The sequence below is a fragment of the Sebastes fasciatus genome, chromosome 24 (assembly GCF_043250625.1).
Source record: "Sebastes fasciatus isolate fSebFas1 chromosome 24, fSebFas1.pri, whole genome shotgun sequence".
Classification (NCBI taxonomy): Eukaryota; Metazoa; Chordata; class Actinopteri; order Perciformes; family Sebastidae; genus Sebastes; species Sebastes fasciatus.
In genome coordinates this window covers 3,698,076-3,842,254 of record NC_133818.1, presented here as the reverse complement: position 1 = coordinate 3,842,254, position 144,179 = coordinate 3,698,076, and the positions used below count along the sequence as shown (strand labels likewise).

Here is a 144,179-nt window from a genome sequence, read left to right as displayed (position 1 = left end):
GTCTTTTGGAGATTGCTGGTTCTGATGAAGCCAACAAAGCTGGCAAACTGTCACTCTGGCCAGAAAATCAGGATTTAGTTTGTTTTGATTCCTGGATTTAACCAAGAAATGAACAATTGTGTGCACCTGAGTTTTTACAACAGGGATCATACAGTTAGTATCGTTGCTATGCAGCAGGTCAATAAAATAGACTGGGCCAGAATGCCATATTTAAGAGATACTGGAGGTTATCAACTGGTAAATAGATGGTTCTCTAGTCCACCTTTTTAACATTTAGGCTTCTTTACCCTAATTTATGAATCAAATAGGTTGCATTGTTTGAGAAAATCTAAATATTTGAGTAGTTATCTATCATTAAGACTGATTTTAAACCTTTTTGTTCACTACTTTCTATCTAAACTGGAAAAACAAAGTTCGGAAACTTGTGTTTGGTGGATTATTTCTCTGTTGTTACAATGCTAATGGTCATTGTATTTTACATCGTTGGAAAGCCTGTTTATTTACCTTCGCAATGATGTCCAACTTGTAAGGATCATGCATTTGTGGGACCAATGAATGATAGCATTTTGGCAAATTTTTCTTGGGCGCTACCCACATAATCAGCTGTGCTGCTCATCCCACAAATGCATGATCCTTACAAGTTGGACATCATTGTGAAGGTAAATAAACAGGCTTTCCAACTATGTAAAATACAATGACCATTAGCATTGTAACAACAGAGAAATAATCCACCAAACACAAGTTTCCGAACTTTGTTTTTCCAGTATATTTGTGGCTCTTGTGTTGAGGGGAGGTGCTTCAAGCTGATGCTCGTTATCATCCACCTGTTGTCCCAATCAGTCAATTAAACACACCTGCAGTTGATTGGGTGTATGAAGGTCACACTGGTGCTAACTTCTACTAACTAAAAAGGCTTTTTACTGTAACGTCAGTGTTCTTACACAGGTAAGTCCCTACATTTTGCTTTTGTATACATTTGAAGTCTATCATCTACAGGCTGGGACGGCAACACTTTACTTCTTTAGAAGAAGTAGATTACTGTACTAAAAGTTGGTCTATATTTGCTTGTTTGCACTGAGAAGAAGTCTTTTTCATGGTATTGGTGTCAATAAAGACAAACCTATTGTTGAATTAGTGTAAAAAAGGTCAGACTGAGGCTTTTGTTCCTGTTTTGAACCTGTTTTGTTTAACTTCTACCAGCTAATGAAGGCTTTTTTTGTAATGTAAGTCTCTAAATTTAGCTTTTATATACATTTAAAGTAAATTATCTGTCATCTACAGGCAACATTTTTATCTTAGAAGTAGATTACTGTGCTAAAAGTGGTTTCATATTTGCTTTTTTGCACTGAGAAGAAGTCTTTTTCATGGCTGACATGTCTGAAATCTCTGGTCAAGTAATCAATCATTCATTGGTATTGATCAGCCTGATATTTTGCTCAATTTGTGCGATGAAGCAGCAAATTTTTCCTTTAATCTTTTCATATTTTTGTTTATATTTTAGCCTCTCTGGTAATAACGCTCGATGGGAGTTAAAGAAAGGATTTAAATCTGGATTTTTTTTTGTTGGTACCACACATGCTGAGTTGTTCAGATGTGGCTCCATAACATAATACAGTGCCTCTACACAGCGTTTAGCGAGTGATCTGCGTCCCAACTCTGTGAATTCCCTTAAGTTTGACATGTATCCAGCCTTATGTAAATATTCATTAAATTTACTTCTTTATTGGAAGCCGTTTCGCTCATGGAATATATATTTTTGGACAAGCTATCAGCCTGTATAGCCTGTGTTAAATCTAAAGGAGCTTTCTGCAGCCAATCCAAACACATTTGGTCATGGCTTTGAAAAACATTACCTCTTACAGATATATAGTATTCCAGACCAGTGGGGAATATGGGTAAACATTAAACTACAGCTCTGAGAAGAGAGCAGCGGTGCCAGCGATGCTCTGCTGGAATTACCCCTGTATCCATGCGACGGTCCTTCGAGGGGTTTGAGCTTCGCACAGGTACTCGTCATTGGTGAAATCCAAGCCACTGGATTGTTAGCGAGGCCGTTTAATTCTCATGACGTACAGCATGCTGTCATGAGAAGTTTTATTTCATTTTGTGATTATTTTGGGAGGATTCCACAGGACATAGTGCAGAGAAACCTTTTGGGTGGAGCCCTTTTTTTTATAGTGGAAAAACCGCGGTGCTTCGAAAGTTAGAAATGTATGGCTCGCTGTCGGCATTCCAGTTCATTCCAACGCTGTTGGACGGGGTGCAAGTTCTTCCAATAACTGGGAGAAGCATTTCTTTATGGAGCATGGAGGCATTGTCATGTTGAAACAGAGGAGAGCTTTCTCCAAACTGTTGACACCAAATTGGAAGCTGTTGGCTAAAATCTTGCATGATGTAGTATTAAGCTTTCGCCTCATTGACTACGTTTACATGCACATTAATATTACACTGTTATTCCAAATATGACAATATAGTGAATTTGATACGGGTAAGGTAAGCTTTATTCTGAATTGAGCATTTTCCCATTAATTCATGTGGGATATGCTGATATTATTCAGGTCTTTAGGAAATAAGGGAATAAACACATGTAAACAGTCGTTGTGATGTCCACACACTTTTGTCCATATCATATTCTAACATTAGAAGTTTCAATGAACTAAACTGCCTGTCTCCATCAATAAAGTGGAAATAAATCAGAAACTTATGAGACATCACCTTCCCTTTAAAATCCCAAAGAAAAACAAAACATCACATTTTGGCCGGCAGCGATGAGCTGGGATCTGTCCAACCGGAAAAGACGCCCAACAACCATGTAAACCTTCAGTCATACAGCAAACCTGACAGCAATAAAACAAGTTTTAAACAGTTCCTGTTGTGAGCCAAAGAAAGAAAGAAAGAAAGAAAGAAAGTCATGCTCTCTTTGGTCCCCTGTCCACCTGCAGCTCTCAGCGGTGACATCATGGATTACCTCACCATGAGAACATGTTCACCAGGGACGTGGCCTACATGCCGACACCGCTGGACTCCGTCCCGAGACGCCCTGGATGGACGCAGCTTGTCGCATCTCAATCCCTCCTGCAGGAAGCCTCGCCGCTCAGTGGACATAAATCACATGGAGTAAGTAGACTGACCGTCATAAACCGCCTTCACACACTTAAACAAACAGGCAGGATACGCTATCCTCCGGTGCTCTGTTAAGTCACAGCCAGCAGGCCTTTTTACACACGTCTTGTAAATGTAGTGAACTGATGTTTTCAATTAAAGTGGGCTCAGAGGTGAGTCGCTACCCGTGATTCATAAACCAACCTTAATAAGTTTTCATCGAGTCGTATCTCTCCAGTTGTTGTGGAGAAATACGCTCTGTGAGGTGGAGGCAGCGAGGCAGCGAGGCAGCGAGGCAGCGAGGCAGCGAGGCAGCGAGGCAGCGAGGCCGGCCACACAAGAACAGGTCCAGCTGTGAGAGGAGGTGAAGGTTTGATGTTAGCTCTGGGAGGAAGTTGCTCTTATTCCAACACTCTGCTAATCAGGGATACACTAATCTCTACACTATTTGTACTCAAGTCAGAAATGTCTGTTTTTGAAAGAGAGGGTCCATCTGCGTTCTGTTTCATTGTTGTTTTGCAAATAGAAATGTCCACTCAGCCGTTAGTTAAAAGTAGTGATGTAGGTTACTAAAGTAAGCTAAGCAATAAGGTAATAAACTCAAAAATACAGACTTGTATGTTACCAACACTTTTTTTAGGCTTCTAAAAACCCGACATTTCCATGATACAGACCTGACAGCGAGGGTGCGTTCACCTTTGATATCCAAACAGGCATCAACACACACTGACTGCATTCATCAGCCTGAAAGCGTGTCTGCAGCATCCTGCAGCCGAGTCAAGACTGATGTTGTTACCTTATCAAAGGTGGAGGTGTCTGCCGCTCCGGGAGAGAGGAGCCGGGAGGGGTGGACGGCTTCCTTTGACTGGCTGGCAGCCGACGGGACATCAGGCGTATTTATCCCTCGCCGCCGGCTTATCAGCGGGGCCTGTAAATCTACCTGACAGGTCTTTACAGGTGCCGTTAATCCCGCTGATTCAATTCATTTCGCTAACTGCTTGGATGCGGCCTCTCTCCGCGGGGAAGATCAAACCCTCGCTCCGTTCTCGCCGAGTTCGTTTGTGTTGTCCTCGTGATGGAAAGCCAAATCCACTCTCTCTAACGTGGAGATGAAAGGTGTAATGCAGCCGGCGTGGCAGTCAGATTATTCCTCCAAACATGTTTGTGCTTCTTTATTTACTGCACACTGGGGTTCGCTTTTTTCTGACTGTTATTTACAGACGAGAGATTTGCTGTGCAGGTATGCAGTTTTGTCAGCGAAGCGCTGCTACACGCTCACATTTATCTGTACCTCGGAGCTGCCTTGTTAGTTTTGTACTACACAGACAGCTCCTGCCGAGAGAAGAGCTTTTATTTTCCTCTGTGTAGTTTTTTTGGGGCTCTGTTAAGCTGATGATTTCCATTCAGATTTCACTTAAACATTCAGTGTTATTTCAGTTGCTTATAAAGTCTGAGATTTGGCAAATCCGAGGTCTGAAACCAAACTCTGCCCGAAGAAAATCATGTTTTTACAAAACCGCTTTTTCTTTTTTCCCTCTTTCGCTATCAGTGATCTGTCAGACGGTGCACTGCGGTGTCTCAGTCTGTGTTCACACTGTGAGCAATAACATCCACGAGGCACTGGAAACATGAGGACGACCAACAAACTGGTTGGACGAGCGGGTCTTGAACTTTTCACCTCTCGCCACGCTTCCTCATTTCACAACCAGGATCTCTGTCGGTCTGATACGAGGTGGAGGAGTACGGAGGACGCGACCTGCCAAAACCAAAAATGAATAAATAAAGAGAGGTTCATTCTTGCTGGTCAGAGCATCATGAAGACATCATGCTGTCGTTGCAAAACTCAACTCTATGAAGACATTTAGTAATGTGTCCCACTTTAAGAAAGGACAGAGGTCATGCACCGCTGCAGAACAACCTTGCAGCTGTCATGGTCAAGGGTAGTAGAAAAGAAGGTTTTGGCGTTACCTCAGCTTACCCTGCGAGGGCTTTGCTGAGCTCAGTGCTTTAGAGCAAGGCCGTCCCGATCACTCACTTTTACATTGAAGTAATAACCTTTGTCTGTCCATCGTACCGTACTCTCACTTCCTTCCTAAATGCAGCTCCAAGCTTCCAGTCAGGGATTCTCCAAGGCCTTTTTTTCTGATCTTGAGAGGACCACTCACGAGGAAAAACAAGAGCAGATTGAATCTTGGCAGGTTTGCGTGTTTAAACGGAGCGGTCACCTCCGCCCGGCTTCCTGCCGCAAACATCAAGCACCGACCTTATCGTTTCCTCGCGGTGATTAGGCCGCTTCCTGGTGACTCCGGCGCAGGTTCAAGTTCATTTACGCTCGCTGTGCTTTAGAGCAGCGATTCTCAACCTGGTGTGAGTCACACTGTGATTCCTGCTCAGAGGGAAAAGATCAAAACGACGACCTTTAAAAGTAATCAAGATGTTAATTGGCTGGTTCCCTCCAACAATTCTTAATCGGTTACATCTGTCTGTAACGCCAAAAGTGGACCTTTTCAGATGCATATGTTTTTATGAGCATGCAGTTGTTCACGTTAGCACTTTTCTTCTACCTGCTGCATCTCTCGGCCATCTTTACATGCAGAGAACTCGTCTGAAGCGCTGGACGTTTGGTTTATGTAGCTATAGTTTAGGAGGATGTATTGATCTGCTGATAAAGACAGTATCTCTGTGGTTGTTAATAAGGGAGGGAGGTGAGTCTCATCCATCGCCCCCCCCCCCCCCGCGAGCTGTTTTCCGGCGCTCTCTCTCCGTCTCTGATGGGACGTCCTCTCTCCGGCTCAGAGCTGAGAGGGGCGTTTATCTCTGACCCGCAGGTTCGGCCCCGCTGTCTCAGCTGCCAAAACAGCCCCATTCAACATTGTGCTGAGTTCATCAATGCTCCGCTGACACACACACACACACACACACACACACACACACAGGGAAATGCATACACAGATGCACACTGCAAAAAATGTCCACCATAAAATGTTAATCTTGTTTTTTTAGAGTAATTTCTGTGGCGTTTCCTCACTGCTTCCAAATCACTTGTCAATCAAACAATATGAGCTGGATTGTGGCCTCTTCTATCTTCTCTTTCTGCACAAGTTTCTGTAGTTAGCGCTCTTTTTTCGATTAAGTTAAATTAATAAACTAATCGAAAGTATGAGTGTTAGTCGACTAAGAATTTCTTTGGTTGAGGACAGAAATAGATATATTATAGGTTGCATCAGTTTTGTATTATAGAACATGATGACTGAGAATAAATGGATATTTATACAATGTTTAAATCCCAGAGAGTTTCAATGAAGATATTTTTATTTCATGAAATCTTCCACAAAACATTTTCACTATAATTTAAACTAACAAGAGTCTTGATTAAAAAACATATTTAAAGCATTGGAAATAACACTCCAAATATGTTTCCATTATTTTACCTTTTTAATATTATTATTATTATTGTTAATATTATTATTATTATTATGGATATTATGGATATTTTTTCCTATTATTTAAAACAATGCCAAAAAATTCAGAAAATTCCCAGTCTTAATTTTATTTGTTTTATTCAAGCAACAGTCCAATACCCAAATATATATTTTTAAAATAATATAAAACAGAGAAAAGCAGTAAGAAGCTGTTGTTTATTTGTTTTATTTTATTTTATTTATTTGAATTAATAATTTTTTTGTCTTTAAAAGAAAACCTTATAAATAAATAACTTAATTATCCTACTACTACTGCTACGTAACACTTGATTAATGAAAAATGTCAAGACTGAAATGTGTGGATTTTCTTCTCATAAAAAAAGGAAACAGATTCCAAAGCTTGATATTCAAGATAAATGAGTTAGTAAAGCAGATATTTCTTGTAGTGTGCACACAGGAAAGCCCAGGACCAGCTCGGTCCGTTTAGCTGGATATCTGGGGACCTCTGTGACAACCTCCACCCCCTCCGTCGCCCATAGTGCCTATCAACCTCCGACAGGTCAGGTCCTCGCTCACATACACAGAGGTCCCAAACCCAGAGAGCTCTCCCCTGTCACAACTGTCACTGGACTTGAACCGCGAGCAGAAAGCGCTTTTATCAGAGAACCTGAAGCGCTGCTCTCACAAAGCGGAGGAACTGCCAGAGACTGACCCCTGTGTATATTTAGCAGCAGCTTGGCAGTCGCCCATCCCAACTGTCGAGGCTGTCAGAGCCAACCTCCCTCCTCCCCCCCACCTCCCTTTGATTATGTAGAGAGGGAGCGCTTTTCATGTTCATTTAATCGCATGCAGTCAGGTAAATTCAAACAATTAACACCTCAGCCGTGTTTTGCATCAGAGTGATGACTCTTTTATCAGTGTTACATCCTCTGCAGCTACTCTACTCTTAAAATGAAAGCATGCCTGAGAGTCAAAGGTGGTGTGACATGAGCTAGCGTCCTGGCTAACAAAGTGTCCCTAATGTGAAGTTTGAAAGGCCCAGCTTGGTTTTTAAAAACATCACAGGATATCGTGTTGCATCATACATTTAGGGCGCTTTCACAAGCAAACATTTAGTCCGTTTTAATCGAACTCTGGTGCGATTCGTTTGGGCAGTTGTGAGCGCAGTAAGCGTCAGCTCTGGTGCGGACCAAAACAAACCAAGTGAATGAAAACACAGGCTGCCTGTGCAGCATTTGTTGAGATGGACTGACCTGGATTTCTGCAGAAGTAGCGCCGTTTCTGTAAGGGATAATGTACAGCGAGTCGGTCATTGTTGTGAAAGAAACCCTGACAGGGCGATGCCGCACCCCAACGCGGTCATGGTCACATTTCTACCAGCTCTTCCTCCTCAGCTGTCCTCCAAAGGAACTCCCTAGAAATGTGTCATTTCACCCGGGGGGCAGTGCCTGACGTCCTGCGTCACACAGAGCGCTGTGTGCCTGATGCGCGTTCTCATCAGCTTGCATCGGGTTGCCTCGTCACTTTTTTGATACATCGACAAAACCGTCCTCCAAAACTTGCAGCCCTAACCAGAATCCAGGTTTTTGTTTCAGTCTTTTAACTTCTTCTTCGACTTGTCTCTCTTTGTCGTTTGATGATTTTTAGAGTAGCCCTGCAGATGTCACTTCTGTTCAAATGGTGAATATCTGACCATTTCATCTTTTATAACCTCATAATTGATGAAGTAGGCCAGAGCAAGCACCTAAATTAGACATTCAGCTTGAATGCAGAATGAACGAGGGACCCTGTGCACTCTGAACACTGACTTGTAAAGATATCAAAAAGTTTTCCTGCTCTTTGTACTTCTTGCACTTATTTCTGGAGCAGAACATGCAGCCGCACATTACCGTGGAGGGATGTGCTGTCTTTTTGATGTTTCAGACCTCTCCATATTGATAGACCTCATAACGGTGAGATAATTTCTACTTCTGAGGAACCTTTGCTTCTCTAAAAACCTCAATCAGTCCCGTTATCGCTCCATCCTCCAGCTCTAAGGATGAATCAGGACCGTCTCGCCGAGCCAGTGAGTCACACTGCAGCTTGTTAGGGTGGAAAAGGCTGCGGTGTATTAGCATACGAGCCTACCTTTGTTTGCCCTCTTGTGTTTATTGTGTCAAATCGATGCTATGTGACGTGTGATTATTGTAGCGTGAGAAAACTCATGAGGTCTCCCTGCTTACCTTCCTCTCTGTAGCCTTAATGCAGCGAGCAGTGGTGCAAACTTTGAGCTTTAGATGTCATGGAAGTCATTTTTGACTGAAATAGGAGACAGAAGCATCTCTTCATGATTTGGTGCTCAGTGTGTTCACAGTCTTAGTGATGAGTTATCTCTCAGGCCCGGGTTAAGTTCACACACACTGAGTTTCTCTGTATTTCAGCGCTCTCTCTGGCTGCGTGCCATGCGCTGCTTAGCGGGAATCTCAAATTGAACCTAATCGGTTCTCCAGTCACCGTGTTTAAACGGTCTTTTCTCCAGGTTAATGGGATTTCCGGCGAAAGGTCTGCACTCGACGTCTAAAGTGGTCGAGACAATCGCAATGAGCTCTGAGTCAAGTGTGATTAACCCGCTGACCCGCCTGTAGCCATCGCGCCTCTGCTCCCTCGCAGCTCAACTGTGTGTGCGAGTCAAGTCACATTTACTGATGAGGATGTAAACAAGGACGAGGTGAAACGGATAAATACGTCCCAAGTTTCAGGGAACGGGGACACAAAAGTAAGACTCCGAATGATTCATTACTTTGCTTAAAGACTATTTTCATTTCCTTAAACTGTCTCTGACTCCTGACGGCGATGATACAACAGCTACAGTCTTGTTACTTAACTCATAGTCTAACTACCCTAACCTCTGATAATGGAGCGAATTGTTCCGCATCGATCCACGCCGCGCCGCCGTGCTGGTAATCATCCGTTTGTTTGGGTCAGCGTCTGTAATGATTTCTCTCTCCGCCTGCCCTCTGACCTTCACGGAGTGTAGAAGTGTGAGTGTGCGTGTGTGTGTGTGTGTGTGTTATTGTTGAGCTTTAGCCAATGAACCGTCTTCTGACGTGTCACAGAGGCAGAAATGAGCGGTGTTATCACCTCTGATGGCGTGTTCACTTCTTCTTCTTCTTCCTGATTCAGTGTGTCAGTGAAGCGTTGCTGCCTCGGCCTTTACCTTTATTTACCCAGTGAAGTCTTCCTCACATGTGACAGCGTTGTTTTCTGTTGGCTGCAAAAAGAGACCTTCAATATTGCAATAAAAACATGCAAGTTTAATTCAAGTTTAATAAGTTCCCTCGACATGTTGTGCTCTGCAGGTACAAAATACTCGCCGTCAGACAGCCCTTTCCCGTCTGTTTCTCGATGCCGGGGGCGTGCCGACCACCATCTACTGTAAGTAATACTCCTACTATGGATAAGTACCTCATACATCCCCACTTCTAAACACCTGAACTATCCCTTCAAGTGGGATTTTATGATGCAACACCACTCTACAGTTCTGCACATTACAGGCCTACAACTGGGACCCAAACCCAGCCCATATCCACGTCTTTAGGACCCAGTTGACCTTCACCTATGCAGGCTAATGCGAGGCCTTTACTAACCAGACCCAACGAGAGAACAAAGCTTTACACATCTAATTGGCCCAAAGTCAAACCCACTGGGTCGCAGCAGAATATAGTGTTTCAGGTCTGGCTGGTTTGGGCTTTGGTAGAACTCTGCAACACTTCCTGTGAGGTGACTGGACCAAAGTGTAGGAATACTTAATTTCTCCCATGGTCCTTAGCTGCAGAGGTTGAAGGTCTGTTGTGTTAATGATGGTTTTTCAATAACAACCTGCTTTGTTACAGATATCAGGTGATATCTTTAAAGCCCAGAGCATGTAAAACACGTCAGCCAACGAGTTAAGACACACCTACTTTCTATGGAAAAGTGCCATCATTTGTTTTAATTTGGTTCTTTTTGATGTGGCTTCAGTTGTCAGTGCATATCTCGTTTGGGAGGAAATCTTCACATGTTCACTTCAAACGCTGCAGGCAAAGGATTTCTCCTCCTTTTTTGTCAAAAGTAGCTTGCTTTAGAAATTAGGGTTGATTCAGTGACAGCTATAGCACACGTGTGAGAACTAGGTCACACAGTATTTAGACTAAAGAGGTTACTCATGCCCACCTAGTGTGTTTTAATGGCATCGGAGTGATTCCATCAGCTCCGACTGAAGGATGTCATTTTAGATAAGACGAAGTAAAACATGCTGCGTTCATGAGCTGGTGGGAAAGTCCTGCGTCCAGGCCGTCCACGCCGCTGGGCGTTGTTGGTGGATGTTGTAGTTCTGCACTGAAACAGTTTAATTCTCTCCAGCTGAAGTCAGCCGAGCAGCTTAAGCACAGAAAAGGATTTCAAGTGTAACTCCCGAGCCAAGCGGGCTGTATTCAGTTACTAATGTTTGCGTTGTGGCTCGGAGCGGGTGACATAATATTTGACATGAGATGCCAAGTGTGAGAAACTGTGTGTGTGTGTGTGTGTGTTTTGTTCTCCTCAGGGTGTGAAGGTATTAAACCAACTGGCAGCATCGGTTGAGAGCGCGTCGACTGATGGACCAGAACAGCTGCACAGGTACAAAAGACACATTCACAGGATATTATAATGTCTTTTGTTTCATTTTGGTTGCTACATTTCTAAATGTTGGAAGGTTTGCTGTTAGTATTGTGTTGTTTTCTGTATTATAATTTATATCAGGTTAGATTTTAAGCATCTGTAACCTACAAAACAGACCAGTGTGTCTACTCATTTAGACATTCATTGTGTAACTCGACCCTGAAGTTGAATCCCGAGGTGAGAACGAGCCAAAACGTCATCCCGTACAACGACTTGTCCTTAAAATTCCTGTGAGCAAATCCAACCGAGAACACACACAATCCTCCACACACGCTGTTTCCCAACAGGTGCAGAAGAAGATCAAGTTGCAACACTTTTCTTCCTCCCCCCCTCCTCTTCTTCTCCTTCCCGCCTCTCTCTTTCTCAAATTAATGCCAGCGAGAGCGGCTTTACAGACATCTCTGACGTATGTGTGTGTGTGTGTGTGAGGGAGTGAGGGGGGGTCGCTAATAACCAGGCAAGGTACACTAATCTCCGATGGCAACATTTGGTTTACCTTAAGCTGGAGGGACAGCTGTATTAAAAGCAGGAATTATCCTAATCAGTTCAAACTCCATCCTCCTCCCTCCCCTCCTCCCTGCTTCACCTCTTTGCATATAAAACTTCCACATTAGGCTTAAGAGTACAACGGCTTAGCTGCTGTTCGCCCTACATCTGTCTTCCCTCGGCGACGACCAATCAGAGAGGTGGATGGAGGGATGACGGGAGGGAGGAGGAAGGTGGTTCGAGAAGGAAAAAAGATGGAGGGCAGTGACAGGGAGGAGAGGAAAGGAGTGAGAATGAAGATGTTGTACTACAGTTATCTGCATTCATCTATTTACTGTTTATTCATATGCATGCTTGTGCACGGACGTTATGCATGTCTGCATGCAAAGTTAGTTATCAGGTGGTTTCCAGGTGTGATTTAAGCCCCATGAAGTATAACAAACTTACATAATGACACTTTTTTCATGTTTTCATTGGTTTATTTTATGTTATTATCTCAGTAAAGCATCCTAAAGCTGTTTTTCTGAGGTGTATTTCAGACCTGTTCTGGCTGCCCTGCAAACAGCTTCTATCTGGCTCTTTTCTCTTTTTTTTTTTGCCTCTCTCCGAGGCCCTCGGCACCATAAATCCGACTGATTACTCCGCACCCCTTTTGCTTGACTGAACCTTCACAATCAGCCGTGGCCGCCAACAATGAGGCCCTGATGAATCAAACATCCATGGCATTAGTTTCACCTTGCTGCCCCTTTCCCATGCGCCGCCGCCTCTTTGTCAGGCCTCGGTTTGATGAGAAGGACTACTGACACTGGCTGCACCTATTGATAGACAATTCTGTAAGGACGGACCCCGACTACCCTACCAAACCCCAAACGCTCCTCCCTCTTCTTCCCCCCTTTGCCCCCAAAAATAAGCAACAACATTTGATTGGGGCGCTGCTCTAAAACCCCCGCTGTCTGGTTTGCAGGAGGCTTTGTGTTTAGTTTTTGGCTTGGGGGGTGCTTTATAGCAATGTCTCAATATTTGCCTGTACTTTTATGAAGTTGTCCTTCAGCACACACAGGCGGAAACCTGTCTAAACACATCCAGACCAGGTCTAATGAAAGCGTTAAATGAGCATGAAAACATGTATGTGTCCTCATTAGATAGACATGTGACAAGAAACAGGAAGTAGTGCAATTAGGTGGTAGGAGGTACAAAAACATTTACCTTCAACACCAACAGCACAAGTTAATTCTATAACTTATAACAATTTAACATTTGAGACCAATGTATGCGAGACAATAAAATTATAAAAATGTAATAAAATAGAATTAAAAGCTATAATAACAGTAATAATAATAAAACAGTATAAAAAATAGATTAATAAAATTATACAAATTAAATACAATAAAATAAGTGATTAATAAAATAACAATAAAATAGAATAAAAGTATACAAACAGTGTAAAAAAAATAAAAAATAGATTAATACAATTATAATAAAATAGAATAAAATTATACAAATTAAATACAATAAAATAATTGATTAATACAATAACGACAAAATAAAATAGAAATATAAAAATGTAATAAAATACAATTAAAAGCTTTAATAACAGTAATAATAATAAAACAGTATAAAAAATAGATTAATAAAATTATACAAATTAAATACAATAAAATAAGTGATTAATAAAATAACAATAAAATAGAATAAAAGTATACAAATTAATTACAATAAAATAAATGATTAATAAAATAACAATAAAATAGAATAAAATTATACAATTTAAATACAATAAAATAAGTTCTTAATCAAAGGCCTGGCTGAATAGGTAGGTTTTAAGTTTACGTTTAAAGATGTTTGTATGCAGCTGCCCCATTTCTACCCATTTATTTTGTAATAGTTTGGTTGTTGCAGGTGTTTTCTTCAAACCTTCACATTTTAGAGCATATTTTACTCTGCATTCAAAGTGGAAAATGTTGTCTTTACACTTTAAAACTTTATGTGCAAACCCCTTTATAACATAGATGCTGCTTTCACCTGTCTGATGTCACACAGCAGCTATTTATGAACCTCTGCAGCCAGCACAGAGGTGACTTCCTGGGCTTTCTAACGCTGACTTCTGCAGCGTGGAGCAGGCAGCTCGGCCATGCTGCAGCATCGTATCACTAGCAGAAGATCAAACCCTAAATGTACTGTGGAAGTGTTTGGGGCCACTAACAACTAGCACAGATCTTGGCAAACAGCAGTGTGTGTGGGGAAGGAGAGAGAGAGAGAGTCGCTATAACGCTCAAGGCTGCTTATAATGAGAGAGACCCAAAACACCGCACACTCTCAGCAGTGAAAGCTCATCCAACGTGCTACCCACAATGTTTTATTCATTGAGATATATTTGATTAGATTTGAATTTAATTGACATTTGGAGATAAATGAAGAGTTTCATTCCAAAAATGAGACACCACTATTTAACAAAATTAACACCTCTTAGAAAGTGATGACTGGCATGAAAGAAAAATCACATTAAAGTTTCTTGATATTGTTTATTACCAGAAATAAGCTCTAAGGATAAAATATGATAATGTCATTTTATCTGAATCAGAATCAGAAATACTTTATTGATCCCCGGCGTTACAGTTGTTCTTATATAAACATACAGAAATGTAAGAAAAAATCAATGTAACATGTAAATTATGTACATAATGCTACAATATATAACCCAGTATATATAGAGACATATAAGTAAATAATAAAAACAAGAATAAGAAATGAGAATATAAGAAATATATACAAATATTTGCATGAACACATACAATATATAACATATAACCACAAGTCAAACTTCAATAAAAAATTATATTTGATTTGAAATCAATGTATATTATTGATACTTAAGTACAAAATGTATTTCTATGTCATGCAACTTTATACTTCCACTCCAGTACATCTATTTTAGATCTTTAATAAAGGTCTACTGATATTACTGTTCATGCATATTGGAGTAGATCTTTGATTTGCAGACGGGAGGTCAGCAGGTGCATTACACAGAGGTTTGAATTGGACATATATTTGTTTCAATTTGCAGGACATCTGGAGCCACCTCTCAGCTGTTATGAGGTGATATATGCACCATTCATCAGGTGAATCGTGTCCAGCCATCATCATTATTCATTTGCCAGTTTGTCCGTTATTTATTGTGCTGAGCTTCAAATTATTTTTGCAATATTGCAGGAAATATGTGATCAGTTTCTTCCTGTTCAGATTGTCTAAGTGGAGGTGTGTATTTTGGTCTCTGCAGAGGTTGTGGATAAAAAGTTCTGTCAGTAAAGCATCCTGTTTGTTTCCTTTTAGGAGACTTTAGTCGGAGCACTTCCAAGGCTTGGATGGGCATGAAACTCTCCCAGTTGAACCATCAGTGCAAAACACTACGACTCCCACGGATCATTGTGGTAAGAGACATCCAATCACAGAGCTTTAAATACTGCTGTGGGCACTGCGAGCAGGGGGTAAAGATTACACTGTGTACCCTGATAAAACATTCAGCGGTTCACTTTTAAATTCTGGGTCGTTGTTAGATGAATCCGGCAACTGTGGCGTTTTGTTCCCATTCGAAACAACAAAGAACTCTGGGATATCTATAGCTCCGATTTACACTTTCTACTGGCAGCAACGGTCACTGAGGCTCATGGGTATTGTATGGTATTTATAACCAAACTGAAGGAAAACATGATTTCTCAGTAATCAGTAAGAGTTGAAACATTTTAAAACGGAGGGCCAGAACATAAACGGTTAGTATTTTGATAAATGATCCAGGAGACGTTGATGTTTGGTGTGTTGAGGAACAACTGTGTTCAAATGCAACATATCCTCATACAAGGGTTCGTTACTTAAGTACAAATGACAAATCAATCAACGTATACTTCTGGTTTCACACGGGACACGATCAGCGGTCACCCGGTGTCTTTAGACCCACCCCGACCTTCTCCCTACGGTTCCTTAGAGTGCATTACTTTTCTTAGGTATAGCTATGAGCGATGTATGAGAACAGCCTGCAGAGAGCATGTAATCCTCTAAATCTATCTGATAATGACAAACTCATTTGACGTGTTCCACTGGACAGGGCCAAAGTCCAGTTTCTACCTTTGAACATACTAGTATGGAGAACCTTTTCAATGTCCATCATTAAAACAATGTGACCTTGGTTCTTTGGAGAACCTTTTATTGTGTTAAATCCTTTTGTAAAACGGCACTTTGCAGCAGCACATGGATTGTTGAAGCTTACATGCAACAGAGCCGTTTTTGTAGCACATACACAGACATTTGGAGTATTTCCATGGAATAAAAAATCCCTCTTTGTTCGGGATGATGGCTTCCCTTCAGTCTCAACATGTGTCCGGCCCAGCGAGGTTTAAATCTGCCCACCTGTCCACACACTAATCCTCCCAGCCTTATTACAAAACTGTGCAATTAATTAAAGGCTCAATCGTTGGGATTAGTAACCTACATTCAATTTGATACTCATATCAGTAACTCAAGTATGTAGGAAAAGTGTGTTTTCCAGGATTTAGGAACAAGAACGTTGGCTCAAATGTGAAACTCTCAAAAATGTTGCCAGGAAAATGATGCAAAAACAACGAGAGGTGGTTTTAGTGCAACAGCAGTGTTGTTCTCGTTTACAGTGGCATTACGGAGATTAAGATTATCTCCGCTGTATGTTTACAGCATAATGAAACAGGCCTGATATAATGACCATCAAATCTGGATTAGGTCATTCACAGCAGAGGAGGGAATTTATTCCAATGATTATTGTGAGCAGGTTGCACCGCAACACAATCTCTTTCTGGGCTGACGTATGCCTGAACACCTCTTACACCTATGCACACACACACACACACACACACACATGTGGTGGGCTTGTGCTTTAAAACACACTATTTTGTGTCATGAATAAATTTCCCATCTTGCTCATTCACATGTAGAAACACACGCATGTCCACAGAGAACAGACGCACTGCTGCAAAAATAAAATAGCAGGACAAAATAAGTGCAAACTGAGTATGTTGACATGCATGTGTGTCTGTGTGTGTGTGTGTGAGTGTGTGTACAGGGCCGTTACAAAAGCAGGTTACGGCAGCACAGAAATGACACGGTGCAACAGATGATGGGCATTATCCCATCAACCTGCTGTTTCAGTACACACTCTGTCCCCTCTATGTTCTCTTTGAAAGGACAGCAGGAGTGTGTGTGTGTGTGCGTGTGTGTGTGTGTGTGTGTGTGTGTGATGGGTGAAGGGGGGGGGGTCCGTTCACACACCCAAACACACACACTTTCATGCACACACACACTCTGCACCTGTCACAAACAGCCTGTCAGAGCAGGAGAAAAGAAACTTCAGCCATGAGGAAGAGCGGGGTGTCTGTTTAGGCCATAACTGATTCAACTGAACTGATTACAGACAGGAGATGTGTTGTTTTTAAAGCTGCAGTAGCCACGTTTAAACACTGAATTCAGAGGACTAAAATACCCATAAATCCTCCAACATGACATCACTACATTTCTTACATTCCTAAACCCAGACAAAATGTTATGAGCTCAGTTTTCACTCTGAGATTTTAGTTTGAGGAAGCCGGCCAATCTGTGACAGCTATTTAACTTACAGTAGGTGTTGTAACAATAAGATGAAGCACAATCCTGCAACACAACGGCCTAATTGACGCCTCAAATTTGTTAAGAAACCAATATCTGGTGAGTAGTTTTTGGACTTCCTGCGCCCATCCGATCCATGTTTGCCACCATCGTAATCCCGCCTTTAAAACTCGACGTTTTGTTTTTTTCTGCATCAGCTGGCAAAGCACCAAACCAGTTTAAATAAATGAAAACATCTGAAATGTGGGCAGGAATTCAGGCTAATTTGAAGTAATTAAAGTAACAATCCCACTCATTCAGCCACTAAGAGTTGAGGATGAGAATATGAAACGTGTTTGATAGAAGTCAGGACGTCCCAGACGACCATGTGAGTGCAGTTAAATTCAGACACGGTAACCCTTTAACTGCTCCATAACAATCCTGCCAGATATTCATAAAAGAAGGTTTATCAGCAAACACCAGATCTACAAATATACAGGTGTAAAGCGTGTGCGTAATGCACCTTGCCAGAAGGTTAACTCCGCCGCCTGTAAATTGCCGCCGCCCCCCCACCTCCACCACCGGACAATAGGCTCAGCAGTGGCCTGGTGATTGCCTCTTTTCAAATGGAAATGCCGGTCGCCTCTCTTCTGCCAGGTTCCCCTAAGCAGTGTACAAATTACAGTTTACAAGGCATGGAGGAATAAAAAAAAAAAAGAGCGAGAGAGCAGATAGACAGAAAACGAGAAGGTGGGAGGGAGCAGAAGCAGAATATCTTTTCTCTCGCTATTTTTTTTTCTTTTTTTAATTCGGCAAAGTGACATGTAAATTAGCCTTTAAGTGCTCCACTCGGGGACTGTGATCGTGCCCTAATTGTCACAGTCAATTGTGGCCAACAGTCTCTTCAATCCAGGCAGCTTTTGACAACAAGCACGCCAGGATCAAAAGACGAATCATCGACTCCCCTCCCAACACACACACACCAACACACACACACACTGTGATTTTAGGCGGCTACAAAGAAAAATGGTGAGAGGTGAGAGTGATAGCAAGATGGCAGGAAGTGGTGAACACAACAGCAATTTGCTTCCTACACCAGCTTATATCAACATTCCCCAAAATCCTTTTGAGTGTCAAGATAACAAACGCCACGGATGACAATGCAGGGAAGGATGGTATGTCTAAAATGAGCAGTGGAGGTATACAGTGCATCCAGCAGACCGTGAACCGACTTTCTCCAAGTCCTGCAGGGCCATAAACTTTAGCGGAGGATGAAACAGATATGTTTGTCTGAGGCAGCGCTGAAAAATAATGCAAACATTTGAAACCGCAAACGAGCAAACTGTAAAGTCTTATCGAAGAGGCCAAGGGTTCAAAGCTGACTTCTCTGCAAAACTTCTGCCACAGTAGGTGAAAAAAACACCAGTTTGTTACCATTTAGTTTCTAGTTGGACACACACACTTATTGTAGCCATGTTTGGAGGCAGTACAGCAGCAAGTAGACGAAAACAAAGTCAGTTTGTTGTACTGTGCTATGTGTTGATTATTTGTGTATTGTGATTTTATAGATTGTTAAGAGAAGATGATGTCATTTTTATGTTGTTTTATAAAACTAATTTCCATTGACAGATATGTTTTGTGAGAAATGTAATACTGCCCATTATATATGTTGTGTTTATATGTTGTGCACGTTCTGAAAGAGTCAATTGCTTAGTCCTCAGCAGTTCTGCTTCCACAGTTTGGCTGCTTGTACCCGCCAAGTGTGAAGTTGATTGGATGAACGGTGCTGGAGTTAAGCGAAGGACAGTCATACAAACATACACAGACACACAGAGATTCTTTCCTTTATAGTTACATGCTGCTGCTGCTGCTACAGCGCCACCTATTGATCAAATGACACCGCATTTGCCATGGTCACTCAGACGTCATATTTCTACATGTCCACCAAATGTGGTTGCTGTAGCACAAAGCATTTAGGAGATATGACAGATTTGGTCCAGAGATGTTCTGTACCAAATTTGGTGGCGATTGCTCAAAATTTGTAGGAGGAGTTGCGAAAAATCTGATTTGGACAAAATTCAAAATTGCGGAAAATCAGTCTTGACACAAATGGGTGTGGCTTATATGGTTAGATTGATCTGGACCCGCATAATTGTTGTAGGAGTTGTTGTAATTTTGTTTCTGAGACTTACGGTTAAAAAGTTACAGGCCAAAATGTAAAGTTAATTGCTTTAGCGCCACCGTCTGGTCAAATTGCACCACGTTGGACACTGAGCACTACACCCGCCATGTGTGAAGTCAATCAGAAGATCGGTTCCCGAGGCATATGAAGGACACGCAGACAGACAGACAGAGATTCCTCGCTTTATATTTAGATAATTACTCACTAGCTGTATGAGCAATAATCCAACAATATCTGCCTCTGGCAACTAAAACATGATTCAGATTTGTATGGCTTTGCTGAGGCAACTCAAAGCACTTGGTTACATTTAGGGAAAGATTGTGGTTTTGGTTTAAAGTCAATGCATCTGGTCACTGCTTTCTTTTTCCAACATGTAGCTAAAAACCAACCCTAAACTTAACCAAGTGTTTCATTAATGTAAACCTAACCAGAGACATGGGCCACAGGTCAAAATCTCTGGTTTCCAGTGTCTTTGTTCAGTATGACCAACGTGACCACCGCCATATGTGCGGTTAAAAAAGAATCATAACACTTCCTGCACTGGAAAAAAAAAAAAGTCCCTTTTTAAAATGTGTTTGGCACAACAAATTGGTAGTAAAGGAAGTTATTTTGTAGATGAATTGTGGATATTTATACTTACATGAGTCACGTTTCAGAACAGTATATTTAACCCATACTGAAATGTTTAATTTTCTTTTGGTGGAAGTATTCTCTGGGCTTGCTTTAAGCACAAATATAAAGACATTTTCATTCAGGAGTTTTTCTTATCATACTATATATAGTATTTGAGCACATGGGACGACTGTTTTGGATGTTTAGATTCCATTATATTTTAGGAAAAAACCCATGGAAAAGTCCCATGTGCCCGAAGACTAGAGATAGTATCATAAGGAAATGTCTGTATCTCAGAAACTACAAGGAGAACAATCAAGTATTTGTTATCTATGAACTCATAACAAGTTGAATATCAGAGATATGCACACATATGCAGTGTAAATAAATATATATTTCATATGGAAAACATTTAATAAACACAATTTTTCCAAAAAGCCATTCATAGACAATTAATAAAAGTCTGTTTTTTTAATGTTATCGTTAAATCTGTTAAAAATTTGTATTGTAACGTACAAAATGTCAAGACTTTTGACCAATCAGAGAAGATATTGTGGCATTTGTCGTCATCTTTGGGCACAAATGGGTTAATATACATATAATATTTGATATTTACATAATATATAAAATGGAAAAATTGAATGAAGTGATCTTTAGGCCTCTGTCCACCAAATTTCAGCAACATGAGTTGTATTTAAATATGTCAACAAGTGAGTCTATCTGCCTTCATTCAAATAAATAGTGCTTATAAGATGGTGATCATTCTACCTTTGTTTTATGTAAAAAAAGGAAATGCATCTCTTGGGAGTTGGTGTCCAGTTGCATGATTTCTTCCTCAAAATTCAGTTACCATTCTGTGCTGCAACAGTTCCCTTTAAATAGAAACACCTTACCGAGCAGCTCCTTGCTGTTTGTTCATGTATCTGCGTACGTGTAGTTGCAGTATTACATGTGATTGCAGGTCTTGTTGTTCTCTCTGCAGCTGCTGCCCGGTTGATGTGCAGAGATCTGACTGAGCCGGACGAGGTTTGTGCACATGTAAGTCAGATCTTTTAATTCTATCTCCGTGTCCTGAGAGGATGTAAACTCATATACAGAGGCAGATATTAAGAGCACGCCGATATGCAAATGTCTGTCGAGATTAGAGCTACAACAATTATTCAAATGTTTGATTAATTATTCATCGGAGACGCCGTCAATTATTAATTTCAGCGAGCGATAAATCGTCTTTTTTTCTTCTTCTTCTTCTTCTTCTTCTTCTTCTTCTTCTTCTTCTCAGAGTAAAAAGTTTTCTTGTGGGATCTATCAGAGTCCCAATCAAAAGCATTTTATTTGTCAAGTACAGTAAATGTGAAGGAATTGTTTTGGTGGCGCTGCAACAGAGACGAGACAGACTGTATATCACATTAGATATATGCACGCTCTTCCTTGATGTCTATCTTATCAATTGGTGTCGTCATGGCCTAGTGGTTTAAAATGCATACCATGCATCACAGCTTCCCTTTCTCTTCACTGTCAGCTGTCAAATAAAGGCAAGAAACGTCACATTATTAGAAAGTTAAAAGCCATCCTGTAGAAATATAATTGTATTTTCAAGCCTGTCTGCATTCATATTTGTGGGGTGGACACTTTTAATTCAATCTAATTCAACACCATCACAAGCTACCACATCCGCAATGTAAACAGCAGGGCTGTAAAGCGATTAAAATATTTAATCATTCACATATCTTGAGGTCAGAGGTCAAGGGATCCCTTTTTTTAAATGGCCATGCCAGTTTTTCCTCGCCAAACTTTAGTGTTATTTAACCTCCTTCGCGGTTTTCTAGTTTCATATGATACCAGTATCTTCACTCTAGCATTAAAACTGAGCCCGCTACAACCTCCGAAAGACGGCAGCCCGTCAGAGTTTTAAGAGGTTAATTAAAAATCGCGTTAATGCGTTAAAGAAATGAGCGTTAAAACTAATTTGACGTGTTATTATCACGTTAACTTTGACAGCCCTAATAAAAATAAAGTTGAATATATAGCAGGACTTTAGTTTTAGACTGCATTAGCTTTAGCTAGGTGTCCTTAATAAACTGGAAAGTGAGGGATTCATTTGGTATTTCAGCCCTCTGAAAAGGATCTATGTTACTCCTCACTTTAATACTGAGAGATAACGAGCTTCGCTTTCATGCCAGCAATCAGTGTTTGGTCATAAGTGAATACCTAATCACATAGGTTCAAATGTAATTTACTACACTACATGTTATAGATTCACATCTAGGGCTGCAACTAATGATTATTATGATTGTCGATTATTTTTTTCAATTAATTGATTAGTTGTTTGGTCTATTAAATGTTGAGAAATGTGGATCAGTGTTTCCCAAAGCTCAAGATGACGTCCTCAAATGTCTTGTTTTGTCCACAACTCAAAGATATTCAGTCTACTGTCATAGAGGAGGAAAGAAACCAGAAAATCTTCACATTAAAGAAGCTTTTCTTTACAAAAAAACAACATGAATTGATGTGAAAGTAAATTTTGACTTTGTAAATAGACCAAAAAGATCTTAACTCAAGGTCAACTTACTTTTATTTGTTTATTTTTTTTAGCTTTCAGCTCCGTCTTCCTCAGCGGAGAGGAGTTCAGCTCGCTCTGCTGTCATGCATATATATTATTTATTGGTATTTTTACATTTTAAATATTGATTCATGTCCTCAAAAATGAGAGAATCAAGACAAATATGAACATTGCTGGTAAAAAAAAGGGCAGAAATTAAAAGGATAATAGAGAAAAGAATAACGTATCAGGTGGGATAAAAGGTATCAGTTGTGTGTGTGGTGAAAGCAAACAAAGAAGAGTTGTTTTTCCCAACTTGTTCTTTGGAAGCCACGAAGCATCTGACCTCTCTGCATGAAAAGAAGAAGAAATAACAGACGCCTAACACATGATACGTTTGTCTTGTTCTTGTAAGAGTCTCAGTCGAATAAGTGGTCATTTGTGGAAGCCTCTGCACAGTTTCCAGCTAACAAGAACAACATAAAAAATCAATACTTTTTTGTTGTAAGCATTTGTTTCTGCAGCAATCTGCTATGCAGCAATCTTGTTCTCTCTGCTAGTTTCCTTGTTCAACTGAGAGAGATCAGAAAGGAGTTTTTTCTCCCACTCTCTCTCGCTCATGGCGAATGTAAACTAAATTCATTTTGCATGTTTGAGGAGTCCTCGCAGATCACACGCTGGAGCCTTCGCCTCTCGCTCTTTAATTGTCCGTCAATCTCTGGAGTTGTTGTGGTGTTGAGGCTCTTGCGGTGGCTATCACAGAGCCAAACCCCGTCGAGAGATGTTCAGTTTGATGTTGCAGAGCTGGAAGAGCCACAAACAAGCGCCGAGAGGAGCCAGAGAGGAGATGTGATCTAGGATGTTACGGCTTCGCTGTCATGCATTCAAAAACCTCTGAACGCCAACAACAACCGTTATTTTAATTAAAAAGAGGCAAAAGTTGCTTTCAGGGCTGCAGCACAAACTGTATGCGGAGGGTTTAACACTCGAGAGGCTGCGCCGCAGTCACTTGACAGCTGTTTTGAATTGTAGAAGTGAATTTTCTAAATGTCCCTCCTCTTTTTTTAGACCCACTTTCTGGTCAAACCAGCTTTGTTTGATTGTATTTACACCAACTCCTCCAGCTCACGGCTGACTGCTCGGACTTTGTTTTCCTCCAAACACTCTAGTAATTAATAAAACAATATTTTATAAAGTTACTTAACATCTAATTGACAAAGTAATAGAAAATAGAGTTATTATTTGAGCTAGTAATCTGTGCTGTGGGTGAATCTGAGTCATCATGATGAGGCGTTTCATCCCAAAAGAAAAAACTCCCCTCTTACTTCATGTCTTACTTCATGTTAAATGCTGAGAAACGCTTCACCACCCAAAGCATGACTTGTTATGTGAAAAGAGCTGCTAACTCATCTTGAATTACTCTCCATTATTTTATTGAGGGTTCCCATGTTTAAGCTGATGTTATTATCCGATAAGAATCAGACTGTGGAGGAAAAACTGAATCACTGTTTTCCCTGGAAAAGAGTCAGAGTTGTTTGTGCCAACGATTAAAGTGTTTTGTCTACTTCAAGCCAAAGACTTGAGTGTAGCTTGTAGCTACATCAGTCTAGCACTGTGTTGCTTTGACCTTTGACCTCAGGATCTTAAACCTAATCTACAGCAATACATCTAATCTAAATGATGACCCTTCTGTCTCTATGTTTTCTCTTTGTGATGCATCATCGTTATCAACAGTGATTCTACCACCGTCGTACTGTGATGACATCCTGCAGCAGCTCACCACATCTGGGAGACACAAGTAAGTTATTGCAAAAATAAATACACCTACACCTGTGCTTTATGTCAGGAGAGAGAAAATCATTTGATGCAACTTGTGATTTGTAGGTTGTAGTGGGCTCAGTTTTAAAGCTAGAGTGAAGATACTGGTATCATATGAAACTAGAAAACCTAATGAATCAATAGGTACCATGTCATACTAGCTTGTTGCTAAATAACGCTCCAAAGTTACTCTAAATTTTGGCGATTAAAAACTGTCATGGCCATATTCAAAGGGCTCCCTTGACCTCTGACCTCCAGATGTGTGAATGTAAATGGGTTCTATGGGTACCCACGAGTCTCCCCTTTACAGACATGCCCACTTTATGATAATCACATGCAGTTTGGGGCAAGATTTTTATGCTAAATGCAGTACCTGTGAGGGTTTCTGGACAATATCTCTCATTGTTTCGTGTTTTTAATTGATTTCCAATAATAAATATATACATACATTTGCATAAAGCAGCATATTTGCCCACTCCCATGTTGATAATAGTATTAAATACTTGATGAATCTCCCTTTAAGGTACATTTTTAACAGATAAAAAAATGTGTGATTAAATATTTTAATTGATTGACAGCCCTAGTTTGACCAAGAATACGTATCATTAATGTGAGTCTTTTAGTTTCCCAAATGAAGGCCTTAAACATAATTAAAAAGCACAAATGACCAAGATGAATTTTTGATGGAGAGTGAGACTGGGCATAGATTCATCCCTGGATGCACCACGCTGTCATGTGACTCTCACTGATCTAAATTAGGCCAATAATCAGGGACGCCTGGCGGCTGAGTTGTTGAATGCACAACATGTACATACAACTGTGTTTCAGTCCCGAGGCGTGTTCTGCTGCTCCGTCTCTCCCTCGTCTTAGTTCACCGTATAACACCAGAGCAAAAACAAAAAGCGTTTCTTCTGATGGAGAATGAGAGCAGGATGTGTTGTGTGTTGGATGACGGTATCACTGGTCAGCGATGTTGACTGCTGACCTGATTTAAGTGGGGATCTTATTTCACTCTGTAATGAAACCTGCTGCTACTCAGCTTCCAGTTGAGCATTTTATGCTGATCTGATGTCTGTTTTAGTGAAGATGACACTTTTATCTGAAAAGAAATGTGAAGAAAAAATCTGAATTTTACCTTTTAGATGTTCAAATTTGACAAATTTGGCATCAACTTGCAAAAAAACGCGTTTTCCAAAGGATGCTGTCATGCTGCAGTGACCTCTGACCTTCCTACTGTTGGTTGCTTGGTGCAGATCTTGAATTTAAAGCATGTGCATGAACAAGAATATGATCAGCTTGACTATAAAAAACATCCAGCAAGCTAAAATGGTGATCTTTGTTTGCTGCGTTGCTCCTGTTGCATAAACTTTGCTGAGACGTTCGGTCATGTAACAGCAGCTGACACACAATCCAGCAGCGAGTGTGACTCCTCTATAGTATGTCCAAACAGAAGTCGTAATTAGACCGACAAATTCTCTAAATACTACGAAACATTCCTACAACGCCGCTGCACCGCTGTGTTTGTGTTGACGCTGTCAAGAAACTAAAAGTGGGCCTCACACACACACACACACACTCACACACACACTCACACACACTCACACTGAGGCAGAGAGAAAATTAGGATTATAATCTTGGTAATCAGCAGTCATGCCCGAGGCAGACAGCTGCACAACTGCACAGCTCCAATTTAGGTGTTGGATATTAAAAAGCATTAAACCCAAGTGAATTTCCACTTATTGATTTTTCTGGGGCAACATTTCAACTTCAGAAAAAAATAAGCCGGGGCGATAATGTGCTGCAATATTTTTTATTTATTTAGAGAAAAAATACAAACACAGAGCAATACAGTTAGAAATCAGCACAATTCATTAGAAAATATTACAATAATTACAAATCTGCAGCCTCTTTTTGTGGACAATTAATCTCATAAATAACAATTTACTCATAATTAATTTAACATTTTTCAGTTTTAATCGTAAATTAAGAATTCATGCAAAGGTTTTTTTTTTGGCCCCTCATTGAAATCAATATATTCATTAAGCACAAGGTCCCCCTATAGGTCACACACTGACTGTAATCCGGTTTCACGGTGAATATGCGGCCCGCAGTGTGCTGCGTAAAAAAAAAAAAAAAAAAAAAGGTGCCACTCCAGACTCGCTGGGATGAATGGGACGCAGAGCTACGGTTCAAGTGTGTGTGTGTCAGTGAGAGTGTGTGTGATAGAGAGAGAGAGAGAGAGTGAGAGTGTGTGTGAGAGTGTGTGTGTGATAGAGAGAGAGAGAGAGAGAGAGAGAGAGAGAGTGAGAGTGTGTGTGTGAGAGTGTGTGTGATAGAGAGAGAGAGTGTGTGTTCCTCCTCTTCCTCTCTGTTGTTCGATATGAAGAAGACAAATGATGGAAACGATTCAAACACTAAAGAGAATAAAGTAAACTCACCAAAAAAAACTCTATTTGGCATCTTAGTCTTTGGTTTTGGAGTCCTCCAGATCCACGCAGACAAGTTGATATAGGAACTAAAGTTGAAGAATAATAATTATTATAATAATATAAATTGAATGGTATGATAATAATAAGTGTGTTCCACCAAAAAAAGTAAAAAATAAACAATAAAATATACAAAAATTGCTCCCAGAAGCTCTACGACTCTGTTGGTTTGTGATTTATTTTTGCTGCATCTGATTGTTTTCTTTTTTTTTAGATGGGGGGTGTATAAGGGGGGGGAGGGGGGGGGCATCAACCAGTTCAGCCCCTTGATTGATGATTTAATTAGCCATACAGTGGCGAACTGCAGGAGGACAGGACACAAAATAATGCTTTATTTACATAACCAATCACTGAGCTGCAAAGGTGGAGCTTCTCTCTCTCTCTCTCTCTCTCTCTCTCTCTCTCTCTCTCTCTCTCCCTTTCTCTCTCTCTCAGACATGGCTGCTGCTGCTGCTGCTGCTGCTGACTTCTTTAATAAATGCGAGATTCATCCTGTTAAGTGGCGTCCAGAAGGAAAAATGTGTCTAATAATGTTGGAATACTCCTGTGATAGTCCTGTAATATCCCCTCAGTGTGTCTGCGGCTCTCTGTAGGAACTTTACCGTCACTTTATTCTACTTTATGGTCTTTTTGTCTGCTCCTTTATAGTAGCAGCAGAATATTCCTACAGAGGCTGCAGAGCTGCAGAATATCCCACTTTTATTTGGGATTCATAATTTTAGGTTATGGGAGTGTGCAAATAAGCAAGAATGTAATTCTTTTAACCCCTGCAGAGTGTGACTGTGTGTGGAGTTTACATGCACCTGCAGCAGGCGGTGATGCTGCAGGTGCATCACAGGTAATAAAAGAACAATTATGAACTGTTACACTGCAAAATCTAAAGTGTTGCAATCTTAATTTTCCCCAAATTCAAATTCCCAAAGACACAAATTCTTGCACAACTAAACATCTGCTACAACAACTAAGCGTTTTATGCTGATCTGAGGTCTGTTTTAGTGAAGATCAGACTTTTATTTGAAAAGAAATGTGAAGAAAAAAATCTGAATTTTACTTGTAGATGTTAAAAATTTGACAAATTCCCCCCAAGAATTTGGCATCAACTTGCAAAAAAATGCGTTTTTTAAAAAAAGGATGCAATCTTAATTTTCCCCCAAATTCAAATTCCCAAAGACACAAATTCTTGCACAACTAAAACAAGTGGAAACACATTAAAACACATAAATTACGCACAATATTATAAAATAAAACGTGCGTTTTGCAATGGAAACAAGTGGAGCTATGCACACTTTTTACGCACAAAAAAAACACAAAATGATATTTTTTGCAGCGTAGATAAAAAGCCAAACCTTTTGCAGCCAATTAGAATAATGCAGAATATGTGGGATTTGCATCTCTGCATCTCTCTGCATCCTGCCATTTCTGCAAATTAAACAGAGTGCAAATAGAAATAAATATAAAATCCTTACATGATTGCAGCAGCTCCAAGTTTTTTTCTCCCCCTTCTCCTTCCTTTCTCCAATATAACACACGAAGAGAAAGGGAGGAAAAACACACACACACTGTGTCGCCTGCATGTTTCTTTGCTCTGCATCGAAGCTCGACATAGTTGGTTTCACTCAAAAAAGAGAAGAGAGAGAGAAAGGAGAGAGGGAGGAAAAAAAAAAAACAAGCCAGAAGATGCTCACGTTTGGCTCTCCTCAATTATCCCCTCCCGTGAAGATAGGTGGCGTGCGTTTCAGGGGGCTTCTCCTCCTCTCCTCTGTGTTGCACGGTGAAGAAAAAGGAGGTGGAAAGAAAAAAAAATGTCATTAGAAGAGGCGTAACACGTCAGTCCCTACCCAGGTTTGTTTCCTGGAGTGGGTGTAAGACATCAGTTGTAAACCTGCCCTAGCAGGAATAACGGTCCCTCCCTCCTCCCAACTATTTCTAAGGCTTTTATTCTAAGGCTTTATTATCACCGGTGGAACAGGATCCTGCTCACCGACGCGCTCCAGAATCATCCAACTCCTCAAATCCACAAGACACCTCTTTAAAAAGCAGGTATGTGCATCCTCTATTTCTCATTTTACGCACAAATGTTGGAAACTTCCTTCAGAGTTGGAGCTCAACTTCGCCTCACCTGCACAGGTGGAAATCTTTTTCTTTTTCTTTCTTACCTCCATGGTGGTGAAAGAGGCGTCCTGAGCAGCCGAGGATGATGCGCTTTTTTCGGGGTTGTTTGGCGCTGAACACCGCGAAATCCTCTGGAGGAAAATACGCGTTTACATCTTGTTCTCCTTCCTAGTCTCTCCAGCTTTTATTATATTAGTGTGTGTTTGTTTCATCCGGATAAACGTCCCACAACTAAACAAACATCTTCTCCTATAATAAAGGTATTTGCGCTCATAAATTAGACGCGATTTGAATCTTATCGCTTATAGTCCGGACGCTTTTTTGGCACATTATAACAATTATTCCCCATCTGTTATTTATTAACTCTTCACAAGAGGGTTTATTAAAGCTAGAAGTGTATTTTTCTGAGGCGGAACCAAGTGTTTATTGAAGTTTATATGAGTTTTTGAATCGGACCACACAGTTGAAGCTCTGATTTTTGACCCTAGAATTTGATTTTATTATAACATGTTTCGCTTTCTGTTCCTTATAAAAGCGCTCAAAGCAAAAACGGTAACAAATTCTAATAGAAATAAGTATTTATTTTGTTAAAAGTGAAGAAAAATGAAACTTTTCTGAATGAAATAATAAGCGAAATGAAATGTGTTTTTTTTTCTTATAATAAGAAAAAATGACATTTCCCTTCCTCCTGCTGCTTTTAATGCCACTAAGATGAGAAAATCTAAATTAGATGCACACTCTCTGCTCCTTCTCATACTTTCACCTCTTTTTTTTTTCTTTTTTTACAATCTGTCCCTCCATCCAACTTCCATTTCTTGTCGCGCGTCCTAACAGCCACATTGTTGGTGTCGCTCTCTCTCTCTGTCTGTGTGTTTCTCGTCAGATATCAAGCTGAAAATCAAGGAATCGAGTCCATGCGAGCTGCCATCTGATCCCACACACTCTTATCAATGAAGCAAGAGATCATGGCGGATGGCCCCAGGTGTAAGAGGCGAAAACAAGCCAACCCGAGACGGAAAAACGGTAAGAAAAAGCATGCATGTACGGCTGGTTTGAAGGTTCCCACTGCGGAGACTGTGCCCTTTTACGCACGGATAATGCACCGCTATCCGGCGGAGAAACTGTGCGCAAATGCATCCCAATGCGAGATTGTGGAGTCTGCAAAAAATAGTGTTTTCAGGGGATTATTTGATGATGATAGTTAGAAACTTGTGGATGTTTTTGGAAGTTGGAGCGCAGCGGTGCAAGGCTGCTTTCGAACCCGGCCATGGTGCACTCTGGAACGGCCACTCAGAGAGCAGAGAGCAGCCTGGAGCAGGCTGGAGCAGCTCACTGTAAAAGAGTTCTTCTCTTTATATTCATTCCTTTACATCACCTCCATGCTTTTTTTTGCTACTTTAGTCTTTATTGCTTTTATGCAAATAAAACACAAATATAAACTTGCAACAGAGCAGTTTACAATTGATGATGCAGTATATATATATAGGCTTATTTTCTTATTAAAACATTTTCTAATAACTTACAGTATTGTCAATACAATTATACAGTGCTTATGTCTTTATTTCTATACTTATCCATTTTTCACTCTTAGAGAATAAGTCATTTTCTCCATCAAAAATATTTCCTGCATGAGGCACATTTTCAAGTTGATTTTACCCCCCTCATTATCGCTGTTTTCCTGGGTGAAATAATTCACAGGAGATGTGGTTGTTGTTGCTTTAGCTTTTTAAAGCTGTGTGTTTTTTTGTTCTCTATAAGTTTATTGCAGTGGAGGCTTCATATATAAATTGGATGACATGTATATACGATAAATGCTGGACATTAATTGGGTCTGGACTGGAGCGCTGGAGGTGCACATTTGTAGCTTTTCTTTCTCCATTTGACTGCACAGTTTCCCACAAGAGGCAAATCTGCAGTGACATTTCCTGGCCCCGTTATTCCTGATTATTCCAAACACACTGAAGCTGTGTGTGTGTGTGTGTGTGTGTGTGTGTGTGTGTGTGTGTGTGTGTGTGTGTGTGTGTGTGTGTGTTGGAACATCGAGGCTGCTTTTATTTGCTTTCTTCACAACAGTTTTTTAATCTCTGCCCCCACAGGTTATTTATCTAGATCAGATTTCATTTATTGATTTCATACAATCAATAGCAGACAAGCATTTTGTTCCACACTAAATAGCACAACAGTGGAGCTGGAGATCTCCAATATATATTTGCAGTAAAGAAGGAAAAATAGAAGACACATTTAGAGATGTGACAGGCTGTTTGTGTGGCCACCTGTTTTTGTAAAGAGAGGGAGAAAAGCTAAATAATATTAGCAAAGCAAATATAATTTTCACACCCTTAAAGCTGACGAGAGACGTCGAGCTTTGGCACAGAATATTTTTATCTCTTGTAAAAAAATTCATCCTTTAAAGAAATATTCTAGTTTTAAGTCCTCTTTTTCTTCCATAACAACCAGCTCTGTCTGATGATCCCCCCCTCGCCTCCTCCCCTCCTTCCCTCCTTCCCTCCCCTCCTCACCCCCTATCCTCCCCCCTGGGAATGCAGAGGCTTATTGAGGCTTGGCCACTCTCCTCTCCTCTCTCTCTGTCCTCTTCCTGCCTGGCTCTGTGGAGGGATGGCAGGGCAGGGCGAAGCGTGTGACGGCCGGCAGGACAGCAAACTAACAAAAAAAGCCTCGGATGCACCAAAAAAACGCAGAGTACATTTTTCCCCACATGGAGAACGGACGCACTCGTCTTTCCTTTAACTAACAAATCACATGAATACACACAAATGTGTACAGCTTATTTTCTCTGAGGTGGTGGCGCGTAAGCAAAGCTTGTTTTCATGTTTAATTTGCCACCTGTAATTATTTCAAAAATAGTGTGGCTCAGTATATTTAGTATTTAATGCATCCTCACAGAGAGAATTATTTTTTTTTCAGTGCCAATTAGTATTAATGAGGCATTTGCTCACTAAGTTGTCCAAGCAATGACATTCTCCTCCAGATGACTGTTGGCCTTCAGGGTTGGAGGTGCTACAGTAGCTTTACTCACTCTCTGGCCAGCCTGTCATGTGGTATTTAACCACACTTCATGACTTATATCCCCTCCTGCACGCCGCCGCTGATAGACAGCAGCAATATTTAAAACCTGAGAAATTACATTTTCTATCTCCCCGCTGTTACACCGCTACGAAAACCCCTCTCCTCTCCTGGTGTGAAACTTGATCTCGGCAGCGTGAAGTGTTTGAGAGTTTGGCCCTCGCCAGGTGTTGCTTGTCACATCCAGCTGTGAGAAACAGAGAACGCACACCTGTCCTTATTTTTACTCAAGCAGCATCAAAAATCTGCTTTGTGCTCATGATTTGTCTGAGAGAGAAAAAAGATGAAACACAGATGTCGCATTCTTTTTGTTAAATGTTGGATTCTGCGTCTCCCACTTTTTTTTCTGATTTTTCTCCGCGCTCCAGATGACATTTTATCATCGGGACAAACCCTCGGAAATACACCGATTACATAATGTGAAGCAGAAAGACGAGGCCAACCCCCCCTCTCTCTTTCTGCGTCTCTCTGGCTGCTGGAGTTTGATATAATAGTGTGAATGTGAATGTGGTTATTAAGGCTATCACAGGAGAAATAGGGGGATTTGTGTGGGTAGCCTTGCTTTCAGTGTCAGACAATGGCAGATTTCTGCCAGTCTAAACAGTTTGTCCATCTCTATTATTTAAAGTTGTATTCTCCCGCAGTAGAGATTTGGAGTAAGACAAGGTGCTCCCTTTCTTCCTCTTCCTCCTCCTCTTCTCCCAGATTTTCCCTCCTCAAGGGAGGGGGGTAAGAGGAGAGAAAAGAGGGGAGGAGGAGGGCAGGTTTCGCAGGGCGCTTGCGGACAATTGATTGTCAGTGGTAATGTGTTTCATTTACATGTTTATACCGTCAATAGTGGCGGGGGGTTGTCCACGGCGCCATTCACTGCTGCCATTCCCATACGGGTTGGCAATTGTGTGGAGCAGCCAACGCAGACACCTTGCACTCCTGATGGCTTTTTTCTCCGTAGGAAATGCATGTTGAGAGAAATAAGGGATTATTTAGTTTAAGCAAGTGAAATAATTACTGTGAGATATTGCAGGAATCAGCGTGCAGCAGGGGGGGGGCACCGGCAGATAGCCGTGGACGGAGTATTTTTATAACCTTGTGGTTGAATCAAAATAGACACATTCCAATTACCCCATGTAAAACGGCGAGCAGGTTTCCCTCAACGCAGGCTAATAAGGAGGCATATTTGTCCTGTCACAACTACACATTGCACTTTGGCGTGCTGCGTGAGGCCTTATTATTTTCCGGTAGCTTTTTTGCATCATTTTTTTTTCTTCCTCTCCCTCTCTCTCGGCTGCAGAGCTAAATATATCCATCTGCTCAAAGTGTGTGAGTCAAGTGTATATAGCCAAGCACATAAAAATGAATGGACTTCCCTTACGAGATGATTTGAAGCGTTGGTATATAGGAGCAGGAGGACGCTCCCTTTGGGTAGTTATTGTCATTTTATTTTATTTTACTGTGCGTGTCACAGAGTCAAGCTGGTGTGTTATTCAACAAATCCTCTAATATGTGCTTTCCACCAGGAATTAAATCAGCACACAACACACATGCACAGTTTTTTTTCACGCTTTGATAAGGCAGATAAAAGCAAATAGCATGGCTTGTGGCTGTACACCCCCCCTCATAACACACACACACACACACACACACACACACACCACCACCACTAAAAAAAAAACTAATGATCTCAACTCCATCCTGGACACTGGACAGAAAACTTTCATCCCTCCTCCTCCTCCTCTTCCCCCAAAAAACAGCCAAAAAACATTTTTGACACATTTTTTTTTTTTTATTCTTCCTCTTCCTTCGTCGACCGCCCTGCTTGTGTGAAGATATTTTTCGCCTGGCGGCCAGAGAACACACACTTGCAGAGGCACCGCGAGCCCGGACCCCTGACACCGCGGGTCTTTGGAATGCCTTAGGTACGATTTCACTTTCGCTCACATCAATGCTGACCTGAATGCCTTTCATATCTGATCCGCCGTGTCTCTCCTGGTAAACATCCCCCGGGGGGAGAACAAAGAAAGGAGCTCCTCTTCTTCTTCTTCTCCCTCTTAATCACAATTCAGCCCCTTTCGCCGCCAGCAGCAGGGCTACACATTTGCATTCAGCATCAGAAAAGGGCCTGAGATGAAAAGGGGGGCGAAAAAAAAGGAGAGGAGGAAAAAAAAGAAGGAGGAAAGGGTGGGTGGGTGGGTGGTGGAGAGAAATAACTAGGGTGTTTGTGGTTGTTTGTTGGTCGTCCCCTGGTTACAAGCCTTTTATAGCCTCCCTACTCTAGCAGGGACCCCTCCTGACAGACAGATAGTGTTACGAGATGGCATGCCCACACTATTCGTGGCCACTCACACTTAAGAAGAAGAAAAAATCCTGGCTGCGACCGATTGGATTGTGCTTAAAGAAGTCGGGAGCAGGTGTCTCTTCACGATGCGCTTTTTTTCCTTCCTGTGTCTGTTTGGCAGCTTCCAAAACTTAAATATTAATTTGCAAGAACACTTTAGTGGTGCTCTTTTTGTTTGTTTTTTATTGGTTGAAATTCGTAATTTAATACAAAATCCCACATGCCCTTAGTGAGATATCTTTATCATCTGATTCCCAGGCTGGATGTATGCAAATGCTAAGCAAAGATGTTGAGATGGATCATGTGATTCTTTATTCCCTTTCTCTTTCATTTCCTCACCCAGAAGTTTTTTTTTTTCTTTTTGGTTAAGAAGAAGGATTATCGGTACACCTTCCCTCCCTCCTCCTCCTGGCCGAGCTGCAGGATTTAGGCAGATTTACTTCAGCAAACACCTTTGGACACTGGGGGGAAAGTAGGAGTCTGTTTGCAAAAGGGGCCTTTTGTTCGGATAAAGCCTTACCAGGCAGCCATGATATTAACCCGTGTTCTGCTGCTTCTCTGTGGCCATCCCTCCTTCTCTTCCCTCTTTAGAAAAGCTGCTGCTCGGTTTAGAGTTATTTCTGTGATGGGACATATTGGTTTGGAAAAGCTGCACAAGTTGTATTTGGACTGATGCACACACACAAAAACACACACACACACGCACACACACATGCAGAGAGCAACTGCCAAGAACGATGAAAGCGAGCGCGGTGGCTGGGATCCGTTGCCTGACTAACACCGAGGCATGAATCAGCCAATAGCGAGCCAACTCTGCCCCTGTGACTTCCCTTTATGTTTCAACGGCAATAATGATGTATCGCCCAAAACAATGTGGTGACACAGGCAGCAACGTGGCATTCCCTGCATGCGCTTGACCTTAATCTTTTGCATTTTTTTGTGCATCATAAAAAACATGTAGCCGGTGCTTAAGACTCAGTTTTACTGCTGAACTGTTGCTGAACTTCTGCTTCGCCCCCAGAAGGAATTGCCTCAGAAAAATCGCCTCCTAGTTGCTTGAAACTAACAGCGAGGGCTCTGCTGTTTCTTGAGAAGTTAAATTATGTTGCTGCATCATATGAGCATGTTGAAAATAGTCTCGGTGACATTGTCAGAAGCGTTCGGACATCGTGTGAAAGAAGCAGCAGAGATGGAGAGTGATGGAGCAAAGGTGACAGACTTAAAGGTGTTTCTGGGGGCGGCGTTCTGCCTGTCAAGCTCTGACCCACCTCCCTCCATCCCTCCTTTTTCTCAGGATTTGACAGCTCGTATCAAACCTGTGATGTGAGCCTGTTCTGCGACACGCTACTCTAAGTAAAGTTGCAGTGCAGTCAGATGTCTTTCTCCTGCTTCCCTGACTTTATTTCATGCCTTCTTGCTTGTTTTTCTCTCTGCGTCTCATCCTCTTGTTTTCTCTGTTTTCTCCTTTGCGATTTTGACAAAAAGCAAACACAGAAATTGAAACTTCAGTGGTCCGGCAAATGATTGCATGCATTTGGACTTTTCATTTACGTGCGTGCACTCTTTACCCCTAAGCCGGCATGTTTTATGCATTGCGTAGGAGGAAAATGCATTTTGAAATATCATGCCTCATTTGAGTCTTTCTCAAGTGAAAATGCAAAGTCTTTATTTGGCCCATCCGTTCCGTCTCGTCCTGCTGTTTGCACTTATTCAGTTGTTGCGCCGCGTCTCGCCTGTGATTTTCGACATTTTCCACGCGTCGACTTTTTCCCATTTGCGAGGGAGTCTGGGCGCGACAGACGACAGGTTGCTGAGCAGGTGTAAACTAACATTCGGCTTTCGTAATCAAATGGCAGGGGGGCAAAAAACAAGTTTAAAAACACCTTCTTCCTCCTAACAATGGTGCGTGTGTGCATGTGCATCCAGACGAGGAGCTGTTCCAGCACATTAAATGTTTTAATCCGAGCAGATTTGCCTTTTGCAGTGTGCAGATTTAGCATGTTTTAATGATGCTACTGTGTTTAGTTTGGGTTAGCAGACTTTGTGTAAATTGCATGTTATTTTTCATGTTCTCTGCTGATCAGAAAATTCTGCGACGTCGATCACAACCTGTCCAGTCAGATGTGTTTTTAACAAACAGGATTGTGTCTTAATAGAGCAACAAAAGGAGCAGATATAGATTAAATCAAAAGAACAAACACATCACAGCTGGTTGGAGCGAGTGTGTGTGTGTGTGTGTGTGTGTGTGTGTGTGACTTATCACTGCTGTCATCTGTAAAGCAGGGCACAGCTTCGTGACGTTTCTGAGGAAAAGGAGAAAAAAAAGCCTCAATTGCCCATTAAAATAATTTTTTTTTCCATTTTTGCGGCAGCTGCTTCAGAGATGACACCTTTGTGCAAACAAGTGTTGAAAGCAGCCTCCAGTTTTCTGCTCTGATGTCGGCGCCGCTGATCTGCAAGCGCCGCTTGCTGCTGCTGCCACATGTGCACACACACACACACACACACACACATTTAGGGAGAAACACACACACACACACACACACACTCTTTGATGTATGTTTGATTGTCGGGTGGAAGAGCTCTTCTGGCAAGGTCACGGCCACGTGGAACAATCAATAACAGATCACCAGATTAAGGCACGGTGACATCTGGAAATCTGGGCCTTTTCACACACACGACTCGTCCCATTTCGCAGCACCTTTAATTCAGGATAATAGAACATGCTATTTGATCAGCGCTAGCTTTCTTACTGCGCTTCATTATTCAGAAGGTGTCCCGCTTCTCTGCCACCTAAGTGCGCCCCTCTCGTTACCTTTTTCTGTTTTTTTAACGAGGACTTGTCTGCTTTCGTTTGGTTTCCCCCCGACTCGCGTGGAAGTAAATTCAGATGTGTTATCTCAATTTAATTGCAGCCGATTGCCAAGCGAGATTAAGACGAAATTAGGTCATTTTGCGGTTGCACAAATTCCACTCACTTCCACGCTTTCATCTCCGGGCTGATCAAGCACCTTCCTAACCGGAGGTTGCAGCCAAAAGAGGAAATGGTCAGAAATTACACTCGTTGTTATTCAAACATACATTTAACCTTTGGCAAGAGTGAGTCAAGGAGACACGGAGCACATCTTCCCCTTTAAATGTCATCTGCGCTGCAGTCAGACATGTGTAGCGGAGTCGACCCTGTTAAAAACTCTGAGAGGTGAATTCACGTGTTAATGGATTGTGACTGGAGAGGGAGCCCCCTCTCCTGAACGCCTCGTGTCCCGTCGCTGTCAAACGCGAATGTCAAACAAACACCTCCTCAGGTAGCGGGGGGATAATCACACCGACAGGCCTGTCCTCAGCCTTTCTGACACGCAGGACTAAGCGGCGAGGAGAGGAGCTCGCTGTGGTTCCGGGCTGCAGTCTGGGTTTAGGGGCGAGGTGGTCAAGCAGGAGGTCAAAGACGTAGAGGTTTAATACGTGACAGTAAATTAATCAGTGCGGTTTCAGTTTGACAAGGCCGAGCTCTCTTTTGGTTTCAAGAATCAGGATTTGGTTTTGGTTTCTCTGAAGCAGGATTTGGGGGATGCTATGTGATCATTATCTACTTTTTTAAAGTCGTGATGAGGTGATAAACGTGAGGTTTGTGGCTGCAGTTTGCTGTTGACGCCTCTCATTCTTGGCTTGAAGTCGAGCGATGTGACCCAGGTTATGGCTGAGTTTGGTTATGGCTCCTCTTCAAGCTGGATCGCTGGAGCTACAGAGGGCTGGATGGGTATTTCCTGACCTAGAAAGCTTGTGGGAGACGGCGAAGATTGGGTCATTTATGGAGACTTGGCCGTGTGACTCAGCCTGAGACACTTTGGTTTAGGTCAACGCTTTATGACTGGTGGGTGTTTTACATCCCTGAGCTTTAAATGTTTAGTGTATTCTTGGTGATTTGGTTCTCTGGGGACGAAGAGTACACTCCTTTTCTTGTAAAACGTGCAGAATTTGTTCTGTTGCACCATGAAACCTTCATTTAGACGCCTAAAATGTTCTGTTCTTGTTTAGCCAGAAGTCATTCTTGGACTTTTCTGCCTTGAAACTTTGTTTTTTTGCGTCCCTTTCCCCCCCCACCTCTACCTCCATCCATCCCGGTCAGTCATCTAACCAGTCAGCCCACTCTAATTACTTCTCCCCCACCCAAGGGAAGCTACTTCCTTATCGCCTGGCCGTCTTGCTCCGGCATTCCTGAGATAAATTCCCCACCACTTTGTTATTCTTACTACTTAGGGGTATTGGAATTAGCATGTCCATCAAAGCAGACCTTGTACTCTGCCTTTTTTCTCACCACCCCCCCGTTACGACCTTATCAGTGGTCGTACATTACAGCCAGACATGGGACGTGCCCACGAGCTGCAGAGGTGAATAACGGACGGAGGTATCGAGCCTCTGAGGGATGATGGAGCGATGCTAATGTGCAGCTTGTGGCGCTTTACTGTAGTCCAGGTAGCTGTGGTGCATATTCTGTGTTTGTATTCATCTGAAGCGGCGTCTTAAAGAGCTCCACGTGTTTCCAAAAAGCTGTCATTTACACCCCGAGTGAGTTCCACAACCTTTTAGCCCGTTCATACCTGTTAAACATTCATAATCAGAGCTCCATTCATCCCCACTTTTTTGCAGATGCATGATGGAGCCCTCGCTTCCTTCCTTCCGCTCCTCGCCGTATGTTTCCCAACACGGTTTATACCTCAACAGCAAGCAGACGCCGCCTTATAAACTGGCAATCACAGTATCCCTAATGTTATTACTTTTCATAATTAGTTACAGCAACACTCATTCCACGACTGGCGGAAAGGAGTATTCCTTAGTAATTAAGGTAATGAAATATTCATTTATGCTACCTTTTCAGCAGTCTCACAAATGAGCCAGCCATGCTTAATGTCCGCCCTGCCTCTGATTTTATTATGATGGCAGACTGGCACATCTGCAATTAGTACTCGCACTGACAGTTAGCGTTTTTTGCGCGGGGCGGTGAGCAGAGGGAGGTGAGGTGGAGCGGTGGAGGGTGGAGGGTGGAGGGTGGAGGGTGGAGGGTGGAGGGTGGGTGCACCCTGGTGCGACTACAAGCCCCCTCTACTCCTCTAACCTTGCCTTTTTCTGAGCTACCTTTATCTCCTCCTCCCCGACGGAGAGGTTACCTTTTCCCAACGGTGCGAAATCGACTTGACATAACTGTTCATCAGTTTCAGCCCCCCCATCCTCCTCCTCCTCCTCCTCCTCCTCCTCCTCCTCCTCCTCCTCTTCTCTCGCTGCGACTCCCCCTCCTCACCCCGAGGTAGTTTGCATCAAATCAGGCCCAGTCAAGCTTCAAGTGGAAATTGGCAGCCCAGAACCTGACAGTGGAGGAGAGGAAGAGGAGGAAGGGGGGGGGGGGACTGGAAGAAGACTGAACTACATCCAAGATGGTGATCGGAAAGGTCAAGATTTGGGGTTAAGTGCTAATAAGTCAATTTTAAATCAGCGCTAATTGAACTGGAGAAGATGCTTTTTTTTCATAGTTTTGATTTGTATTGCCTGAAAACATCTGTGTGACCACGTTTGTGATGTCGAGGCCAAATCACAGACTGCAGAACAGGGACGGACAGGGCTGGGACGATACGCAGATCTGACGATACGATATATATTGCAATTTTTGTTAACTTTTTTAACAATAGACCATGGGAGAAAGTTGAATCATACACTTCTAGGGACTTTTACTTTGGAAAATATCTAAATTAATACCGTAAAAATGTTTGATTTTATGTCCTGAAATCAAAAATATCAGCCGTTGTCATGCATTATTTATTTATTTCCCTCACAAGTTAATGGTATTCTCTTTTTAATTTATAAGGGACATATAATGTTTTATACTTCTGCTGAATATAATCAATCAATCTTATTTCCATATATGTATTTTGTATATACAGTTCCCTTTGTTAACACCTTATTTTGAAAACCGGACGTAGTCACACATGTCTACTTCCTCTAACTTCTAAAAGGTGGTCTCTAGCTCTCCCGTCAGCTCCGTTCTCTTTATCCATCCATGGTCAGCTCCATCGGGGCCGTTTCAATGCATTTAACATAAATATCAGTATCTGGGTGCTTTACAGTTGTAGCGTCGACCCATTTGACCACGGAGACGAGAGCGACCGCCGGCTCGACCGCACGTTACCGCGATATGATAACGTTTTGCTTTAGCCGTGATGTCTAGCTCTGCTTCTCCTGTCAATGTGTGAAACCCAAAGTGTTTCCATCCTTTACTGGATGTGTAGTGTTTACCACGCTGGATTTAACATGTGAGGGTGCAGCTCGTATCCACGCTGACCCTCCAACACTTTATACGTTCTGCTTGTTGTTTTTAGTGACGGATACGGAACGGATATGACGTCACGTTACTCAGACTACAACAAAGTGATTTCAAAATCGTAAATAAAAAGAGAAATAGTGATACGTAGGTGAATTAATTTTTTTGTGGAAGGTTCTGCTCACCAGAAATATATTTTTTAAGATTTTCAAGGGTAAAAAAAACCCAGATTATGACCCACTAAAATGTCCTTTATTTGAATATTCCCATGAATATTAATCACCAGCTGGGGTGAAAAGTAATTTAAAGGACTTTTGCATCATATTCTAATTTTTTAAGAGGGCACTGGTCGTTTATGTTTCGTCGATCTGAAAACGGCTGACACTTGCAAACAGTCACACATGTTGACCAGGCACATATGGACACGGGACACACACGATGCATATATACACTATGCAGAAACACACACACACACAGTCGTGGCCCTATATATATCACACACACATGCTAATTGGCAGACAGACAGGTCACAGCAGACGCAGATGTGCCGTTTCGTTCTTTTTTGCTGCTGCTGAAGCTCGCCGCGGCCCTCCGAGGGAAGCAGATAAGGATTTTGTGATGAAACTTTTAGTGAATCTCGCTGCTCCAGTTCTGTCGCCGCCACGTCACTAAGCTCAAAACGCCGCGTCCCCCCCCACCACCACCACCCGTCCTCACAGCTGCTATATATTCTTATTAAGGTTGAGTGGGAGAGGTGAGTATTTCATGTGTTTTTGCTCCTTTAACGGCCTCGGAGAATCTCTTTTTTCACACTTTCTACTTTTTACCTCTTGCCACCGTCTTATTCTGCCCTGCTTCTATCTTAATCTCTCTTTTCCCCGTATATTTTCCCCCCGTCTTCTCCTCCCTCCCCGCCCGTCCTGAGCTTTGCATGTGCTCTGATGGGCTGATGGCCGTTTCGACAGGGCAGCATTGAGGTAAAACGGTGTGACGGCAGAGTTTTGTTAAGCCGAGAACAAAGGCTCAGAGATGCCGGGCCAAGCCATTGTCCTGCGCCCGTATTGGCCTTGCCACAGTTTTGCAGGATTTAATGCTCTGTTTACCTCCAGCCGATCGCCACTAATATTCAAAGAGGAGCTTCTTCCTTTTAGACGCACCTCAGGATGATTTAAGATAGATCCATAAGAAAAACAGGAGGGGTTCAGAGAGAGAGGCACCTTTTAGAAACACACGTCTTTCTGCTGTTTATCTATTTTAAGCAAAGAAAATATAGAATTAAAATGCCAACCAAGGCCTCGTCTCATTTTATGTAAAACTGTTTTTGTTTCTGCATAAAAAATACTTTTTTCTTTTCCAACAATTGTGCATCAAAATCATGCAAAGACTTCAGTAAAACCTCGTTCTCCCACGCTTACGTTAAAGATGACCGGACTTATTTTAGCCTCCTCAGTACAGTAAGTGTCTGTCACTGTGACTGGGACGGAGATATGAAGAAATAGTGTGTGTGTGTGTGTGTGTGTGTGTGTGTGTGTGTGTGTGTGTGTGTGTGTGTGTGTGTGTGTGTGTGTGTGTGTGTGTGTGTGTGTGTGTGTCTGGTCCGTTGGACTTCCCCTGCATGGTCTTTGGGCAAACTGAAAGCAGCGCTCAGTGGGATTAGAGAATGAGTGTTGCTGGGGGTGGATGAGGGCGGAGGACAGAGCACAGGAGGATTCTGGGAGTTTTTTTCCTGCCCTGTAGCAGGCCCTTTGCTGTGATCTCCATATAGTAGGTCTGTAGAAGAAGCAACGCTGACTGTTTTACTGTTTCCAAACATACATCCTCAACCCTGAACCATCCTTTTGGACACTATTTTAAACTCCCAGTACGTCTAACAGAATAAACCCTTGAAAAAGAACTTAATGAAATGTTGCTGAATTAAACCAGGCTCAATCTCCAAAATTAATATGCTTGCACCTCAAAGTTAGTGTGAGCTTTTTACGTTTTAAGGGATCCATCGGTACCAACCATGTCATACTAGCTTGTCATGAAGGAGGCTAAATAACGCTCCAAACTTACACTAAATCATGGCCTTTTTCACTGACACACTGACAGCTGTTGTTGCCTGTTGGGCTGCAGTTTGCCATGTTATGATTTGAGCATATGTTTTAATGCTAAATGCAGTACCTGTGAGGGTTTCTGGATCAATATCTGTCATTGTTTTGTGTTGTTCATTGATTTCCAATAATAAATATATACATACATTTGCATAAAGTAGCATATTTGCCCACTTTGATAAGAGGATTAAATAATCTCCTTTAAGGTACATTTTGAACAGATACAAAATGTGTGATTAATCGCGATTAAATGTTTTAGTAAAATCAGCTGAAGAAGTCGGCAGCGTTTTAAGTAAATGCTCCACAGCGGTGTGTTTTTGTTTTTACTGCGACAGTCACTGTGACATCAACATAAAAGCGAAGTTTCAAAGAACAAGGGGCAATAAACGCAGTCGAAAGCGCCGTCATCGAACCCAATGATATTTTCACGAGCACATAAAGATTATGAGTCCATTCCAGTAGCACCCATCTGTGATTTCATTTGCGACTATATGCTCAGTAGTTAAAGGGGAGGCTGAGGAAGGAGAGGGGATGACTTTCATTTGCTTAAATAGTTTGTCGAGGTCAAAAGAGATAAGAAGAGTGTAATCCCCCCCCCCAACAACGAGCCCTAAAACCTCCGCGTGATTGACAAGAAAACTCTTCCTGCCAAATCCTCTCCACGCTGCTCTGGCGATTAACGGGTTAACTAAATGAAACAATTTGTCAACACACAAACTCTATCCAAACCCCTTTTTTTTTTAGCAAAACAATTACAAAATTACAGTAGATAAAAATTGAACGGCGCCAGTATTTATGCAATCAACATAACGAAGAAACAAAACAATTTAATGTGGAAAAATCATCATTCATCTGCATTATAATTGCTTCTCTTTCACATCTACGGGGATGGTTAATTAAAATTGTGATTAAATGCGCCTGCACTGCCTAAGATGTCTTCCCCCTAAACAGGTGCTACAGAATTTAAAAGTAAAGAGAAAAAGCTAATTAGCATTGGAAATTGAGAAATTGCCTGCAAGAATCAGTGTTAATTTCAGTCACTGATGAGGTAATTTATAAAGGGGGAGCGCCGAGGAGGCTGTGCAACACGAGAGATTGCAACGCCGCCTCCCCCCTCGCCGCCTCCCCCCCTCGCCGCTACATCCCTGCTTTCTTTCCCAGCGTGCAGGTGAAGCTGTTTGGAAAATATTGAGGCTATTTTATATTCCGTCTTCGTTAGCGTCGCTTTCGGAGTTCATCTGCGCCCTCACAACAAACACCCACGACTAAATAATGATACGTAAGGGCCTCACACTCTTCACAGACAGGAAGAGCACTCGCGAGCGCCAAGACGAGGAACAAGGAAATGCAAGTCATTAGGAAGCGGTTTCCAGGTGTAAAAACACACACGATGCATCTTCTGCTGTTGTTGGAGAAATGCCACACATCTGTGAAAAGAAAAGGATAAAAAGATTCAGGGTCAAGCACACAAACGGCAGTTGTAAACTTTTCAATTCAACTTAGAGAAAACACAACATCAAAATTGCGGCGGCGTGGTTTTTTCCTATTGGACCCGACGCTCAGGATGTTGGCCGCCGTCCTCCGTCCCCGCTCACAGTTTCCAGAAACTTCACAGATACTGCTGATCTCGGGCTCTGCGTGTACGCTGTGCCTAGTAATTACCTGTCATTGTCCATCATTATAGTTGGCCTTGGAGGAACGTCAGGCCTGGAACGAGACGCAGCCAAACTGTTCCATGAACTTGGCCGCAAACGGGTCGCCACTCTCTCTGAATTCCCCCAATAACCTGTCTGTCCGTTGATCTGGAGATATGTGAGTTTGCGTGCTTCTGCGAGTGCTCCTTCTCGGCTCGAAGTGGTCTGCAAAAGTTAGATTTGTCACCAGCGTTGATTCTGGAGAACCGACACCGACAGAAATTGGCGTTCCCGAGCCGTGTGTCCGTTGGACAGGTGGAGAATGGGTTGAGCTAGCAGGCCGTAGGTCATTAGGCCTCCACGGCGGTGGAGCTGAAGCATCAGCCAGCGCGAGGTATAAAGCCAATTTGCTGAGACATACTCAGTCGACCTTTCATCATAACTGAGGCCTTTTTCTTTTAGATTAAGTCCAGTGAGCAGCCGCCTGTCAGCCCCTTAAACCCAACACCCCCCCTTCCTCCTCCTCCTCCTCCTCTTCTTCTTCACTTTTTAACAATCGCCTCAAAGCTCCCCCAACTTTCTACAGCTGCTATGTGACAAATCATGAACTTTACAACCTTCCTGACATCTGAGCTGCTTGTTGCGTTCATCACCAAACCTGAAGTGTTTCAGTGTCTTTTTCAAAGCTTTAGGGCTGTCGATCCATTCAGATAGTTAATCGTGATTAATCACAAATTAATCCCACATTTTCTTTATTTTATTTTGTTTAAAATATACCTTAAAGGGAGATTTAAGTATTTAATATACTTATCAACATGGGAGTGGGCAAATATGCTGCTTTATTTATTATTATAAATCAATTACCAACACAAAACAATAACAAATATTGTCCAGAAACCGTCACAAAGTACTAAAGTGGGCATGTCTGTAAAGGGGAGACTCGTGGGTACCCATAGAACCCATTTTCATTCGCATATCTGGAGGTCAGAGGTCAAGGGACCCCTTTGAAAATGCCAGTTTTTCTTCGTCAAAATTTAGCGTAAGTTTGGAGCGTTATTTAACCTCCTTCATGACAAGCTAGTATGACATGGTTGGTTGATGACAGTCGTGCAGTTCGACCACGAACAATAAGGAAAGGGACCCTTAACTTGTGATCTCACTTGTGGTGACATGTCAATATTACGGCGTGTGTTTGGAGTCGTTTGAGTGTGGACGGACGGCTGTAAAACAAAGGTCATGTAGGAAATGATCCGGCCTCAAAGCCTCGTGGTGGTTGTAGTTTTGTCTACTTACTCCGTGGATTTGGATACAAAACAAGCGTCCAAAGAAATCAGGTTGCTTTTGACGATAAGTCAGCGAGACTTCGCTCAACGTACAATAACCTCATAAACTCAAATGACCTGCCAACGGGTTACGAAGTGGTGCATTGTTCAAACCCACAGAGCTTTATTTTGAAATCTAGCAGAGATCCCAACATGTCCAACGATACCAAATGTGTCAGGATGAATTTGAGGGAAATGTGTATAAAATCAGACACAAGACATCCCGACTTAAACACAGACATAACAAAATGAAGTTAAGTGTAAAGATGATACAGAATATATGTGATTATTCCAACTAGAGTATAAATGTGTCACAACAACAAACAAGAATGAAGGAATTAGTCTAAACTCTTTGATGCACAGCGGAGCTCCTTCATGATTATTTGATTTTATGATATGTTCTCTCCTCTGCATCCTTCTCCTTCCTCCTCTCCTCTCTGAGTCACCCCGCTGAACAGGTCAGGCAGTAAGTGACAAGGTATTTCGTCGTTTTGTGAACCTTTGCCAGACTGATTGTTCGGTGCAAGTGTAGTGTAACTGAGCCGCTTGTAGCTCGCCGGAGTGTGGAAAATAAGATCGAGGACTGATTTTTTTTCTCTCCCTCTCCCTCCCCTCTCTCCGTCTCCCTCTCTTGGTTTTACAACGATGTAAGATAGTAAAATAGATATGTAGTGGCTCAGTGAGAGCTCCGCCGTTGCTGTCGCTCTTCATACATTTCCGTTCCACCTGACAGCCCGCTGTATCGCTCCAACATTTACACTCGCACCGGGGTGACCCGTGACCACTTGTGTGCTATTACCGCCCAGGCACTAGCCAGACTGACTCCTCTGCTTCACCCGGGTTATGAATGAGACACCAGGACTTACTCTACCTCTGTTTCGGCTTTCTTTCCATTCTATTAACTCCACTAAAACATGAGTGCATGCTGAAGAAATACTGCTACAAAAATAGCAAAAAAAAGTAAGAATATGTCTGACTGTTTCTAATATTTATATACTTGTTTTTAAGTATATCTAAAATTAAAAACGTCTTGATTCTAGTGCGTTATTCATTATGATGGGTGGGTCAAAAAATACCAACATTAGTGTCTGTTAGTGAATATTTGAACTCAAACAACCATCTTTTCCTAATCCTAACCAAGTAGTTTTGTTGCCTAAACCTAAAGAAGTAGTTTCCTGTGAAGACGGAAGTTTATTTTGAAAAGACTGTATGCATGTAACGAGCGAAAATTGATGCGTGTTGCTGGACAATCGTAGGAAAACGCACGGAAAATGAGGAATAACTTTGCATGAGATATATACGAACCGTTGTATGAGGATATGTTGCATTATGTAAGGCAAAAATATTATTAACTAATATCTTATTAAGTGTATATTTTAGCCCAAATCTTGACCTTTGGGAGGTGAACCCCCAACCACTCGGAGAGTTAGTGTCGGCTCCACTCGGAGCCACCAAACAGTATTTATCTTGCAGCAGATGGAGGAAACCTCTGGTGTGCATTGTTTATTACTTAAGGCCTAGTTGGGCGATGAGGGCGTATTTATCAAAGAAAATCATCCTGTACTGCAGCTTGTAACTGTCTCTCTTTGTGATTTAAGAGGTGAAGAGGATTCAACGAAGCTGGATTTTAAATTTATGTTTATACGGCTCATAACAAGGATGTTTGTGTTGATGTAGTGCTGGTAGAGTTACAATTTATCGGGGTAAAAGGGATTTCTACAACTTCACAAACAAGCCAGAGAGACACAGAGGGGAGGCCTCCCTGGAACCCTCCGGGAGAGAGTCGTACGACGACACCGGGGGGGAGAAAACAATCGCTAATATTAGGAGGTGAGGAGGAGGAGGAGGAGGAGGAGGAGGAGGAGGAGGAGGAGGAGGAGGAGGAGGAGGAGGAGGACACACACACCCTCACACAAACAAAAAAACTCCAGTTTGTTTATGTGCACATAATGCGAGTCTGTGCGCCCCGGTGAAGCGCCGCAAATGGGGGAAGTATGCGTGGGTTTCTCAGGTAACAGGATTACGTGGGCACATAATTGATCCATTTGGGGGAAAAATGACAGGGCTCTAAAGAGGCCCCGGCTTTGGAAATGGAGTTTATGAAACAGGCATTCGTAAATTCAAAGGAATCAATATGTCAATTTTATTACATCTCCGGGCCAGATGGGCATTAAAGGCACAGCTCATCCCTCTGCTGCTCCACCTCTCTCTCCCTCTCTCTGCTCTGTCATCTCCCTCTCAGTGTCTCCGTCACTGTCTGTCTCTTTATTCTGCACCTCACTATTGTTCTGCTTTTTCTCTCACTACCTGCACATGTTTCTGTGATCCTTTCTTTCTCTCTGTGGCTGGTACTGACGTGATCGCAGCTCATAAACGTGGCCTGTTAACGAGGTGAATAGTCAACCCATTCCCAAAGCGTCAAATACCGACGCGGCACTGTCCTGGAGCTTTGAAGCACAAAAGATGGTATTGGGGACAGACCTATAGTGTGGACGTAGGGACAATCAAAGGGAAGAAGATGGTTGCAAATGTGTCGACGTTTTGCTCACTTTATTTCTTTCATTTTTACGTTCTTGTCTCTCTCTAACCCTCACCATCTCTCACTATCTACAATTGTATTTTGACAAACATCTCACCGTCTTCTTGTCATTTTTTCCCTCTTCTTATCTTTCTGTCTCTTCCTCCCTAATTCCTTGTCTCTCCTCCTCCCTCCCTCCCTCTCTTTTACCATGATATGCACATTACCAAGGTCTCTCTTTCTGTGTTTGTGAGGTCCTCAGTGGCCAGTTTTGCTCGTTGTTCATATATGTGCATGCACATCTATGTCTCTGTAGCGGCTACTATCAGTTGAAATGCCACCAAAGAGGCTAAAATTGACTCTTTACTGTGTGACGCGTTCAAAGAAATCCACATGTCCGGATACGTTTCTTTTATAAATGAAAAGAATTACAAACAATAACTGTACTGGATTAACTAAAGTAGATCCAAGTGCTCAGGTAAAATGAAGTGAAAAGCATTATGCAGCCTAAACATATAATAATAAGACAGGTTAAATACACACTTTGGCTCCTCCGGCGTCTATATTTGTGTGTGTAGAAGAGGAAGCTGTGTGTGTGTGTGTGTCTCAGAGGTATCAAATATCCCTGTCCAGGCAAATGCATCAGCTGAAATATGTTTGTCAATGCAGCTGTTGACTCAACACTATTATTCTTAAGAAGGAGCCGTTTAGAGCGAGAGGCGAGCACAATAAACTGTTTCAAAGCTCGGCCAATAAAAAGGCAAAAACAGAGCGAGAGGGTGGAGGTGGTGGAGGGGGGGCAGATTAAGCATTTCCCTCACTAAAATATTCACGTTTCATTTAAATACAACGGCATCCCAGGCAAGATTTAATTACCATCCAGTGCTATAATGCAAATGAATAATGCAGCAAAGACTGATGCAAACGGATAGAAATATAAGACTCCAGCGCTCGATACATCCAGAGGAGCCAGAGAGGAAAAGAAAGGGGGAAAGGTTAAAAATCTGTTCTGAAAGAGAAGATGGACAGGAAGGAGGAGAGAGGAAGAGGAGGAAGTGAAGGAGTTAGGGAGGGAGGCAGCAGCACAATAACGAGGCTCCCCGCCGGTTGCCAGGATTTTCCGTCTCCCATTCCAGTAGTTCATTTTTGAAGTAAGTAAATAATAAGAAGTTGGTGATGCTTGCATTTTTAATTCCACCCCCTCCCCTCGCCGCACTTTTTTTTTTTTTGTTCAGTTCACTGACTGACATCTGCTATCAATGCTAAGCAGGTGTTCCCGTGCAAACAGACGTGCCCCTGTTTGTGTTTCGCCATCCCCGCCACCGTGCACCCAAATGAGCAACGTGATTAAGAATCCTGTAAATTTTTGAAAGGAAACGGATGGCTGCCCGGCTAGAACGTAATTACACCGCCGCCGACATCCGCAGCTCACCGCTGCAGCAGCCAGAGCCAAAGCAACAGCAGAGAATTAATAATATATAATGGCATCTTTCCTTGTAATTCATAAATGAAATAAAATGAAGGAGGAGTAACCGCTGATAAGTTTTTTTCTTTCTCTCTCTCGGGGGTGAAGCGGGGGGGGGGGTGCAGTAGCAGTGGCAATTTTCAGAAATTGAGTCGAGACGATCATCTTCCGCGATGCAGCTCGGGGTGTGTGAGCGGAGCAGGGAAGACTCTTTCTCCTGCTTCTTCTTCTTCCTCCTTTTTACCTCATGTATTTAGTAAATGAGGCCTCTGCATACGTCCCCTCACTCTTCCCTGTTTTGTCATTATCCGCCTTCACTTTGCTGTATGATCATACATGCCGGAGCAACGGACAATTAGCTGTGATATCTCAAGTGGCGGCTAACTTCCTTTCCCTTGAACTTCAAAGGCGGTCGGCACATTAAGTTTGCAGTTTCTACAGTTTTTTTTTTTACCTTCACTGATATTTATAAATGTGAATCTGAAGAAAAAAGTTGGGAAACGATTAGAAGAACAGAAGAGCTGTCAATTAATCACACGTTTTTATCTGTTAACCTTAAAGTAGTAATCCTCTTATCAACATGGGAGTGGACAAATATGCTCCTTTATGCAAATGTATGTATATATTTATTATTATAAATCAATTAACAACACAAAACAATGACAGATATTGATCCAGAAACCCTCACAGGTACTGCATTTAGCATAAAAATATGCTCAAATCATAACATGGCAAACTGCAGCCCAACAGGCAACAACAGCTGTCAGTGTGTCAGTGTGCTGACTTGACTATGACTTGCCCCAAACTGCATGTGATTATCATAAAGTGGGCATGTCTGTAAAGGGGAGACTCGTGGGTACCCATAGAACCCATTTACATTCACTGATCTGGAGGTCAGAGGTCAAGGAACCCCTTTGGAAATGGACATGCACGTTTTTCCTCGCCAAAATTTAGCATAAGTTTGGAGCGTTATTTAACCTCCTTCATGACAAGCTAGTATGACATGGTTGGTACCAATGGATTCATCAGGTTTTCTAGTTTCATATGATGCCAGTATCTTCACTCTAGCTTTAATATTGAGTCTACTACTAAAAATCACAAGTTGCATTAATGCATTAGAGAAATTAGTCGTGTTTTTTAATCCGTTATTATGGCGTTAACTTTGACAGCCTTGTGGAAGAACAGAGAGAGGAGATGAGTCTGAAATGTGCTGAGGAAGAGGAGGAGGAGGAGGAGTGTAGATGGTAACCTCTGGGGAGGATGAAATGAGGTGAAGGGAGTGATGCAGGAGCAGGAAGGTAGCGTGACTACTAAAACCTCTGACGAGACCAATTTTGTCCGAATGTGTTTTAACGTGAGAGGACGATGATTGTGTTTCTGTTCGAGGAGCTGCTAGCTACATATTAAGCCTGTTCTATACAGGCTGACACATTGATGCATGATAGAAACCTGGTGTAAGTGCAAAGGGACGACATGTTCACGGCTGCTACCTCCACACGGGGATTTGTGGAGTTACCAGAGCCTTGTAATGCACTTTTCACCCAATTTATATCCATTTCTCAGCCTGTACCGCGGTCCAGCCACCTTGACTACTGTTTCCTCCCACGGTAGCTATTGATAGCGGCTGACAGACATTGTTTGGACAGTGAAAGGTGCGCCTCCCTGTAAACGTTGGCTTGCAGAAGGGAGGCGACACTCCTCTCCTGTCCCCTCTAATCAGAGCCAGAGATGGTTGCATCCTCCCTTTCGGATACACGATAATTACCCTTCTCTGTGAACGCCGGGGCTTCACTCTGAGACGGGGAGGGACAGACGCTGACAATTATATTAGGGATGTATGTGTGTGTTTGTGTGTGAATCCCTGTACACTGCCTCGGAGCTATCTTCCCCCTTGCCACAGCTGAAAGAGTTAGTCCGGAGCTCATGATATGAAATAATAAGGTGTAGTTATGTGTGCGGCGGCCGACTCTAGCAGGACAAACATTGTTTCTGTCTGTTTGCTATCTCTATAAAGAGCCGCTGTGGCACAGATCAGTGGGTTTACTGGATGTGTCGCTCAGTGGGAAGAACAAGGCAGCGACACAGCCGGGGTGACGGAGTTCAGCTCTATTTGGGACAACAATGCCGAACATCGTGACAGACGGTTATTGCAGAAAACGATGTGTCCTTTAGAAGTTAAGCTCTCTCTGTTGTCTCATTGTGTTGTAGCACCATTTATTGAGACATAATCGACTCAAAGTGTTTCATCACGCTTCGACCGAAAAGAGCGGCGACCCCGCGGTTAGGACAGCTTCAACTCTGAGTGCTAACACAAGTATCGTTGTCATGGTTACCTTCTGTAATATATTGATTTAAAATGTATTCTGTGACAATAATCTAGTCTAGTCTGGTTTTTCTGAAGCTTTCAATCACATCTCACAATCTTCATCAGCGGATGTAGTTTGCTCTGTTGACCTTGAGTAAAGATTACTTTGTCAAACTACTATGTTCAACTGTACAGCCCAGCGATGAGGGAACAAGTAAGGGATAATGCACAGTGAGCCGGTCATTATTGTGCAATAAACCCTGACCCACATCGCCCTGTCACAACAATGACCCACTAGCTGTACATTATCCCGCTTATTACACGGCTACTTACTTAAGAAATCAATAATTGGTCACAAAAACGTTCCTCCAGAGTCCGACATCATCTGCGTCCATAGCGACAGTCTGTTATAAATCAAGTATTCAACAAAGCCGTGTAATAAAAGACGTTAATCGTCACAGTTAATGGGCCGTTAAAATGACTCCCACAATCGCTGCAACGCCTGATCTCGAGTTTTAGGATTAGGCAACAGAATCACTCTCTTAGGTTTAGGAAAAACATCATGGTTGAGCTTAAAATACGTAAAATAAGTACGTAAACTAAGTACAATACATACGGAAACAACATAACATCAATATGGACAACTATACTGTAAAAAATACACTCTAAAAATAAGTAAAAAACATTAAATACAAGCTGTTTTCACTTGTAATAAGTCAGAAAATCTGCCGATGAAGCAAGTGAAAATTCTGTAGCTAAGATTTCTTGAAATAAGATGTACAATTTAGACATTTCAATCATGAAATGATTGACTCAATGACTCATTTTGAGCTTTATTTCACTAGTGTTGTGTGTCATAATGAGCCAAAAGTAGTATTTTGTCTTATGCATGCTTGTGCCTTGTGTCATTCATACAGTAGACTGGACTCACAGTAGTATCGTACAGTGCAGTGGATTGTTGTATTGTATTATTGCAGTAAATATAATGCTAATGTGCAGTACTGGGCCGTAACCTCATAGTGCATTAGTGTTAATATGTAACAGTAGTGTTAGTGGGAGACAGGAGGTGATACAGTAGCTCACTGTTGGAGCCTATAGAGAGCCTGCTGTATACCGCCGGTGACAGTGTGAGCAGTGTTATCAGAGGAGAAAGACAGCACAACTCTGTCTCAACTATCTGCGTCTCTGAGCTCGTCATCGTGTGCAGACGATGTTTTCCTCCTCCAGCTGCTGGGAGATGATTCGGGTCACCGCGGGCTGCTGGGAGGGGGGGGGGGAGGCAAACTGACGAATCAAGGGGGCAATTGTGTCTGGTGCCAGTCAGTCGTAATTAAGAGCAGGATCAGGGGGTGGGTGCACACACAGATAGACCTACAATCACATAAATACACACATGTACGGGGACGCTCACACACACACTTAAGCCCGGCGCTCTATAGAGAGCAGCTCACCTGAAAATAATCGCTGCGAGGGGCAGCAGGGGATGCAAATGAGGCCGGAGGTTAGCGTGGGAAAAGTGGAGCAGCGTAGCCTGGGACTAGGTGATCCTCCGGGCAGGGGGCCGGCCTCAGGAGGGGCCTTTGTTTCCAGCCTCCGTTTAAAAATACCCAGCGTGCACCTCCTCCTCCTTCTCCTCCTCCTCATCCCCCACTCCTCTATCACCTCCCAGTCCGGGCCAAGCACAGAGAAAGCACTGATATATGGTTTGTTTAACAAAGGGAGAGGTGTGTGTGTGTGTGTGTGTGTGTGTGTGTGTGCGTCGACTCAACGTTCATTCACGTTATTCTCATCTGAAGTGACAGATCTGTTTTATCAGTCAGATGCGGAATTATGGAGCAGATTTTGTGCGGATATTTATTATAAAAAATGAGATTTATTCAGTGTTTTATCAGTGATTATTTTTTGTCTTGTCAGCATGGAGATGAAAACCGTCCACTGGAAGTTCATTTTTGGTTTATTAAGCAGCTCTTAAAGCAGAATTTACTCATAACAACACATCTTAACGATGATGTAGGACTGTGACTAATGATTATTTTCATTGTCAGATTAATCGATTAGTTGTTTGTTCTACAAAATGTCAGAAAATGGTGAAAACATATACAAGATGACGTCCTCAAATGTCTTGTTTTGTCCACAACTCAAAGATATTCAGTTTATTGTCATAGAGGAGGAAAGAAACCAGAACATATTCACATTTAAGAAGCTGGGATCAGAGAATATAGACTTGTTTTTCTTAGAAATTCACTCAAACCGAATTATTGATAATCAAAATAGTTGGAGATGAATCGTTCAGGGGTTCCAAACCTGTGGTTAGGGGCCCTCCAAGGGGTCGTAAGATGAATCGTAGGGGTCGAAACAGGATTGATAATTAAGAGAAGAAGAAAAAATGTCATTGTGGCACAAAAAGTTATGTTTGTTTTTCCGATTTTCTCAAATATGTGCCTTTCCCTTGTAAAATATTTTAAAGTATATCACTTTTCGTCTAAATAAAACTGTTCAAATATTAATAAGTTTCCCTTTTCTCTTTCTCTTTCCGGTACCAATCCATCTTCCTCTTCGCTCCAAAGCAGGTAAGCACCTAAACTCCATCTCTTCATGCATGCTGCATTATGTAAACAGCTCCTGTATCACCTCCTTACATGCACCGATCACCGCAAAACCCATCATTTCACACAATACGCACACGGACACGTAGCCGGAGCCCCGGTGAATATCCCGGCTATAACGAAGAGGGAAATATTGCTTTGTGAACACCACGTTCTCATCAATATTCAGAGAGTTGAGTACGAGCGAAGCTGTAAAAACGTGTGAATGTGGAGAAAAAACAAGATGCTCAGCGGCGTAAATGTAAGAGCGCGGTGGCAACCTGTTTGACGGCGCGGTGCGGCGCTGGATGCTGGATGCTGTTCACACCGTCCTCCAGACACCCCGCCGCTGTAATACCTCTCTCTCTTAATTATTATTTATTGGCACTACCTCTGGCTCCCCTCGCCTCTCCTCTGTCCCCTTTATCGCCTTTCTAAATAATTTCTACAAATGAGGAGGTTTTCTGTGCAGCGAGCGTGCATGTACGCTCAGCTTTCACTCATCAAAGTTTAATCGAAGCCCGCGTTTTAGTTTTTTCGAATAAAGCACACTTAAAAAATTTAGATGCAAATTATTTTGCATTATTCATGCATTCTCCCAGTCCTTGTAGATTTAAACATTTCCGAGGCCACCTTGATTCAAGTAATTACCTATGCCTCGGCAGGCTCCGTCATGAATAAGGTATTTCCTACAAGCAGAGTATGCGCCTGATGAGCTTTTAAAGTGGCTCTACACCCAACTTGTGTATTGCTTCTCCTGCATGAGTGACTAGAACATGCATCGCAATCGCTCTCAGGTGGGGGGGGGGGCAGCAAGGAGTGACAGCGCTCTCACTTTCATGCACTGGGGGCCTTCAGGTCTTCGTGTCCTTTGTCTTCGTCAGTCCCTTTGCTTCTCCTGGTGTCACTGCCCTCCTCAGTGAGACATCGCATCCTGTCATGATTATACATCCATGTGGTCCAGATCCAAACCTGCACCTTTTGTGCCGTTCACACCGGTGAGAACCAGATCTGCAGTCTCTCTTTCTGTCTTCCCTTTCGCTCCCCGCCTTCGGCTCTTTGTATCTTTATCCATTTCAGTCTGAAGGATCCCAAAGTGTTTCAGATCTGAGCAGCCTAATACCCGTCTTTAAGCCGCCGGCTTTCAAATCTCTTTTTGACATAACAAGGGAACTTAGCTTTCCCCCACTTTACCTGAGTGCCGGTGAAGATCCTCCTAAATCACACCTGGCTTTGTTGGGCAAACACTCCCTCCTCCCGTTCTCCTCGCTAACACCCTGTAAGCACTCCTCCATGTATTGCAGAATGAGATCCCTTTTACTGGCTGATGGAAGTCATTTACATTTTACCCAATGTTATCTCAAGAATGTAGAAATGAGCATCAGGTGATAATGACTTTCTTTTGGAGTGAAGACTCACCTCAGGGCTGCATGATTACGGCCAAAATGATAATCACGATTATTCATAGATTTTAGCAGCAACATTTTTATTGCCATTTCACATTAAAATAAACAGAGCGCTGCTGGTGTTGTGCTACATTCCAGCTAATGCACAAATTAGGGCAGCATGATGTTGGAAAAAAGCATAAAAATGACTCTTACCTACCCGTTGAACACATTTTCATTCACATATCTGGAGGTCAGAGGTCAAGGGACACCCTTGAAAATGGACATGACAGTTTATTTTCACCAAAATTTTGCATAAATGTGGAGCGTAATTTAGCCTCCTTCATGACGAGCTATTATGACATGGTTGGTACCAATGGATTCATTAGGTTTTCTAGTTTCATATAATACCAGTATCTTCTTCTAGCTTTAAAACTGAGCCCGCTACAATCTAAGAATAACAAGACATTAGTAGCTTTAACAAATGTGCGTTAACGTGTTATTATCGTGTTAACTTTGACAGCCCTAATGATAACTACTTTCTTTTTGGAGTGAACCCTCTTGATGTCCACTCTGAGAAATGACCGTCACCTTGACAGAAAGCACCTTTTAGCTGCTGTGTTTGACTGCATCTCAATAGGATGAGGCGTTTACATCAAGTGCATGTTGTTATACCTTTAACTGCTCAGAGCGCTTGAAACCTGACCTCTACCTTCAGTCAGGAGTATTGATTGTCAGATCAAAGCTGGTCAGATGACACGTTATACCCTTCAGATCCTTCCTGTAATATAACATTTAGTTTAAACATCAAACATTAGCATGTTAACTGCGTCTAAAGAGTGTGTTTTCCTGCAGGAAGAGGGAACAAAGCGAGGTTAGATGGGAGAAATGATGCAGCTGTGGCCTACGAGCAGGGGGAGGAAAAACAAAGTAGTTGACTCGGCGACTCCATCATCTTTACTACCCAGCAGAAGAATTAATATTTAAACATTCTAATAATGTAGCTCGCCTTGCATGCACTTTTAAGCAAAGCAACAATATTTTTCACCTGGGGTAACACAATGATTTTTCTTCCCGCTGTGCGCAATTTCCCTTTCTGATGATCTCCTCCAAGCTTCCCACCACCACGTTGCAGCCGGCCGCACATCCCCCCAAACGCATTTTGTGATTTCATTTTTCACCCCACAAAAAAAAAAATATTCATGGAGATAAATATTGAAATGAATTTTCCCTGTATATGAGCAGAGACGGTCGAGGCCGCGGCTCGAGGAATGCACAATGCGTTCCCTTGAGGAGCGAGCAGTGATTCATAAAATCGAACCTGTTTGAAGGAGCAACTCGGTGTGAGCAGAGAATAGAGAAACAGAAAGCACGATGGAGAACAAATGTGTTGTTTATTTTTTACATCTGCTGTTGAGCTTCTGTGGCTTTTGCCCTCTCATACTGGAATCTGTAATTGTAAGCTTCAGTTAATTCAACTCTGGTATTTATCGCCTATAAATTCTTCTAGTCAGAGCAGATAAACCATCACTAAAACCAGGACGGACACAGCTGTCTTTAAGGTAGTAGTAGCTGAGTTTATTCATTTAGAAGGAAATAAAAAAAAAGATTTTAAAAAAGATAAAAAATAAAATAAATAAAATAAAATAAATAATAATAATAAATAAAATACACATTAATGACAGTAATAATAATTAAAGGATAAATCCCAAAATACAGATAAAATAGAAGGTCAGTTTTGCTTTAGGGCGGGGCTACCTTGTGATTGACAGGTCGCTACCACGGCGTTGTCCGTGTTTCCGTCTTATAACGTTGACCCTTTCACAGTGTGTTTTCACTTCCTCAAAGTTAATTATAACATTTTTGGTCGCCTAAAAATGTCTTATTCAGCCTTCAGTTGTACTTCTGGTTGCAGAACACCAAGATGGCCAAAATGCCAAACTCGAGTCTTCAGACCAATAGGCGATATTTGATATTTAATAAATGTAATAAGATGTCAGTGTGGGCCTCATATATCAGCTTGAGTGCCAGATCGAACAAAAAGGGTCAAAGTGAGGTGAAAAGGTGAGAGGTCAGGATTTGGAGAAGCCATTAAATGTGACACCAGCAGAGACAAACGTTTGCCTTTTTCACTCAAGCTCTAACTGTCGGGTTTATTGTCATATTTAAAACCAGCTCTCAGTTCATTCAAATACAAAAGAAACAACAGATTATTATGATGTAATAGTAAACCTTTTCCTCTGTGTTTTCCTCAGTTGCATCTCCAGCTCTCCACCACACAAATTACCTCTTTACTCATGTTGTTGTTTAACATCGGTGCAGTCAGCTACAGACACACCTCACACAACTGTGAGAGTTAAACGCAACACAAAGCCTGCTATTAGCATCAAAGGTGTAGGTAACTGTTGGCTCCCGGGGGACAAATACAAACAAATACTCGGTGAAAAGGAGGAAAATTAGCCAATTGAAGGAACTCTCAAAGGCGCTGGGGTTGAATATTTTATAGCGGCGTGTTGGAGCGAGCGTCTGTGTGAACGCGCCCTGTCAAGCCAAATGCATTACAGATGCCTTAAGGTTTAGTAATTGATCATGAAAATGAATTGCGGAGCGTCCGGGGCTAAATTGAATGACATAAATAAGAGTTATGCATTAGGAGTCGCTGCCTGGATTTGTTTGTGAGTGATCGGGAGGTTCATCTTTCATACATCATTTATTGTCTTCCTGCTCACACCTTGTCTGAAACCTGCACACAAGAGCGAGCTTTCTTAAAAGATCATGTCGTAAGCTGATTTCGACATCTTATGCAAGGTGCCTCGCAGAGGAAAGAATAGTTTGTCTGCCGCCTCGGGGCGCAGATTAAAGTCGATGCTAAGGTGTAGAAGCACCTTTGTGTTGATAATACTCCTTCCCTTTGATACATGGTGTAACCGAGTGAAATCCAACAAGCTCGGCGCTAAACGGTGCACAGCGAGGCTTAAACCATTCCCACCCTTTCCCACAGGTTTGGAAGTTTTGGTGGCGAGTTGATGGAGTGCGAGTTTTAATGAACGCAAGCGGCAATTTGGTTTTAAATGGAGGTTGAAGCAGGGTTCATCTGAGTAGAAAGTAGTGGTCTTAGCACCAGAAGGAGCCAAATCAACTCAGCTGTTTTCAGTTTTAAATTGGATTTATCTTGGCTTTCTGCTCAAAGTAGCGGAGTCAGGAGTTCAGGAGCACGCAGGAAAGTAGTCGTCATGTTTTCAGGCACCATGTTTTACTCACATGGTTGGCCGTCTACGCAGAAATCTACTCCGAATGTTGAAAAGAAAGAGGAGAAAGATGAGATGAAGGAGGAATGGAGGAGGAGGAGGAGGGAGAGGAATTATACTTTCAACAGGTTAAAGAGGCCAAGAGTCAGTCGACACTAAAACAACCATGTAAACTTTCAAATCAGGCACGACGGCACCGCCAGATTCTCAGTTATGTGGTTTGCTACGACAATGGTGCCATTGAGGTGTGTGATTATGTGTGTGTGTGTGGTTTCTATTTAACCCCCACGGGACCTCCCCTCCTCCTCCTCCTCCACCTCCAGCCTCCCAGGAATAAAGCCAGACACTGCGTCCAGGAATCACCTTTTTAAACCTTAATTGATTCCCTTAAAAAGAGGCCTGCGCTGCCACCCCGCATTAAAGCCCGGGAGACGGGCCTCATGTCAGATTGGCCTGCCGCTCTGCATTTGTGCTGCTGCCGCCGCTGCCGCCGCCGCCGGCCCGGGACATTAGCGCAGGACCGTCAAGAATTCAGTCTAGACTTGAAGAGCGGGGGGATTTAGCACGGTGAAGGTTGGAGCAGATGACTTTCACCAATTAGATTAAATCCCCGGCTAATTTAAGGTACCTCTCTGGCCATCTCAGCCCCCCACGGTGTTAAGTAATCTGATATTTTGGTGCACACGCTCAGGGAAACCTGCGTGCAACAATAGTTGGATGAGAAGTTTCTTCTCTGATGATCAGAAAACGTCTTCATGCAAGGTTTGTAGGTTTGTGATGTAGCCTTAGCCCGCTCTGTTTCTTTTATCTCCCGAGTTAGCCTTGTTGTTGTTGTAATTTGGATTTCTCTCCAGATGTTACAACCTCAGACTCATCCGTCTTTGGTCAGTTTTACATTGTTTCATGTGCTTTTTTTAGTGATAATGGAGCTATGTATTGGAGTTGTTTGTCCACTCATGCAGCTCCCAGGTGATAAATTACCTCTGAAATCTTGTTGATTTGTAGATCTGTTGATCTAAGCGTCTGACTCCTCGTCCAACAACCTGAATATTAAATTATAGCTTCTATGTCTGCCGTCTCCGCCGTGAAGTGCACAATGTGTTCCTGAGGAATGCAGCGAGACGGCGTGCAGCTATTTCGGTCGCGGCGCAGCAACGTGTTGGGACGCCCATCTGGTCTGAATCAATCAGACGGTCCCCACGCCAGCGTCTCCCCGGGTCTCCCAGCTGTAATAATACGTCCCGGCTTCATCAAGAGCCCACCTCGGACAGGGGTCAGTCCCGCGCAGATGACCCGACACCTGAGGAGAGGGACGCCGACGAGGCCGCTCTCTCTTCTCGCTAACTTTTATTGCTGATAACTAAAGAAAACAATCCGAATCAGACCACATTGAGACCTTTCCATGAATTCTGAACTCATGACTTCCAAGTCAGTCAAAATAGCAAACCATGACCGAATGAAATGAGAGCACGCAGTCTCACCCAGTTTACCAACAAGCTATAAATAAAAGCCGTTTGATGGTGAAACTAGATCAATGCATCAGCTGGCCTCAGCCGGCCTTGAGGAGCTCTGTAGTCTGCGGGTCTGAAAGAGTAAAACAACCCAGAACTTTTGGGCCCAGATACAAAGATAGCAGCACAAACAACCTTTTAACATAAGCTCAACTTTGTTTGAAACTCGCCACTGTCGAGCCACAAAGACGTGCCCAGAGAGCGGACCTGTTCACTGACCGTCACGGCCGTCTCCGAGTTTCAGTGGTGGCGACTCGAGCCTTGTTTTCAGAGGTGTTGGAGGCAGGTTGTTTTCTCTCCTCTCTGAGCGACGGAGGAGGGAGGGAGGGAGGGAGGGAGAGAGAGAAGGAGGGAGGGAACACTCTGCATGACAATACCTACATCTGTCTGCCGTTTTGTTCTTTGTCATATCAGGGGCTGTCTTTGTGGCAGAGCGCTGTCGTGGTAACAGGAGGTTAGAGGTACGGGGCGGCGGGGGGAAGAGGTGGGTGGCGGCGGCGGAGGAGGAGGAGGAGGAGGAGGGAGACTTGTGACTCAAACGCCCCTGTGACACAGCTTTTGTTGTGCTTCGATATTTGATCCTCTTAGCAGTTTGCCATGCCTCCGCCCCCTTACTACCCTCCACCACCACCACTACTACTACGACTACACACACTTTCAATCGCTGTTTGTCCTGTAATCTCCTTTATTCACTTTCTCTTGTCACCTGTGTGTCTGTTCGCAGATAGCTCAGTGTTTGTTTAAGCTCCAGATGGGTGGGGTTTCCCCTATCAGACCTGTAATGACTTTTACATCCAGATAAGCACGTTTCTTCGCTATCATTCATCTCATAAATCTTACGTTCCCCTCCCTAGGTGGCACCCTTATTGCCGTCAATTTGCACAGTCGGTTAAAGAGCAGGAAAAGTTTATAACCCGAGCTTTCTTCCCCTCTTCTCACACATTCAGGAGAAACAAAGTTGAGGCAGCAGGCCTCTAGAGAGACCATTACAGGCCCTTTATTGTTTCAAAGCTGAGGTCATCCTTCTGCTCAGCGCAGTCGAAACAAAGGCCGCGGCTTTATTGCAGGCTCAACTGTGTGAAAGGAAACGCACGCCAACATTGTTTGATTCTCAGAGATAGTAGACAGACATCCCCGCTGTTTCCTTTACATGCTATAGTATTATTATTACGCTCAAGCTGAAGGTTTGTTTTACATTTTTGTTCAATGCCCGCGAGTGGCCCGGCCGAGGTGTCGGGCGTGACAGTTTGCTCGTGTTGGGATGTCATCCCGTTTTCCCTGACATGTTGACGGCCATCAGAGCAGCGAGGAAGAAGCAGGGGGTGGGTGAAGGGCAGCTGGAGTCAAAATCACACAGGAGAGCTGCTTTTTCTGCTTTTGTCCCAGAATGAAAGCAGGATTTTGAGTTTATTAATGGGAATCAGTGACCTCCATCAAATCCTCTGCAGGCTAATTGACTGATTTTTAGGAAATTCCAGCAGACAAAAAGCCGTTTGAGTGTCATCTTTACTAACATGTCAAACCCTCCTAAATGCTCTAAAAGTGGACCTTTAATCTGCGTGTATCACTGTAATATTTAACACCACGATCAGGCTAAATAATAAAGGCTCCATTGCTGTGGTCATAATGTCAGCCCCTTTTGTTTTTGATGCGGTGACCTTGATAATTGTGATGGTAATTACAATAAGTGGCCATTATATTTCAAGGTGCAGCGACCTTCATTATCCAAATCAATTTGAGTCACTATCAATTTGATAATACCCTAAATGCGTGGCTGCATGGAAGATGCACACTCGGCACGGCTGTCGGCTGCCATATAATGGAACGCTGTTATTGAGATTGAGCCGCCCCTCTCTCATCCGCGCCGGCAATCAATATTAACAGCTTGTAAAAAGTGCGGCGAAGGATTACCCAACAAATGGAAAGAGATACTTAAACAAAGTGCAGCTCCAGTTTGCTAATGTTTGCGTCCTGTGGAAGTCGCCCTGCTTGATCTGTTTGTATTGAGGCTGCAGATGGATGTTTCACATGAGAAGGGGTCAGATATCAATGTTATACAAACAGAATTATATCTTCATCTGGTTGGGAAATCCTATAAAACATCTAGACCCTCATTGGGTCCTTCAAATCCCCAATTTTAGTATATATATTACTGTACACACTCAGGCTGTTCTCATGCACCGTTTGTAGTTATACGTACCTACTAAGTAAACCTAACTAAGTAGTTTTGTTGCCTAAACCTAACCAAGTAGTATCCTGTGAAGACGGAAGTTTATTTTAAAAAGACTGGAGCGGAAATTGCCGCTGGACATTCGCAGGAAAACGTAATTTCTACTGAGATGGAGCTCCTGTTAAAGGCCTACAGTACCCCCTGTCTCAATAGATGGCAGCCTGACAGATTAGGACACTTTACAAGCCTCTTTATGCTCCAGGAAAACACAGCGCTGTTAAATTCTGCACCTGTATTGTGTTGCAGGAAAAAGTGCAAGCCAGGCACTTCTGCTGGCCTTGTCCAGCAGCAATATTCAGAGCTTATTAATAAAAAACAGACAATTGTTTGGCAGTTCTTTTGATGTATGTGCCTATTCGCCGGGTAACCCCCCCGTCTGACATCGCAGGAGAGAGATTGTTTTCCTGAAACGGACCTCCCCCGCCGTCTCCCGGCTGAAGCAGCTCGGCCGGCCCCGGGCCTGATTTGCGAGCTACCTGACATAATTTACCGTCCGGGCCGCTCATATTTCAAAAAATGAGGACAAACAGTATTGAATGAACCGCCAATATAATTAATGGCAATCATGATCATGAGGAAATTGTTTGCCCCCTTGCCCCATTCATACATTTAACAGATGTAGAATAGAGATCTGGATCTGTGTTCAGGGTTACACTGCAAAACATCTCCGTATCAAGGCTTTAAAGGGAATCTATGGAGGAATCAGACACTGCTGGTTAACAGTGACACCTGTGGCCGTTTAGTGTAACCAAAGAAACCCATTTACATTCACATATCTGGAGGTCAGAGGTCAAGGGACCCCTTTGAAAATGGCCATGACAGTTTTTTCTCGCCAAAATTTAGCGTCAATTTTGAGCGTTATTTAACCTCCTTTGCAACAAGCTAGTATGACATGAGTGGTACCAATGGATTCCTTAGGTTTTCTAGTTTCTTATGATACCAGTATAGCTTTAAAACTGTTTCCGCTACAGCCTAAAAATTGCAAGTTGCGTTAATGCGTTAAAGAAATTAGAGGGAAATTTGCAGTAACTTTGACAGCCCTAGTTTATACGTGTAAAAACTTACATACAGTCCCATTAATTGAGCTCCTTGAAGTACGAGTAAGGTCATTTAAGCTTGTTTCTAGTAGAAATCAACTTAAAATGAGTCTTTTAGGACTCCATTTGAGGCTGCAATGACTAACTGGAGATAAAAGAGATCATGTTTGTAGTGTAAAAAGGACAAAAGGGATGTTAACAGTTCTGCTCCTCCTTCAGAAGAGTTGACAAAGAGCAGCCTAGCAGGTGAAACATGTTGTTCTGTAACAGTGAGATGCAGAATGATTTTGGCTAAACGACGTGTTCAGATGGACGCAGCAGCAGAGCAGCCTGTCGTTCTCACTTAGACTACAACGTTGAGTAAAAAAAAAAAAAAGAAGAAAAAAAACGGCAATTATTTCAGTGACCTCATTGTCATCCGCTGGAAAAATGTGTAATTAGCGCGTGTTTACAAGTCTGGCACACCTGCAGCTCATCTTTCGCTGTAATGTTTGCCTTCAAGAAGCCGGGCGGCTGCCAGCCACTGTCACTGGCTGTCACCGAGACGAGAGAGAGGAGAGAAAGAAAGAGACGAGGCAGAGAGAGAGAGAGAGAGAGAGAGGGGTGAAGTAGAAAAAAGAGCGCCACTGTGTGTGCCATTCTTCCAGAAATCTCTGACTGGCTTAATGCCGTCGTTGCTGTGCATGTGAAGAAATGGGCATTTACATGGGTATACAATAGAGACTACATTACTTACACAGTAGCCTCATTATATCCCCGACGCCTACCTTCTGCCCCGCACTGGTTTACTCACTCCTAGCTCTTATTGTTGGGGTATAATGGCGCTTGGGCATTTCTGAAATTCCCTCATTATTCAGCTTATTAAGGCTGCACCAACTCGATAATCGCGCCGCATTTCGTGTCAAAGGGGGCGACTGTGCTGATTTGCCACATTTGAAGGCTAGACAAGGCTCCGAGCTCAATCCTCCACGCATGCAGGCGGGATGAAATTGCTCTGTAAATACAGGCGACGTGTAATGCTTTTTTTTTTTTTTTTTTGTGTTGCACTGGCTGACACAATGCACGCTCCTCCCGGGAGTCAAACCCAAGGCGAAGTGCACCTAACAGATAACCCTGCCGATTTGGATGTCATTACAACGGGCCGGGAACACACGGCGCAATCCGTCAGTACAGGAACATATTGTGGGAATGCAACAGAGCGATGGGGGGGGGGACGCCATCGTTTCCAGGCTTGAACCCGAGGGGTTGAGAGAGGAGAGATGTGAGCAGACGTCTGTCGAGCTGTCACCATCATGTTTAGTTTTACAGGAGATTCACTTTTTTAGCGATCAGGAGTCCTACTTTGAGACGAAATGTCACGTCTGCTAATGGCGCCGACTGCGAGCAGCAAAATATACAGATTTGAAAGTGCCACTGTGACTCGTCAGCCTGTACATTAAAAGGAAAAATGGGTCACAAAGAAACAATTGCGAGCCGTCGCACAAAGCTTCTCCTTCTCTTCTTTCTGTCTTCACATGTATTGAGTTTAATTATTGTGTGAGGCGCTTAAGCTCTCTTTGGGCTGAAGCATCCTGTCTGTTTTTGAAGAATATTCAGAATATGTGGCCGCCTAGGGCTGGCCACGGCTGCATTTTGCCATGTGACATGTTGTCATATACAGGGGGGAGAAAAATCAATTGGCAATTAAATGATACACCTTGTGAAGATGACAAGAGGCATTTGGTTGCACAGGAAGAAGTGGGTAGTGAGGGGCTTTGTAATGAAGGCCTAATGACTATTCATAAGCGATTTTCAGTCCGCTGATCCACTCGACTGGGAAGCTCTGCCCTGGAGAGTCGGCGCTGTCACTTTCCCTCACCTCAAAAAGGCGCCGCGATCGACGGTGTAGGATGCGAGCGAGAAATTACCCAGAATTCAGCCGCGGGCCTGTCTCAGGTCACATGCAGGAGGATGGGAGGGAGGGGGGCACACATCTGGCACACTATAGGTGCCACCGGGGGACAAAACTGTGAATCAGGAAGCTGCGATTGACAGCGGCGGATACCTTTCTCACACGACAGCGAGTTCTCTGCTTTGTTCTTCTTCTCTGCCCGCATCCTGTTGGTATTATGGAGCTGACAGAGCTTCGCGGTGGCCATCTGCGCGGATTTATGACCTCGTCGTGGTCAATAGGTGATAAATTTGAGAGGCCCCTCTTTGCGGTGGAGTGGCGCTTTAAATGTGAGATCTCCAGGGAAGGATGGCCAGCTGAAGTAAAAGGACTCATTGATGACCTTTTACCCCGCGGCGTCAGATCATCAGGTCACTTCCTGCCAAAGAGCCTGATCGCCACCCTGCCCTCCCCTCCCCCCGTCCTGCTCGCTGCGCTGGAAATATCATTTGGCAATTAGAGTGGCGAGGCATTTCAAAACCCGCTGACCCTTCGTCTGATTACTGAGTTTCTCCAGACTTACATCACACTGGCTGTACTCGAAACCGCCTACTACTACGTACTACTGACCAACGCAGTATACAGTATACAGTATACAGTATACAGTACATACTACTGACCAACGCAGTATACAGTATACAGTATACAGTACATACTACTGACCAACGCAGTATACAGTATACAGTATACAGTACATACTACTGACCAACGCAGTATGGCGAGGTAGACTGACCCGATGCATACTGGAGATTTTGCTTTTGTTCGCATACTTCATACTACATGCTACATTTTGGCCAAATCACTACGTACTACTAGTATAGTATGCGGTTTCGAATACAGCCACTGTCTCCTATCTGATCCTCCGCTATCACATTCCTCGCTCAAGCCGGCATGTTTTGATACAACTGACAAATACCACATGTATGTATACATCCACCGTTCAAACACGGCGTTATCCGGCTCTTATCGCCCGGCGCAGCTCACCTTATCTAAGGTAAATACAATAATGGGCTCATTAGGCTCTGCTTCATGGCTACTTGGCAGGCGTGTTTGCTCAGTAATAAGAGCTTGTCAGAAGCAGGCCAGGTCAGTGGAGTGTGTGTGTGTGTGTGTGTGTGTGTGTGTGTGTGTGTGTGTGTGTGTGTGTGTGTGTGTGTAAACGGAGGAGGCTAAAACCCAGAAATTATGCTTCCCGTGCAGCTCTGCGGTGGAGTAATTGAATAAGTCCCGAGTACCTGAGCAAGTCGGCGTGGCTTTTACGCCAACAGTCTATAGCTTCTTTTTTTTTCCCCCACTGCACGTGGCGCTCCGCCAAAACGACTATTACATAATTAATCTGCATTGATCATCTGGTTAGCACATGAATCAAATGGCGGAATAATTGAGTCATGGAGTTTGAGGTCTGTGTGCCGCTCTGTGCAGCAGCGGACAATGGTTTCACATTTTGAACTCGAGGTGAGAAGTCAGTCTGGGGTCTTAACGCGGTTACAGATAAATTAAGGGAAGCTCAGAAGAATCAGTTCGGTCCAGATTAGATCGTCTCAAGAAAACTGGGCCGCATTTCCTCTCTTTATTGTGATTGTTAGGAGCTTTCACCATGCACAGCTTAAAATGGCAGCATGTTAGAATAACGAACTGGTGGGTCAAAAGTGAGAGATTTCCTCTGTGTGTCACCCGGTGTTGAAACAGAGACCTGGACGGCGTGTTAGTGAGTGAATCACAGCTCAAATAGTGCTTGGCAAAGCAAGTCCTGCATGGCGAACGGACCTCATCAGCAGAAAAAGCAGAGCTGCGTTCACTGCTGCACAAACTTAGCAGGAAATTTACAAATAGGTGCAGTGGAACGGCAGGAAAAGGTAGCTGGGAGGGAGAGAAACGGAGACGAGCGGTGCAAAACAATGCCCATCTAATTTAACTCTTGAACCAATTTCATACTGGGAGATTGTCTGGCTTGTTTAAAGACTGAATAAAAGACTGAAATGACCTGATTACAGGAGGATTTTCACAGAGGAAAGAGGGAGACGGAGCTCTACCTCTCCGGCGGGGTCACAGCAGCTGTAGTAGCTAAGTAGTTTTAATTGAAGTAGCAGTGCCATCATTAACATTGCTATCATTATTACAAAGCGAGCGGTTCGGATGATACTTCTGTCCCCAGCCGCCGCCGCCGCCGCCGCCGCCACCACCGCTCCTCCCCACCCCCAGACACCCGCACATCATTATGCGGTGGCATCTATCAGATACTGGCTTAATTAGGGCCTGTACAGCACATTAAGCAAGGGGAGTAGCCAAGCTCAAATATTTATAAGGTTGAGTATATTTATGATCTGTGTCATAATCCCTTATTGGAAGATTTCAGCGGAGCTTTTACAAAGCAGACCCCCTCCTCTTCCTCCTCTTCCTCCCCCTCCTCCCTCCTCTGCCTCACTGTTTTACATTTATCCATAGAAACGACAGTATTTTTTATGTACTTAGATTTCATTTTGTCATTATTCTGCATTAAAGGGAACTTTTGCACGTTTAGAAACAGATTGGAAATTGAAACGAAACACACAATAGACGCGACAAATGTCCCTGAAAAGAAGATTAAACTAATCAGCAAAGAGAAAGTTTTGGTTTTGCGGAGGCTGAACTTTTACCTGTTGAACTCTGGTTGTTATTCTTTCTGATATCTGCAGGCACACTGTGCTCTCAGCTTCAAGCATTCAGCTCCTACTCTTGAATATAGGCAACATTATGAGCAACCAAACACATATATCTTACATCCACGCTAAAGGCCTTTGCACACCAAATCCGTATTTTTTCTTCGAATTTGTCGCACGTTGTGTCACGTTCACACACCAACTCTGAAACTTTCATCCGTCTGTTTTAAAACGTTTTAGTGTGGATGTAGTCTTCGATATCGTAGGCTTCTTAACATCTCGTCTACTGAGCATCATAAAGTCAACTTGCTGCTATTTTTAGTCCCGAGGAGTGGTGCAGGTCTGAGTGAATGGCACTTCATCCTCCTCTGCGATAACTCCTCTTGTCTCTTTGTTGGGCAGAAGGTATCGTTGTTGTTAAGAGCCCTTCCCTTTCTCCCGCACTCTTTTTTCATGCCTCGCCTTGGGAGAAACCACAAGGGTCATGTTTATTTAAAATACAAAAACACGAGTCTGTCCTTGTCCTCAAACATTACCCCCCCTCCCTCCCTCCTCCTCCTCTTCCTCCCTCTCTTCAGTGTGAGGAGGAGGCAGGTAAGAGCTGCAATTAGGCTTCCTGCTTGACTTTTTCTCTCTTCACTGGGTGCTGTTGTGGGGTTGCAGAGGGTTTAATGAGTACACATCTCACAAATGGAGATTACTTTCAAAGTGGCTTCATACGAGAGACTTTCTCTGTGTGTAAAGTAGTAAAAAGCTGTTACATAAATTAGGGATTTTATGTGTTTGTATATTCAAACAAGAAAGAATAGAATCAAGAAGAATTGAATTAGATTGAATATATAAAATATTATATTCGTATATCATCTTTCTGGGCGACTTGACAGACTTGATAAGAATATTTTTGGAAGACATCTTGAGCTCACAAAAACAACAAAAACTGCTGAAAATACAATTTTTGCCACCAAACACCGATCTCCTCTCTGCTAAAAAAAAAGAGCCAGGGAAGTATGAGGAAGAGTGTAACCTCCACCTACACCGGTACTGCGGCGAGGTCCAGGGCAGTAGCTGTGACCTCTATACCAGACATTCGTGATGAGGTCACAGCGTGGGCGGACTTCTGCTGGAACACGCCGGTATCCAGAGGTGGTTATCCAGAGCCAAAACCTGTAGGGGGGAAAAGGGAAGGTAAATACTTCCCGGTCACTAAAGCCCTTCCTCTAAGACGCTCTAATACAGATTGCGAGGCAGGAATGAACCGCGAGACTTCGGCTGACCTCGACCGCAATACTCTCTCCTCTCCCCGAGTAAGTGGAGTCGAGGAGAGCAGAGCAGCGCTGCTCTGAAGAGTTGAGCTCACAATCACTCAGGTGGGGAAGTGAAACGTGTTCACCTCTGGGTGTAATTGAGATTAAGTCGCCCTCGTGTTGTGTGGGAGGAAACAACAAGTGCTCTCTTTCCAGGGTGCAGCGGCGTTTTAAGGCGAGCCACAGTTGGAGAGCATTATGTTGTTTAGCTATATGTTGCCAGAACAGTGTGTCAGAGAGAGAGAGAGAGAGAGGAGGGGGGGGGGGTGTTGAGTCATATTTTCATTTTCAGCTGATGTGGGGCAGGATTTCTAGGAGTAACCATGTGTGATACAGGCATGCCTGTTGAGGAAAGAAAGAACGCTCTTCAAAGCTTTTATTATGGTGAGCTCATCTTTAAACCGGCTCCAACTGGGTTTTTATATACAATTAAATGTACGTCAACAAGTGAAATCAGCCGTTAAGCAAGTAGACTCTTGAGTCAGAGTGGTGCAAATGGTGTTAAAAACACACCGCACTAAATGCAATTTATACAAACATGCAAAATGTTGCGTAATCTAGAGAAATCTGACGGTGCAGAGAGCAAAACGGATGTCTTGATTTGAGCATATTGGGCTTTAAAAGTAGAAACAAGTGACCTGATATAAACTAAAAACTTGAGAAAAAGGAGAACCTTGGATAAGAAAACATTAGCATCTTAAATTATGATAATATGACCTTCTTGAAATGCTCCAGTTTCAGTAACCTGGTCTCACGGGAAAGCGTATAAGTAGTACAACATTGCATGGATATTTTACGTCTTTTCACATCATGTGTACGCCACGTAACAAAACTACGGTAACGTCAACAGTTACGAGATTTTGTGCGAACAAAAACCTCCAATGCATTTGAGCAAATTGTGTTTTATTTAGAAGTTATCAGGACAAAAAGACAGATTTCTCAGTGAAATTCAGAACAGATCTAAGGTCATATTGCGTTATGTAATATTTAATCTCATCAGTACACGCACCAGTTTGTCTACCGGGTCCTCAAAAAGTTTGTTCCAGCAGCGCTCAAGTAAAAAGCTAGATATTTGATTTTAACCTTCCTAAACTCTCGTTCACTTCACCCACCTTTCATTTGCAGAGTGGAGTTCACGCAGCACCACCCACACTATTAGACTGCCAAGTGATCTCAGGGAAACTGCTGAAAATACCTCAGCAGTGTGACCGCTTCCCGCCAAAGACGGTAAAAAAAGGAGTTAACAATGAGCACTTTAAATAGCTTCAATCTAACTTTAGGTATCAGCGGGGGTGGTGATCGTGTCCAGCTAGTCTTTGACCTCCTGCCGCAACACCTGAGCAGCGCCGCCAGCCCACGGGCAGCACTGTGGGAGGAGCCCAGCTGCTCCTCAGGCCTCCTCCTCTCCGCTCAGCCTAGCGTAGGAAGGAGAAACCTAGGAGCGAAAGGACTCGTAACAGCGTGCATGGAAACCGCCAGCCCTCGGCCAGGTGGTTGTTGGTGGGGTCTCGCTTTTATTGATTTTCGTTACTTTTTCTGACAAACATCCTCCTCTCCGTTTGGCCACCGAGGGCAGCGCGAGGAGCGAGCAGCGTGGGGTGTTTGGAGTTTGAGAGAAAGAAACCGACAGCGCTGCGTGGCCTGGGAAACCTTTGCCTCTTTATCTTCCTCTCTCCGTTTTCCTGCGCTCCCACCGGAGAGCTAACACATTATTATGCATTTTGCTTTATTTTACTGCATCGATTTAAAGTAATTTGAAGGTTCTGCAGGGACTAGTACCTGGGTTTCTCTCAGATAGCTCGGTGTGTTAAAGCAGCAGGGCCTCTGCTACATTCAGGGTCTATTTATCCCAGAGGGAAATTTAAGTGTCAGCGTGAAGGTGGGACTCAATAAATACATGCTATATCTGTGAAATACAGACGATCCAGGCAGTTAAAGCGTTACTTACTACCGTCGGTTTCTTAGGTGTTAACTTTTTAAATCATCAAATGTTCACTTGTTAGGTAGAAAGGTGATTTTACTTATAATAATTCATATTCAGCCATTTTTCAAGTGGATTAAAACAATATTAAATATTAACAAATATTGATAAAATATAAGAAATTAAACTGTACATATGATATAATAAATAATGTGTATTTAAATATAATAATTTAAATATAATATGGCGAATATATAATGAAAAATATTAAATAAAGGCCAAAACATATGGAATACAACTGATAAATTATTAAAAAATATAATGCACATATGATATAAAATATAGTATGTATGTGTATTTAAATATAATAATAATTTAGTTATACTAATATGAAGAATATATAATGAAAAATATTAAATATGGACAAAAACAAACAAAAAACATACTAGAAAATGGATAGAATATGAACAAATATTATGTACATATAATGCTATATTATATAATATATAATAGAAATATAGATATAATAGGTTGTTAGGTAGAGAGGTGATTTTTATTTCTGCACATCCGTACCAATATCATCCACCTCCCCTTTCATATCTGCTTCACCAAGGTGTCCGTTCGCTCACGGTTCCAGCCCTTCAACCTGTCAGACACACTTTTTGTGACGCCAAATCCCTCTATTCATTTTTCTCTCCTTCGGCACAAATATATTTTCCTTTTTCCCCCCCTCTCTTTTATCAAGGGCAAACCTGAACGCCATGGAAAACACACAAACACACACACACACACACACACACACATCCAGAGCAGGGAGATCTCCAGGGCCTGTCATTTTACATTTACATTTTAGCCATTTAGCTGACGCTCTCATCCAGAGTGACTTGCAAAGAGTGCAGCGGCAGACTGAACCTGAATGTTCACATGGAGGTGAAAAGCTGAGGAGGAAAGGTCGGGGTTTTATGTGTTTATTATTTGACCTTTTGACCCCTGGAATCTGTTAAAAACTTCAAATTTAACCCTCTGACACCCACAATATTTGTCTTTTTTTGGGGGGGGTACAGGGAGCTTTAGGGGGAGATAGCAGGTCAACAGTAGATGTCACATAGAAGTGGTGTACATCATCTGAAAGCTGGGAACCTGGAGATTAATTTGAGATGCTGCTCAGCACTATGTGTCTTTGGAGCTCCTTCCCAACAAGCTAGTATGACATGGTTGGTACCAATAGATTCCTTAGGTTTTCTAGTTTCATATGATATCTGTAGCTTCACTCTAGCTCTGAAACTGAACCAGCTAGATCCCGCGGGGTCTCAGAGGGTTAAACGAGACAGCCCACGCTTTGTTTATGCAACACAACATCTCTCCTGCCACTTGCCCCCCCCCCCCCGTATCTTAACACCTATTTTAATCTTTCATGAAGCCATTTTGAATAAGCTCTTTTACCTTCCGGGAAAAAAAAAAAAAGGATTGCAGCAAGTATTCTGAGAGTCTCCACCTGGCCGTGTGAATTATTCAAAGGTGCAGGAAGTGAAGCCCACCCCTGCTCTCTCGCAGGTTTTAAAGGCCAAAATTGCTTCATCATGCCCAAGTGAAAGTATGCATACATTATTCAGTTAAACCTGAGAAAAATCAGACGTCTCCCTTGGTATTTGTGCCAGCGCTCTCGAATTCCTGAGCAGTGGACGTTTTCTTCTCCTCTTCCTACATCCATTTATTGATAGAGCATTTTCCAAATACCTTAAAATTAAGATAAAGAATCATCAAAGCTTTTACAGTTTTACGGCCCGTCTCCGTATCTATCACACACACACCTAAAAGTGCACCTCCACGATCCATACCGGATGCTTTTCTCTAATTGTTTCTCTCTTCTATCGACCGCCTTATTCAGCCCCATAATGAGAGATAAGTCGCTTCACACCGTCAAGCACCTTTCCTCGTTTGTGTTGCACGCTCACACACATCCACTCATATATATATATCTGTGTACAAACACACATCCTCCCCCCACTCTCTGACATTGGGCCTAGGGCCTACTGTATGGCACTCTTATCTTCAACACACAGACTTAGCATTATGCCATCAACAAGCTAGTGTCTCCCAGACGCAACCGCCGCGCTGATCTCCTCTCAGGTTGGACTTCTTCTTCTCCTCTTCTTTCTAAATCGTCGTTAATTTAGCATTGCTAATCTAATAGGACGCTGCCTTTTTTAAACACATCACTAAATTCGTTCAATGTCAGAGGTCCTTTTCCACACTGGCAATATTGTCTCTTTTTTCCTTTTAATTCTCTGTTCATGTATGCTATGAATATCCCCGCGCCGTGCATAATGTAATTAAGTATGGCCAATGCAGTGTGGGCAGCCGTCCCAGAGCCAGTCACTTCACTAACTCACAATGTGAAACCTTATGAACTGCCACGGCTTTGCGTTGCCGTCATTGTGGCAGTAATGCACCAAGCAACATTTTGATGAAAAGCTGTGTTGCTGCAGGAGTTGGTTGCATCCCATCTTTTGCTTTTAAAAAGGACGTTTCATATAAATATAATGCTTTTAAGCATCTACCTGATGTGCACATTCAAGAAGTGCAAAGGGAATTGTCATATTCGTGTTGCAAGCCAACACAAAGTTCAGCAGAAACTGGCGAGCTGCCTAGTTAGCATGAGTTTGTTAACACCAAGAATCCAGACATCAGCTGATGAAATGTGTCTTCTTGCACAACAACAAGGGAATGGGTGCAGATGTCGAAAGAGAGGACAAGACTAAAGTTCACTAGGAAAAGTGAAGTTGAGACATGTGAGAGAAAGGTCAATTCAAATATTTAATCGTGATTAATCGCAAATTAATTGCACATTTTGTATCCGTTCAATTTGAAAAGAGAGATGTCTGTAAAGGGGAGACTCGTGGGTAACCATAGAACCCATTTACATCCACATATCTGGAGGTCAGAGCTCAAGGGACGCCTTTGAAAATGGCCCTGACAGTTTTTACTCGCCATTAAATTGGTGTTGTGTATTTCCGTTGTGTGAGCCGGATGCCATATTCTCAAATTCTCCTCGTCATCAATGAACGTTTAGTTTGCGAACATGTTTTGGCCCCTGCAGAGGTTGCAACTGTTGAGCTTCGGCTGTTGGACGCTGCTCCATATAAATGATTGTCTGACTGAGAAAGCGGAGAGTGTCACTGTGCAACAACTCAAGGAATCCCAAAAGGAAACAGCTGCGTGGACAGCCTACACTGTGTGTGTGTGTTTAATGCAGGCATGTATCTGCCAGCATGTGTTTCCCCAGAGTTTCCTAAAGCTCCTCTTGCACATGTTCTCACAAGGTTTCCATACATTTAGCTGTGTGGGGTTAAATCTGACATTAGGGTCGGTCCTCACAGGTATAGCAGCAGTAACGTGTGTATGACTGTGTTTGGCGTTGGAAAGACGCTCGTTTCCAATCTTGTCAGCTGTTGTTCTGTCGTTCCAAACGGGGCTCAGGAGAGATTTGGGGGTGGGGGAAGGAAGAGCCTGGCCGAATGTAATTTCTTGCCGTCCTGACAGCGCCGCGGAATAAAGTGGCGCTCTCTTCCCGGGTGATTGGAGGGAATTGCTTCTCGGGGTGACAAATGATTAGCTGTTATCTCAGACAGGATTTGAGTCCCGCGAGCAAGACGGCAAGTCAGCGGAGCGACCGGCCAGTCAGCCACCCGGCCGACTGACTGACTGCGCTGAGTCAGGTAACTCCGTGGGAGGATACAAGGGCGTATTCACAGGAAATTAAGTCGCCAGCCGCGGTTAACCGCCTCCTTCCTCCTCCTCCTTCGTCCCCCTATGAGGCCCCCACCAGGACAAAGCCTAATCCGCTCTGTCAGGGGCAGATTACGACTTTGTTTAATTGGAGATGGGCTTCGCTGACAGTGTTGTCGCCCAGTGGTGCAGGTGTTTTCATCAGTTCACCATTTGTATTCTTTACAGCCTGTGAAACTACATTCTGAACAGATATTGCAGCAATTATAGAGTCGAATTCGACAACAGTTTGGTCCATTAAAAGCTATAGAAATGTGAAAGATCCACATATTTATGGTGTAGCACCTCACACTGTCCTAAACCTGAGGCTGTAATGACAGCTGCTGTAAAACAGTTCAATTTATCTTTACAAGAAGAGGAAGAAGAAGAGCAGAGTGCACGCTGAGATGAGGAAATCTGTCTTGTTCCTTTATAGCAAGCCCTAATGAAGAGGGTTGATTCCTGTGTATCACACACGGATTTTGACACATTAATCCCTGGGTAGACTTCAAGCCTTTGTCCGTCTAATGGCTCTTTGGCACCTTGGATTCCTGTTGGAAGCCAATTTGTAGCACTGACATCGAGGCGGGCGAAGCAGCTCGGCGGCGGCGGCCACATTTGGAGAGAAAAGTCAAGGTGTTAAAGCCTGATTGGTTCCACTCTGCGGTGCAACGGGCGGCTGGTTGTCACCCCGCGAACACATGCTTCTCAAATGGGAAAATGTGCCCTTTTTGCACCTTAACGTGTACAGATAAGAGAATATGAGAGTTATAGTCACATTAGAAGAAGGCTTGAGGGGAGGGAGAGCGGAAATATCCCTCCGTCGCAAGAGTAAATAAGTTCTCCCCATGCCAGTGGAACCCCATGGGATCAATTAGCTGCCCATTACCATAGATACAGAGTTTCTTACGCAACAGCTTGATGGGAATCTGAGTGGAGGGACGGAGACGACGAGAATGTTTAAGGATCTTGTCAAACTTCACCTCTGGCTTGAACAAGCGTTGCGGGAGGCTCTGGCATGTCGTCCAGGTCACGAAAACAACATGAAAACGTCTCAGTCAGCCGCTCTGTTTTCATTACCTGAAACAACAAACAGAGGAGAGAAAAAAGGAGACGAGGAAGGAAAGAGTGAGTGCTCCCCTGGGGCGCCATTCACTTCCTGTGCAGATGAGGAGATAGGTGAGATTGGGCTCTCTTTTCCCTCATCATCTCTTGTGACTCTGGCATTTTTGGTCCCTTACTTTGAACACTGTGTGTTCTGCATTGGAGCTGCCAGGGTTAAAAGGGCCATTTCCCCATGAGCTAGTCGCTAACAGTGCCAGACTACTAGTCCCACTCCCACTGGGAGCACCCATGCTAAAAATGTATGCAGCTTTGGATAAAAATGTCCACCAACTGGCTCTTGCTATGTTAACTACACTTGAGGGAATTGTCCCACAATAACAACCACCCACCCGAGGTTCTGCATGAATCCTTCTCCTCTGCGACCACAGGGAAGAGGGCATTGTTCGGCAGTCCCGCCCTCGCTGGCCTGAGGTTGCTGATATTTTAACTAAGGTGATGATAGCCTCAGAGGGGCGTTCCCGCCGCCCGTCTGCTACCTCTCTCCCTCCGTGGGAGCTCGACTTTTTCAACTTCTTCCCCGTGATTTATGACCTCTCCATCAGACACATCCCTTGGGTCCTCCCCCGGTGCAGACACAGCCCTGCCACAGCGACTCCTGACTAAAATGGATTAGGTGCAGTTATCCGCAAATGGATCCTCGACTACCTCTGTAACTCGCTGGCTTAGACGTCGCCCGGTTTGATTGCAAAGGTGGAGTGGGGCCTGAGCGGCTCGCTCTGATCCGTGGCGTCTCTGTTTGCCCGCCGTAATTACCTGTTTTGAATGAGTTAATAGCCATAGGAAACCTGCTTGCCGGGATAAAAGGGACAGTATCTGGCGTTCAAAGCGATGAGAGGGTTTTAACTGCACTGGGATGTGTGTGTGTGTGTGTGTGTGTGGGAGGGGGATACTTTTCCTTTATGCGCCCTCGAAAGGGAAGAAAAAAAGTTTCCTTATCAGGTATGTACTTAAAAGGATCCCAGTGCTGGAAGCGTACTGTCTTGAGGGAAAGCGGAGAGAAAGATGAAAGGCTTTTGTTAAAAGTGACGCTTGGCCCAGGTTTCCTGTGACTCCCCTGTCCCTCCCCGCCTGAGTGCTCGCCTCTCTTCCTCCCACTTTTGCCTTCGCCGCCTCGCAATGCTGTCTTTGAGGGGGGAAAAGTAAACCCGTCTTGCCGCCTGCCGGTGTTAGATTAAATACCGAGATGGCGACAGGAAAAAGGCAGGGAGGAAAAACAAAAAAAGTGGCTGGCTGCTTAGCTTGCTGGCTGGGCCGGGGTGAGGGATGTTGGAGGAGAGTTATCAGGTTGGCGACGGAAACTGCCAGTTAGTCAGCAAGACTCCCAATCTGGCGTAGTCCAAACATGCCGCCCCGGGTTTTCGATGACACGGTAATCTGTCCCAGGGAGTTCAGGGTTGATCTAAAAGAGAGCTCATCTTTTTTCTCCCCTTATCACACCGACATAGCAAACTGGAGGTGCCTGAGGCCACTAACACAATAACAAGAGAATAAAATGATCTTCTTGAGGGAGGCTGTATTGAGTGCATTTTTCATGGCTTGAACTATGTCCTGCTGGGCTTTAATTCATTGGTAAACACAGCATTATTGGACACATTTACACTGTGCAAATCTTACACAGGAAAACAGAAATGATATGACATCTGGGAGCTGTGAAAATTGGAGACCTGTGGAGGCTTCTTGCGCCTCTGAGACGAGCTTTCTAAGGGATGTGAAGGAAGTATCAAGAAACAATGAGTTTATGTGTTGGCTTAGTTCCCCTATCGCTCTCTCTCTCTCTGACTAATCAGCACTGCTAAGAGAAACGGTAATAGCTTGCGTGCAGTGACAGTGCCCTGGCAGGTTTGTAAGCGCTCCACTAGGGAGAGAAAAAAGCAGCCGGCTCTATGCATCCTAGAAATGAGACTCAATAATGTGTTTAACTTGTAAACTAGTGCGGGTGACAGATTACGGGCGGTCCAGCAGTGTGGCGAGGCGCCCGACGTCTCCGCCGTTCACCTTTTGCCTCTACATCTGTCCTGCTAATGGGCTCCACTTCTCTGAAAGAAACCCAGCTCCTAAAATCCTCCGGCGAAGCTCTCATTCCTCCCCTCATTCTATTTCCCAATTAGACGAGAGGGCATGATTAGTTTATTAGCAGTAGCAAAAGCTCCGGCGAATGTGTTTGCGGATTCTTAGCCGTTAATGAGCAAATTCAAACCCTATTGAACGGACGCGGGTGGGAGGGGGAGGTTATTCGCGTGCGCGCTCGGCTAATAATAGCGTCCCAAAGACAAAAGATGGAGGAAATAGCATTATAGGAGGGGGGGCAGAACAATGGGAGCCTACCGGCGCTCTTAATGGCATGCTCTTTCATTTTTTAAATTGTTTCCCTTTTGGAATTATGTATGCTCGCCATCCTCTCCTTCAGGGTTTGGCAAAGCGTATATACACTCCTCTTCTTCCTCAGCCAGCCCTGCTAACACCAGGGAATAGAGGCAGGTCTTGAAGCACAGGAGACAGTAGTTCCACCTGTGGGAAATGAACTCCAGTGCAACCCCCTCTTTGTTTTCCCTCAGCCTTGGCAGGCTTAACCACCTCCTTTACAAGGCAGGTAAATTGTTCATTAGGGCTGAGGTAAAAGGGGGGTGGGAGGTGCTGAGTTTTTTTTTCTCCCTCGCACGGAGGCTGAGAAGTGCGAAGAACAAACAAGTCGGAGCATTTGTTCAACGGTGTAATCTACACATCAATTATCCCGCCGAGCTAATTAGCACCTCGGCGTACCCCAGGTACCTGAGCACTCACACATGCTCGACTCTTTCAAGCCACTGATCAAAAAAAGGAGAGGATTGACAGAAACACGGGGAGGCAGAACCCAAGGGTAGGTGGTGGAGGTGGGGGGGGGAGCCTTAGATCAAAATTTCCTTTTTACTTACAGTATATGGAGACTACAGAGTGTGTGAATGTGCATGTGTTGCAGCCATTCACGTCATGCCAATGGAGCTACTCAATTATGTAAGCCGTAATATATATCACTGAGTATGTGCTATCTTACCTGATGGTAAGAAATCATCTAAAAGTAGCCTTTCTTTTGGTTCATTGTTGTGTTTATCCTGAGATATACTCACCAAACTACCTCCAGTAATGTCACAAATTATTAAATCAGAGCGATATTAACGCAAATTTGTTAAACGCATTAACACAACTTGATTTTGAGGTTGTAGCGGGTTCAGTTTTGAAGCTAGAGTGAAGATACTGGGATCATATGAAACTAGAAAACCTAAAGAATTCATTTGTACCAACCATGTCATCCTGCTCCTTGAAGAGGTGCTTGAAGTCCCGCCTTTTCTTCCGTAACGTGGTGATGTCACCAAGTAACACATTTGCATAACGGCTAGTTTGGCTCGCCCTCAAACAACGCTAGTTAGAGCGGAGCTGGAGCCGAAGAGTATCGAGACAAACCAGCAATGGAAGCATAATAGGTCCTCTTTAAACACATTATGTCCATAACAAAGAATCAAAAGGTGTTTTTTATTCACTCTTTATTCCATTATTTTTGTTGCTTGTAATTTTTGTGATCTAGGAATTCATAGTTAATGTCACTCAGGGTGAGAATTACACTTTAATACCTGAAACACAATTAAAAAATCACCACAACCAATCATAGATAATTTGTTAAACATCATCATTAGAGTATTTTTTACAACTATCATGCGGCTGACCCTTATTATTACCTTTATATGCTGTCATTCTGGGGATTTAAGCCAATTATCTCATAATTGCACTCATTGTTCAGCGTCTAAAATGGAAAATATACATGATTTAAAAGGCAGGGATGGAGCTGTTAAAGACAGAACGAATGAAATAAATGGATGTATTAAAGGCTGCACCTGTAAACATGGAGGTGGATGCTGTTTTGAACTTGCCAGTTAAGCTTTCTTATTAAGGTGTAGCTCGGTATGTGAAAGAGCCGTAGGTATCCACCTCCCCCGCCGCTCCCCCCCCTCCTGCTTCCACCCTCAACTCCCACCATGTAATTAAAAGTGTAGTTTTCGCCCTCCTGCGGCTAGATAAGAAAGACAGGTACAACATGAAAAAAAGAAACACAACTGGCGAGAGGGAAGAAAAGGAAACAAAATGCCTCGGTCTGCTCCTGTTTACTCCCACCCACGTCATGTATAAGTCATGGGCTCTGGGGCCTCCGACTGCAGCGCTGCCTGTTTGTGCCGTTTACCGAGATCGAGAGAGAGGTTAAGTTGTGTCATCTCGCTGCTGTCTTACACCTGGCGTACCTTGCCGCTAGCGCTGGCGCTGGCGAACGCACACACATGTTGTGGTGAAGAGGGAAGGTGTGCAAAACGCTCGCAATAATCAAATCGATTCAGAGATGCATTAATAAATGTTTACATCCGTACTGTAAAGATACCTGCAGGCTACAAACTTTACACATCTCACTGAACAATCAAGAGCGACCAGGAGATGCTTTTGGACGCTCAGGTCGTTGCCGTGACAATAAGCTATCCTCCCTCCTCCTCCTCCTCCTCCTCTTCCTCCCCCCGTCTGGCTGGCTGGTAGCTAATTGGGAAGTTGGTAACAGTGTCAGAGAGAGTCGCCTTTCTCCAGAGGGCTCTCCCTCTCTGCGAGGGCCCAGGCCACCTCTCCAGTGTGTGTGTGTGTGTGTGTGTGTGTCATTTACTGATTGGAGAGCCCAGTTTGCCGGTTGCCTGCTGGGGATGACACACACACACACACACACTCCCCATTTCCTGGTGCTTGTTTGATACCTGGTGGGGATGCTATTCAGGTGACAAAGGTCTGCTCTGTGTGTGCGTGTATTGGTGTGTATTGGTGTGTATGTGTGTGTGTATTGGTGTGTGTGTCGGTGTGTGTGTGTGTGTGTGTGTGTGTGTCGGTGGGGGTAACAGATGTGGTTTTACACTCTCATTACCATGTGAATGAGGCCCTGGGCCCCCAGATTGGCTCGGACCAGAGAAGAGGAGGAAGACGTCCCCCCTCCTCACCCTCCTGTGGCCCCTCACCTGGACCCCCCCTACCCCCACCCCCACCCCCCCAGTTCATCCTGTCTGATCTCTTTAGTCCATCTGAGGTCCCTGCATGACCCCCCCCCTCCCTACACACACACACACACACATTGATCGACCTTTAAACAGCTGGTGACTGGCAGAGTTTTATGACGGCGAAGAGGTCTCACTCTGCCCTGTTTTGTCTTGACGTTCTCCTACTTATGTAGAGTGCTGCAGAAACGAGTCCTAGAACCCGGACATGATCTTTGCCTAAACCTAACTATGTAGTTTTATTTTGAAAAGACTAGAGCGGAAATTGACATGTGGCTTTTTTACGTGTCTTTAAAAAAGCGGTTGCTAACAAGTGGCTAAATGAGACTACTTCAAATCATCACGCCGACTCTCTGTGTAGTTTGTTTATAGCCTAACGTTAGCTTTTTACTTCTGGCAATTGCATTCACGCTTCAAAAATCATAAAAGTGGTGTTCATTTGTGAAGATTATCTTTCTGAACAAAATGTAAAAGTATCATAAACATGTTTATTTTCTGCAATAATCCAAAACCCAAGGGAAGCAGGGTTAACGATGTTAACTTCCTGTTTGGACAAAAATACGTCATCCCTGCACCACTCTGTTGAAGAAACACAAGTGGTCATCCTCTTATCACCTAATAATGCATTAGGAGTATGTTCCACACACTCTCCGTTGTTGTTTCTGAGGAGTATTGGCCGGTGAGAAAAGGTTGTTTTAGCTCTCAGGTGCTGTTTTGTTGAGATAAACGTGGCCATGGCCCCGTCGTTGCTGTGGACAGGAATGCAAAAACAACCTTGGCCAGATCAAACCGGCTGCTATCTGGCGTCCTGCTCCACAGTGTTGGTGTCTGAGGAGAAAGGTGAAAGAGTCTGTAACAGCTGCATAAAAAAAGAGGATTTCACTTTTAGAAAAGAGCCCTGGCTGCGTTGCTCAACTCACAGACCAAACGAGGATAATTCATGTCCTGAAATGAAGTCCTCCAGCCTGGATTCCCTTGATTTTTACATTTCTAAAAGATGAACTTCAAGCAGTGATTAATTCTTTTCTTCCAAAATAGATGCATTTGAGAGGAGAAGCCTTGATTTGTTTCTTCTTCCCGTCTGGATCTCATTCTCTCTCCTCCTCCCGGTGAAGGAAATCAGCATCAAAAGCTTCTGTTAGCCCGTAATTACAGCTCAGGTTCTGCTTAACTGTTATTAACAAAAAAGTACAGTAATCTGGCCTGGCAGTGCAATATGTTACCGTAGCTTTCTAATTAATCTTACAGGGAGCGTAATAAATTTACAATATCAGATTGGCGCAATACTGTATATAGATTTATTAAAGCTTTTAATCAGTTCTGGCAAAATTAATTTTGCAATGATTGCTTACATTTGAATTTGCATATACTTAGTGCAAGTAATTTATTTTTATAGATTCTTTTTTATTAAAACGAGGCACGTGGGGGCCGTCAGGGATGAAGAATTGCTGGGTTTTGCCTCTCTGTGCTGCGAGGGGAAGAGTTTCCTCATCGCTGACGCGACACCTGTCCTCATAGCAACTTCTCTACCTTTCTCTCAATCATCACAAGTCATCTGAAGACACAGGGAGGTTTTGTCTCCTTGTTTTCCTCTCTTGTAAATACTCCTATGAGCCCGCTGCAACCTTCAAATCTCAGGTTGCATTAAAGAAATTAGTGCCGTTAAAGCGTCAAAAGTTTACTTGTAAGCGTCATTTCTTCCATTGTTTTGGTTGCTTGTAGTTTTTTAATGTCGCTCAGGGTGAGAACTACACTTTAATACCTGAAACATAATTAAAAACTGACCAAAACCAATCATGGATGTTTTTTTATCTCTTGATTTAATCTGTTAATCATCATCAATAGAGTATTTTTTACACCTATCATGCAGCTGACCCTTATTATTACCTTTATATGTTGTCATTCTGGGAATTTAAGCCAATGATCTCATAATTGCACTCATTGTTCACCGTCTAAGATGGAGAATATACAGTTGGGAGGTGATTTAAGTGGCAGAAAAGAGACAAAAGAATCAAATAAATGGAAATATTCCAGTAAAGCTGAAGGTGTAGCTCAGTTTTCTACCTTTCTCTGAAGTGCTCTGAAGCCACAGGAAGGTTTTATTAGACATAAAATCATCCTAGAAATGTCAAAATGCTGTTTTCCTCTCTTGTAAATACTCGTCCACTCCCACACACTCACACTTCCACACATAAACAGGAGCGGTGTAGCACTTCCAGGCCAGATAAGAGTGATTCATAAACAGATGAACCCAAAGCAGATGTGTTATCACGGTGGCGCTGCGCACAAAGTACTGCAAGGCCACGCCGGCTCTCATGGGGCCTTCGAACACACACACACGCACACACACACACACATGAAGCTAGGTTGTGATATTAAACAGTCGGAGCTGATAACAGACGGCTGTGACGCCCCCGCCGCCTCGACATCTAACCTGATACGAGGCGGCGTCAGCAGATTCCTCCACCTGAGTGGGTCTTTTCTACACGTGTGTGCTCCTATTTATAAAAATGTTCCGCATGCCGCGTCCTCATGTGTGAGTGTGTGCGTCTATTTTTATGAATGCATGTTGCTGCTAGATGTAGGTGTGTGTGTGTGTGTGTGTGTGTGTGTGTGTGTGGAGGCCGGGGCGTGGACTCATGGCATTGAGCCACGGTGTCCCTTTGAGACTGGGCAGGAGGAGGAGGAGGAGGAGGAGGAGGAAGAGAGGCCGTAGAGAAAGAGGAACGATTTAGATAACAGTCTTTTGGCGTACACACACACACACACACACACACACACACACACACACACACACACACTGGCTGCTATCGGAAACACATTATTATTGAAGAGAGCTGACCACAGGAGAACCCTGAGATAGGCTCTTATATTTTCCTCCCTCCCCAGGGGAGAATTCATGAATTAAATCTTTCTATTAAAGGTAACCCTTCCCTCCTCCCACAAGAATACAAACCAGACGAGAGAGATTCTTCATCCTGCTGATTATTTCCATTATCAATGAATATCTTGATTCTTTTTTAGATGAATTGATCAATTATTTAGTCTGTAAAATGTCAGAAAGTAGCTCCCAGAGCTCAAAGTGACGTCTTAAAAACAGTCAAGAATTTAAAGATATTCAATTTAAAATTGCGTAAAATAGGAAACCTGTGAATATTTCACCTGTTTGCTCAAAAATGACTTAAACGTTCAGTCAAATTTGTTGTTGATGATGTATTAATTATTAAATTATGAAACAGAATTTAGAAATTCTTCCTTCTAGGGCTAAAACTAGTGATTATTTTCATTATCCATGAATCTCTGGATTGTTTTTTTAGATTAATTGATCAATTATTTAGTCTATAAAATGTCAGAATATAGAGAAAAATGTCTATTTTAAACGACCAGAGCTCAGGATGACGTCTTTAAAAACTGTTTAAAATTTAAAGATGTTAAATTTACAATTACGTAAAATAGAAACATAAAAATGTAAGTAAATATTTCACCTGTTTGCTCAAAAATTACTTAAACAATCAATCAAATTTGTTGTTGATGACATATTCATTATTAAATTCTAGAACAGAATTTAGAATTTTAGAAATTCTACGGTTGCAACTAGTGATTATTTTATTTTTTGATTACTTGATCGAGTCTATTAGTCTATAAATAGTCAGAAAATAGAGAAAAATGCTTGTCGTAAGCTTCCAGATCTCAAAGTAAACAATCTGAAATTTAAAGATATTCAATTTACAATTATTTAAAATTGGGTGAATATTTAAAACCTGTGAATATTTGACTTAAACATTCAATCAAATTTGTTGTTGATTATTTATTTTATTTTATTTATTTTGAGAAAAATGTGCATTTTAAGCCCCCAGAGCTTTTTTTAAAGAGTAACGTCTTTATAAAACAGTTTAAAATTAAAAAATATTAAATTTAAAACAGAAAAAAACAGCAAATTCTCACATTTTAAAAGCAGATTAATGTTTAAAACCGGTGAATATTTGACCTATTTTCTCAACAACCAGACAAATTTGTTGTGGATTTTTTTCTGTCGATTAACTGATGGATTAATTGTTAAATTATTAAATAAAAGTGTACAAATTTTGCAGATTTGCGTTATGTTCATGTTTGGGAAACATATAATTTGTTAGTGAATTTATCAAAATAAAAAAGCAACAACTAAGATGCCCAAAAACTCCAACTAAAACTAAAATGTGTTTTATTTTTTGCAATTTTTTACCGCTGCAGCGTCTCATATTAATATATGCATGTTTATCAGTATTCAGCTGCAAACACGTAAACACACACGTCCTTTTATTATGGCGAGACAGATTCCTCACATCTGCTTTATTAGCTCGTCTATATTAACGTGCAGGTGCTCTTGTCACCGTAGTCGCTGCTTCTTCTTCTTCTTTACATTTATATACACACACACACGCACACACACACGCACACAAAGCCTCGCAAATAGTTTAAAGTGCTCGCTGCATTCATTCAGCTGGGAGCATAAAAAGGGCCTTTATAGTGGAGGGGAAATTAGCGATGGTCTCTCTTATGTGTGTGAGAAGCAGCGCTTCGCCTGCGTCGACTCCAAAACTGGAAGCAGTTCACCCGGCAAACGTTTTCTTTTTTTCCCTCCTCAGTGTGTATTTGGTTAGTTACAGTAATTACGGCCCAATAACTGACAGCCAAAACCAGGCAGGAGAAAGTAGAAGGGGGCTGTTTTTCCTCCGCCGCGCGCTGCCTTGCTGCCGAACATCTGCTGAGAGATTTGCATATTAATTAACCCATATTAACTCTAATTATTCTGGGAAATTATCAAATAAATTAAATTTTCTAATTTTAACCGTTTTTTTCACCCCTCTTGCCGTTGCTTGACGTGTGTCAGGGTAACATCAGGAGGCTCACCTGAGCCAGGATAAAATATATAACCCTCAGTGGCTCCCCCCTGCCTCCTCTTCCTCCCCTTCCTCCTCTTCCTCTCTCAATCCTCCCTCCCACTCTCCTGGCCTGGGAGTCCTGAGGGCAGCCAGGGGAAGCTTTTGTGTGTCTTTTTTATTCTTCTTCTTTGGCTTGTGTGACGAGGAGGAGGAGGAGGTAGAGGAGGGAGGTGGAGGGGGGTTTACTTCGAACATTTGTTGGAGGCAGGAACATGTGTGAGCTGGGGGAGGAGGAGGAGGAGGAAGAGGAGGAGGAGGAAGGGGGGCACAGATGGTGAATCCATGCAGGACCCAGCAAAGGTGGGACCTCTGAGCTGTTGAGCAAACCTTGCAGCTTTCTGTGCCTCGCTCTGTCTCCCCCCCGTCCCCTCTCCCAGCCTGTTGCTCCGGCCTCCTCCGCAAATAAATGGGACTTTAATTGAATTAGAGTCAGAGCTGCTGCGAGGGTCTCCTCACGGACAAAACCCAGCGGCGAGGTGACGGATGCGTGGCGACGACGTGCTGGAAGTTTAAATCATTTAGGTGTGTTATATGTAGTGTCGGGGGTTTAAAGAGAAACATTTGGTCTAAAGGTCTTCTCATCGCACGTCAATTTAAAATGATATCAATGTCTGAGTTTATCCACACCGAATCCCAAACTTTCCTATTTCACAATGCGGTGATTTTTTGCTGTTTCTAAATTTGTCACTGTCACAATTCTGTTTATACCGTCACACAACAATATGGGTATGGACCTCGCAAAATAGTGTCTTCTGTTGAGGTTTGCCAGTGAAGTTTTGAACGCCTGTCACCATATTTTATGATGCCACCACCCTAAAAAACATGGGGAATTAAGTTAAATGGAAGTTTTAGTGTTGTAACTACAGTTTGGGTTGTAAATGTTGAATTAGATCTTAGATGACCACAGCCATACCTTTAAAATCAGACATTGCCACCTCCGCACACAACACTTTATATCTATTTATTTAACCTTGATTGAGTCCTGGTACCTGTAAATGTGTTTTAATGTGTCCTGTCTGGATGTGATATGTTGTCTTTTAATGTACCCTTTTTAATAGCAGTTTTTGCACATGCAAACCAAACACAAATTTCTTCCTTTTGTCTGCAAAAAGAAGACAATAAAGTATTTTCTATTCTATTCTAATTAACTGTTTACCCGTCGATGCAGCTACAAGAGGAGATGTGCAGCTTCAGACTACTTTTGTATTCAGTTTGAGAGGTTTTTACCCTCCTGGAAGATGCTGATTACTTTAGTAATACTTTAGTTTATTGGGCTTTAAAACAGTCAGGCTTTTATTTAACTAATTTATTAGACTTATTAATGTGAATTATGTTTCTTCTCACCACGCAGAGAGACTTATTTTACTGTTGTTTCCTCTTAATTTAAAGAGAAAAGTCGTCGTGCTGAACAACTCATATCAGTCAAACACTTCACTTTTCAGCGACACCCCTCCCCCCTGTATATGCACACACACACACACACTGGCCAGACAGACACACACACACACACACACTCCCAGGTTGCGTTTACACTTCACTGAGTTTTCACCATTCATCGTCTCCCCCCCTCCCCTCACCCCTCACTCTCTCTCTGTCTCCTTTCAGGGCTTTTGTTTGCCCTCTGCCACCGTCCTTTCACCGACTTGGCCCTGATTTGCCCCTTGTGCTCCGTCGCACCATTATACTGAGACAAGATAGCACAAAATATCCAAACATGTCTGCTATTCTTTTGTCTGGCGTCACTCTGGGTTTCAGTTCACTCCTACACGGCACTGAGGGAAAATCATTACCTGAGGATTTATTTTAAACATTTAATCTTTAAAAGTTCACCAGTTTGGTCAAACAGTTAAAGCCAACTGTGTTTTGCTTAATCTGAATTTTATTTTCTCCTATAAATAGATGTTTTTTTGTGTCTTAATCTGTAATTACTAACAAATATTTTATAAAAGGTTTTATTTCTCGATGGCAGCGTCTTTGTCAGACTCATCGGTCGAAGTAAACCCGTTCTTAATGTCGTGAATTAAACAAAAACACTTGCTTAGGTTCAGGCAATAAAAGAAAAACATGGTTGTGTTTAAAATAACTATATTTGTACAGTTTAAATGTGGCTTGACGTTGTGAACACGGGACACCAACGAACAGCTGATTGTAACGTGAAACTGAAACGTAAGTTCAGTTTAAGTTACTTACAATTAATTCATATTTCTTATCTTCTTACCTTTCAAAAGAGACCGTATGTATGCATATATGTCTTATGGTTGAAGAGCCGCTCCTGATTCATTTTGGGTAGTTATTTAGGCGTTTTATTCCAAGGAATAGGGCCAGCACTTTCCCTGAGTGTTTAATATTGACGTGGATAGGTTTACATTGTAGTTACGCTTGAATGCTGACCGCCGTGACAAAGCCTCAGTGAATGAGAACGGGCTGCTTGTGTTAGAGGCAAATACAAGAATATATCAAGAATTGGGTCGTCAATCGATTATTTATCTGTTCAAAATGTACCTTAAAGGGAGATTTGTCAAGTATTTAATACTACAAATATACAAATATGCTGCTTTATGCAAATGTATGTATATATTTATTGTTGGAAATCAATTAACAACACAAAACAATGACAGATATTGTCCAGAAACCCTCACAGGTACTGCATTTAGCATAAAACAATATGCTCAAATCATAACATGGCAAACTGCAGCCCAACAGGCAACAACAGCTGTCAGTGTGTCAGTGTGACATGGTTGGTACCGATGGATTCATTAGGTTTCCTAGTTTCATATGATGCCAGGATCTTCACTCTAGCTTTAAAACTGAGCCCGCTACAACCTAAAAATCGCGAAGTGGCGATAAAGAAATTAGTGGTATTAAAAACGAATTTGCGTTAACGTGTTATTAGCGCATTAACTTTGACAGCCCTAATAAAAAACGGTGACAAAAAGCAAAAGTAAAAGCAACCAAGAGTCCGTAAAAGAATAAGTAGTTAATGTAAAGTGTCTTCATGTAGGTGTGAGGTTTCCATCAGACAGGAGTAAGACTTACCCGAGGAAGTGTTTAAACTGTTGCAGACAGGAACAATGGCAGACAAAAGGTCATCATGAGAATCCACTACCGCCGGCCGTAGCCACGAGGCAGCGACCTCGCTTCCACCTTAATGCCCTCCCACACACACACACACACACACACACACTGCTCCCCCATCTCCCTCGCAGCCATCCAGGTGATCCGCTTGGCTCACATTCATGAGACAGGGAGCGAGCGTGAGCAGTTATCGTCCAATAGGGAGAATGTCCTGGCTCATTATCGGCGTAGGAGGCCGAGCGTGTCACCTGGAGCTAAGCCCCGACACTCGACTAAAAAGTCAGCCGGGGTTAGCGTGAGAGCGCCAACGTGGGTGTTAGTCATTCTCCCTGCAGCCATCACCTCCACCGACAGAAAGAGCTCTCCTTCTCTCTGGCAGGAAGGCTGTTAGTGCAGCCTCCTCTGGGCGCTGGACGACTACTCTGGGAGTGTTAAATAAATGTGATTATACCTGTTAGCGTTGTCAAATGGTTTTCCTCGGCAGAGTGCAGGTGTAGCACCTCTGAACTCGGCTTTTAGAGCTGCAGAAGGGAAGATTATTACGTTTAAATATGTTTTAAATAGGAGAAAAGTTCTCTCATTTGGTTATGCAGTTTAGTTGTAAGGGTACCTAAATACCTAAAACTCTCCTTTCTCTTTAGTTTAATGGTGTTGTATTACTGAATATGAGGGTAATGAAACCTGGCACTTTACATTTCATCACCTCTACAAGACCTAAAAGTAAATTCCCGTTCAACAAATGTGAACACAAGCTCATTTTCTGACTCTCAGTTTGAAAGAAATTCCTGGCATACATACCACGCAAAGTTTCTCCACAAACAGATGCATGGGGTCATTATCAAAAGCACGACTCGGTGGCCGCGTATTCCTCCGAGTGACTTTGGGTGTCTTTGAATGCAGCGTGTGGTCAGACGGAGAGAGTCGATTAGGACTCCAACATTAAAGGCTGTTTTGATCACTGGTTCATTCGCTGGCTGTCAAACCTGAAGCTTTGTAAACACAATCATTTCAGATTTCAGATTAATTCTTCTCAGTATATGCAGAATACAACTGCCACGGCTTCTTCTTCTGTATTTATCTTCATGAAAGAAATGATGGGATTTTAATAAGACTTTGCTCTCTGCTCTGTCACCGCTGATGCTTCCAGCCATCCTAATCAATACACAATATTCCTCTCCTCTCTGTGCTCTCTCTGAGTGACACCATAATGCCAGGCCTGTGAAAGGGTTATGTCAGATAGTTTAAAACCCCGTATTAAACAACGCTGTTACATGTGTCATTTTAATTATCTCCAAGTCAAAGAGGCTCCTTTTATTTACCTTTAAACGGCGGGAGGAATAAAACAGAAAGCAAACAGGTAGCAGGAGTTTGTAAGACGTCAGATGCTTTTGTTGAGGATGACACTTAAGGTAAGAAAAGGAGTAAACATTATCTTTTCTTTGTCTTTCTCTCTCCTCAGCAGCACAAAAGGCTGATTAAGAGCGAGGTTTGGAAGGGGGGGGAGGGCGGCGAAATAACTGCCTGCGAAATATTAGTAGGTTAGAATTACTTTGTTGCGTGACACAATACCAATAGATGCTTCTTCAAGGCTCTTGTCAGCGGTGGCACCTAAACAATGGCGGCTTTCTTGACGTTAATACTACGCGTTTGACTTGACGAGCACCCCACTGTCATTTCGCCTTCTTGGAGGTATACGTTGAATGCGGAGGAGACAGTAGATTGCGTCTACTGTAGACAGTTCAACGCCCCCACGCTTAAATGTGTTCAGAAACTTGAGAACAAGACGTCACGGGAGAAAAAACAGCAGGAGACAGAAATAAAAATGAAGGCTCCACTTTGGACTTTTTTTTCTCAATCATGCCCTGAAAAGTTTGATCCACAATGGTGCATGTGGGAGTCAGAACGGTGTGCGTTGCCGCGGTGGATGTGTTGCTAAACAAAAAGAAGCTCCCTCGCTCCTTTTATTGGGGAAGAATAGGCCCTTTAAAACCTGTCCAGCCTTAGATAATTTCATTCAGCCGGCCCCTGCTCCGCCGTCATTGAATCTGCATCCAGAGATCAGGTTCACAGCGACGGGTTGATAGCTTCCCAAGCCTCTTGGCCTTTTGTTCTACCAGCCCCCTCCCTCCTCTGGAGGCTGGGGGACACAGAGCTGATGGGACATGGCTGAGAAAACTCAGGTCTGACGGGCCTCAAATGATCATTTTATTGTTTTGCGTTGATTCCCAAGTTTCAATCATCAATATGTGAAGCTAAACAGGTTCCCTCTTTCAATATATATCCTTTCAAATAAAAGCACAATATGAGTTGTACCAAGGTGGACCACCCAGGAGTCCTAACGTCTCCTGGTCTCCAGCCTCCGCTGCCTTTTTTGTCATCTCCAAGGAGCATTACTGAGTCTGAACTTGCCTAAACCCTTGTGATCACACCTCTTGAAAAGGTTTTGTTTCTTCTGTCGATTGGTATTCGAGGCAGGTCACCGCACTCCCACCCTCCTCCTCCTCCTCCTCCTCCTCCCTCCTCCTCCTCCCTCCCGCCTGCCTCCCCTCCCACGTTTGAAAGCCCTGTTTTCATTTTAATTTGCACCTGTTGTGCAGTTGTTCGCTGAAGGCAAGTGCGGACCAGTCAATCGTAGGGAGACGTGTTAGGAGGAGATGTGGGGAGGCTTATCTTTTCATATGGATAATGTCATGCATGGACTTCTTGATTCTGGGGAAGTTCAAGAGGCAGCGACACTTTCAGGACAAAATATGGCACGTAAAAAGCTGCATATTAAACACCATTTATAAAACAATCTATTAGATATAAATGTGTTGATTTCCACCACAGACTTATGAGCGTGCTGCAGCTTTTTTTATTGCTCAGAAACATAAATTCAACACATTAAAAAGCTTCTTCGCCATGGTGGCTCAAAGTCTGGGTCCTCCCATGATCGGCTCCCACCGCAGAACATTCTTGCACAAGCTGCCAATGAGGTGTGTCCCCGTGTTGATGCCATGCTTCTGGCTCGCCTCGCGCTCCATCTGCGCCTCGCCAGTTAGTCTTCTGACGTACCCGTTTCTGCCACGATTTACGCTGCGGCGAACCTGCCGATGTTGGTGACTAATTTGCACGCGAGCCACCTTTGATTGAGTTCACAGCCCCTTATTCATTTACAGGCCGTCTATTTTAAGAAAAGCAGACATATGTGTTGGTGTTATGGAAGCGGGCGGGCCCTGCTGATGCTGCTTTTGAGTGTGTGTGTGTGTGTGTGTGTGTGTGTGTGTGTGTGTGTGAGTCTACCTCCTCAATAGGCCTCAAGTCCTATCATTATATTTTCATATGTTAGGAAACATTTATGTTCACAGTTCACTGAACGATGCAAATGTGAAGACATCCGAGGGGTACATGTGCTGAATAATCTAAATGACTATAGGTTAAGCCTTTTGTATGCATAGCAACAACATTTGTCATATTGTGCGAGCTATGCGGAGCATCTCAGACGTGGCGGCAATGCTCCGGCAGCAGAGCCGTCCTGAAAGGTGCAGCTCGTTGGCATCCCAGGCATGTGAGCAGGACTGAAAATTAGTGGCTATTTTGGCTCGCATCTCCTCGACAGCTGTCTGCCCACCGCTGCGGTTCAGTCACAGATTCCAGTCGCGGATGCTGTAATTGGGGTGTAACCCACAAAAAAAAAAAAAAGAGAAAGAAGCGCCTACGCCTTGGACCGAGCAGTGATGTGGGGTGACCTTTTTAATCTGGGAATAAACCTCAATTTCCAAAACAAGTCAAATCCCTTCTCAGATTCCTCTGTCACTTTATGTTTCCAAAGTCTACGCCTACATTCCTTCATCAATATCATTACGAGCTGCCACCCCGTCCCTCGGTCATATATAACGTTACACCACGTTACGTCTCTCCTTTGCTGACCTTCCTTTGTGTCTCTGTGTGTTACAGCTCTGAACTACGAGAATGTGGTGGAGACGGGCTCAGAGACAGAGGAGGAGGACAAGCTGCCGGTGTCCGAGGAAGACCCCCTGATCAACGGCGGGGGCAGCCCGGCCAGCCTCACCAACCCGGAGGCCTCGCCGCGTGCCGAGAGCCACGGCCTGCTGACCAAGGAGGAGGAGGACGACGAGATGAGGGACAGCGGCGTGGAGCACATCTGGCCTGACAACGACATGCTGAGTGCCTCCGTCGACGGTACTGGTGAGTGTCTGGACGTCCAAACTATACTATTTGTGGTGTGAGACACGTGACCTCTAAAAAGCACAAAAGGGCCCATAAAATGATAAAATAACTTTTCAATATTTCTGGCACTAAAACACATCTAGCCTTTGTTCTCCACCAGATGTGTGGGGTTCAGGTGAGCCGTCAATCACCAAAGCTACCACTAAGCTGACTTCCAGATACTTCACAGCGAATGTGTGCACATCCTGCCACTCGCGGTGTCGTCTTACGCCGTAAACCCCACCCATCTGGTGCCCGAGTAGACTTAAACAAACCCCACGAAGCGGCGTGCAAACAGTGCTTGAGCCAGGTCTGACGGCGGAGCCCCGATGATGCTCCCTCAGCAGACAGACGCGATAAACAGTTTCTCTGTGAGCGACGGAGACCATTTGGTTCACGCTTAGAGAAAAGTCCTGCCTCTGAGCCAAACAACAAAAAATATTTACAGTAATGTAAAAAAGCCTGCAGAGAGCTGCTGCAGAAAATGAAAAGCAGCAGAATGTGGTTGATGTGATTCAATGTTTCAGATGTGAGACATGTGAGGCTACTCTTACTCCGAGTGTATCAGTGTTTATGGCGTTTCAGCAGCGACGCCTCCTCCCTATCACGCTCCTAATCCCCGCCAGGTGACACCTCCCAAACTTGACTGACTTATCGTCTCTTTGTTGAGCGACTCCGATTGCCGGGGCCTCGGTCACGGATGCTTGAAAGATAAATACTTTTAATTAGGGGGCAGGGTATAATCATTAAAGGAAGCCAGACTGCTGCAAAAAGTCATTAACAATCTTAAATGAAATTTTTATTTTTATGATAGCCATTTACATGTATAATAAGAGTCAATGATTCTTGGAAGCATGTGACAGGAACAGAGTACGGCGAGAAGTCATGTAAGACAGCCAATTTAAATGAGCTGGGCTCCGCTATTCATTTCTGCTAATGAACTAGCTGTGCACGCCGCCGAAAAACGGAGGAACATTCAGCAGTCTTAAATTTTAATATGGGGGAAAATTGCACATTTATTAGGGATGAAAAAAACTTCTAAATAACAGTTCATATCGGCTCCTTAAGGGGGGGGGGAGGAAAGACAGTTTGGTAAATAAATCAAGATAAAGGATAAACAAGCTGTCGTTGCATACGGTAATTGTTTATTTGATAAAGACCCGCGGTGCCATAATGTCTGTAATTCAACTATGTTGCAATTCCCAGATAATATGCTTCTTGTGTGATAAAGTGTCTGACATATTTCGGAGAGCAAGGCGAGTTCATTAGAGCGTTTGGGAGTCTCTTTCCCAATCTTGCGGGTGCTGTGTTTCCCAGCCTGTTTTTTTTTTTCTTCTTGCTCGGTGCCTAAGTGTCTACAGTGATACCTCAGCACATAACTTAGGCCTGAGATAAGTCAGCACCCCCCCTCCTTCCTGCTCCGACTGATTTGCTCGTCACTCCCCTATCAAGGGTTTTTACGTAGCTCTTGGACGTGTGAGTGAATGTCTTCAGAAGTTTGGCAGTAAAAGTGTGGACAAATGTCGCCCAAAAACACAACCAGACGCTCCGAGGACTCATTACATGTGTTGTGATGCTTTAAAAGTGTCTTCTGCAATACAGCAACACACTTCAGATGAGTTTCAGAGTATTGCGTGTAAGAAAAAAAGTTTATCGTCGATCCAGGGCACAATCAGAGTCTTGTGTCTGGCGTTGTCCTTGACATTCCTTCATCCCACATTGAGGCTGGACGCGATGTGCTGGAAAGCATGACATCATTATCACTGACAGACATTTTCAAATAAATCACCTGCGTTCTCCCTTTGCCCTTTTTAAACTCCTCTCTAGGGCGTCAAGGATTTCTGACTTAACGTTGGCTTTAAAAACACCACTTCTTTTCCTCATGTTTGCTGGAGACACGTTATTTGGAAAGAAAAAGTTCTGTTTTATGACGTTTTTGCCAAATGTGTCCTTCTGTTTTTGATCAAACAGTGGTTCTTGTTGTCTTTGGAGATATTAATTTGCCATTTAAACACCTAGTGCATCCAGGAGTTTCTCACGTTTTTCAGTTAGTGTCGTGTTTCAGATGCTTTTCCAGCCTGCCAAGAATAAAAAACACTGTTTTCTTTGGCTGCTCACATTCGAAGGGATTGACACAAAATATCTGCAGTGTAAAAATATCAGCGATGGTTGTTTTGTGTCTGAGACTGTGAAGCTATTGTGTGCAGATTCAGGATAAATGAGGCACAAAGGCAGAACTTTAAAGCGACTGCGGTGACCGGCCGTAAAAATAGGAATGTTTTCAAAATAAACAGCATCAGAGCTGCTATGAAAATAGGTGGAATTACGGTCTGGCCAAAGGTATTCTGGACTCCTCCTGAGTCTCAAACCTCAACATCGCTCTTCAAGGAGGTGTGTACCTTACTGCCTCACGTCCTCTGTGATTTACTGCAGACAAAACACCAGCATTTAGCGGACGTCCAAAATGCTTTCCATGACCTAAAATAAGTGCATATTTGTGGCATAAATGACTCCTGAAGAAATCGAATCCCTCTTTTTTTCCCTTTTCTTTGTGACATTTTTTATATGTTGTGCACATTTGAGATACTCAAAGAGACACAGCTCTGGAACTAGTCATGCAGCAGCAGCATGAGTCCCTACAATGACACTTTGGCATGGTTTTATACATGTTATGTGTGCCAGAGGCCGTAGCAGTGAGGTGTACGTGGTATTAGCCTACCTCCTACTGGAAGCAGCCGTCCCTCCTTTCAGACCACAGATAACAAAAGTTTTCCAAGGTAAATAGGGGAGAGTGGAGGGCCAGTAAATCCCACCGGTCATCCCCTTGCGTCAGACTAAAAGTATGCAGCCAAATTTGATTACCCAAAGCAAACACGGTGCCTACGAGGACGCAGAAATGTGAGGGAGTTTTCACCGTGTTCGGCGTGAAAGCGGGGAGTTTTTCATACGAGCTGATATCTGATACATGTGGGTATATTTTAATCTGTGGTGGAGGTTTTTTTTTATCTGTTTTGTTTTGTCATAGCTTAATTTATGTTGTTTAAAACCCATTCATTTTCTCATACTGCAACTGTGGTTTGGATGCTGTTTGGCAGACGTGCAATCAAATGTTCAGAAAAAAAAACGCCAGCAAGGGGAAAGTTAAACTAGGACATACCCCTGCAGAAGAGTCTGTCATTATTCTGTGAAGCCATTGACAGGGGTATTTATCATTTCACCGCAGAAGCCAAATCTTTAATTTCAAGAAAACCCGGGATTGCGAGCCTTAGAAAGCATTCCACAACTATTAAACCCATTGTGTTCAACTAAAAATACAAAAGTGTTTTGCTTCTGGCTTTTGTGTAGCAGGATAACATTATTATACACAATACACCCACCACCTTTCCTGTCACATCTCAGCCAGGTTTCTATAATGTAGGCGCTCATCTTTGTTTAATAGCTGAGGGAGAGTCAGATACATCAGATCCTGCTGTGGATCTGTAACAATGCAACGCTTGTAACGTCCTTGCAGGAGCAGCAGAGCAAGAACAGATGCGTGTAAAGCACACAATGCAGGTTTTTTGTTCCTTTTTCCCCCCGTGTTCTCGGAAGCACCTTGATTTAATTTTTACCGACGAGGCAGGAAGGAGGGACCGGGGACTTCTTAAGCTGATTGTCCAGTCGGTGTCCTCCCGTCGACCGTGGAGGGATGAATTTGTCAGAAGAGGGTCTGTTTACGAGCCTGTCAATCCACCGTTTATTTACAGCCACGTCCTCACCTGTGCCAGGACAATATCTGCACAGACTGCCTGCCATTATCCTGATTGGCAGTAAGAACCTGTGCTGTTTAAACCAACGCTCCACGAGGGGTAGTTACTCAAACATTTCTCAGATTGGTTCATGTAAATCTCAGTGGGTGGGACCAAAAAGTCCGAGCTGAAAGTAATGGATAAACAGTAGAAATAGAGATGAGTTTTTACCCAGTAAGTATTGATCTCAACCTGTAGCCTAGTTTTATTTAACATGTTGTCAACATACTCTACCAGAGGACTTTAATTCTTTGTCTCCACCCACCTGAGGTTTACCCCAACCAATGAGGTTATTCCTGCCCCTGAGAAATGTTTGTGCAACTAAAACTCTTAATTTGTGGTTAAGGGTTGTATTCTTCTTAGCTGGTAGCGAGGCACTAACTCTCCGCTGGCAAATCAAAAGAATGTGTGCGCTCACAATACTCCCAAGCAGCTTTGGAGGAAAAGCATCCACCAAATGACATATGATAAAACAAGCGTGATCCTGCATGCAGAGGATTGCCGCGGCGTCACAGCCAGGGAGTAATAAGCTCAGCCGGCGTGTTGGCTGGAGCTCTATGATTGCTCAGGTGGATGTGCTCCGTGTTGTATTTAATCGCTCTGTTTGGCGATTGAAGCTTTCTTCGCCTCCCCCACCGCTTGTTGTCATGTTAAAGGTAAATAAGTCACTGTCTGGCCCAGATGATAGCATTCATTAAGCATGCCGAACAAAGCCGCGGCGCGCTGCGATGCACAGCGGTGCCTTTATTGCTTTCTCCATACCTTCTTCTTAAAGGCCTCATTGTCAGCGTTTGTTGGTTTGCATGGTGCAACGAGGTACTCACCCCTCCCTCTCTCCCCTCTCTCACCCCCTTTTCTCCTCTTCTCTGTTTCTGTGCAGATGAAATAAAAGATGATTTCGACACCCTGGGGCCTGACGCCACTTTGCAGGCAGTTGGAAACGGTACAGGTGAGTTGACTGAAGATGTTGAATTTTGTCTTGCAGTGTACTTTCTGTCACAATCTTTTTTGGCTTGTGTGCCTTTAAAACGAAGCAATGTCTGCTTACAACATCTCGTCATGGGTTGCTCAAGTCTACAGTCTGTTTTTTCAGAACCTTTAGGGATTGCTATTGAGGAAAGTTGCATGGATATAGACGTGTATTGTAGCTTATGTATTCAAAAGTCAGACTCTTTTTTGTCCGGCAGTAAATATTGAAATACTTAACATCCAGATTCATGGTTCTTAAAGCGTGAAACGTGCTGGTTCCAGCCTTCTTGGTGAGCCTCAGTGTGTGTTTGCGTCCCGTTGCCGACTCCTGGTGGAACCGAACCCTACCTGCCATTTTCCATTAAGCCACCAAACGCTGATTTGCGGCCACACACCCCTCCCTTCCATGACATCATCCTGGCCACCCTGACAATTGGCCCTGGACGCTGTTATGGTAAACCAAACTCACCCCACAGAACGCCACGCAGCCCGGCCTCAAAGCCCTCCCTTCAGCTTTAATTACGATTACTTTTCTGCTCGTCGTCGTCGTGGTGTTTTCTTCTTCACTTTATTCCCTCTCTCTCTTTCTCTCTGTGTTCTTTAAAATCCAAGCACAGCAAATGTTTTCCATTTTCGCTGCTGCTTAAAGGAGTTTTTGGAAACAATACTGTGGCACCGCTGTGGAAGCTCGCCGCCACTAGATCACATGTGATTTCATTTAAGCACATGAGCAGTTTGATCACGTCCCGGTGCCAAAGCACACTTTGATCCAGGTGATTTCCTCCTGCGCTGGAAGAAAAGTCGGTTGTTCCTCCTTAAAGGAACATTTTACTTTTATATTTTTCGTCCAGAATGACTCAATAACGTGAAGAATGAGAACTCCGCTCTGACGGAAACATAAAATAAACATGTCATTACCCTGAAGGCTCTTAGGTTTACGTCCAGAAAGTGATTGCACCATCAGTCATCCTTACCAACAAGTAGTATACTTCAAGTTTACTTAAGTCAAGTTCAAGTACATTTCCCCCAAGTATACTTTATGTAGTAAGTATACTAATATCATGTACTAGTATTATACTTGTAAGTGTACTACTTCAATACTTAGTGGGACTAAATTGGCCAACTTTTTAGTAAATAGAAGTATACTTTTAAGTATACTTTAAGTGTATACTTGTCAGTATAAGCCAAGTATACTTACACTTTTATGTATACTTGTCAGTATAAGCCAAGTATACTTACACTTTTTTGTATACTTGTCAGTATAAGCCAAGTATACTTTGACTTTTCTGTATACTTGTTAGTATAAGCCAAGTATACTTACACTTTTATGTATACTTGTCAGTATAAGCCAAGTTTACTTTGACTTGTCTGCATACTTGTTAGTATAAGCTAATTATACTTACACTTTTCTGTATACTTGTCAGTATAAGCCAAGTATACTTTGACTTTTCTGTATACTTGTTAGTATAAGCTAAGTATACTTAAGTATATCTCTGATAAGAACCTAAAAGGTAAACTGAAAGAATACATTTTTATTTGAAGTTTAAAATAAGTATACTAATAGCACACTTGAAAGTACTTCTATTTGTTAAGGGTCCATCTTAAAAACACTATTATCACAACACTCAGCCTCTCACAATTAGCTTAGCCGTCCTCAGAAGCTAATGAGAACGCCGTATATTCTGCGTTATCAAAAGTGATCCATTGGCACCGATGACATTTCGGTGCCATTTTTGACAACCAAATATCCACTACCTTGACCTTTCGCAAATTGGACCGCAAAGTCATCACGGCCTAACAAATGGCTCTTTAAACCTCACCTTGGCTCGCCGTCTAAAAGCCTAATTAACAGTGGAAGGAGTCTGATGAGACGTCACTCTTTTTGGTTCGATATGGCCGTACAGCCTCCAGAATTTCCTCAAGTTGTAAACAGCGTGTGTGTGTTTTGAAAGTCGGCCATCCCCTTGACTAATGAAGGCTGCTGATTTCTTTTAGCTCCGGTTTGTGTTTTGGAGGCAGCTATCTCCACGCTGCAGCTTAAGAGTTTCCCTGAAGAGAAGGGACGGGGAAATAATTTGAGAAAACGCATTGTGTGGCCTCAGCACTTTGGCTGGCTTAAGATACATTCTGCTCAGCTATGGCGAAGCTTTTTTCTCTCCTCCTTTTTTTTCTTTTTTGTGCGCTGGTTTGTGGTTTGGCCGCCGTAATCTGTTCAACACAGAATCAACAAAAGCCACAGTCTCTTGATTGACCTTATATGTGAAAGTCGATACAAAGAAACGTGGCTCTGTTGCTGATTAAGCCAGGCTTGTGTATGTATATATATATATATATATATATATGTGTGTGTGAGTGTTTCCTTTTTTATTTTTAACTCTAAATCTGATTTGATGTCATGAGTAAATTAGGTCAGTGAAGTTTTTTGACACGTAGCTCCTCAGCAGCTCATAGTAGCGCGTTTATCTCTGACTTTTGGCCGGATTAAGTTACAATTCTTATTTTAGCCGGCATGGCGTGACAAGCAAACCCCGTAATTTAGATGTATTCTCCCCAAAGCACGGCTGTAATGTTTTAGGGTGGCTGTCCTCATCGCATTTCCACCCAAGATGTTCCCAATATCCTTCTGTAAGACATTTCTCAGGGGAAGAAATGAATCCAATTTATTCCTCCCCCCCTCTCTCTCCCTCTCTCTCTCTCTATCGGCCTCCTCCTTCACCGACTCTCCTCTTCCTCTCTCTCCCTTCAGTCAAGAACGTCGATTGCACTTCAGAGTTCGAGGACTTCTTCGCCAAGCGGAAGCTGGACGACGGCGACAGTCACGTGGTGAGCATTGCAGAGTACCTGCAGCGGGGCGACACCGCCATCATCTACCCAGAAGCCCCGGAGGAGCTGTCCCGCCTGGGCACGCCGGAGGCCACCGGGCCGGAGGAGAACGGTACGAGTCCTGTCAGTGGTCGGGGGGAGGAGGGGGAGATGAGTCACGGGAGGAGTGAGATGTCTGTCACTATCTAAAGTTAGCATACGGTGGCTAACATTAGCCTCCATAAGCTACTAGTCATATCAGCAAAGCCCCCCCGAGGGGGCTGACCTGAGACAGGTCACATTTTAAAAACTTAAAAATAGAAAATATATAACGTGTTATTTTCTCGTTAAAAAGTTACACAATCTTGCTTTAAATCATTTTTATTTGTTTATAAGTCGTTAAGGTGGCGTGGCCAGATTATTCGCCTGCTTTTCTTTTTATTTAAGTAATATAGTTTGACTAAGATTATGATTATTATAAGTATTATCACTTTTGTTTTCCTTCATTGGCTATTATTTTGGGCTCAATAAATAAAATAAAATAAATAAATAAATAAAAATATTTAAATTAAGGCAGTGAATATGTTTGTGACGCCAGTATTGACTATTTTAAAACGACAGCCCTAGAGAGATTCATTTCGAACTATTTAGAGCTGAAACAATTAATCGGTTTGAGTCATTTTTTAATAAAAATGTCTCTGATTTCAGCTTCTTAAATGTGAATATTTTCTGGTTTCTTTCCTCCTTTATGAAAGTAAACTGAATATCTTTGAGTTGTGGACAAAACAAGACATTTGAGGACGTCGTCTTGGACATTTTTCACCATTTTCTGACATTTTATAGAGCAAACAACTAAGGAGAAAATAAACGACAATGAAAATCATCGTTAGTTGCAGCCCTAGTATTATTCCTTTAATATTCTTTTAAAAAAATCTGGGTTGAAATTAAGTAAAAACTGCTCTAGCAGAACATGCTTGCTCAGCTAACCTCCCTTGTACAACCAAAGGTTAAAAAAAAAGGCGTCTGGACAGAGCAGCAGCTCTTCCCGCTGACACAACCGGGCAGCTGTTGGTCCCACAGATTCACCGGATGCCTTGGTGTTTACCTACAGTCTTAAGCAACAGCTGGGCAGGGGCTTGAAATCAGATAGCGCACCTCTGAAGCTCCCCGGAGGGAGAAAACTGGGGGGGGTTTGAATTGGAATGAGCTCATGATTCATGCTGCAGACACGATGAACGTGTCAGTGGGAATGGCATTAAAAAAGAGGGCTGTTTAAGGCAATTAGGGAGGTATCTGTGTGTTAGAGTACGTACAGTATCATGTGTTTGTTACTGTGTGAAGGAAAGTGAGACGGAGGGCTGTGTGTGATTGTGAGAGAGTGTGTGTGAGGAGTCGGGAGGAGGTCGTAGTGCAGCGGATGCCAGCCTGACACCGTGGCTCTCATGTGGAGCAGATTGCACAGATAACTCCCATACCACTCTGGGCAGCCCGCCCGTTAGCTGCCATTGATTCGCTGACCTTTTGGCCCGCTTTCCCTTCCCCTTCCTCCCCTCCCTCCTCCTCCTCCTCCCGCTGTCTCCCGTGCAGACCTGCCACCTGGAACGCCAGATGCCTTCGCCCAACTGTTGACCTGCCCCTACTGCGACCGGGGCTACAAGCGTTTGACATCGCTGAAGGAGCACATCAAGTACCGCCATGAGAAGAACGAGGAGAACTTCGCCTGCCCCCTGTGCAACTACACGTTTGCTTACCGCACTCAGCTTGAGCGGCATATGGCCACACACAAGCCTGCGAGGGATCAGGTTAGAGAGGGTTTTTTCTTCTTCATCCTTCACTTCTCCTCCTCCTCCTCCCTGTACCCCGCTTCATTTCTAATGTCCCTCAGAGAAGAGAGATCATTTTTTCTGATTGGCAATCATTATTAATTTTTCATGGCATTTTGAAGATGCAGATCCTTTAATGGTAATAACTTTAATTGAGGCCCTAAATGGTTTTTTGATGGCCCTCCCTGATATAATTTTCCAGTCTCGTGTTCACGATCGAATGATTGTGTGAATTTCCAATTTGGAAATTTTTATCAGCTCCTTAACTTCACTTCACTCCTGGCCTTTAATGTGCAGCCTGCAGTCGTAGTACTCCATCAAACCTCACCCCACCACCCCCCTCTTCTAATTTCATGCACTGCATAAACATCTGTGTATACTTGAATTTTCTCGAGCGATTTATACCCTATATGTCTGAAATATAATGTGAATCTGCTGGCAGTTAGCATGAATCACCTTAAAGTCCTGCGAGGTGAAAACACATCCAGCAGTCACGGCTGTTTAACTCGCTTGTCAGCTTTAAGTTGAAGATGTGGGGCCAGATAGATTGTGGCGGGAAAAAAAAATTGCACGCTTACAGAGTTTTCGCACATTGGGGGATAATTATAACTTCTCAGTGAACTAGAATTGAGCAGTAAATTTTAAAGTAGATGGAGTCTGTAGTTGGGCTTTGGAGGGTGTTTACAAGGGAGGAGCGGTGTCGCCAGATCTCGCGAGAGAAACAAGCAATCAGGTCTATAGAAACAAGCAACCTGGTCTATAGAAACAAGCAACCAGGTCTATAGAAACAAGCAACCAGGTCTATAGAAACAAGCAACCAGGTCTATAGAAACGAGCAATCAGGTATATAGAAACGAGCAACCAGATCTATAGAAACAAGCAACCAGGTCTATAGAAACAAGCAACTAGATCTATAGAAACAAGCAACTAGATCTATAGAAACAAGCAACCAGGTCTACAGAAACAAGCAACCAGGTCTATAGTAACAAGCAACCAGGTCTACAGAAACAAGCAACCAGGTCTATAGTAACAAGCAACCAGGTCTATAGAAACAAGCAAACAGGTCTATAGAAACAAGCAAACAGGTCTATAGAAACGAGCTCAAAAGAAGCAACTCTCCCTCCAAAGAAGCCCAAAACAAGCGACCTTACCTCCCTACCTATGAATTTATTTTGGATTGCATTTCCTTTCATTTTTGCATCCAATTTTAGCTTTTAACTCTAAATTGTTCTTGTTATAAACTTAAAGAACTTTTCATGTAATTTTTGCAACAACTTTTAGCTTGTAATTTTAGATTTTTCCAGTTCGGCATGATGTGAACAAAAAGCAGCAACCTGCCTTTGAATCGTCCCGAATCTAATCTTTAAGTCCCCTTTTTTTCCCCCAGTCTTTGTTGTAGCTAAACTCCATCATTAGAGGAGAAAGACAGGAGCCCAAATAAGCAACTATACTTAAGAAACAAGCCCCAAAAAACGCAACTGCTACCAACATTTGTAAGCAACTTTTAAAAAAAAACAAGCCCAAAGTCACTTATAATAAGCAGACTTGGCAACTCTGGGGAGGAATTTGTTTTAAGAAATCTCTAAAATGTAATGTCTACTTTTGTGATTTCGATGCACACTGAAATGTAGCATTGAAAACCCCTAAATTTAAAAAGAATTAATTGAAAACCTCCAGGATAAACGTGATAATTTTTTGTTCATCTGTTGCGTATTAGATGACATTATCACTGCAGGTTGTTTTAGCTGTGTAAGCACCCTTTTGATATCTAATTTTCTCCTGAACGTCCTCCACTAGCGAAGCCCGGTAGTGTACAGTAGATGAGCCAGATGATATCATGTACCCTGACGCTCTGCGGTGTTCAGTCCCAGGTCGTGGGTGTTGTGTTGTGCTCTCTGAAGCGAGAATGACAGGCTCAGACTGTGGCTGATTTGATCAGATGTCAGCAGCCAGCTCTTTCACCTGATCTACCAGCTGGGCGTAAACGTGAGCAGATGGGCCGCCGTCCCAATCCTCATATTACAATGCTGTTGCTGCTCCCCTCCGGAGTCAATGGCCTCCTATTCAGGCGCTGCAGGTCCTTCCACAAAGCCGGTTATCTTGATTTGTAAATGAGCCGGGTTGTTTAAGTGGTAATCCTCGAGATGAGGCCGAGGTGATGTCTTACTCGGTGGATTTTCTCTAGGTGGCGCTCTATCCTTTGTCTGTTTTATTTGAGACAAACCACAATATCACCTCCTCTTCCGCGTGTATTCATGTACAATTAACAGCCAGCTCAGGAGATTAACATAAAGAATAATGTCCTGATAGGTAAACATGTGCTCCGCTGTTCTGTCTCGTATGTTTACAAGCCTTAATACTCCTCCTCCTCTTAACCAATTAGCTGAAATATGACTAATTAGAGGTTATACATATGCAAACATGCAGCCGGGTCCCCGCCCACAACCAGCAGTGGTGGCGTTCACACCGACAACGAGCCACGGAGGAGAGCATTTTGCCGGTGCCATTCACAATTAAGAGCGCAGAGCGATTGTGTCTTATTAGCAGTGGTGGCGAGACTAAACTTTACCGGGCAGGGGTCCTCAGGGGGACGTAAGGGGATGGTGGTGGCGGCGGTGGAGGTGGGGGCGGAGGCACCGAAGCAGCTGTTGCTGTTTGTTTATGCAACTCGGCAACATACGAGCGGTGGGGTCCCTCTCCGGCGCTTGGCGGGGCCCCCGACTCTCCCTGCTTGATCTTTGAAGGTTGGGGCTGTTTGAACAATTCCTCCCAGTCCTCCCAGTGTCCTGCGCGCCACCATCTGTCTCCCCAGGAATGTGGGTAGAGTCAGCACACACCCCAGCATTTGTCAAGGCTGAACTGGGAGGAGGGAGGCGCTGTGTTTTTCCCCCTAGCGAGCTCAGAGAATATGTGTCCTTTTTTTATTTACTAACCGTTTAACGTCCTCAACTCCCACTTGGTATTAATTGTTTCGTGAGTGACGAGCCAGGTTTACACACCCGGTGTTGTTGTTGTCGCTGCGTATTATATTTTGATTTCCTTTCAGAGAACAGGGCTTGTTTGAATTGCAAATTTGATGGATTGCAACTGATGTTTACCTTTGAACAGAGAATCAAGGCCGAGCCTATACGCTCTGTTCTGTATTCTCCCATTATTAAAGAGGCATTTAAAAAAGGACCCAATTACTGTAAGACATTTGAAAGTGTTGTGAAGAAAGTGTAATTCAGACGGTGTGAATACAGGTAGGCCGGGTGAAAGAGCCCACAGATGATTGTGAATACCTTTCAGACTGATTAGGCCCAAATTAATGAAAAGTAGATCAGATCGGCGGCTCTAATGAAGGGGAAACGCTCTAAAAAGACTCTTTTCATTTATTCTATTTTCCGGGCTGCCAAATTCTAAAGGCATGCCTCCTTTGGCTGCGGAGCCAGGAAATTAAAAGGTATGTGATTCTCTGTGTTATCGCCGCCGCTGCCTGGAGTCGCTCTACGGAGGTGGGAGTAGAAAGCCAAGATGCTCCGCTGGCGACGAGAGCCGCTTGGCTTGTTGCTTGTTGTCATGCCGACCGCTTGTGATTATTTACATTTTTTTTTTTTTTTTAACGTGAATCTCTTCCTCTCTTTCTCTCTCTTTCTCTCACAGCACCAACTGCTCAACCAAGCGGCTGGCAACCGCAAGTTCAAATGCACCGAGTGTGGCAAGGCCTTCAAATACAAGCACCATCTGAAGGAGCACCTCCGGATTCATAGCGGTGAGTCGCTGCCCGGCTCTCTGAATATTCATAACGTGATTCAACATCGCCATGAAATTCCTCTCGGTTTATTTTGGAGCGTCTCTGCTGTTGATGGACACTGAACTGAGCTGTGTTTAAGAATCAGTCCAGTTGCCAACGACAATATTTGCTCAGAAATGTGTGTGAAGCAGTTATTAGTTTATTTGTCAGGAACATTGATCAACAGAAACACTAAATGAGGCTTTTTCTGATTGCTTAATTTTCTCTTCCAAACTTTTATATCCTCTAGTAAATTTGGAATAATTTATTACTGAACTCTAACTTCACTGCTTTCCATGTATATTTATTTATTTTATTTTATTTATTTGATGTTCTAATAGTGACGCCCGGGTCTAGGGGGGTAGGAGTGCAACATAAAAGTGCAAAGGTCCCCGGTCCCCAAAGCAAAGTCTCAGGACTAAATTGAAGTTTAGTAAAAAGATTTATTTCTCCAACTCAAGTTAAATTAAATATAAATTGAAACAAGTGGTGAACAAAGGATAAAACAACAAACACAGTAATTGGGGATGTCAATTGATTAAAATATTTAATTGCATTCATGATTGTCCATAGTTAATAATGATTCATTCATTAATTAATTACATTTTTTAAACAAATAAACAACTACTAATTTGATATTATTCATATCAGCCATCTTACAATAATGTATTTTTGTTACAGGTGAAAAACCGTACGAGTGTCCCAACTGCAAGAAGCGCTTCTCCCACTCGGGCTCCTACAGCTCCCACATCAGCAGCAAAAAGTGCATCGGGCTGATCGCCGTCAACGGCAGGATGCGCAGCAACATGAAGACGGGCTCCTCCCCCACCTCCTCCTCCTCCTCGCCCACCAACACCGCCATCACCCAGCTGCGGCAGAAGCTGGAGAACGGCAAGCCGCTGGGCCTCGCCGACCACAACAACCACATGAGCATCAAGACGGAGCCGCTGGACTTCAACGACTACAAGCTGATGATGGCGTCGCACGGGTTCGGAGCTCCCGGGCCGTTCATGAACGGAGGCATGGGGGGGAACAGCCCGCTGGGGATCCACCACTCGGCCCAGAGCCCCTTGCAGCACTTGGGGATGGCCAGCCTGGAGTCGCAGCTCCTGTGCTTCCCAGGGTCTCTGGGGAACAACCTGAGCGAGGTGCAGAAGGTGCTCCAGATCGTGGACAACACTGTGTGCAGGCAGAAGATGGACTGCAAGCCCGAGGAGCTCTCCAGGCTCAAGGCCTACATGAAGGAGCTGGGCTCCCAGGTGGAGGAGCAGAAGCAGGTGCTGACATCTAGCGGGGCTTCGGCCGGTCTTCCACTCGTCAATCACAACGGCGCCACCAAAAGCATCATCGACTACACGTTAGAGAAGGTGAACGAAGCCAAAGCCTGCCTCCAGAGCTTGACGACAGACTCAAAGAGACAGATTAGCAATATCAAACGAGAGAAATCCAACCACATGCTTGAAGGAGGTGTGGAGGAGAAGGTGCAGGAAAATATCATGTTTACACCTTATGCTTGCCAATATTGCAAAGAAAGCTTCAACGGGCCGATACCTCTGCATCAGCACGAACGCTACCTGTGTAAAATGAACGAGGAGATCAAGGCCGTGCTGCAGCCCAGTGAGAATCTGATGCCCAAACAACCGACATTATACGTGGAGAAGAACGCCCACTTACCCCCCTCCATGATGTCTGAGAAGGGCTTCACTGGGCCCCTCCACCCTTACAGGGACCACATGTCCGTGCTGAAGGCGTATTTCGCCATGAACATGGAGCCCAACTCGGAGGAGCTGCTCAAGATTTCCATAGCGGTCGGCCTCCCTCAGGAATTCGTCAAGGAGTGGTTCGAGCAGCGGAAGATGTACCAGTACGGCACCACCAGAACCCCACCACTAGAGCACAGGCACAACATGGATATGGTTGTCGGAACAAATAACCACTACACTCCACCAAAAGACTCTATGGCAGCTAGGTCACCCATGTCTCTACTGAAACCTGCCGACCGCATCACGTCCCCCTCCATAGCAGAGCTCCATAACAACGTTAACAACTGTGACAACCCGCTCAGACATTTGAAAAACCACCAGTACGGCGGCAGCGCCAAACCCGCCGGCGAAAAGTTGGACCACTCCCGCAGCAACACCCCCTCCCCGCTAAACCTGTCCTCCACATCTTCCAAAAACTCCCACAGCAGCTCGTACACTCCAAACAGCTTGACTTCAGAGGACCTGCAGGCCGAGCCGCTGGACCTCTCTCTGCCGAGACTCATGAAGGAGCCCAAGCACGCACACTCTGTCAAAAGCAGACCGAAAATCAACAGCATCTCCATCGACCACAGCAGCATCCCCTCTCCTCGAGAGCACTTCGAAGAGCCTCTGAACCTGGCCTATCTCAAGAAGGAATTCTCCAACAACAACGGAAGCCTTGAAAAAAGCACTAGCCCCATCTTCGGCATTAACCCGTTCGCCGGCAAACCCCTATACACGTCACTTCCACCTCAGAGCGCTTTCCCACCGGCCACATTCATGCCCCCGATGCAGGCCAGCATCGCGGGCCTCAGGGCCTACCCGGGCATGGATCAAATGGGCTTCCTACCACACATGGCCTACACTTATGCAGCAGGGGCAGCTACGTTTGCCGAGATGCAGCAGAGGAGAAAGTACCAGCGGAAACCAGGTTTCCAGGTAAATAAGCCACCTGTGGTTTTGTGAAAAGCCCCAGGCTCACTCAGACTCCCGAAAATGATCTGAACTCATTTCTGTACTAATTAAAAGAGTCAGGAGAGAGAAACGCTCACCTGAGGTAGACCGAACCGGCGAAGGAGACACAGATAAACAGCTGGGACACCAAATGTAGTTAGTGGTGTCATGGAGGAAAGAGGTCAGAGGTCAACAGAGTGGGGTAGATATATGGAGCAAATTACAACCGTTTTAAGGCCTTTAAACACCAATTCATTCACACATTGGTAGATTTTTTAAATTGTTTTTTTTTTCACACAGAACGCGAATATTACACTGCAAAAAAACTACGTATTTTTGGCAATTTTTCTGGACTTTCACACCACGAAACAACCAATCAGGTTTTAGTTGCACCTATATTTATGAAGCAAAAACACAGGGCCTCCGTAGTCTGAACCAAGACGGCAAACTTTATTACTCTTTTCATCCTTAACAAAGGCAGCTCAGACCACTTCCCTTCTTATCTTTCACAATAAAAGCCCTAGACATATAATATTTGTAGGAGATTATTATTCATCACGCCCCCCGATATGTAATTGATCAGTCATATTAGTCATTATCTAGCAAAAATAACAAATATTTGCTGGTTGTAGCATCTCAAATTTTAGGATTTACTACATTTCTGATTGATAGTGTTGTAAATGAAATGTCTTGGACTGTTGGATTGGGGAAAAAATCTGTATATTTGTGACATTTCTAAGCCTAAACAATCGCTTACTCCAAAATATTCTCTACTGTAGAGCCGCAACGATTAATTGATTAATCAATTAGTTGTCAACTATTAAATTAATCAACAAGTTTGAGTAATTTCTTAAGAAAAAAAACTAAAAATTCTCTGATTGCAGCTCCTTAAATGTGAATATTTTCTGGTTTCTTTACTCCTCTTGGACAGTAAACTGAATATCTTTGAGTTGAGACAAACAACTAATCGATTAATCGAGAAAATAATCAACAGATTAATAGACAATGAAAATAATCACTAGTTGCAGTCATATTTGTATTTTTTTGTTTTTACAGCTGCCAGATTGTGAAAACTTTAATAAAACCTCCTAGAGTTTTATAGTAGTCTAATAATGGTTCAAAACAGTTTTAAGGGTCCTCCACTGTAAAACGTCACCATGAATATTGGTTTAATTTTTACCCTCATAAAGGTCCAATTTAAGCATAAAAGCACATATTGGCACCGAGTACCAAACAGCATCAGGTTCAGATAAATAACAGGAACGATATTGGCCCTAAAATCTCATCTGAGTGAAGCCATAATTGTTACCACTCTGCACTGTAAATTTCTCCCTCTGCAGTGTGTGGAATACATTAATGCTGCCGACTCTTCCAGCGCTGGCCTGAACTCAGACATTTGGTTATTAAATATGGGTGAAAGGCCTTTGTAAAAATGACAAAGGTGAGCCCCGGAGCCGTGCACTTCTCCCAAATCTCCCGTCGCAACTTTGCTGCATTTTAAAGCGCGAGCCGCAGCCAAAATGAGCTCCTACATGTGGATTAATAATGCACAGTCTCCATGTTCATTACCACTGAATGCTGAAGGCTGTTTAACATAGAGGGAACCATTTTGATGAAAAAAAGTATTAATAATGTTTCCTATTCTAAGTTATTAAATTAGATTTTAAAAATACAGCTACAGGCGTTTAGTTCAAATTGATTGCAGAGTGATAGTGGTCCCTTCTTAAAACACACATTATCACACACATAGAAGCATTGAAGGGAGCCACCTTCTGATTTTAATCATTATATGAGTTTGCAATTTCCACAACGGCTGGCTGAGCCTCCTCTAATGTTGTAATATTGTTCATGTTTAAGACTAATCTTCATCATTAAAGAGAATTTTAGAGGAATCTGCAGAATTAACGCTCCTGTACAAAATGAGACCACACTGAATACACCATTATGGCTGAGTTTCATAATGGGGAGCATGTCAGTAATAGATGGGGGATATTACTGCAGAGCTGGAAGTTTTATAAGAAATCAACGCTGGGAATTAAAAATGTATGAGAACATGAGGCATAGTGTGATTGTTTGGGAGGTTTACGGCTTTATCTGGTGACGTGAAGTCAGTTATTAGAACATTAAGGAGCTTTTATTTTAATAAAAACAAGATTTGCACACTTACACTAGAATCTGCCGATACAATACGTATCATGATACAGGGGTTACTACTCAATATACTGTGATATATCGCGATACTGTTAGGAAGGGGATATATTGTGATTCTTTTTTTAAATATAATTTTAGGAAAACTGTCATATTATAAAAAACACACCGCATAGCACTACTTTGAGAGAGCATATCTCTTTGCAGAGTTAATCTTTGCATGTAAACTATTAATTACAAATGTATACCGTGTTCATGAGAATCGACACGGTATCACAAAACGTAATATCGCGATACACACGTAGATTTGCACACCTACTTACACATCTTATAATTGCAGTATTATGACATTTATTCCTAAAATACTTTATTTCTTTTGGTGTTTTTTTTGGTGTTCACTCATATTAGCAATTGATTTTAGCAATTAGCACATGAAAGCAGATATCTTCTTGTTCAACGCAACTACAAATGACCGTACTGTAGAGTATGTAATATAGAAGTCATATCAAGAGATTGTATAGCTTTCTAGTACGGCTGGGTGATAATTCAATATGATAATTTATCATCTTTCATAGATATCGAGGTATCGTGATACACAATTACGTCATCTAAATTGATAATAACAAGCTCACACTAAGTACAATTTTGCACTAAAGTTCTTAATTGAATGAGAAAATACTTTTCATTTTTCAAGTATTTAATTCACACAAATAGAATTTACCATGAGGTTATTTAATTCATAGACTATTTATTTATTTATTGAACGAACGTTTTTAATAATTGATCATATTCGTCATTATCCAGCAAAAATGTCCAATATTTGCTGGTTCCAGATTGACTACGTTTTTGATTAATACTGTTTATCTGAAATGTTTTGTTTGTTTGTTTTTGTGCTGTTTGTTAGAAAAAAGAATCTAGCTATTTTGATGATTAATTAAGGATGAAAATAATCATTAGTTGCAGTCCTATTTCTATTTTTTTTTTTTACAGCTGTCAGATTGTGAATGAAACCTCCTAGATTTGTATTTTAATAATGGTCCAGAAAGACAGTTTTAAGGGTCTTTTACGTTTTTTTTTACCCTTAATTGTATTACCAGAAATCTATTTATCTATATCGTGATATGTATCGTTATCGAAATATGAGTATAGAAGCAAAGAGACTAAACTCTGGTGTTTTTTGGCGCCAATTTGGACTGAAAACACTCATTATATTTACATATTGTATTGTTTAACACAGACCATTTCAGTAGAATATAAATAATTTAGTTTTACTTTTGTACGGCACTTTGTAGCCGGACACTTTACTGGCGTCCGAGAGTCAATTTCAAATTATTCCAAGCAAAGTGACCAACTAACGTAATAAATATACTGCAACCCTTCATGGTGCACGTAATTCATTCTAGTTTCTTGTCTTCTCTCTTCTTTTCGTTTGTGTTTTTGAAGGGGGACCTGCTCGACGGTACACCAGATTACATGTCAGGGCTGGACGACATGACAGACCCCGACTCCTGTCTGTCGCGGAAGAAGATTAAGAAGACCGAAAGTGGTATGTACGCGTGTGACTTGTGCGACAAAACATTCCAGAAGAGCAGTTCCCTTCTAAGACACAAATATGAACACACAGGTATATACTGTTCTAGACCCTTATTTTAAACCCCATTGCTTTTTTTATGTTTTAAATGTTTGTGTTTCCAAATCCAAAACCCCCTTTTCTCCTTCTTTCCTTCTCTGTTTGACCCTTAAGTTGTTTATGTAAACCAACCCTTAACGTGCTTCTTCATTGACAGGGATGCCAACGAATGAGTAGATTTCTAATGTCATGTGTTCTTTGCTAAAAATCAAAATGTAATTAATGCAGGTAGGCCAGCAAAGGGAGCTTTTCAAGTCATTGTGCTCTTTATTTTCCAATCATATCCTGCTGTATGAACCATTCTGCTATCTTAAAAGACACACATCAATTCACCTCGATATATAAAGCCAGCCCCTAATGCCTTTATCGGCCCCATTATTGGCGATAGATCACATCAGCGGAGCGGCGCTCAGAAGCTTCACAGCGCTGATAACAAGTCTTTCATTATAGTTATTATACAGAGATCCTCTTTCACGAGGTTGCATCATTTATTTTATCCGCTATCTGTAGCCGGGCGCTCGCCGCTTTATGCAGCCGTCGTGTTATCTGGTCCGACATAAAAGGGAGGGAGGGGGCACCGCTCTTATCGGCGACGCTTTCATGTTGCGTCGCTATGTGTTGTTTTTAACACTATTCTGAACTGGCCAGATGTTGGACAGAAGTGCAGTTTGAGAGGGGAGTCATGTGATGTGTGCGAGGCAGGCGGCCATGTTTCCACACGTGCTGAGCAGCAGTGAATGAAGAAGAAGAAGCCAAAATTAGACAGTTATTTTAAAACAGATGCAGGTAACGTAGAAGAAGTGTAGCAGCAGCCGTGTGGCCACATTACAACCCGGAGGACATTTATTTAGCCAGACAGTTTATGGCCCCGTGTCATAAAACTATCTCACCCTGCCCTTGTGGCCAGCTCGGGTTTCTCATTTCGGTCTTGGCATCCGAGGCGTCCCGTCACATTTGTTAGACGGAGGAGCCCTAACGGAGGGCCGGGCGTCACCATGAACTTGAATTGTATTCGGAGATAAGCAGGGTAACCCCTCGGAGCCTCCCTCCTTGTTTACTCCTTCTGTTTGTTTGCTTTGCTTGTTTATGTTGCATCCATCAGTGTGCCTAAAATAAGTAGTTGTGGTTGAGTTTCTCCATGCTTTAACCACGGGAGGGAATTTCCATAATGTAGGCCCGTGAATGCGAGCGCACTTTCTCGTCTGCGCTCCCAATTTGAATAAACAAATAAGTTGGATTTAAAGCTCCGTGATGTCATTTTGCTCCATTGCATTCCAGTTTTTCCTTTGCTTTCTTGTGTGATTTGCTGTAGCAGCAGGACAAGCGAGGCAGGCGACTCACGTCCTCTCTCTCTCTGTTTCTGTGTCTCCGCAGGCAAGAGGCCGCACCAGTGCCAGATCTGCAAGAAAGCCTTCAAACACAAACACCATCTCATCGAGCACTCCAGGCTGCACTCGGGGGAGAAGCCTTACCAGTGCGACAAGTGCGGGAAGAGGTTCTCCCACTCGGGCTCCTACTCGCAGCACATGAACCACCGCTACTCCTACTGCAAGCGGGAGGCCGAAGAGCGGGAGGCGGCGGAGCGGGAGGCCCGTGAGAAGGGCCACCTGGAGCCCACGGAGCTGCTCATGAGCCGGGCCTACTTGCAGGGCATGGCTCCTCAGGGTTACCCGGAGCTGGCGGAGCGCGAGGCCATCATGAGGCACGACGCCGTGAACGGAGGGATCAGAGAAGGACGGAAGGAAGTGGAAGGAACGTACGCGAAGATCGGACGGAGGGATGACGAGTTTGAGGAGGAGGAGGAGGAGAGCAAGAGCATGGACACGGACCCGGACACGTTGAGGGACGAGGAGGAGAACGGAGAGCACTCGATGGACGATAGCTCGCTGGACGGCAAAACGGAAACCAAATCGGATCACGAGGACGCGATGGAGGATGGCATGTAATCGGCAAAAAGCTTCCCATCTTAAAGAGTTTTAAGTTTCTCTCTTTCGGTTCAGTATTCTTACCCGCTCGGTTTAAAACGCCGTGTTTTAAGCCGTACGTGCACGTGCCTGAAGCTTCCGGGAAGCTTTCTTTGACAGACTCCTCGGGGGGGAAAGATGTCTGCCGAACAAGACATGGACTCAGAAGTGAATCTGGAGGAGGCGTTGAGGGAAGGGAGGCATGGGTTTGTGAAATAAGCTGCATTATGCAAACCGAACAATGAATAAATGAATACATTTCAAAAAATGTACAGTACTAAGGCCTAAAAATATGTGTGGTGCTAACCTCCTCAAATAAACCCCCTGTGTTCCATAGTATTTATAGCACAACTAGTGACTTGTACAAATTGCACTCCGCTTCTATAATCATGAACAAAAATAATAAAAAGTATTGCCTATGTATATATTTATACAGTGTTGGAAAAAGAGCAGTAGTGTCTGCACTACAGTCCTTCAGTATTACCTTTGTTCTCACCTCCGGTGTTGTCTTTAGTTTGCCATGTTGCCCGGCCACAAACATCTCCAGCCACACTATTTACGGCCTCTTGAATCAAATGAAGGAATTTAAACAAACTGCGTGAAGGGTTTTTTAAGAGGATGAAGTTTTAAAGAGACCTTGGTTTTAAGGGAAAATACAGTTTATGGACAGATGGGATGGGGGGGGAAAAAATGAAGGAGGAAGCCTTTGTAAGGTGTTTTTGATAAGAAAAAAGAAGCCTTATATGCAAACCTTTTAACCTGTGTGTTTTCTGCAAGTGCCACCCTCGTATTGTGTAAAAGGAAGGTTAATTTTTGTCACCAGCTTCAGTATTATGAAATGGTTCACCGTTGTTCTTTGAAGCATCCGTGTCAGTATTAAGACTTATAGGCAGCAGTTCCTTAGTTTACATTATGTTGTGCAATGTTTTCTTTTGTCAGTATTACACCAAACCATTTTTCTTTTTTGAAAACAACAACATTTTATTTGTAGGTTGAAAAAAAAAAAACATTATTTATGTGGCCCATTTTATATTTCCTAATTTTATTTATTTCATACTGTTGTGTACAGTACTATAGTTCTTCAATATATAGATATATTTTAGTAAAAAGGAACATGGTGTCGATCATAGGGGCAAATTTTACGTAAAGAGAGCATTTATTGTGTTTTGAAACATTGTGAAATGCGAAGTTTAATCTTATTTTATTTTATTTCCTTTATTTTCCAGTTACTGGAAAATTCCAAATTTGGGAACTTTTATACAATTGTGAAAACACTGTATTTTCGACTGAAAAAATTCCACTTTCTTCATCTTTGTTTCTTTTTTTAAGCTAAAAAAAATGAAGAGGGACTGTTAAATACTATGTATGATATCATGACTGAAGAAGAATCTTTCCTGAAATGTCTTTGTAAAAGTATTATTGAATTCTTAATTTGTAATTTCTCTTGAAAATGACCCTGCTCGAATAAAAGTAGCCAAATTACAGAGTACCCAACCGTCAGCGCTTCATGTTTATTCAGGGCGGTTCGCCTCCAGTCACTTTAAGAAGAAATCATATTTATACAGAAACCACTGCTGCTCATTATTATGTTAATTACATACACGTTTTCAAACGGATCACAGTGAACTGACCCCGGACCTGCTGCTTATTACAACACTACAACATTTACTCCACATCTTTTCACCTGGATTTGAATAACTGAAGTATTTTATATCTTTATTATTGTCAACAATGAATTTTTATTTATTTATTTTTTTAAACTACAGTGGCCATCTTTTTTTTTTTTAAATTAAACTATATAAGATTTATTTTTATTTTTTTATGGGATTTATTGACAGTAAGAAACATGCAGAAAAATTTGTGCTTTGTCCTTTAAATAATCAATTTTAAACATAAAAAGAGAGAATTTTTTTTAAGAAATACTTTATATAACAACATTTATTTATACATGTGCACGGTTAAAAACAAGTTTCTCTACTAAGTATAAGAAATAAGTACAAGACAATAGATACAGAAATAAAGAACACTATGTACAATATACAATAATACAAAAATAGAACATGGAAATGTCTCTTTATTTCTCAAACAAACCGCTTTTGACAACATATGGAATTATATATTTTATTTTACTGACGCACTTTTAGTTCTTTAGTGCTCAAAGTTAATAAATCCCTTAGCTGAGTGATTAAAAATTAATAAAAAAACATTTTAATAATCTATTATCACATTAAAAACCCCAAATATTAGCTGGTTCCAGCTTCTTAAATGTGAGGATTTGCTGCTTTTTCTTTGTTTTTTATCAGTTTATTTATGTATCACCTTGGATGTTTCACTATTTTCTGACATTTAATAGATTTAATGAATAATCAAATACACGAATAATGCAAATATCATCATCAATAATGCAAATAACTGCTAATTGCACCCCTAAGAGTATCAGTAGTTTTGGTGCTTGCTCACTGAAACAACACGTCTACTTCTCCAGATCTGATAGTGAAACTTTCCTGAGTCCTGACAGGTGGACTCCAGCAGCGGCGTCCTTTCCACTGAAGCAGCCGCTCGCCTCCGTCCGCCGCTCTCACTGCGTTATGCAGATTAAAGGCAACATCAAACGGCCCAGATGAAAGCGCCAAAGGTTGAGCGATGCCAAACATCAGAACGCGCTTTGCATATTCCGATTATTCCTATCGATCGGCGTGCCGTCGGATCACTCGCGGACCATCTCGCAGATAAAAGAGCGGGTCTTAAATGATTAGCTGATGAATCTGATAATGTGCCGTGAACCGCCTCAACAATCACACATGCGGAAAATGAGCGCGCGTGTCAAGGCGAGCAAGAGGGAATCCTCTGGAGGATATCGCTACCATTAAGAGAGAAACTTCAACCTTCCTCTGCTTTTACATTTTACATCTACTAGACTCGCATACAAGCCGGGATTCGGCGGCTTCACAGGCAACTAATGGGAAGGTCAAAGGTCGAGATGGATGTGATGAAATATTCCTGCAACCAGAGAGTAGGTAGAGGCAGAGAAGCAGGAAGCAAAGAGAAAATGAGATGTATTAGATCATGCGAGGGGAAAAACTGGAAGAAAGAGACTAAATAAATGTTTCTTTAATGCAGATGAGACGAAAACAAACTGAAATGTTATTTACCGTAAGACTCTACTGCCGTCCGTCTCCGTTGTCTGTTTGAATTCCAGTTGTCACTCTGTGAATATCGGCTGATACTGATGTTGATCCAATTTACGGATCAATACTGTCTGAGACTATTAGCCTGGGCTCAAAGGACGACGGCTTTTAATTGCAATCAGGCCGCTGGATTGATTTTTATAATTTTATTTTCATGTTTTGACTGAAGCATCGCTCCTTGTGTAATTTTTAAAATGCATACAGACAGAAATTAACATGCAATGTTTCTCCATAAAGATGCATGATCAGAAAGCGACTATCAGACACTAAAGAACTGATTATATTGTTTAAATTTACAGTTTAAACCAAACACAATAATAATCTGTAACACTTAATGCCAGGTTCAGTCACTTTAAAGGCATCTAGACATAAAAAAATTGCAATTTAGATGTTAAAACACATCAGAAATGTAATCGTTTACATGTCTCAAACAGATCCTTACAGTGTTAAAACCTGATTGGACCTGTTTCCTGTGTATAAATGTTAATGTGCAGACCTGTGTTGCAGTGATGTTGATGTGCTCTGATGTAAAACGGTGTTGGGAGTGCTGCCCGCCTCGTAGAACATTTAAAAGGGAGGAAAAACAACAACACGAGCGTGTAGTAGTAATTCATACGAGTGTCATGCAGCCATATGCCTGGGCCAGATTGGTGGTGTATTTTGGACAGCTGAGCTCTAATGATTCACTGCTGGGCCTCGTACACACCAAAGCTAAGTGTACGTTTTGCCTCAGGCTACTCTGCTGCCTCCGCAGATACACTTAGTAGTAACATCGACTTGTGTGCATCTTCACTCGTCCTCCTCTACCTGCATTTCTCACCTCTCTTTAGACAAACAGTAGCTCCTGGTTGTCAAGGTTTATTCATACAAAAGCAGCACGTGAATGCGCTTTAACAAACAGGAGGGTTACAATATGGAAAAAGGGAGGCAGAGCATGGAACATCAGCAGCGGGATGAAGACGTAAGGGGAAAAAAAGATCACGCTTTAATGCACAAAATAAGAGCGATAGAGCATGACAGAACACGGCGGAGGCCAGTGAATGAAATCAGGGCTGAGGTTTGGTCGCAGCGGAGGAGTTGAAGTGTATTTTTTCCGTGTTGGAGTCGGTCGGAGCGGCGCTGGAGAACAGATCAGGGACTCAGTGGTGGTTTTACCTCCGATGAAGAGGAGAAGCTCTCTGTTAAGCAGTGGAAGCTGCAGGGCAGGTAAAGCCGACAGGTGTTCAAGCCCGGTTCATCACGCTAAAGGATGCCTTCGTGCACGACGGCCGCTGACCAATCGGCAGTATTTGACGAGTTGGGAGTGAGAACAGGTTGGCCTGGTGTCAATTAGGCGTTAAAGGTAGCCCATGCAATTTTTGACGACTAGTGTCAGCAGTGAGTACGTCCACAAGAGCACCACCTAAAAGCACAATTCGGCATTTTAATGTTTCTTTAAAGCTAAGCTAAGCTAAAATAAGCTAAACTAAGATAAGATAAACTAAGATAAGCTAATCTCAACCTGACTCCAGCTTCATCTTCTCATCTCCCTCCTGGAAATAAAGCACATGTTGAGTGTGTTTGGTGAGGAAGGACAGAGGGGTCATGTCAGAGGTCGTTATTATGACCCATGATGTCATAGAAGCAGGTTTAGGATGAGGGCAAAGAAGACGAGACTTCACACTTTTGACCTCATTAAATTATTTACATATCCCCATATGCCACCCGGACCATTCGCAGGGCACATGAAGGACGGAGAGAGGGAGCGCTCCTCCTCCTCGGACCTGGCACTCGGCGAGAGAAAGTTCAATGACACGCAGGGAGGAAAAGCGCAAGTGACCAGCAGGGATTAGCCAATCAGAGCGTCAGAAGAGCAGCCAGCTGTTCATTCTGGCCGGAGCGAAAAGAGCCCCGGAGCAGGTGGTGCAGCCCGGTGCCAGCGGTGCTACAGAGGAGAGGAAGAAGAAGATGACGATAAAAGAAAGCTCGCCTAATGCGGGGACGTTACTGCATTACTTCTGGACTTTTTTTCCCTGTCTGGCACTTATTGCTTTGCATTATTATGCATAAATATTCCAGGGACACGAGAATATCTGTGTTTCCTCTGAAATGAGCTGGAAGAAGCTCTTTATTTATGTGCCATTCATGGAAGCAGATCCAAAATGCTTCACAACAAGGAAAGAAGTGAAGGTTTAGAGGTAAAAGGCAGGCAGGAACCGTGCAAAGGAGGTCAACAATGAAACAAAAGGTCATTAAATAACAGCTAATTATTGAAGTGTAAAAGGATGGGACCCTCTAGGTGAAGCAGGACCCTCCACATAAATCCTTTAAAGTGACGTATTAAATGTGTATTTCCTGCAGCCTGGCCTGTGAACTGGAGGTGACAGTGGGAGTCTGAGTGCCATCGCTGCCTCCTCCTCTGAATACAGCAGCTGCAGAGCGCCACAAAGACAACAATGCTCTCGCCAGCGGAGGGGGTTCGCTGCACCGTGGTGATGTTGGACAGCTCTGCAAAGACCCCCGTGTGGAATTTTATTAATTTGCATTTATCGTTTTACGCTCCCGCTCCCACCGAAACACCAGGTCTGGCACAGCGGAGTCATGGTATGGCGATGCTGCAGAGGTCTGGGACAGGAACAAACAAGCCCAAAGTAGACTCATGCATTGTATTTAATGTAAAGTTAATGTAGGTTTTAGTGTAAACTGAACAATAATGTCATTATTCATCAGTTTAAATGAGCATTGAGGACGTATTTGTGTTATTTTGCAGCTTGGCCTGAAGCCAATGAGCCATCCACATGGTCCCTGTTGATGAGCCCCCTGCTGGCTGACACTTTGTACTAATTGATCATTTAAATAAAGTTTTTTTCAGTCCAGTTTGTCATCATGATCACTGGGAGAAACATCCATCGACATCCTCGTAGGTGAATAACATGGAGAACTCAACTTCTGAGAGATTAAAGAACACAAAGTCACCTACAAGACGATGTGAGTATTGAACAGGAGAAGAGTTGTTTATGTGGATGAAATGAAGGTAAAAGGTGAACTGTCATGACAGGAAGCTTCCTCTGGGTTTCTGTGTTCATCAGTGCTGAGGAGACTTTGCAGAAGAAGTGGTGTAGATGAACTGAGTCCCAGCTGGCACACACCAAAACACACTCAACAGGTAGGTGACAGAGATGTGTCTGCATGCAAACAGCTGCTTAAAGGAGGTTTGAAATATCACCTTAAAACTAGAATGAACAGACAACAACAAAACCCACAAAACCCCACCTGAGGCTTTAATTAGCTCTCTACTAGTTTCACCTGTTCTCTCTCTCTGGGAGCGTTCTGGGAGTCTGTAACCACAGATTCCTCTTAGCATCAAGGCTACAATGTTTCACAGTTTCATGCAAGTTCAAGACCAAGTGTGTGTTCCAATCCACGTACTTTCAGAAGTACACTTAAGTGTAGTGCACTTTGTGCACTCTGTACTCATTTGAGTAGTGCATAAATTTCAGCGGGGTAAGATTGTCTCAAATGGAATACTCTGCGGCGCACTGACCGGAAATGACGATCGCAACATTTGACCGCGGCTCTCTACCCGCCAAAATATCTTCTGAAAAAAAATGAAAGCAGAGTGGAAATTACGTTTCCATCGTCGTCGCCTACGCCTACGATGTGTCCTCCTGTTGGCTGAAAATGCACCGGTATGTTTACGTATTGTTTTATTCTGTTATCTACGTATGTTTGAATAGTGGTCGCGGCTCCGCAACTTCCGCTACATAGCCAACATGGCGACAGTTGAGTGTGGAAAGTGTCCAGCGTTCCACACTCAATGATCTGACCATTTTGAATACAACATCCGGGTACTTTCAGTGCACTGCATTTTGCCGTACTTCCCAGTGTGAACGCACTTATGCACTCAAAATAGTAAGTGTAAGTACAGAAGTACGCGGATTGGAACACACTGTAGGATGCCGATGGGCATAAACCAAGATAGCGAATATCTTTGTTGCGTTTTTACATTACCTGAAGGCCACCGTAGTTCTCCGACACGCTTGTGAAACTGCGGCAACGGGACCCGCAGAGGCTAAAACCGTGGTACCACCTGCACCTTGCTCCTGAAGTAGTGTTATCATGGTAAGGATGACCTCTGAGCGTGATGGTGGCTCACGTTACCGCAGTCTTGGAAAGGGAGGAGTGAGGGGAGGGGTACTCTGTCGGGTTGCACCACACCACTAGATGCCGCCAAATCCTACACACTGTACCTGTAAGAGTGCTGGGAGTGAATAGTGTTAAACGTGTTCATGATTCAGTGAATGAATTTGTTTGTTGAGTATGTGAGTAGTGAAGGTGTTAAAGTCCAAGTCCAGTCTAAAGTCGTCAAATGTGTGACTCGGTTTGAGTAATGCTGCCCTTTCTTTGTGTTCTCTTCTTCTTGTAATTTGCTGGTATGAGGTGAGAATGGTGTATCTGAACACACTGACAGGCTAAGTGCTCCTGTGTTGGTGTTTTCTCTGCTCAGAGGAGCCAGAAGCTCCTGTTTTCAATATCATTTAGATCATTTCTGCGTCCGACTTCCCTTCAGCTCCTAGAGAAATTAAACCCGAGCAGCACTAGCTGCAGGCCGTTCACGTGGCGACAGTGATTTCCTCCAACACTCAAAGGAAATGATCTGTGTCAGTCTGTCCGTCCGTCCGTCGTGCATCCAGCCTCCCCCTCCTCTCCCTCTGAGGGGTAAGTGATTATATGTTTTGCCAATGCGTTTGTGGAAATCTTTTGATATGCACAAACACAGATTCTAATGCGCCGGCAACAGCGGCTTTTTTGGCTGACGGCTGATTAGGATGCCGGCTCATGGCTGAGTCCGCGGGGCCCCAGCTGGGTGCAGGGAACATCGCTCATTACACATTTTCCAGAGGGGGGAGGCTAATTCACACCGCCTCGCAGCATGCCGGTGTAGGTGTAATCATATCATTCTAAATCACCGGTCAGTTACGCGCCGGCGAAGCCTCGGCTTGTGCCAGAGGGCCGGCTGGAGCCTGATTAAAGCTCGGCCAAAGACAAAGTGACACGTCCTTAACCTCATCAGAGGAGACGTTAAGCAAACCATCACTTACCCGTCAAGGTGCGAGGTTCACCCCGCCGAGACCTTCAATGAATTCTTAACCTCTTCCTCCTCTTTTTTGTAAATTAGAGCGTTCTTCTCGGGGAGCGCCATGCATTTTTTATGATGGCCGATGGTGGATGGCTGCCTGGGCGTTCCCATCACTAATACGCCACTGTCCTCTTGATTTAATTAGACGTCGCTTGGCCCCCACTATTTTCGACAAGGAAATATCTGCTCTAATTAAGCGGTATACTTCACCAGAGAATGAGCAGATTCAACGCAGGGTTAATGTGGTCATAAAAAATCCATGATTTCTTGCCCTTTGCCCTCCTTTTTCTGACGTTTTCCCCCAAATTCTCCAGAAAATGAACTTCAAATGTGTCCTTTGTCTCTGTGTATTTTTGTCTTCTGAACAGGCCAATTACTTTTTTTGGTTGGTTTATGATTATTCATGCTAGAGAGACTCCCAGCCTCCCGTTAATGGACTTAGCACTGTTTTGTACTCTCTCACTGGAAATAGATAATTACTCCATTGAGGAGGCGAACCTTCGCAGTCCAACCTTCCTGTTGAAAAGGAATGAATGTAGCGTTACATGTATGTAATTTCTTAAAGGAAGCATTGCCTCTGTAGCCTGCAGGGATTAGGCCTAATGACAGAAGTTAATTATATTAAGAGTAATTTTCAAAAACAGTTCATGAACTGCAAATTATACTTAAAATTGCTCCTTAATGCTCTTAACTGTAATTAAATTGGCTAATATCTTAAGAAAATGAACATGTGGGATAGGAGCGATGGGTTAGGGGAACTTTTAGGAGTTCACTGGTTAATGGGCCAAATCAGTAATGTGATATTCACATGGAGCTTTCTTTAAAGAATGGCTGCAGAGGTTTTGTTTGACCAGCATTTGATTAAAAAATCCGTCGAGGGTCCGACTGCAGACGTCATGTCTGTGGACGTCAGGTGAGCCAATGAGCAGAGTTGATCCTCAGGTGAAAGGTGTTGTATAAGTATATAATCTCTTTTGTGGGTCAAGATAAGAAGCTAACAGTTCATCTGTGTAAAAGAACATTTTGCATTCATAGTTTTATTTTAAAGCCACGTAGAAAGAGTGATGCTCAAGAAGGGAAATAGAACTTTTAATGATCGTCTAAGTCTTGTTTCTGGGGACTTCCATTGTTACGACGGACGTTTTTTCCGAAAACCCCAATCGTCTGAAAAATGTCCCATTAGACATCCCAAAAACAAACGCCCATTGTTCCGAAAATCCAAACTCTCCGTGCAACAAACAGAAGCACATGGCTAATTCTCATGCAGAATGACGTTGTCGGACCTTCACTATTTTTGGCGAATGCATGACCCGCCACTCTGCCTCCTACTACTCGTTGTCTCCGTTGGTTTGGTTGTTTCGGTTTAGGCATGAGGAGTGAGATTAGTTAGGTTTAGGGTAAGAATATCAGAGTAGGGCGGGTCACCTCATGCCTTCGCCATGTAGGAAGAAAAGTATCGCGACCGTGAAGCATAACAATTGGCCAATGTCCATCCGTTAGCATGGAAGAGGCGGGATTTATGAGCTATACTGCAGCCAGCCACCAGGGGGCGATCTAGATGTTTTGACTTCACCTTTGTGGAGCTGTCATGTCGTCAATCTTTATGCTTTCAACCTTGACAAAGGCAGAGCAGACCAGATCCACTAAAGCCCTAGACATATAATATTTGCAGGCGAGTATCGTCACGTTCCCCGGTGCATAACGGCCTTTATGCTCCACGATGTTAGCTGGAGCTAGTCACTATCCATCCCAGTTGTGTACAGTCAGTTTTGAAAGCTTTTTACCTGAAAACAGCTGCCTGCTGTGACCAAATATGACACAGATGAGCCAAAACAAACAGCAGGAAAACCAAACCAGTTGAAAGATGCTAAAAAGCCCGTTAACTTCTGCTGTATGAAGAATGTGGATCCTCCTCCTCTCTTCCAGTTGGACAGTTTAATGTGACAGCATTCTCCCATAATGACATGCTAGTAGTAAATTCATAAATGCATGAGATGAGTCGGCCATACCACATTGCAGCGGGTCTCTCCGTCTGTGTTGCAAAGACTCGGGTGGTGCCATTCCTCCCGACGCCTCCACCACAACTCCTGTCCTCTGCAGAATTAGTTTCTCCTCTTCAAGCCGGTGAAACCTCGACACGTAAAGTGAAAAGTGCTTGAGCTGTTGTACGTTTTAATCCCCCAAACTGTTGACGACATGCATTTTTTGAAGCATTTCTGAGCTCTACAGGAGGGGGGAAAAACAGCAGAATTATGTGCATTTATCTGCCCGTAATTAGGTGTATTTCTTCCCTGAGTTTTTATTTAATGATTGGCTTTTACAGCGAGGGCCAGTACTTTTGAAGTGTAATGAATCTCCTCTCAGGCGACTTAAGAGTTGGAGGGGAAAAGGGGGATGAAAAAAAAAGAAACTGCCGTCATTCTGCGGCTTTGAACAACCCTTAATCTGTACAAAATTTAGGTTTGCCTTGCTTTTTTCACATCAAAGACTCACGAGAAAGTATTATTCAATCATAACTGGTATGTTAAACCAGCAAAATGCCATTGTTAAAGTACTTACAGGAGGTTTTTCACCTCAGAAAGAGGGTTGGAAGCTTTCCGAGTCATGCCATTTGTGCAACTGTGCATATTAAATCTACTTGGAATTCCATGTTGCTGGGACTGTATGTTCTGTGTGGCTCAAGTGCATGTGAATGTGTGTGCGGGGGACTTTTTCTCCCCCTCACACACTCGCATGCAAAACTATGCACGCACAAAAACACACACTGGCGGTGTCTTCCATCTCCGCCATGGAGCCAGACCCCCCTCGGCTTTTCTCACTTGTAATCATGTCCAAATTTGCACAGGAAGGCAGGGGGAAGGGGAGAGCCATGTGAACTTGTGTGGGTGTTTTCTGTTTTTTTTTTTCTCTCTTATAAAACCTGCTTCTGATAACCGCCGATCTCCGGCGCCCGAGATCCAAATCACCTTCTGAAGCTTTTCAAACGGCGAAAACATTTTCCTCTCCGTCCTTTTTCAACTAAAAGTGAAATTTAGCTCGGGGAAGGAGAAACACTATATGTGCCAAGTAACAAGTACATAAAATATGAATGTAAAGAATGCACAGAGAAGTCCTCGCTGTTTGGACGCCTGGGAGGTAATTGGTAAACGACAAGTTGAACAAGCACAGGAAGTGGGAACCACAGAAACATTTGAATGAACTCAGTGTTTTCCTCAATACAATTTTCTATTTTTTTTTATAAATCTTTTCTGCACCAAATTTTCTGCAGTGAGTCAAGTTTGCAGCTGATCCTGCATCATTAAAATGTCAATTTGCACATTTAAAAAAATCTCTTACTTCACATTCAGTTCATTTTCACCACTTTAATTCTTCTCCTGGTCCACATATTGTATTTATTTATTTATTTTAATCATGCTTTTTATTGTTTCCTTAAGAAAAATTACTACAACCTAAACCACAACAAATAAAATATGTACATATAACAAAAAGTAACTGTCAATTGAAAAACAAACTACTCAAAAACAAAGGAGAGAGAAAAAATAGAATAAAATAAACTAATAATATAAATACAAAAATAAAAGTTATAAAATAAATATTTTTAAATGTATGAATTAAAAAAGAACGAATAATAATGATAATAATAAATAAATAAAAAATGCATAATAATAAATAAATATTAATAAAAAATAATAATAATGATAATAAATAAATATAAATAATAAAAAAATATATAAAAAGATATAGAGTACAAACTGTGTGTTTAAGGCACATTTACAAAAGAGGAAATAAAACAGAATATAACAATAATTAAATAATATGAATCCTGGTTACATTACATTGTTGTGTTGTTTCTAAAAGATGAATTATTGTTAATTGTTATATTGAGAAGCTTTTGTCACTATTTGTTCTTTCCTATCAGTGCTTGTGAAGCTTGTTAGACCTGAGTTGATGATGATGAATTGATGAGCCAGAGCTGCTTGAATACCTGCATAGTTTCTCATTTTCTTTATTTGACCGTGACATGCATCAGATTTTAAAGCCGTGTTCTTGTTAGGGTCGACATGTACTTGGCGTCCTCCTGCACGTCTCCATTCAGTCCTCTCTCGGGCAGCTTGGAGGAGTTTGTGGCACTTAGTGTGTGTTAGTGTGTGTGTGTGTTCGGGCCCACCTTGGCAGTAACAGCAGCTATCAGCAGGGCCCAGCCGGCGTGCTAGCAGCGCGACCGCAGTGTTTGTAACAAAGCCGCTCTGACTGTAACCACTCACATTTGTCCCCCGGGCAAAGCGAGGTGGAACCTTCCAGGAAGGAGCCTCTAAATGGGTCTGTGGAGGGGCGGCGGCGAGGGGTGAGGGTGGCGGCGAAGCTGCGCAGGACACGACCATGTGTGCCGAGGAAGTCTGCGCGCCACTCGGACCTCGCTCGCGACACGCGGCCAGGACGCCTGGCCAACGATGTCACACGAGACGCGACAATGAGATGGAGGAAGACTTCACTTCAGCTGGAGCTTCTTTCTTTCTCTCACGTCATTTCTTTTTCTTTCTTGACATTAATTCTTCAAACTCCGACAAACAAAAACAAACATTGCGTTGTTCTTTCTGATCCTTCATGTAACCCTCAATTAAACGGAGACGTTAATCTCAGCTGATGCCCGTTGTTCGCCATGTTGCCCTGAACACATGGACGAAGTTTGTCAGAGAAGTTTTCTTCATTACAATGATCCGTGCCTCATAAACACCCCGCCGCCCTCATTTGCGTGATCTCGCCGAGCATCAATCTGCTGTCGGTGACGATGTCGGTGAGAGGGCCGCTGCCTCTGATCGGTGCTGAAGGCTTTAAATAGCTGCGTAGCTCAGATTGCAGGGTGTCAGGGCCTATCGGCTGAGGCCGGGAGGATGAGGATGATGAGGACGATGGTGGTGGCGGTGGTGGTTGGACTGGGTGAAGTGGGTCAGGTCCGGAGTGAACGGACACGCGAGTGACACCGGCGTGTGATGTGACCCGTTAGCGGTGGGGTGCACGGACTCTCGTCCTGTCTGTCTCGGCCGATGCAGGACGCCGGTAGCCACGGGGCGAACAAATCAGAGGAAGTCAGAGCGGCGCTGGCTGAGAAGTTTACTGCTCCGCACTTCACTGCACTTCATGTCCTCTCTCTCTCTCTGCACGGGGTTACAGCCTATCGATCTACTTCTTCTTCTTCTTCTCTTCTTCCTTCATTATTCTGCATTTAGAGCTTCTTTTTGGTTATATCACAGCTTCCGTATTTCTTCCTAATAATTTAGTTGCTGATTCATTTAATAGTTCACAACTAGTCGATTAATCGTTGCAGCTCCGTCTTTAGTCCGTCCCTTTTATCAAATCAGTTGATGTTCTTTAGTTCTTCCCTGTATCTAACTCCACCTCACCTACCTTTACATTTATTAAACTCACCTCTGTATCAGTTCAGGATCGATTCATCCTAAATTGCGTGTTGCATTTACACACAACTCCCCAAAAGTCTTTGACCATGATATGAGCTGGTGTCTTCTTGTCTCTGCCTAAACAGGGCATGTGTAGCCACGGGGCAGCAGCATATCAGAGGTGATCAGCATGATGCAGGCTGAGAGGACACACACACACACACACACACACACACACACACTGGCGTGTTGGAGTCAAATCCTGTTTATAATTCCTTCATAAATCCACAACCTGAGGAAACAGTAGAAGCACCTCCGTCTGATATCTGATGTAGAGACCAGTCCTCCACTGACGTTACTCTAACTGGTGTTTATAATCCAGCTCGGTAGGAAATAAATCTTATCTTTAAAGTTACTGTGAGGAACTTTTAACTGGTTATGAAACAGTCTTAGTTTAACACTGATGCTTCTATATGACCTACATCAGCAAACGAGACCATCAGCGAGAAGATTGGCTATTTCTATACAAAACAACACGCAGGTTCACCAACAACTCCTTCAGCTCAGACTCCAGCGGGGCCCACCGCCGACAGACACAGATCGGGCCTCACTGCCGCCTTCGACCTGCAGTCGGAGCTCCAGCGGGAGATGGAGAGCTCCACGCCCGTCAGGTCAGGCCAGGAGCAGAGCTTCGCCTCGCTGCTCTGCCGGTCACAGCTGAGAACCAACACCGACATAACGCTGCCCAGGCCGTATTGACAACACGTTCTCATCCCAGCTCGTCATATACCGCCACTTTAGCGGCGCCCCTTGGCGTCTCTTTATTTTCGGCATCAGCACCTCTATAGTTACCCTTGACGTCACTTTAGGATTAGCCAACAAAACCACTGTAGTTCGGTTTAGGAAAGAACTACTACATGAACTGCAGTCTCCTGGATGAAAGCCTTGTGTTTGTTGGAGTAAAGTACTGGTATTTCACGCCCAGGGAATGAGAACGGGCTGGAGGAAAGGGAGGCAGGGGAGAACCAGAACCAGCAGGTCAGACTGCAGTAAAATTAGGTCTTCTAAAGGGACTCTGGTGTGAGGAAACACTACCGCTTGTGTCCACAGAGACTGCCAAAATCAATGCAGAATGAAAGTTCCTTGTAGACTTTTACACTAGATGTTTATCTTGTATTTATATCTCATCAATCTGTCACATTCAGTTAAATTATTTCATGATGACATTGTATAATTGACTCCATATTGTTGTGTCATAACAGGGAGATCACAGATGTAAATAATAGCATTGCATCAGTTTACCAGTTTACCAGTTTACCAGTACCACGACCCTCCTAAATGTGTGTTAAACTCGCACGCTGCAGGAACTGAGTTGTCAGAAAACGCTGCGGAGCACAAAGAAAACACGGCCCAACCGAGGCCCAACAATAACAGCTTGAAAAGGTTTTTGCTAATTTGTGAACGTTCTCTTTGCTGCCGTCGCGTCTCTGAAGGCCCAACCCAAAAGACTTTGGGATTCCAGTCAGAGTGGAGCGATGATTAGATCGCTTCACCCAATTCTTCTATCATCCGTCTCCCGGTGCCTTTAATATGCAAATGGTAGGTATGCAAAGCTCTGATGCTTTTATTTAAAAGACATGTCCTCGGGCGATAGCAGTGGGCTTCCAGGGAGAGCTCTGTTTCAGCATGAAATAAATAGTTGTTAAAGGGATCACACAAGTTTGCATCTTGGAAGATGAAAAGCTAATTGACATGAATAATTTATTTGTGTTGCCGTATCTTAAAGATATCAAATAGCGGTGGATGAATACAACTTGAGTTCAGACATGATGTGGAGCATCGACGGGGCCTTTCCGAATATTCCGAGGGAATTACATCTTTCACATTAGGCGTCAGCCTTTAAACTCATAATGGCATTTGTCCTAAGGTCACTCCACTGCAATTATCAGATATTAGCAGAATACTCAGAGGTATTAAGAATAATGATCTGGATATGAATCATTATGTTGCTCCTCAGTTCAGGACGCGAACGCCAGTTTTTTGGGGGGGTTTATCTTGTCATCAGGTGTACACTCACTTACGGAGGTCTTTCATTGTTTGACTTTTGCTTCTCAGATGTGGGTTAATCTACTGTCTTATAGTCCTTTATCTTTTAAAAAACTCTCATTGTATTTGGAATATGTGTGTTTTCAGTTGCCGCCCTGAATCAGAAAGGTCAAAGGTCAACATCAGATGCACAACAGCACCCTGGGAACCGGAAGGGACTTTGGCAGGTATGGAGCTCCTCTAGTTGAAAGTCTTTTTTAGGACTTTTCATTACAGATTAATTGTCCAATTGTCTTCTTGATTAAGTGTTTGGTCTATAAACTGTCAGAAAATAGTGAGAAATGTCCCTTACGCTGTCCTAAAGCATACAAATAAAATTGTTTTTATCAGCCAATAGTCCAAAATGATCAATTTACTATCACATTTGTTTGGTAATTTCTCACAATATAAAAATGTCCAGACAATAAATGAAAGTTAAAACTGTTCCTAAGTGTTTGAAGTTATTTTAACTGTAATTTTATATTATTTCTTACTACCTTAATTGTCTGAATTTGATTTAACTGAATTATCTTAGTTTACTTTCATACCGTGAAGCACTTTGTACTTTAAAACGTGGTAAATTATAATGTTTTTTACTCTGACACACTGGTGGACTATTTCATTGTTTGACTTTTGCTTCTTAAATGTGCGTTATTCCACTGTCTTATAGTCCTTTATCTTTTAAAAAACTCTCATTGTATTTGGAAAATGTGTATTTTCAGTTGCCGCCCTGAATCAGAAAGGTCAAAGGTCAACATCAGATGCATAACAGCACCCTGGGAAGGGATTTGCTGTCTTTCTGCAGGACACTGGCAGGTATGGACGTCCTCTAGTTGATATAATATCTCACATTTTTTAGGCTTTTTAGGACTTTTCATTACAGGTTAACTGGTCGAATGTCTTCTTGATTAAGATGATGTCTTCAGATAACTTGTTTCTTCCAACCAATCATCTAAAACCCAATGATTTTTAATTTGCTATGACATAAGTTTGGTCATTTCTCTTAATACAAAATGTCCAAACTTTATGAATAAACTTCACAGTCAACATCACAGACAATAAATGAAACTGTTCCCAAGTGTTTGAAGTTACTTTCCATTTTATTGTATTTGTTACTACCTTAATTGTCTGATTTATATTTAACAATATATTACTGAATTATCTTTGTTTACTTTCATACTGTAAAGCACTTTCTACTTTAAAGCGTAGTAAATAATAATGTCTTTATATAAGAAGTCGTCACACTGTACCATTGTGTACTAACAGAAAAGTCATGTTCCAAATTGTGACTTCAGTTTTGGAAAGTTCAGAAATGTGATCACTTTCTACTCGCTCAGCTTCTAAAAAACGTTTTAGCCAAGAGTTAATGGATCTATTTTTGTCGCTGCAGAAGTTGCATCAGCGTTCGACATTGTTTGCAGCTGTGAGAAGCCGCTCGTGTTTATTCTCATGTCGGTAAATGAATACGGAGATGATGATTTATTGTTGTCAATATGACACATAAAGCACCTTTTTGAGTTCTGTGGGTTTTTGGCTTTAGGAGAAACTAATTATGTGAGGAAATTATGTGCATGAGATCAGTCTGAGATCCAATCAGATCCCTTTCTGTGGTGGACTGACATTTAGCCAGCATGGCGAAGCCCGCCCACCAGGCCCTCCACCCAGGCTAAAAGCGAGCGCTGCGAGTGTTTTAAAATTGCAGTTTGACCCCAGCACAGAGGAGGTGAGTTAAATCCTACTCCATATCTCTGTTGGCATAGTTAGAATTCAGAAGAGCTGGGCTCTAACTGGAAGGCCCTTCTGATTACAGACTACCCACAATGCCCTCTATTGTTGCTGTGAACTTTTGACTGCGTGGGCCGGGCCTCGGCAGCGGCGAGCTGCACCGAGGAGTCGGCAGCGGGGCGGAATACTTGACATTTCTCCGTGATGACAGTCTCGTTACTACTCTGGTTTCGTACTGTATGCATCCTCTCTGTGCCGACCCACGTCTCCCGTGGCAACACACAATCTGATTTGGATGACAAATACTTTCCGGCTCTGGAGGGTGGATTGTTTTGGCAAACTCCACCCAGCTCGTACTCAGATTGAGGCCCCAGCGCTTGTTTTCAAGGACTGTTTGACATCCGCTGGGCGTGAATGTGTTCTCCAGGGACGCAGCGAGCACGGCGAGGATGAAGAATCAGAAGCTCTTCTCTAGTAAACGCAAGAGGTTCAACAACAACAGGACCTCAGAGAGTACACGTCATCTACAACCCTACATTTCACTGTTGTCATATGAATACATGGACCTACTACACCTTCTGCTGGTACTGTCAACGCTACAGTTATGAGACAGTCGATGGCACAAGAATGAGAATAAAATAAAATGAATAAACTGTGTGAACTTATTTGCTGCCTTCAAATGAAAACTGAGCTTGTGGTTACGACATGGGAAGTCGTGTACACCATATGCTTGGCAAGCTTTTTCGCCCCTCTTCAATAAATAATAATAATAAAAACATAAATTATTAATCACTTTGTGGGATTATTTTTCTAGTAGTAGTACATAGTAGTATAAAATACTTATTACTTGTATTACTTTTATAACATGTTTTATATTTTATATATTTTTTATTATTATATTGTATTGTTTTATATATATTTTTATGTCTTCATTTATTTAGTTATATATTTGGGGAGCTTTCATTTTGTATATTTTATTTTCGTCATGTGACCCTGTTGCGTCACTACCTGCGTCACTACGTCAGTGAGTCACGCAGGCCTCTGCAGAGCAGGTTAGTGTTAACTGTCAATTGAGCGTTTAAACCTGCAACAGCGGTATAAATCTCACTCTGTAGACTTCTTAGACTGTCTAATATTCTTATATTGTTTTATTAATGTTGGAAATGTATTTTTGTCGTGCAGAGCACTTAATTGAAATGATAATGCTAGGCTTCCTCTCTGTCTGTCAGGTGTGCTGCTGCAGGTAGAAGTCCCTCATATGAAGCTCCTGTACTCACTGTATTTACTCAGGTATGTGAGTTAACACATGTTTTATCATGCATATTTGTTTTGTAATGTTTATGTTCAATGTTACAACTTAATTTACTCATTATATGATATTTAAATAGTTGTATACTTGTAATGCATGTTATTGTGTGGAATAGTGTTGAACTGTAACTGTCATGAGGAAGGGGTTATGTATTTAACATGTATATAGTCAGTCCCTGCAGGATTGGAGTGCATGAAGTACTGATTTTATTCTGTCTTCATCCAGAGGAGAGAATAAACCCTCGGCTGACCTGAGAGCAGTGCTCCTCATCTAACTTCACACAACTCAGACTCTGCAGCCAGATGAGATGCTACATGTATGGAAGGTAAGACGCACCAACAAAGCTTGCTCTCTAATGTTTTAATGTGAATATGCATGTTTCCATACCCAGTCTATTTAATAAGGCTAGTATTTAAAACCAATACAAATGCTGTGTGTCTGATTGGAGTATTACTACAATAACATATCTACTATTACTGCTACTGGTACTGCTGCTGCTGCTGCTCAAATACACAGCTACTACTCCTGAACTGTTTGCATTATTACTATACAATAGTACCAGTACATTAGTACCTGCTAATACATAATAGTAATACTATCACTACTGGTACTGCTATCTCTACTGTGACTGCATACTCAATACGGGTACTATTGTTCAACATACTTTAGTGTGAATAGTATGTGTCTTTTCTGCGTTACTGAGCTGTAAGTTATGTCATCACTTCCTGAGAGCCTCCTTGCTGGTTGGAGACACGTAACCATGGTAACCTGTGCCAATCTCATGTGACCAAAATGTGTGAATTGTAAAGTCTGAATTAATTTAAAAGAGTTAAATTGTGTACTTCCACTTCAATCAAAGCGTTATTGAAGTTACAGAGCTGTCCGTCATCATCTGTTATGAACGTTGTTGTCACTACTGCATTGCATTGTGGGGTATTATTATTATTATATATTGTGCATCCCTAGTTTGTAGCGTTGTGTTTGTGGTATGTTGGTGATGTTGACATTGGAAATGTGTGTTTTTTTGTGAACTTCTATGTTCAGATGAAACTGTGTTTTCGTTTTGAGTGTGAGAGATGAAGCAGCTCTTGTCGAGCCTGTTAAAGTAAGGAAGCACTGAGTCAAGAAAACGTCTTTAATATCCACTTTGTTTAACATCCCAGCTCCATTTATACATAGGCACTGACCCACAGCACCATTACAGTGATTCATGTGTGTTGGTAGGAGCTCCTTACTGCTTTTTACTTCAAAACAAGTGCGATCACACAACCTCTCTGCTGCTAAATCACACTCGGAGCCCTAAAATATCCTCTATTTTGAAGCCAGGCGGTGCACAAATGAAACCCAGCGTGGTAATATGAAGCAGGATATGTAACCTCACAGCTCCTCTGGTCCAAATAGCAAGTGTTAAATGAGAGACGAGTGGAGTCTTTGAATAAAGAAATACATTCTTATTGGGGAGGTGAGAGGCTGACAATGAAGCTGCTAGCTGAGCCTGCGAGAGGCCGACTTGTTCATCCCTTGTTATGCCGCTAATGTGTATGATTTAAGGGGGAATTATGCACATCTCAATGTGCCTATAAATGACATTATTCATGCACAGGTGCTGCACTAAGCAGCTCCTGAATGATAATTAAGATAATCTTTCTCTTTTTTTCTTCCTTCACGCTCGCTCGCTCCCTTTTCTCACGGATCCACTTTGTTCAGCGATATCTCCTGTGTCAATACCTCGCTAGACTGCAGCCCCTCTCCCCTCAGCCATTGTCTGATCCTTATTCAGCACTAAAACCCGCACTAACAAGTGAGACCACGTCTATGTTTCTCCCCCGAGCCCGACGGTATTTCTGAGAAATAACGTGCCAAGTTGAATTAAAGTGAGAGAATAAAAAAAAAGAAAAAACTTTTGCAAGGCAGAAACTTGGCTGCAGCGTTCCCGAGGGAATTCACCGCGCAATGAATTTCTCAAACGAGAATATGAAGACATTGATGTCGAGCACTTTGCATATGATAAGCTCTTTTTCCATAAAGAGAAATGATTAGTTTTGGGATGGTTAGGAAATGTTGCTGCAGAAAAAGTGTTTCAGGCTCTCAGATATTAAGGACATTTAGAATACATTAAAAAAATAGAGAAATTTTGTCATAGTTAGGAGGCAAAATTATGATTTAAACGCAGGTTTTCTGATCAAAATGCACTAAAGCTAAACTTTGTTTCTTTGCACACACATTGTTCTTGATGTGTTTGGACAGTAGAGAGGCGCACGGTGCCAAATGTCGGTGCAGAAATGCATCCTGACTGAGATGGAGTTAGTGGATCCAGCTTGGTTTGTGTTATTGGGGAGAACCAGAGGCTTTTGGGGCTGGAACCCCTCTCCACTGTGGTAAACAGTGAGTGATGATTATCGTCGCTAACAGAGAGGAAATCCAGCTGTATTGTTTTAGCACGGCCACTTGTTTACAAGAACCTCTCTCCAGTGGATGGGCCGCGCTTTATTCAGTTTTCTTTTGTGTGCAAATCACTCGTTTTGTTTGTATTTTTTCGATTTTCTTGTTGTGTTACGCTCCGACTCGGCCCTCTCTCCGGCCCATGTTGCGAGGGAAGCCATCCAGTGTGTTTGCGGCCTGCAGCTGCGTTTCATTACCCGGCTTTTGCCACACCCTTTCATTTCAAATAAACACACTGGAGATGTGTACCAGAGCAGGGACAAATAGGAGCTGCAAATCATTCACAGCGTTTGATTTAAACTCCTCTGGTTGCCAGATGGGTGGAGTTACTGGGACCGTCAGGTGAGGTGTCAGTCACAGGGACGGTTGCAGATCACTTGAACAAATATTTCTCCATTCATAAGGTGTTAATGCCATTGTTGTTTTTTAGTTTGTAACACTGACCCCATGTTGCCAAGGAAAATAATGAATGCAGCTTTAAACTACTCTGTTTAGGTAGAATTAGGCATTCTGCTTGATGAGTACTTTTATTTTTGCCGCTTTGGTATGTTTTTGCAAAATACAAGTAGTTCTTGTATCGCTACTATATGGATTTTAAACACCTCTTTGGGGCTGTGACTCGCTCCACCCGTTTGTCTCTCCAAGAAGTTTAAATTCTGTCTTTTCTGGCGTGTAAAGTTTGGTCTCGGATGGATGTCTGCCATTTGTTTGTGAGGAACATAGGATATAATTTTGCAGAGTGGTTTTGCTGCGGTAAAAATGTCATTGCAAAAGTCAACAAGCTCTCCAAATCGAAATGAAAAAACTGGTTTCTTGTCTTTGACATCCAGATCCGCCCTATTGGCAGGACAGCAGCATGTGTCAATACCTTCTCATACTGCAGCGGTGTGGTTTAAAGCATAATAAGGAATCTAAATGAAGAGAATAATGTGAATTAAGCACAGTTACACAGTAATTAGTGACACTTTACAGGCTCTTACAGTACTGTTTAAGAAAAACGTTGGACCACAGACTCCATCTGTCATCGCTGCAGTCGCAAAAGGCAGAATTAACTTCCTCTAAAACCCAGATTTCCTCTGCGAATGACACTGAATCATATATATTTGAACCGTGCCTCCTGGCTACAGCGCGTCCTGAAATGTCTTTAATAAGGATGAGGATGTTAAGGGGCCGGTGTAGTTCCAGTTTTAAATTAGAAATAACCCGGCAGAACGCTTGACTTACAGAAAAGGTTAGGTTTAAACACAACACATTAATCTCTGCTTCTCGTTTGCACATTTATAGATCTGAGTGAGTGTGTGTGAGCTCCAGTGTGTGTGTTTTCTGGACCCGCTGCCATTAACTAAAATATGAAAAAGCAATTATAGAAATGAGTGTGTGCAGGGAGAAGTGTCCACTGATATCCTGACTAAAAAAGCAAGTTTTTAAATCAGTGTTTCTGTGGAGGGAGGTTTGTCCGGGCTATCAGCTTAATCTAAATATGATAAGGCAAAGATGAAAATCAATAATTATTTGGAACATAATATACTCTGAGGATGGCGCTCGGTGCAGCCTCCGTCGTATATCAGCAGCAGGAATGTGTGCACAGGCCTCACCATCTCCACCTGATCACAAGGATAGAAGCTCATATCCGCTTTCACTGCTCTGCGTCTTTATTCCTCTTTATTTGTGGCAGGAATTGCAGCTTTAACTGATGACAGGCAATCTGAAAGTGCTCTTGTTGAATAGTCACAGGTGCCATGTTGTTTGAATCAGGCAGTGTGTGCAGGAAGAGAGCACACTAAAGTCTGTTCAGAGGGGCATGCTGTTTTATGTGGCCATTAGCAGATTGGAGTTTTAGTTGCACTAATATTTTACAGAGCAGCGATGGTCTCATTGGCTGAGTTGAACCTCACTGGGCCCAAGCAAAGAACTACAGTTTGGAGTGCAGCTTGAATGTATCCTGTGGACTTTTTGACCACTGGTGGCGCTATGGAGCAATGCTTTTGTGAGCAGGTCCTAGGGTTGGGCAATTGGATATTGAATATATTGGCTATAGGTAAATGGGTGTAATTGAGTACATCGCTGGTTGTTTTTTTTAGCATTTTTTTGGGGCATTGTTTGTCATTAATAGTCTTAATCCGATAAACCGTTAACACTCGGACCAGACTAGGCACATCAGCAGTGCGTGGCGGCTGCCTCGCTGAACTGCTGCTGCTTTCTACGTAGAGTTTGCCTTTCATAATGGCCATTTCATTTCATCATTAATGTCATTTATATTTATTTTAGACAGAAAAAGGTTAAGAAGTGTGTGCTCATTTGTAAATAATAGTAATAATCCACAATTACAACCCCGTACTTTATTCATTCATGGAGTCGTGCAAGTCACTGCATGTTCTACAACACTGTCTTGCAAATATTTCAGAATAAAAGCCTTGTTTTAGCAAATGAAGGAATTCTGTCCACAGAAAAAACGCTTGAGGGCTTTTATTTTGAAACGGAAGCAGGAAGTGTTGATTTAACAATAAATCTTAACTTTTTTTCATGTCTGTGTCATATTCTACAGACGTCTAGACATTAAAACTGTAGTAATGTAGCTGGTATGATGTCAATATACAGTCAAACGATCATTTTCACTCTCACTTTAGAAGAGACGCAGCCGAGCCGTGCGTCTCACCAGGCAGTGTGGCTGCTTTAACCTGTTAACGTGGATGACGAAATAAAAAACAACATGTTCCGTAGCCGCCACGCGCTGCTCACGTTCCCAGTGTGGCCCGACCGTAACACCAACTACTGCGGCAAGCCTACCTGCCACTAATGTTGAACAAGTCCGATGAGATTATCTCCGTCTCCAAGACTGAAACAGCACCTCAAATCAGGTGTTTGCCAACAAATCTTAAGAATGTGTGTGTTCTGACACCTTGTAGTGTTTAGCTGCCGTCATCTGCATCTGTGCAAAATGTTCAGTTCTCCGTCTTTTGTCGTTCACCTTCGTTGCACTCCCAGAAGAAAAGAGTTAGTGTGTCCTGAACTCGTCTTTATCTCCAAAGATGTGTGTGTTTGTGTCATATCATTTTCAATATCCTCATCTCTAAGATCACACACAACAGAATCAGGCAAACATTGGAAGGAGAGATGTGTGCGGGGGGGTGAAACATCTTTGTTCCCTCTCGTCTTTAGAGAGCTTTAGCCGGCCCGTCCTCACTGAAGCGTACAGGATGTGCCTGATGTTTCCTTGGCAAAGGAAAAGGTAAAAATAGAGAAGATTCATCTGGTTTGAGTTCTGCGCCACCACATTACTTTAGGGGTGAGTTTTTTTCTTTTTTTGTTCGGCGGTCCTGGGCCCTTTTGTGTGATTGAAGCTCAAACGGACCAGGAAATGCAAATAATCCCGGTTCTGAAGACGTCCAGTGACGTGATTGTTGGGACGGTACGAGGAGGCCGGCCGGCTCGCCACATTAAAGGCCGAGTTTGAGCGAGAGATGAGTGGAGACTGGGTTAAGTTAAGCGAGAGGAGAGGACTTCAAAGCCTGCTAGGTTGGCCTGCCACATTGGGAGTGACGAGATGTGTCTTTTATTAATAGCGTTCAGCAGAGTTTCTTGTTTCTGCTCTCAACTCGTTCCATTGTTGTACAATCAGCGCAGCGTGGGGACCGATTGAGTGGAGGCGTTTCACAGCTGCACAGCAAATTACACCTTGATTACATGTGAGGGAGGCAGTCGAAGGATTTACTGTTGGATTGTTTGACATTACCCTTTACCACTCTGTTAAAAGCACTTTAACTTTACTTTCAACTTGTCCTCATTGGAAGGGCTCGGAGTTGTTCACGCATATCTTACATGTTGCACTACTTTAAAACTATTTTGTTTGTCCTAAGTTTAACTCCTCTTTAAAATGTCATCAATTAAAGGCTTTGAATTCATTCAAAAAATAATTATAGTTGTACTATTCTTTCTATATAAGTCTATAATAGTCTATAATAAGCTTCCTTTAATGCCCAGAAATGAACATCTGGATGATAAGATAAGTGAGATGTTGGATAGTTTGGACTCTTTTGGTCTCTAATAATCATTCAGATGACACAAATCCGTGGAAAATCACACCGTTTGTAGCATTTTCTATTAAGATGCTGTTTTTTTCCTTGAGGAAATGTCCCTGATAGTCAGTTTTTTGTTGACATATAACCAGGAGAGTTTGTAATGCGTTTTTATCAGAGCTAATCTAGCAGCTCTGAGGTCTTGTTGTCCCTGAAATGTGATCAGCATGTTCTGATAAACTCTGTTGTTGCGTCTCTGCATCGATGTCACCAAGACATTTGGATTTCTAGTGATTCTTCTGCATCTTATCAGCCCTTAAAAAATAAATAAATGTCAGGATGAGAGTGGAGATCCACAGATAGCTCCCTTATGTTACTTTATATTTCTCCCAACACAAGTTTTGCCTCCAAAAACTCCTCAATTAACATAATAATTCAGCAGCAGTGGTCTCCATTCATACCCGCGGCTGTACAGAAGTGCATCAGACACATTCAGAGATTTGCATATTATGATGCGAGCACTGCCCATCATCCCTTCCCCTCATTAAACATCCGGTATCTCGCCGCCTTTTGCGTCTGTTTTTAGAAAAAGCAAAGGGAAAGAAAAAAAAACTGTGGATTCAGCCGCTTTAATTCTCCTCAGCGGACTTGTAATTGGTGTTTACGTGATTGGCTTTTACTCTGCTTTCCCCATAAATCCTTGTCAATCTAAAGTCAGCCTAGCATGTTATCAAGCGAACAGAAACAAATAACGCCACAGTAAACATCCCATAATTGACTGTTTAGGAGCGCGATCATCAGTTAGGGTTTGATTCGAGGATGTAATCTGCTTTTGCGGATGCCAGGCCATCCAACCAGAATGGGCACGCCAGTTAATGCCGCTCTAACCTCTGAGCCATTTATGCTCGTTGAATGTACTTGTAATGATTAAGTTTGAAAGAGCCATGTTTTATCATCGGCCAACACAAGAGTTGACAATCTTAAGACCTTCAACTAGAAATAATTAGGATCTATTTGAATGCTGAGTGTGGTGAGACAAGAGCTAAGCTTGTTAACGAATGTGCTGGCAATTAAATGGCTCATCCCCCCCCCCCTACTGTTTATGTTTTTTATCACCTGAAAATTGATTATAATTCTCAGCATTGCTTGACCATAAAGTTTCAAAATCTCTGCCAGCGTAATTGAAAATGCTGCCGGAGCATTGTTTTTGTGCGGTTTTAAATTGTTTCCCCACAAAAGACCAAAAGTATTTTTAGTCGCCGCAGATCCCACATGAAACCTGAGCTGGCGACATGGTGGAAATTAGCTTATTTGAATGTTTTCCCCCCTTCCTCCTCCTTGTTAATTTCTCCACATAGTTTAACATTAAAAATCAGGTCAACCTTTAAGATTTATGAGCAGAGAGGAGAAAAAAAGAATTAATGGTATGCTATTTTTATTCAGTCAGTCGTCTGTTAATTTGGTATGACCTTAGTCAAAGGCGGTGAAATAACAAACTACTTCTTCTTAAGACCAAACCCCTGGTCTCCCATGTTGCTTTGCAGTGAGAAGAGAAGGGCCCGCCGCCGGCCTTATCTGCAAAACTCAACACGCAGGATTTTCAGGACATCAGTGGCGCTGAGAAACTAATACGCTTTCATCTCATTTCACACGCGTATTGTTTCAATTAAGCGCTTTTTATTAGTCGATTGAAATTTTTTGAAACAATAAAAGCGGCCCATTTTTAGAGAAGCCGAGGCTGCGATGATCGCGTCGTCTCTGAGCGTCTTTGTCCGCGAGCCAAAGCAGAGGTGCGTCACCTCCTTTATTTCCCACCTTTTTCCTCGCTGATGAGTTCCCAGTGTGACTCTCCTCGTGACAGCATCCAAACTTTGAGGACGGAGCGCTCACAGCCCCCCATTGAAGCATCCCTGCAGGGGTTTTCTTCTCACAGAGGCTAGAGGGGAGGGGGTGAAGGTGAAAGTTTGGCACCCAGCGACAGATCTCCAACAGCGGAGGCCTTTGTTGCCAGGTTGCTCGCACTCGGCAACGTGGAGTCAGGTGGCCTCTGACCTGACCTCTACTCCGAGGGAACCGGTGGGCAGAGAGGCTGGAATAGAGAAAGAAAGCTGGAAGAAAGGACGGGATTGGAGGAAGGGGAGATTGTGGGGGGACGGCATGAAACAAAGTGTTCAGAAATAGGTCAACCAGTATCTCATTTTTCTTGCTAAGCTTGTAATCACCCTTGACAGGCACACTGTGGAACAGGCTATTCAGTTTGAATTCAGGGCTCATCGTTGAATTACGGACCCTAACCATCCGTCTCATGATGTAAGGGAACATTTAGAAGATGGAACTTCTTTGTTCTCCAGTTATTTTGCTGACAAGGACGAGTTGCCTGCGTTCGTCTGTGTTAGTAGTGATCGTCCAACATGATGTTTTTAGAGGAAAAAGGGGATAGTGTTGATGTTTTGCCTCAAGGGCACCTTTAGGAAACACAAAGGATCATTCATGCACTTCTCCAGACCCGTCCAGCATTCTTTGGACTTTCAAACTTAAAAGAAAGACGTATTCTCTAAAAGATGCAGGTTGTTTTGTTTTTATTTTCCCAGGTTTAGAGATCTTCATCTCTGAGGTTGATCCCTTTTCTGGCTCCTTAAACTGTTCACATCAGGCTCGATGGGTTATTCAGAATAACTAAAGGACACTGTTTCTGGACACACTGCTATTAGGGCTGCACTATTATGGCCAAAATAGTAATCACGATTATGTTGATCAATATTGGCATCATGATTATCATGATTATTCATTGATTTTAGCAGCAATATATACTTTTGCACTCACATTAAAATAGACTGCTTTCACTTCCATGCTGTGCTACATCCCTGCTAATGTACTAAATGGGGATGCACATTGTTGGACATTGCAATATTTTTTTTCTGCTATATATGTATTGCAATATGAAAAACGTTTTGATAGCAAAATTAGAAAAATGAAGAGGCCAGATAAGCATTTTGTGCTCTTGTAAACAATTTAATCATGATTTAAACACATTGCTTGTATAGGTATGAATGGTTAACATCACTGCAGACATGCACTGAGGACAGTCCACCCGGTTGAACGTCACTCCAGGAGCTCTGACCCTCACCGTAGGGAGAGAGGGCACACCGGGCATTAAGTCCACGGCCCTGGGAAGCGGCGAGAGGTGCTGCAAAGCTCAAGGTCGGAGCCGCGAGCCACATTCAACCCGAACCTTTAAAAGCCAACCTAGAGCCGGTCGCG

General features: G+C 42.9%; 1 protein-coding gene across 4 annotated transcripts; it reads left to right on the top strand.

Annotated features, from left to right (window-relative positions):
• Window positions 1-27,363: 27,363 nt before the first annotated feature.
• Window positions 27,364-117,127, top strand: zeb2b (zinc finger E-box binding homeobox 2b). 4 transcript variants are annotated; one of them, XM_074627485.1, is made up of 10 exons: window positions 27,364-28,968; window positions 29,924-30,063; window positions 93,774-94,025; window positions 98,715-98,783; window positions 101,550-101,738; window positions 103,193-103,407; window positions 107,071-107,179; window positions 107,882-109,881; window positions 113,488-113,668; window positions 115,049-117,127. In XM_074627485.1, the coding sequence occupies exons 2-10, from the start codon at window positions 29,991-29,993 to the stop codon at window positions 115,618-115,620; spliced, it is 3,660 nt and encodes a 1,219-aa protein (XP_074483586.1). In that variant the 5' UTR covers window positions 27,364-28,968; window positions 29,924-29,990; the 3' UTR covers window positions 115,621-117,127. The 4 variants fall into 4 exon arrangements, with proteins under 4 accessions (XP_074483586.1, XP_074483587.1, XP_074483585.1 ...); XM_074627486.1 differs by having other exon boundaries at window positions 93,771-94,025; window positions 113,488-113,590; XM_074627484.1 differs by having other exon boundaries at window positions 93,771-94,025.
• The last annotated feature ends 27,052 nt before the right edge of the window (window positions 117,128-144,179 follow it).

Excerpts from the sequence above, each read along its gene's own strand:
- zeb2b (XM_074627484.1), top strand. The coding sequence starts at position 29,991 with ATGAAGCAAGAGATCATGGCGGATGGCCCCAGGTGTAAGAGGCGAAAA. Across the intron at positions 98,784-101,549 it reads GGCAGTTGGAAACGGTACAG|TCAAGAACGTCGATTGCACT; the intron begins GTGAGTTGACTG and ends CTCTCCCTTCAG. Across the intron at positions 101,739-103,192 it reads CACCGGGCCGGAGGAGAACG|ACCTGCCACCTGGAACGCCA; the intron begins GTACGAGTCCTG and ends TCTCCCGTGCAG.